The 144179-nt window shown below is 45.6% G+C and overlaps 1 protein-coding gene across 1 annotated transcript; it reads right to left on the bottom strand.

Annotated features, from left to right (window-relative positions):
* Window positions 1–24700: 24700 nt before the first annotated feature.
* On the bottom strand, window positions 24701–135557 carry LOC142767783 (uncharacterized). The gene is made up of 12 exons (XM_075870023.1): window positions 135349–135557; window positions 129903–129928; window positions 123148–123177; window positions 119910–119936; window positions 118360–118389; window positions 115761–115784; window positions 115617–115640; window positions 115465–115497; window positions 115321–115344; window positions 115177–115200; window positions 115024–115056; window positions 24701–24831 (listed from the first exon to the last, which is right to left on the bottom strand). Exons 1-12 carry the CDS (start codon window positions 135435–135437, stop codon window positions 24701–24703), a joined length of 495 nt encoding a protein of 164 aa, XP_075726138.1. The 5' UTR covers window positions 135438–135557.
* Window positions 135558–144179: the final 8622 nt, after the last annotated feature.

Here is a 144179-nt window from a genome sequence, read left to right as displayed (position 1 = left end):
CTTTTAATTCACATTCGATTTAGTTGCGGGCTCTGAACACTTTTATCACTTTACTTACAGTTAACTGACCTCAAATTAGGTTGAATTCACATGTTCGTCTTCATTCTTTCGCCTTTGATTACCTTCCATTCTCTTCATTTTATTGCGATGCTCCCGTTGCACTAATTATCCCTTATAACCTCTTTAAATACCGTTATTATTACACAGCTTTCTTCGCATTAACCTTTCTTAACATTTACAAGTGTTGCGCAACCTCCTCGATCAGCCCACAGGCTTTTGGTACCAGTCGCGTCCGACCCATGGTACACTGGTTTTTTCCAACTCACTCAAGGTTCTTGTTTTATGGGCAAAGCTTCCAAAGGCATGCGTCTTTCCATCTCTTGTATGTATATACTCGACTGCCTATAGTTCCACCTTTGCCAACTGCCCATTATTTCGTCCTTCCAAATATACCTCTATGCCATATCGCCGATCCACCACTTCACCAACCATTAAGCAAATACTGTTGAAGAATAGTGAATATCAAATGCAAGGTGGTCGTGTACTTGTGTGCAGGTTCACGTTAGATAACCATAGATTGTCTCACTGTGTCCATCTCTTGCTTGTACATGACCGCCTCTAGTTTTATTTTTGCAAACTGCCCACTAATTTGTCCTTGCAAACATCTCACTACGCCCCATCATCGATCCACCACTTCAGCGACCATAAGCCGTTATAATAATGGGAAAATGGAAGCGAGGTATAGCTAGCTGGCACTTCCGAATAATAAAATTCCTTGTATAATAATATACAGCGTTTTTCTGGTCTTTGATGATGTAGTGGGTGATATTTGCGGATGGTTCACGGTTTAGCAATGAAACCCTCCGGTGCTTTGCCCCACTCATCATCATTCAGATGTGCTGTGATTTGTTAGGCAAGATGTTGATCTGCATAGGTAGAATTTATTTTGTTATGGTTTCCAAATAAGTACTGATGGCGACGATGCTGATAACCTACCTTCGCATACGACGAAGTTGTTTCTGTCGTCACACTTCTTGCCTATTTTCTTGCACTTCTGCTCCATCGAGACGTCGCATTTTTTAACAGACCGATCTGTGTCAATAACGTAAGAGGAAAAGTTGTTAAAGGTATGAATCAAGTTGCAGGATATAATATTTGATTAAGCCCAAACCTAACTTCTCGAGAGACGATCGCTAAAGCACAGGTGACCACACCCTGTAGGTTCAAGTTCAGGGTGCAAGTCTGCGTCCCAATTTCGGTGAAAGGAGAGTGAAGCATAGACCTTGAAACTGTGCTTTGACGCCATCCCGCGGGCGACAGTGAAAAATTATCTGTCACGCTAAAACACCTCAGAGCTTTGCGTGACGTTAGCAGCAAAGGGTGGATATATGTTGGTCGTCGTTAGTACGATGGAAGATGTAGGCTGCGTGGAGGAGTTGTTTAGCACGTCGCACTGCGCATCCAGGGGTTGCAGCTTCAAATCCGCGGGAGCGCATTTTCGAAAAAAAATCATTTCTTGTTGACTATTTTTTCTTGTGGGTTTCATATATGTGTACATCTCAATACATGCAAAAAGCGGCGCAAACCTGCAAAGAGTGTCACTACAATTGCTATCGCAATAAATTTCATTCTTCTTACCTACGCAAACCGAGGTACCGTTGATAACTTCGCATTGCATGCCCTCTTCAGCACACAGCTTTTGCATTTCATCATTGCATTTTCCGATTTGCCTGGCTGTTGGAGAAAACGCAGAACGTTAGGAGTGTCAAGAGAGAAAAGAAATATTCTGAAATTTTCTGAAATATTCTGAAATATTCTGAAATTTTCTGAAAAATCAGCACACAGACCTCATTTCAGAGAGATACTGAGTATTTTGCTTTGTCGTAAACAGAGGAAAATTAGGCAAACTGCGGGTAAAAGCTGAGGACGTCACTGCGGCGCATTCCGAGTACTATAGCCGTTTAGTAACCGCTCAGCTGGTTGGAAAATCGGCGCAGCAGTCTCCTTGAAAAGCTGGCTGACATGTGTAGACAGGGCTTGCAGCTTCTGAGAACATCAGTCGGGGTATGCTTGTATTCCATCTAAGCACCTATAGCGCCTTAGCGCTATGGGTGCAGAGCCATCAAGTGGGCGCCCCGAGTACTAGAGCGGCTATGACGACGAACAAGGTACAAGACCCGACCGTAAGCTGCTTCCCATCTCATAGTAGACGCCGTGTCTGTGTCACGCGAAAACAAAGTTGCTGGTAGCACCATATTTATGTGCCTTCCTGTGGTAAAGCTATGCGCTCACGAATTATTTGAGCAATGGCCAGAAGAGATTTTGTGTGAACCTATTTCAAGGACAAGCTGTTTATGCGGAAGCGCAGTCATCGGCACTGTTAGAAAAAGAATGTCTCATGAGTGAATGTCTCATATATACGTGCATACGTGCACAATTTCGCTTATCTCGATTACCTGACAATAGAGCACCAAATATGTGATTCAGATAGAGTGGCAATTTCAAGGTTGTAGGTTATGGCAGAGTTTTTTTTTTCATCGATGATTCGTCACAGTGGATACCGCGGCGGCTGATTTCGTTATGTTCCTTCCATGAAAAAGATGTGTGAAAGTCAACCTGAAGGAATGTGGCAAAGAAACAAATATTGGCGTAGGTAGTTCCTTACTGTTGCAGCCTACCAAGCCGTCCTCGTCCTCGCACTGCTGGCCTAATTTCTTGCACTTATTTTCGATCTTCTCGTTGCACTTCTTGGCTGTAGGATCTGTCATGAAGAGAAAGCGGAAACGACATAAAGGTCATGTCCGCCATTTCTGGTTTCCACGACAGCTACAGGTTAGAGATAGTGAATCTATATTGAAGGGGAAAAAAAGAAAGGAGGGTATCGGAGCTTTTATGATTGGGTCGCTACGTCCAGGCCGGACTCGACCGAGGAGCACGAGCTGAGCTTCTGGGTCCGAGCTGGCGAGTTGCACGCTTGTCTGCAGAGGGCAGTTGACTTTCGTGCCGCTAAGTGTTGGAGCTGCGTTCACACGCGACAAATTCTCGAAGAAGTGTTCACTCGGGATCTTATTTGACATTAGTATGAGAATGCTTCAGACGGACTCTAGCAGCGGCGTAGCCAGTAGGTACCACACCACTGTCACCTCCCTTCCCTCGATTGTATTTTTTTTCTTTTTGCCATGGCATGTAGAGCACACAATGACACTACACCACATCTGCCCGGCTTCCATCTCGGATAAAGGTGCTGCTATTTCTCTACAGGAAAAAGTTTGGCCAGCGGCCCTGGACACTAGAGATATTCTGGGATGAAATGCAAAGTAATCGTGCCCGTAGCGTAACTCGTTAGCATCATTTCCATGCCGATTCAACCGCCTTTTATGAAACTGAAGCGCGATATCTATTTCAAGATAATAAATACTCTGAATATTGTATATAAGACGATGCACTGCGCTTTGAAAGGACTCTGATAGTCATTTAGGAGGCAACACGTGTGCTTGGTAAAGCTCGAACTGGCTTTTTGGGAAAAAAAATATCTTATCTAATAAAGAAGTCATAGGGATGAGCAACAATATTTAGATTAAGTTTAAGGGCTCTGTTTTAAAGACGCAAAAATTTTCGTCTGTTCTTCTATCTGTACATTTGTGTGTTCGTATACCCTTAACGATACCTTAAAGGCACTAAATCATACCCAAAACGGCCAACCCCATCCGCAGAGTCCACCAATTTCGCTCTAGTTTCAGCTTTCATACTTGTGCGAGTGTCAAATAAAAGCAATCATTGCGCATACTTAATGCAGCATAAGAACACGTCAATATTCTGTTTGTGTGTCTTTTTACTACAAAAGGCATACATAAGTAATTTTAAAGACCGTAGCGCTTATCACGCTGCGCTGCCGATGCAACGCTTGCACAAAAAGGCAGGTGTTTCCAACGCTTTGCTAATATGGCACGGCGGTGGCACCTACCCGTCACCTTGTGTTCTACACCTTATCGCCTCCAAGATGGGCGCGCACGCCACGCGCTTCGTTTTCCAAGTTCCAGATAGCGCCCATCTCTCACGTGTGACGCGCCTTGATGCGCTCGTTTGCTGCCGCTGCACGATCGAGGCACTCTAACGCAGTGCCTCCCGAATACCATTCACCGATTTTCTTGTGCAGTACATCAAATAAACGTTTTGTTCACTCTCTCCGGACTAATACTATCGTGTTTCCACGACATGTGCTGTGTAGTATGCATGTATGGGGCCATTTTTTTTGTTAGACATAATATTGATCTGAACTAACTTAGGCGGCATCACCTTCCTCTTTTGATGAAAGGTTAATACAAGAAAATAGCTTACCGATGCATTTGGGGCTATGATGGATCTCTACACAGTTGAGATGAACATCAGCGCACCTTTTTTTCGCTTCCTCAGGACACGGTGGAGGCCTCGGGTCTGTTTGAACATGTTAAGATCACACAACATCAGTATCGTTTCGAGTGTAAGCGGGCGAACTGTCGTGATAGCATTAAAGTGCTGATTTCCATGTAGCCTGAGTGAAACGTTTATCAATATTGTGAAATAAGATCTGTGCTAGACCATAATGTTTTATAAGTTAGATCAAGGAAAATATAAGTCATCGTTAATATTGTTTTGTGCGTTGTTCATATTGCTATTTGGGCGCGATGCCACTTGCACTCAAAGCGATATGTTTGCAGAGTTGAGTTACAAAGTAATTTGCAAAAGTATTTCTCGAAGAGAAAGTTTTCCAGGGGCCGAAAATGCGGACCTGTGTGGTGCTTTTAAACTGACGTGATTTATCTGTCAAAATTATGTACGGGTTCTTGCGTAGCTTTGCCTTACGAATAAGTGTATTACATTCTTAATCATTTCGCTTAACCTTGTTCATCCAATTTGCGAACAGCCGCTAAATTCATTTGCAGTTCTGTCTATAGCGTTAGAAATGGCAAATGCCTTTTTTTGCTCCAACCACCTCTGTATCGCTACAAGTTCATCAAGCAACAATATTTATGTCTCTACGAGCTACAGATCAAAATTTTACGCAGCCCTTTGCTGACTTTAACAACGTCACAGGAGAAAGCTTTCACCATAAGAAGGCATCGATTGAGTTACTTTGACGATGCCAGCCGAGAGTATTGCGACTTTTTGTAGTTTCTTAATTGGGTCAGCTAGCATTTCTTCGGCACTCTTGTAACTCGCAGTGGTGATTCGACGTTAGTATTTCATTTACTTTTAATTCACATTCGATTTAGTTGCGGGCTCTGAACACTTTTATCACTTTACTTACAGTTAACTGACCTCAAATTAGGTTGAATTCACATGTTCGTCTTCATTCTTTCGCCTTTGATTACCTTCCATTCTCTTCATTTTATTGCGAAGCTCCCGTTGCACTAATTATCCCTTATAACCTCTTTAAATACCGTTATTATTACACAGCTTTCTTCGCATTAACCTTTCTTAACATTTACGAGTGTTGCGCAACCTCCTCGATCAGCCCACAGGCTTTTGGTACCAGTCGCGTCCGACCCATGGTACACTGGTTTTTCCAACTCACTCAAGGTTCTTGTTTTATGGGCAAAGCTTCCAAAGGCATGCGTCTTTCCATCTCTTGTATGTATATACTCGACTGCCTATAGTTCCACCTTTGCCAACTGCCCATTATTTCGTCCTTCCAAATATACCTCTATGCCTTATCGCCGATCCACCACTTCACCAACCATTAAGCAAATACTGTTGAAAAATAGTGAATATCAAATGCAAGGTGGTCGTGTACTTGTGTGCAGGTTCACGTTAGATAACCGTAGATTGTCTCACTGTGTCCATCTCTTGCTTGTACATAACCGCCTCTAGTTTTATTTTTGCAAACTGCCCACTACTTTGTCCTTGCAAACATCTCACTACGCCCCATCATCGATGCACCACTTCAGCGACCATAAGCCGTTATAATAATGGGAAAATGGAAGCGAGGTATAGCTAGCTGGCACTTCCGAATAATAAAATTCCTTGTATAATAATATACAGCGTTTTTCTGGTCTTTGATGATGTAGTGGGTGATATTTGCGGATGGTTCACGGTTTAGCAATGAAACCCTCCGGCGCTTTGCCCCACTCATCATCATTCAGATGTGCTGTGATTTGTTAGGCAAGATGTTGATCTGCATAGGTAGAATTTATTTTGTTATGGTTTCCAAATAAGTACTGATGGCGACGATGCTGATAACCTACCTTCGCATACGACGAAGTTGTTTCTGTCGTCACACTTCTTGCCTATTTTCTTGCACTTCTGCTCCATCGAGACGTCGCATTTTTTAACAGACCGATCTGTGTCAATAACGTAAGAGGAAAAGTTGTTAAAGGTATGAATCAAGTTGCAGGATATAATATTTGATTAAGCCCAAACCTAACTTCTCGAGAGACGATCGCTAAAGCACAGGTGACCACACCCTGTAGGTTCAAGTTCAGGGTGCAAGTCTGCGTCCCAATTTCGGTGAAAGGAGAGTGAAGCATAGACCTTGAAACTGTGCTTTGACGCCATCCCGCGGGCGACAGTGAAAAATTATCTGTCACGCTAAAACACCTCCGAGCTTTGCGTGACGTTAGCAGCAAAGGGTGGATATATGTTGGTCGTCGTTAGTACGATGGAAGATGTAGGCTGCGTGGAGGAGTTGTTTAGCACGTCGCACTGCGCATCCAGGGGTTGCAGCTTCAAATCCGCGGGAGCGCATTTTCGAAAAAAAATCATTTCTTGTTGACTATTTTTTCTTGTGGGTTTCATATATGTGTACATCTCAATACATGCAAAAAGTGGCGCAAACCTGCAAAGAGTGTCACTACAATTGCTATCGCAATAAATTTCATTCTTCTTACCTACGCAAACCGAGGTACCGTTGATAACTTCGCATTGCATGCCCTCTTCAGCACACAGCTTTTGCATTTCATCATTGCATTTTCCGATTTGCCTGGCTGTTGGAGAAAACGCAGAACGTTAGGAGTGTCAAGAGAGAAAAGAAATATTCTGAAATTTTCTGAAATATTCTGAAATATTCTGAAATTTTCTGAAAAATCAGCGCACAGACCTCATTTCAGAGAGATACTGAGTATTTTGCTTTGTCGTAAACAGAGGAAAATTAGGCAAACTGCGGGTAAAAGCTGAGGACGTCACTGCGGCGCATTCCGAGTACTATAGCCGTTTAGTAACCGCTCAGCTGGTTGGAAAATCGGCGCAGCAGTCTCCTTGAAAAGCTGGCTGACATGTGTAGACAGCGCTTGCAGCTTCTGAGAACATCAGTCGGGGTATGCTTGTATTCCATCTAAGCACCTATAGCGCCTTAGCGCTATGGGTGCAGAGCCATCAAGTGGGCGCCCCGAGCACTAGAGCGGCTATGACGACGAACAAGGTACAAGACCCGACCGTAAGCTGCTTCCCATCTCATAGTAGACGCCGTGTCTGTGTCACGCGAAAACAAAGTTGCTGGTAGCACCATATTTATGTGCCTTCCTGTGGTAAAGCTATGCGCTCACGAATTATTTGAGCAATGGCCAGAAGAGATTTTGTGTGAACCTATTTCAAGGACAAGCTGTTTATGCGGAAGCGCAGTCATCGGCACTGTTAGAAAAAGAATGTCTCATGAGTGAATGTCTCATATATACGTGCATACGTGCACAATTTCGCTTATCTCGATTACCTGACAATAGAGCACCAAATATGTGATTCAGATAGAGTGGCAATTTCAAGGTTGTAGGTTATGGCAGAGTTTTTTTTTCATCGATGATTCATCACAGTGGATACCGCGGCGGCTGATTTCGTTATGTTCCTTCCATGAAAAAGATGTGTGAAAGTCAACCTGAAGGAATGTGGCAAAGAAACAAATATTGGCGTAGGTAGTTCCTTACTGTTGCAGCCTACCAAGCCGTCCTCGTCCTCGCACTGCTGGCCTAATTTCTTGCACTTATTTTCGATCTTCTCGTTGCACTTCTTGGCTGTAGGATCTGTCATGAAGAGAAAGCGGAAACGACATAAAGGTCATGTCCGCCATTTCTGGTTTCCACGACAGCTACAGGTTAGAGAGAGTGAATCTATATTGAAGGGGAAAAAAAGAAAGGAGGGTATCGGAGCTTCTATGATTGGGTCGCTACGTCCAGGCCGGACTCGACCGAGGAGCACGAGCTGAGCTTCTGGGTCCGAGCTGGCGAGTTGCACGCTAATCTGCAGAGGGCAGTTGACTTTCGTGCCGCTAAGTGTTGGAGCTGCGTTCACACGCGACAAATTCTCGAAGAAGTGTTCACTCGGGATCTTATTTGACATTAGTATGAGAATGCTTCAGACGGACTCTAGCAGCGGCGTAGCCAGTAGGTACCACACCACTGCCACATCCCTTCCCTCGATTGTATTTTTTTTTTCTTTTTGCCATGGCATGTAGAGCACACAATGACACTTGACCACATCTGCCCGGCTTCCATCTCGGATAAAGGTGCTGCTATTTCTCTACAGGAAAAAGTTTGGCCAGCGGCCCTGGACACTAGAGATATTCTTGGATGAAATGCAAAGTAATCGTGCCCGTAGCGTAACTCGTTAGCATCATTTCCATGCCGATTCAACCGCCTTTTATGAAACTGAAGCGCGATATCTATTTCAAGATAATAAATACTCTGAATATTGTATATAAGACGATGCACTGTGCTTTGAAAGGACTCTGATAGTCATTTAGGAGGCAACACGTGTGCTTGGTAAAGCTCGAACTGGCTTTTTGGGAAAAAAAATATCTTGTTATCTAATAAAGAAGTCGCAGGGATGAGCAACAATATTTAGATTAAGTTTAAGGGCTCTGTTTTAAAGACGCAAAAATTTTCGTCTGTTCTTCTATCTGTACATTTGTGTGTTCGTATACCCTTAACGATACCTTAAAGGCACTAAATCATACCCAAAACTGCCAACCCCATCCGCAGAGTCCACCAATTTCGCTCTAGTTTCAGCTTTCATACTTGTGCGAGTGTCAAATAAAAGCAATTATTGCGCATACTTAATGCAGCATAAGAACACGTCAATATTCTGTTTGTGTGTCTTTTTACTACAAAAGGCATACATAAGTAATTTTAAAGACCGTAGCGCTTATCACGCTGCGCTGCCGATGCAACGCTTGCACAAAAAGGCAGGTGTTTCCAACGCTTTGCTAATATGGCACGGCGGTGGCACCTACCCGTCACCTTGTGATCTACACCTTATCGCCTCCAAGATGGGCGCGCACGCCACGCGCCTCGTTTTCCAAGTTCCAGATAGCGCCCATCTCTCACGTGTGACGCGCCTTGATGCGCTCGTTCGCCGCCGCTGCACGATCGAGGCACTCTAACGCAGTGCCTCCCGAATACCATTCACCGATTTTCTTGTGCAGTACATCAAATAAACGTTTTGTTCACTCTCTCCGGACTAATACTATCGTGTTTCCACGACATGTGCTGTGTAATATGCATGTATGGGGCCATTTTTTTTGTTAGACATAATATTGATCTGAACTAACTTAGGCGGCATCACCTTCCTCTTTTGATGAAAGGTTAATACAAGAAAATAGCTTACCGATGCATTTGGGGCTATGATGGATCTCTACACAGTTGAGATGAACATCAGCGCACCTTTTTTTCGCTTCCTCAGGACACGGTGGAGGCCTCAGGTCTGTTTGAACATGTTAAGATCACACAACATCAGTATCGTTTCGAGTGTAAGCGGGCGAACTGTCGTGATAGCATTAAAGTGCTGATTTCCATGTAGCCTGAGTGAAACGTTTATCAATATTGTGAAATGAGTTCTGTGCTAGACCATAATGTTTTATAAGTTAGATCAAGGAAAATATAAGTCATCGTTAATATTGTTTTGTGCGTTGTTCATATTGCTATTTGGGCGCGATGCCACTTGCACTCAAAGCGATATGTTTGCAGAGTTGGGTTACAAAGTAATTTGCAAAAGTATTTCTCGAAGAGAAAGTTTTCCAGGGGCCGAAAATGCGGACCTGTGTGGTGCTTTTAAACTGACGTGATTTATCTGTCAAAATTATGTACGGGTTCTTGCGTAGCTTTGCCTTACGAATAAGTGTATTACATTCTTAATCATTTCGCTTAACCTTGTTCATCCAATTTGCGAACAGCCGCTAAATTCATTTGCAGTTCTGTCTATAGCGTTAGAAATGGCAAATGCCTTTTTTTGCTCCACCACCTCTGTATCGCTACAAGTTCATCAAGCAACAATATTTATGTCTCTACGAGCTACAGATCAAAATTTTACGCAGCCCTTTGCTGACTTTAACAACGTCACAGGAGAAAGCTTTCACCATAAGAAGGCATCGATTGAGTTACTTTGACGATGCCAGCCGAGAGTATTGCGACTTTTTGTATTTTCTTAATTGGGTCAGCTAGCATTTCTTCGGCACTCTTGTAACTCGCAGTGGTGATTCGACGTTAGTATTTCATTTACTTTTAATTCACATTCGATTTAGTTGCGGGCTCTGAACACTTTTATCACTTTACTTACAGTTAACTGACCTCAAATTAGGTTGAATTCACATGTTCGTCTTCATTCTTTCGCCTTTGATTACCTTCCATTCTCTTCATTTTGTTGCGATGCTCCCGTTGCACTAATTATCCCTTATAACCTCTTTAAATACCGTTATTATTACACAGCTTTCTTCGCATTAACCTTTCTTAACATTTACAAGTGTTGCGCAACCTCCTCGATCAGCCCACAGGCTTTTGGTACCAGTCGCGTCCGACCCATGGTACACTGGTTTTTTCCAACTCACTCAAGGTTCTTGTTTTATGGGCAAAGCTTCCAAAGGCATGCGTCTTTCCATCTCTTGTATGTATATACTCGACTGCCTATAGTTCCACCTTTGCCAACTGCCCATTATTTCGTCCTTCCAAATATACCTCTATGCCTTATCGCCGATCCACCACTTCACCAACCATTAAGCAAATACTGTTGAAAAATAGTGAATATCAAATGCAAGGTGGTCGTGTACTTGTGTGCAGGTTCACGTTAGATAACCGTAGATTGTCTCACTGTGTCCATCTCTTGCTTGTACATGACCGCCTCTAGTTTTATTTTTGCAAACTGCCCACTACTTTGTCCTTGCAAACATCTCACTACGCCCCATCATCGATCCACCACTTCAGCGACCATAAGCCGTTATAATAATGGGAAAATGGAAGCGAGGTATAGCTAGCTGGCACTTCCGAATAATAAAATTCCTTGTATAATAATATACAGCGTTTTTCTGGTCTTTGATGATGTAGTGGGTGATATTTGCGGATGGTTCACGGTTTAGCAATGAAACCCTCCGGCGCTTTGCCCCACTCATCATCATTCAGATGTGCTGTGATTTGTTAGGCAAGATGTTGATCTGCATAGGTAGAATTTATTTTGTTATGGTTTCCAAATAAGTACTGATGGCGACGATGCTGATAACCTACCTTCGCATACGACGAAGTTGTTTCTGTCGTCACACTTCTTGCCTATTTTCTTGCACTTCTGCTCCATCGAGACGTCGCATTTTTTAACAGACCGATCTGTGTCAATAACGTAAGAGAAAAAGTTGTTAAAGGTATGAATCAAGTTGCAGGATATAATATTTGATTAAGCCCAAACCTAACTTTTCGAGAGACGATCGCTAAAGCACAGGTGACCACACCCTGTAGGTTCAAGTTCAGGGTGCAAGTCTGCGTCCCAATTTCGGTGAAAGGAGAGTGAAGCATAGACCTTGAATCTGTGCTTTGACGCCATCCCGCGGGCGACAGTGAAAAATTATCTGTCACGCTAAAACACCTCAGAGCTTTGCGTGACGTTAGCAGCAAAGGGTGGATATATGTTGGTCGTCGTTAGTACGATGGAAGATGTAGGCTGCGTGGAGGAGTTGTTTAGCACGTCGCACTGCGCATCCAGGGGTTGCAGCTTCAAATCCGCGGGAGCGCATTTTCGAAAAAAAATCATTTCTTGTTGACTATTTTTTCTTGTGGGTTTCATATATGTGTACATCTCAATACATGCAAAAAGCGGCGCAAACCTGCAAAGAGTGTCACTACAATTGCTATCGCAATAAATTTCATTCTTCTTACCTACGCAAACCGAGGTACCGTTGATAACTTCGCATTGCATGCCCTCTTCAGCACACAGCTTTTGCATTTCATCATTGCATTTTCCGATTTGCCTGGCTGTTGGAGAAAACGCAGAACGTTAGGAGTGTCAAGAGAGAAAAGAAATATTCTGAAATTTTCTGAAATATTCTGAAATATTCTGAAATTTTCTGAAAAATCAGCGCACAGACCTCATTTCAGAGAGATACTGAGTATTTTGCTTTGTCGTAAACAGTGGAAAATTAGGCAAACTGCGTGTAAAAGCTGAGGACGTCACTGCGGCGCATTCCGAGTACTATAGCCGTTTAGTAACCGCTCAGCTGGTTGGAAAATCGGCGCAGCAGTCTCCTTGAAAAGCTGGCTGACATGTGTAGACAGGGCTTGCAGCTTCTGAGAACATCAGTCGGGGTATGCTTGTATTTCATCTAAGCACCTATAGCACCTTAGCGCTATGGGTGCAGAGCCATCAAGTGGGCGCCCCGAGTACTAGAGCGGCTATGACGACGAACAAGGTACAAGACCCGACCGTAAGCTGCTTCCCATCTCATAGTAGACGCCGTGTCTGTGGCACGCGAAAACAAAGTTGCTGGTAGCACCATATTTATGTGCCTTCCTGTGGTAAAGCTATGCGCTCACGAATTATTTGAGCAATGGCCAGAAGAGATTTTGTGTGAACCTATTTCAAGGACAAGCTGTTTATGCGGAAGCGCAGTCATCGGCACTGTTAGAAAAAGAATGTCTCATGAGTGAATGTCTCATATATACGTGCATACGTGCACAATTTCGCTTATCTCGATTACCTGACAATAGAGCACCAAATATGTGATTCAGATAGAGTGGCAATTTCAAGGTTGTAGGTTATGGCAGAGTTTTTTTTTTTCATCGATGATTCGTCACAGTGGATACCGCGGCGGCTGATTTCGTTATGTTCCTTCCATGAAAAAGATGTGTGAAAGTCAACCTGAAGGAATGTGGCTAAGAAGCAAATATTGGCGTAGGTAGTTCCTTACTGTTGCAGCCTACGAAGCCGTCCTCGTCCTCGCACTGCTCGCCTAATTTCTTGCACTTCTCTTCGATCTTCTCGTTGCACTTCTTGGCTGTAGGATCTGTCATGAAGAGAAAGCGGAAACGACATAAAGGTCATGTCCGCCATTTCTGGTTTCCACGACAGCTACAGGTTAGAGAGAGTGAATCTATATTGAAGGGGAAAAAAAGAAAGGAGGGTATCGGAGCTTCTATGATTGCGTCGCTACGTCCAGGCCGGACTCGACCGAGGAGCACGAGCTGAGCTTCTGGGTCCGAGCTGGCGAGTTGCACGCTTGTCTGCAGAGGGCAGTTGACTTTCGTGCCGCTAAGTGTTGGAGCTGCGTTCACACGCGACAAATTCTCGAAGAAGTGTTCACTCGGGATCTTATTTGACATTAGTATGAGAATGCTTCAGACGGACTCTAGCAGCGGCGTAGCCAGTAGGTACCACACCACTGCCACCTCCCTTCCCTCGATTGTATTTTTTTTTTCTTTTTGCCATGGCATGTAGAGCACACAATGACACTTGACCACATCTGCCCGGCTTCCATCTCGGATAAAGGTGCTGCTATTTCTCTACAGGAAAAAGTTTGGCCAGCGGCCCTGGACACTAGAGATATTCTGGGATGAAATGCAAAGTAATCGTGCCTGTAGCGTAACTCGTTAGCATCATTTCCATGCCGATTCAACCGCCTTTTATGAAACTGAAGCGCGATATCTATTTCAAGATAATAAATACTCTGAATATTGTATATAAGACGATGCACTGTGCTTTGAAAGGACTCTGATAGTCATTTAGGAGGCAACACGTGTGCTTGGTAAAGCTCGAACTGGCTTTTTGGGAAAAAAAAATACCTTGTTATCTAATAAAGAAGTCGCAGGGATGAGCAACAATATTTAGATTAAGTTTAAGGGCTCTGTTTTAAAGACGCAAAAATTTTCGTCTGTTCTTCTATCTGTACATTTGTGTGTTCGTATACCCTTAACGATACCTTAAAGGCACTAAATGATACCCAAAACTGCCAACCCCATCCGCAGAGTCCACCAATTTCGCTCTAGTTTCAGCTTTCATACTTGTGCGAGTGTCAATTAAAAGCAATTATTGCGCATACTTAATGCAGCATAAGAACACGTCAATATTCTGTTTGTGTGTCTTTTTACTACAAAAGGCATACATAAGTAATTTTAAAGACCGTAGCGCTTATCACGCTGCGCTGCCGATGCAACGCTTGCACAAAAAGGCAGGTGTTTCCAACGCTTTGCTAATTGTTACATTGCAGTGGGTGTTATAGCAACGTGCAGGTTCTTAGTTAATGGGTGTCCGAGCCGTCGCCCCAGACTCCCACGAAAAGACGAGGCCGTTTGTACGCCACACTTTATACACACGAAAAACGAACACACATAACATGGACAGGCTATTTAAAGAATCCTTCACTGTCTCTGTGAACTATCAAAGTCCTAAACTAACCGTCCCTCCTTTTTAGCATGGACGCAAGACATGAGGTCGGTCTCACCGAGGTTCGTTGCTACGTCTTGAGCTGGCTCGCGTTGTCCGCACGGTCAACCAGGCGACTAGTTGATGGGTAGGCTCCGCCCCCGCAGCCACGTCGCGGCTGGACACATCTGCTGGAGCTCGTGCCCGTAGCCCTACAGCTCCGCGTTGCTCGCACGGTAGACCAGGTGGCAACTTAAAGGGTATACGCACCACCACCGACCACGTACAGGCCGGACACCTCCGCTGGAACTCGTGCCCGTAGCCCGACAGCTCCGCGTTGCTCGCACGGTAGACCAGGTGGACCAGTTGGCGCGGTAGACAGGCACTACCACCGGCCGCGTCCCGGCCGGACACCTCTGCTGGAACTCGTGCCCGTAGCCCGACAGCTCCGCGTGTCCTCAAGCACAGGATGCCTTGAAGCCGCAGCACGTCAGCGACGCACGGCCGTGGCAGGTAGAACGTGGCAGGTAGGCCGGGCTCGACTGTTACTAGGCTCGGGTCCGGAACCCAACGGCCGAGTCGAGAGCCCCGTCTTCCTCGTTCCTTCTCGTACCTTCGCCGCCACGCTACTCAGCGCTCGTGCTACCTTCGTCGTTGTCTGCTTCCAGCGCGCACTTTGAATGGCGCGCACTTTGAAGCTTCGCGCACGACACATATCACAAAAGCCCCCCCTTAAATGAGTTTTTTCTTTCTTTTTTTAAAAAAAAAAAAAACTGCTGACACGTGCGCGGTCTGTAAACCCCTTCACTGTATATGTCCTCTGTATAGTTCACATGTCGAGGTCCAATATTTACTAAATACACAAGAACACCGTTAAATACACTGACATACTTTGAGTGTCCAACACCCAATATCACAGTGCATGAAGTCCGAACTCTTGGCTCACAATCTACTCATGAAGTCCGCACCGGTATTCTCCGACCCTTTTATATGCTGAATGCTAAATGAGTATTCTTGCAATGCCAGGCTCCACCTCAGGACCCTACTGTTCAAGTGTTTGGCTCGGGCTAAGTACTGTAGAGGTTGGTGATCTGTTTGTACAACAAACTGGTTCCCATACAAAAAAATGTGAAACCTCTGTACCGCCCATACCAATGCCAAACACTCCCTCTCTATGGTAGAGTAATTCTTTTCCCGGGGCAGCAACTGGCGGCTTGCATAAGATACAGGGTGTAACAATCCGTCATGTTCCTGCATTAATATCGCTCCGATGCAGGTGTCAGATGCGTCCGACCGAAGTACAAACCTTCGCTCCGGATCAGGAGCCTTTACAATTGGTCCAGAAGCAAGGGCTTGCTTAAGTGTTTCGAATGCCGCCTCTCTTTCAGGATTCCAACAAATCTTATTTCTCTCCTTTTTCCTAGTTAGTTAGGTGAGAGGCTGAGCTTTCTCCGCATAATGGGGAATCATATCGCGGTAATATCCCGCCAATCCAAGAAACGATCGAAGCTGCTTCTTTGTTTGAGGTTTTTGTGCATTGGCAATCTTCTCGACAGTACTATCCACTGCTCGGATGGTCCCTCCTCCTAAACGATGGCCTAAAAATACGACGGAAGTCATAGCGATTTCGCATTTCTGGGGTTTGATAGTCAATCCTGCTTCTCTCACTCTGTGCAGGAATTGCTGCAATGTGTCTAAATGCTCTTTCCATGTCATAGTAGCGATGAGAACATCGTCTATATAATGCGCTACGTTCGGGAGGCCTTGGAGAAGTGTTCTCATCAAACGCGTGAACACTGCAGACGCAGTTTTGATTCCAAATGGCATGTAGATAAAGTGGTAATGTCCGGTCTGAGTTGAAAATGCGGTTACCGATCTCGACTCCAGTTCCAGTGGAACTTGCCAGTATCCTTTGGTAAGATCGAATTTCGAGAAAAACCTCTTGGTCCCAACCTCTGCGAACATCATATCCGTCCGTGGTATGGGTTCCGCATCTGATATCAACACCTCGTTGATGCGACGAAAGTCTATGCATGTCCGATAAGTTTGATCTGGCTTCTTAATTAGCACCAAGGGGGAATTGTATGGCGAATTGGATCGCTCAATCACCCCGAGCTTGAGCATATCTCGAACTTCCTTTTCAACCACTTCTTTCATCGCCAGTGGTAGTGGGTACTGCGGAGTGCAAATCGGATCCGGTGTTGTCAGTCGAAGCGGGCATTCCAGCAAATTGGTCTTTCCTGGCATTTCGGAAAACACATCTTGGTATTTGGTCAGAATCCGCTGGAGCTCAGCAGCTTCCTCTTCAGCCAGCCCTTCACCTATATTAATTGTCTCCACCCCAGTCCCTTGGTCAATAGTGTAAACTGGTATAGGTGAATCTGCCTCCTCTTCTTCCATCACTACGAATGACGCTGTTTGTGTGAACCTCTCCGGTTCGCGATCCTCGTAACGCTTTAACATGTTGATGTGGAACAACTTGGTGTCACGTCCCAAGTCCAACCAGTAGTCATGACTGCCCTTTTTCCCTGTGACCTTAAAAGGTCCTTTCCATTGCATGAGTAATTTATTTTCCGTAGTAGGGAGTAGAATAAGGGCCCGGTCGCCTACTTCAAGCTGACGTTTCGTGCTTCGCTGATCATAGTATTGCTTCTGTGATTTTCTTGCTCGTGTCAAGTTCTCATGAGCCAACTGCAGTGTTTTTTCAAGACGATCTCGCAGATCCAATACATATCCGTAAGTTGTCTTCGCCTCGTCGCCGATGTGTTCTCCAATCCATAATTCTTTTAACAAACTAAGTGGTCCTCTGACGTCACGCCCGTAAATAAGTTCGAAGGGAGAAAATCCCGTGCTGGTCTGAGGCACTTCACGATAGGCAAAAAGGAGTGGGGCAAGCAACCGATCCCAGGATCTTGGTTCCTCCTGGCAGAGCTTCCGCAACATCTGTTTTAACGTACCGTTAAATCGTTCCACCAACCCGTTACACATAGGATGGTAAGGTGTAGAACTGAGGTGCTTAATGGCCAGTAACTCGTTGACTTCTTTCATCAGTTCGGAAGTAAAACAAGATGCTTGATCACATAGAATTTCACGCGGGAATCCTACGCGTGAGAACATCTCCACCAGGCCCTCTGTTACTGTCGCCGAATCGATTGCTGGCAGGGCCACCGCGTCCGGGTAGCGCGTGGCGAAGTCCACCATGGTCAATATGTAGCGGTTTCCGTTTCTCGACACAGGTTTTAAAGGACCGATAATATCGATTGCCACTCGCTCGAAAGGGGTGTCGATCAACGGCATTACGCCCAGAGGCGCCTTGCCCACTTTACCTTTTGGATATGCTCTTTGGCAAATGTCACAGGATCGCACGTATCTCTTTACTTCTTCCTGAACTCCTGGCCAATAGAATGATCCTAGTACTCGGTCAATTGTCCTCTTGATGCCTTGATGGCCCGCCATCAGACTTTCATGAGCTAGCTGCAGTACTTGGCTCCGCAGTTTGCGAGGAACAACTACCTGCTGTACTATCTTGCCGGAGGATAACCGATAATGGCGATATAAAACTCCCTTTTGCATAACAAACGAATATTCTGTCGATCCTCTCCCAAAAAACACCTGCCCAACTTTGTTCCTACAGAGATCTAGGCTCTTGTCCTCCGCCTGCTCAATCTTGAAGATTCGTTGGTTGATATTCAAAGCGGTTGCTTTCACCGAATCCAACGAAGTACTTGATTTCTTGACTACGCTGATCATTGGTCTCTCGTAGCGATCTGCTTTCATCACCCCTAATCTCTCCTTGACGCTTTTAGACTTCGTCTTCCTTTCCGACAGTCCCTCGCTCCACCTGCTATCTGGATCATTGGGATCACGGGATCCTGGCACGTTTCCCACGATGACGTCATACAATGGGGAAGTCATGCATTTAACGATCACCGTGCCAGAAAAATAGGGCGAAAATATCTCCACTTTTGCTTCGGGAACTTTTATTCTGCTCCCATCGGCTAAAAATACTGTCGTCATAGCTCCTGTCAGCACTTCGTCGGGCACGAGGGAACGTCGCACAACCGTCGTGTTACTTCCTGTATCCCGAAGAACAGAGACAGGCTTATCAAATAGGAGACCCTGGAGAACTGGCATCTGATATTTCGTTGCCATTTGTTGCGTGTTTACTGCCCCCGACACATTATTCTCGGACCCGCCGCCGGATGCGTTATCATTGTCTTTAGAGTTCTCTTCGGACAATATACATGAAGCCTTTTTATACGTGGCGGGTTTCTTGGTGCAAACTTGGGTATCGTGTCCTGCCCTACGACAATGCCCACAGTAAGGTTGCTTCGTCCGAGCGCGACAATCTGAGGCTTTATGGCCGATTTTGTTGCAAACAAAACATTGCACTGAAGTTTTTGAGGTCGTGCTCCCACTTTTCACAGCCATGCCGTTTTCAGCCTTTTCTCGGAAAACAAGCAGGTTAGACTGTCGCTGTGCCTCTAAAAACTGATCTGCCGCTTCAGCCATTTCTTCAAGTTTACGGCAATTCTTTTCACGCAAAAAGAGCGCCACTCGATCATGACACTTACTGATGAACTGTTCAGCTACAATCAGGTCACGAACTGACGCGTATTCTTTGTCTACTTTCGACATTTCCACCCATCGGTCGAAAAAACTCATTAATCGTGCAGCGTACTGCCGGCCGGTTTCTCCCTCTTGAGGCTTACTGTGCCGGAACTTCTCACGGTACCCTTCCGCTGTGAAGCGAAATCGCTGAAATAGAGCCAGTTTCACTTTCTCGTAATCAAGTGCATCTTCAGGGGATAGGCGACCAAACACTTTTAGCGCTTCTCCGCTTAGGCACAAACTCAGAGCCGTGGCCCACTTGTCTCTAGGCCACTCTTGCCCTGTCGCCACATTCTCGAACCTTTTTAAGTACGCATCTAGGTCATCCCGGTTTTCATCAAATCCTGGTATAAAATTATGAGGATTGACGTTGGAAGACACCCTTGATGATCGACCTATGTCTGCCCCGACAGGCTCTCTGGCGGTTTCAGTCTGAGTCAGTTGAAGGCGCAATTGGATCGTCCTTTGGGCCTGCTCCTCGACTTGTAATTGCAACTGCATTTGTTCCTTCTTCGCCTCTCTTTCTGCCGCCCTTTCCTCACGAGCTCGAGCTTCTCGCTCATCAATCCAAGTTTTCAATTCCGCACCTTCCAAACCCATGCGCATGGCTAACGCCATTAAATCTGTCGAGCTCATCTTTTCCTCACTAATCGTCAGCCTGACTCAAGCGATACAAATGGCCTCGTCCTGTCGCAGCGGACGCCAGTGTTACATTGCAGTGGGTGTTATAGCAACGTGCAGGTTCTTAGTTAATGGGTGTCCGAGCCGTCGCCCCAGACTCCCACGAAAAGACGAGGCCGTTTGTACGCCACACTTTATACACACGAAAAACGAACACACATAACATGGACAGGCTATTTAAAGAATCCTTCACTGTCTCTGTGAACTATCAAAGTCCTAAACTAACCGTCCCTCCTTTTTAGCATGGACGCAAGACATGAGGTCGGTCTCACCGAGGTTCGTTGCTACGTCTTGAGCTGGCTCGCGTTGTCCGCACGGTCAACCAGGCGACTAGTTGATGGGTAGGCTCCGCCCCCGCAGCCACGTCGCGGCTGGACACATCTGCTGGAGCTCGTGCCCGTAGCCCTACAGCTCCGCGTTGCTCGCACGGTAGACCAGGTGGCAACTTAAAGGGTATACGCACCACCACCGACCACGTACAGGCCGGACACCTCCGCTGGAACTCGTGCCCGTAGCCCGACAGCTCCGCGTTGCTCGCACGGTAGACCAGGTGGACCAGTTGGCGCGGTAGACAGGCACTACCACCGGCCGCGTCCCGGCCGGACACCTCTGCTGGAACTCGTGCCCGTAGCCCGACAGCTCCGCGTGTCCTCAAGCACAGGATGCCTTGAAGCCGCAGCACGTCAGCGACGCACGGCCGTGGCAGGTAGAACGTGGCAGGTAGGCCGGGCTCGACTGTTACTAGGCTCGGGTCCGGAACCCAACGGCCGAGTCGAGAGCCCCGTCTTCCTCGTTCCTTCTCGTACCTTCGCCGCCACGCTACTCAGCGCTCGTGCTACCTTCGTCGTTGTCTGCTTCCAGCGCGCACTTTGAATGGCGCGCACTTTGAAGCTTCGCGCACGACACATATCACACTAATATGGCACGGCGGTGGCACCTACCCGTCACCTTGTGTTCTACACCTTATGGCCTCCAAGATGGGCGCGCACGCCACGCGCTTCGTTTTCTAAGTTCCAGATAGCGCCCATGTCTCACGTGTGACGCGCCTTGATGCGCTCGTTCGCCGCCGCTGCACGATCGAGGCACTCTAACGCAGTGCCTCCCGAATACCAATCACCGATTTTCTTGTGCAGTACATCAAATACACGTTTTGTTCACTCTCTCCGGACTAATACTATCGTGTTTCCACGACATGTGCTGTGTAATATGCATGTATGGGGCCATTTTTTTTGTTAGACATAATATTGATCTGAACTAACTTAGGCGGCATCACCCTCCTCTTTTGATGAAAGGTCAATACAAGAAAATAGCTTACCGATGCATTTGGGGCTATGATGGATCTCTACACAGTTGAGATGAACATCAGCGCACCTTTTTTTCGCTTCCTCAGGACACGGTGGAGGCCTCGGGTCTGTTTGAACATGTTAAGATCACACAACAGCAGTATCGTTTCGAGTGTAAGCGGGCGAACTGTCGTGATAGCATTAAAGTGCTGATTTCCATGTAGCCTGAGTGAAACGTTTATCAATATTGTGAAATAAGTTCTGTGCTAGACCATAATGTTTTATAAGTTAGATCAAGGAAAATATAAGTCATCGTTAATATTGTTTTGTGCGTTGTTCATATTGCTATTTGGGCGCGATGCCACTTGCACTCAAAGCGATATGTTTGCAGAGTTGAGTTACAAAGTAATTTGCAAAAGTATTTCTCGAAGAGAAAGTTTTCCAGGGGCCGAAAACGCGGACCTGTGTGGTGCTTTTAAACTGACTTGATTTATCTGTCAAAATTATGTACGGGTTCTTGCGTAGCTTTGCCTTACAAATAAGTGTATTACATTCTTAATCATTTCGCTTAACCTTGTTCATCCAATTTGCGAACAGCCGCTAAATTCATTTGCAGTTCTGTCTATAGCGTTAGAAATGGCAAATGCCTTTTTTTGCTCCACCACCTCTGTATCGCTACAAGTTCATCAAGCAACAATATCTATGTCTCTACGAGCTACAGATCAAAATTTTACGCAGCCCTTTGCTGACTTTTACAACGTCACAGGAGAAAGCTTTCACCATAAGAAGGCATCGATTGAGTTACTTTGACGATGCCAGCCGAGAGTATTGCGACTTTTTGTAGTTTCTTAATTGGGTCAGCTAGCATTTCTTCGGCACTCTTGTAACTCGCAGTGGTGATTCGACGTCAGTATTTCATTTACTTTTAATTCACATTCGATTTAGTTGCGGGCTCTGAACACTTTTATCACTTTACTTACAGTTAACTGACCTCAAATTAGGTTGAATTCACATGTTCGTCTTCATTCTTTCGCCTTTGATTACCTTCCATTCTCTTCATTTTATTGCGATGCTCCCGTTGCACTAATTATCCCTTATAACCTCTTTAAATACCGTTATTATTACACAGCTTTCTTCGCATTAACCTTTCTTAACATTTACGAGTGTTGGGCAACCTCCTCGATCAGCCCACAGGCTTTTGGTACCAGTCGCGTCCGACCCATGGTACACTGGTTTTTTCCAACTCACTCAAGGTTCTTGTTTTATGGGCAAAGCTTCCAAAGGCATGCGTCTTTCCATCTCTTGTATGTATATACTCGACTGCCTATAGTTCCACCTTTGCCAACTGCCCATTATTTCGTCCTTCCAAATATACCTCTATGCCTTATCGCCGATCCACCACTTCACCAACCATTAAGCAAATACTGTTGAAAAATAGTGAATATCAAATGCAAGGTGGTCGTGTACTTGTGTGCAGGTTCACGTTAGATAACCATAGATTGTCTCACTGTGTCCATCTCTTGCTGGTACATAACCGCCTCTAGTTTTATTTTTGCAAACTGCCCACTACTTTGTCCTTGCAAACATCTCACTACGCCCCATCATCGATCCACCACTTCAGCGACCATAAGCCGTTATAATAATGGGAAAATGGAAGCGAGGTATAGCTGGCACTTCCGAGTAATAAAATTCCTTGTATAATAATACACAGCGTTTTTCTGGTCTTTGATGATGTAGTGGGTGATATTTGCGGATGGTTCACGGTTTAGCAATGAAACCCTCCGGCGCTTTGCCCCACTCATCATCATTCAGATGTGCTGTGATTTGTTAGGCAAGATGTTGATCTGCATAGGTAGAATTTATTTTGTTATGGTTTCCAAATAAGTACTGATGGCGACGATGCTGATAACCTACCTTCGCATACGACGAAGTTGTTTCTGTCGTCACACTTCTTGCCTATTTTCTTGCACTTCTGCTCCATCGAGACGTCGCATTTTTTAACAGACCGATCTGTGTCAATAACGTAAGAGAAAAAGTTGTTACAGGTATGAATCAAGTTGCAGGATATAATATTTGATTAAGCCCAAACCTAACTTCTCGAGAGACGATCGCTAAAGCACAGGTGACCACACCCTGTAGGTTCCAGTTCAGGGTGCAAGTCTGCGTCCCAATTTCGGTGAAAGGAGAGTGAAGCATAGACCTTGAAACTGTGCTTTGACGCCATCCCGCGGGCGACAGTGAAAAATTATCTGTCACGCTAAAACACCTCAGAGCTTTGCGTGACGTTAGCAGCAAAGGGTGGATATATGTTGGTCGTCGTTAGTACGATGGAAGATGTAGGCTGCGTGGAGGAGTTGTTTAGCACGTCGCACTGCACAGCCAGGGGTTGCAGCTTCAAATCCGCGGGAGCGCATTTTCGAAAAAAAATCATTTCTTGTTGACTATTTTTTCTTGTGGGTTTCATATATGTGTACATCTCACTACATGCAAAAAGCGGCGCAAACCTGCAAAGAGTGTCACTACAATTGCTATCGCAATAAATTTCATTCTTCTTACCTACGCAAACCGAGGTACCGTTGATAACTTCGCATTGCATGCCCTCTTCAGCACACAGCTTTTGCATTTCATCATTGCATTTTCCGATTTGCCTGGCTGTTGGAGAAAACGCAGAACGTTAGGAGTGTCAAGAGAGAAAAGAAATATTCTGAAATTTTCTGAAATATTCTGAAATATTCTGAAATTTTCTGAAAAATCAGCGCACAGACCTCATTTCAGAGAGATACTGAGTATTTTGCTTTGTCGTAAACAGTGGAAAATTAGGCAAACTGCGGGTAAAAGCTGAGGACGTCACTGCGGCGCATTCCGAGTACTATAGCCGTTTAGTAACCGCTCAGCTGGTTGGAAAATCGGCGCAGCAGTCTCCTTGAAAAGCTGGCTGACATGTGTAGACAGGGCTTGCAGCTTCTGAGAACATCAGTCGGGGTATGCTCGTATTTCATCTAAGCACCTATAGCGCCTTAGCGCTATGGGTGCAGAGCCATCAAGTGGGCGCCCCGAGTACTAGAGCGGCTATGACGACGAACAAGGTACAAGACCCGACCGTAAGCTGCTTCCCATCTCATAGTAGACGCCGTGTCTGTGTCACGCGAAAACAAAGTTGCTGGTAGCACCATATTTATGTGCCTTCCTGTGGTAAAGCTATGCGCTCACGAATTATTTGAGCAATGGCCAGAAGAGATTTTGTGTGAACCTATTTCAAGGACAAGCTGTTTATGCGGAAGCGCAGTCATCGGCACTGTTAGAAAAAGAATGTCTCATGAGTGAATGTCTCATATACACGTGCATACGTGCACAATTTCGCTTATCTCGATTACCTGACAATAGAGCAGCAAATATGTGATTCATATCAAGTGGCAATTTCAAGGTTGTAGGTTATGGCAGAGTTTTTTTTTTCATCGATGATTCGTCACAGTGGATACCGCGGCGGCTGATTTCGTTATGTTCCTTCCATGAAAAAGATGTGTGAAAGTCAACCTGAAGGAATGTGGCTAAGAAACGGATATTGGCGTAGGTGGTTCCTTACTGTTGCAGCCTACGAAGCCGTCCTCTTCCTCGCACTGCTGGCCTAATTTCTTGCACTTATCTTCGATCTTCTCGTTGCACTTCTTGGCTGTAGGATCTGTCATGAAGAGAAAGCGGAAACGACATAAAGGTCATGTCCGCCATTTCTGGTTTCCACGACAGCTACAGGTTAGAGAGAGTGAATCTATATTGAAGGGGAAAAAAAGAAAGGAGGGTATCGGAGCTTCTATGATTGCGTCGCTACGTCCAGGCCGGACTCGACCGAGGAGCACGAGCTGAGCTTCTGGGTCCGAGCTGGCGAGTTGCACGCTTGTCTGCAGAGGGCAGTTGACTTTCGTGCCGCTAAGTGTTGGAGCTGCGTTCACACGCGACAAATTCTCGAAGAAGTGTTCACTCGGGATCTTATTTGACATTAGTATGAGAATGCTTCAGACGGACTCTAGCAGCGGCGTAGCCAGTAGGTACCACACCACTGCCACCTCCCTTCCCTCGATTGTATTTTTTTTTCTTTTTGCCATGGCATGTAGAGCACACAATGACACTTGACCACATCTGCCCGGCTTCCATCTCGGATAAAGGTGCTGCTATTTCTCTACAGGAAAAAGTTTGGCCAGCGGCCCTGGACACTAGAGATATTCTGGGATGAAATGCAAAGTAATCGTGCCTGTAGCGTAACTCGTTAGCATCATTTCCATGCCGATTCAACCGCCTTTTATGAAACTGAAGCGCGATATCTATTTCAAGATAATAAATACTCTGAATATTGTATATAAGACGATGCGCTGTGCTTTGGAAGGACTCTGATAGTCATTTAGGAGGCAACACGTGTGCTTGGTAAAGCTCGAACTGGCTTTTTGGGAAAAAAAAAATACCTTGTTATCTAATAAAGAAGTCGCAGGGATGAGTAACAATATTTAGATTAAGTTTAAGGGCTCTGTTTTAAAGACGCAAAAATTTTCGTCTGTTCTTCTATCTGTACATTTGTGTGTTCGTATACCCTTAACGATACCTTAAAGGCACTAAATGATACCCAAAACTGCCAACCCCATCCGCAGAGTCCACCAATTTCGCTCTAGTTTCAGCTTTCATACTTGTGCGAGTGTCAATTAAAAGCAATTATTGCGCATACTTAATGCAGCATAAGAACACGTCAATATTCTGTTTGTGTGTCTTTTTACTACAAAAGGCATACATAAGTAATTTTAAAGACCGTAGCGCTTATCACGCTGCGCTGCCGATGCAACGCTTGCACAAAAAGGCAGGTGTTTCCAACGCTTTGCTAATATGGCACGGCGGTGGCACCTACCCGTCACCTTGTGTTCTACACCTTATGGCCTCCAAGATGGGCGCGCACGCCACGCGCTTCGTTTTCCAAGTTCCAGATAGCGCCCATGTCTCACGTGTGACGCGCCTTGATGCGCTCGTTCGCCGCCGCTGCACGATCGAGGCACTCTAACGCAGTGCCTCCCGAATACCAATCACCGTTTTCTTGTGCAGTACATCAAATACACGTTTTGTTCACTCTCTCCGGACTAATACTATCGTGTTTCCACGACATGTGCTGTGTAATATGCATGTATGGGGCCATTTTTTTTGTTAGACATAATATTGATCTGAACTAACTTAGGCGGCATCACCCTCCTCTTTTGATGAAAGGTCAATACAAGAAAATAGCTTACCGATGCATTTGGGGCTATGATGGATCTCTACACAGTTGAGATGAACATCAGCGCACCTTTTTTTCGCTTCCTCAGGACACGGTGGAGGCCTCGGGTCTGTTTGAACATGTTAAGATCACACTAAATCAGTAGCGTTCTGAGTGTAAGCGGGCGCACTGTCGTGATAGCATTAAAGTGCTGATTTCCATGTAGCCTGAGTGAAATGTTTATCAATATTGTGAAATAAGTTCTGTGCTAGACCATAATGTTTTATAAGTTAGATCAAGGAAAATATAAGTCATCGTTAATATTGTTTTGTGCATTGTTCATATTGCTATTTGGGCGCGATGCCACTTGCACTCAAAGCGATATGTTTGCAGAGTTGAGTTACAAAGTAATTTGCAAAAGTATTTCTCGAAGAGAAAGTTTTCCAGGGGCCGGAAATGAGGACCTGTGTGGTACTTTGAAACTGACGTGATTTATATGTCAAAATTATGTACGGGTTCTTGCGTAGCTTTGCCTTACAAATAAGTGTATTCAATTCTTAATCATTTCGCTTAACCTTGTTCATCCAATTTGCGAACAGCCGCTAAATTCATTTGCAGTTCTGTCTATAGCGTTAGAAATGGCAAATGCCTTTTTTTGCTCCACCACCTCTGTATCGCTACATGTTCATCAAGCAACAATTTTTATGTCTCTACGAGCTACAGATCAAAATTTTACGCAGCCCTTTGCTGACTTTTACAACGTCACAGGAGAAAGCTTTCACCATAAGAAGGCATCGATTGAGTTACTTTGACGATGCCAGCCGAGAGTATTGCGACTTTTTGTAGATTCTTAATTGGGTCAGCTAGCATTTCTTCGGCACTCTTGTAACTCGCAGTGGTGATTCGACGTTAGTATTTCATTTACTGTTAATTCACATTCGATTTAGTTGCGGGCTCTGAACACTTTTATCACTTTACTTACAGTTAACTGACCTCAAATTAGGTTGAATTCACATGTTCGTCTTCATTCTTTCGCCTTTGATTACCTTCCATTCTCTTCATTTTATTGCGATGCTCCCGTTGCACTAATTATCCCTTATAACCTCTTTAAATACCGTTATTATTACACAGCTTTCTTCGCATTAACCTTTCTTAACATTTACAAGTGTTGCGCAACCTCCTCGATCAGCCCACAGGCTTTTGGTACCAGTCGCGTCCGACCCATGGTATACTGGATTTTTCCAACTCACTCAAGGTTCTTGTTTTATGGGCAAAGCTTCCAAAGGCATGCGTCTTTCCATCTCTTGTATGTATATACTCGACTGCCTATAGTTCCACCTTTGCCAACTGCCCATTATTTCGTCCTTCCAAATATACCTCTATGCCTTATCGCCGATCCACCACTTCACCAACCATTAAGCAAATACTGTTGAAAAATAGTGAATATCAAATGCAAGGTGGTCGTGTACTAGTGTGCAGGTTCACGTTAGATAACCATAGATTGTCTCACTGTGTCCATCTCTTGCTTGTACATGAACGCCTCTAGTTTTATTTTTGCAAACTGCCCACTACTTTGTCCTTGCAAACATCTCACTACGCCCCATCATCGATCCACCACTTCAGCGACCATAAGCCGTTATAATAATGGGAAAATGCAAGCGAGGTATAGCTAGCTGGCACTTCCGAATAATAAAATTCCTTGTATAATAATATACAGCGTTTTTCTGGTCTTTGATGATGTAGTGGGTGATATTTGCGGATGGTTCACGGTTTAGCAATGAAACCCTCCGGCGCTTTGCCCCACTCATCATCATTCAGATGTGCTGTGATTTGTTAGGCAAGATGTTGATCTGCATAGGTAGGATTTATTTTGGTATGGTTTCCAAATAAGTACTGATGGCGACGATGCTGATAACCTACCTTCGCATACGACGAAGTTGTTTCTGTCGTCACACTTCTTGCCTATTTTCTTGCACTTCTGCTCCATCGAGACGTCGCATTTTTTAACAGACCGATCTGTGTCAATAACGTAAGAGAAAAAGTTGTTAAAGGTATGAATCAAGTTGCAGGATATAATATTTGATTAAGCCCAAACCTAACTTCTCGAGAGACGATCGCTAAAGCACAGGTGACCACACCCTGTAGGTTCAAGTTCAGGGTGCAAGTCTGCGTCCCAATTTCGGTGAAAGGAGAGTGAAGCATAGACCTTGAGACTGTGCTTTGACGCCATCCCGCGGGCGACAGTGAAAAATTATCTGTCACGCTAAAACACCTCAGAGCTTTGCGTGACGTTAGCAGCAAAGGGTGGATATATGTTGGTCGTCGTTAGTACGATGGAAGATGTAGGCTGCGTGGAGGAGTTGTTTAGCACGTCGCACTGCACAGCCAGGGGTTGCAGCTTCAAATCTGCGGGAGCGCATTTTCGAAAAAAAAAATCATTTCTTGTTGACTATTTTTTCTTGTGGGTTTCATATATGTGTACATCTCAATACATGCAAAAAGCGGCGCAAACCTGCAAAGAGTGTCACTACAATTGCTATCGCAATAAAGTTTATTCTTCTTACCTATGCAAACCGAGGTACCGTTGATAACTTCGCATTGCATGCCCTCTTCAGCACACAGCTTTTGCATTTCATCGTTGCATTTTCCAATTGGCCTGGCTGTTGGAGAAAACGCAGAACGTTAGGAGTGTGAACAGAAAAAAGAAATAATACAGAAGAAAATGTATCGGCAGGTTAACCAGTTCAGGATATTCACTTTGCTACCTTACACGTGCTAACGGGATGGGAGAGATTGAAACACGGAGAAGGAGAAAGAAAGCACATCAGAAAACACGCACACAAACACGCAGTAAGTGACAGCCCATCAGTCTGAATGGCGTGTTGGTGTGAATCGTCTATGGTCAAGAGAAAAGGAAAAGCGTGGTGTCAGGTGAAAACTGCGAAAGCAAGCAGAGCCCTGTGTGCATTTGCACCTTTTGCTTACCCTAATTGGGAAATTCTTAAAGTGTGTTTTTGGAAAAGTCATATGTTTACTCCGTGAATAAAGAAGAGGCCAAAGGCGGGGAGCTCATAACCAGAAGTCTGAGAGCTTAAGCAGGAACATAACCAGAAATCTAATGCACACTCTAGAAAAAAAAAAATCATTCGACTCCTTTTAGAGAGTCGTCACTTGCCACTTATATTACTCTCTTTAAAGGTTACGTAAACACTTTTTGGGGTGTTCTTATACTCTCTTCTGAGATTCGTATGGCCCACAAGAGATTCATGTACATAGTGAGTCAGGAGTTCGCAAAAGAAGTCACGCGTACTGTCTTGTTTCATTTTTTTCAGAGCGCAGGTATGAATTACAGTATAAAATGGAGGCTGAGAGATGATATGGCAGTGAGAAAGAGTAAGGAAAAGGGAGCACACGCAGGCAGTCGCAGCCAGCCAATATTGCAAGTGACAGGCACAGTGCAGGAACGTTTGTATACCACTATAGAAACAGGACCAATACAGGCTATACAGCCGCTTCTATACAGGTGTGTTGTCCTTACGAACGGCAAAGGCACATTCGTCGCTTAGGTACGATTACATAGAGGTAGACCCTGGAAAGCAGATTCTTCTGGTATGTGCCCACTATTGAATGGTTAGCTGGTGGTTTTTCGAGCTATTGTGTCTATAGGCGAGTGGATGAGGGGGGATGTGGCGGCCGCCTCTCTAGTCGCCTATGAAGCGGGCGCAAAGTCAGCCCTCTCTATATTGACATAATATGGGGGACGCGCTGCGACAAACTTTCGCCCCCACCACCACCCCTGAAGAGTAACCATGAGCACACCTATGATTGCGTCCGTACATTGCAACCATGGCCATCTCAAGGCTTATTGTATTTAATAGACGACCCCTAAATTCCAAAGGTCAAAATTTGAGGTGTCTTTGTTGTGCAAGATTTTACAACGAACACGTAGCCTGGTGAATTTCTGGAAATGGTGCCGTAATAGTGGAACTACGCATGCTGGATGATACTGAAGACGCTCTCGCTCATTTCGCTCTTTCCTTCCTTTGTCGGCTCGTCTTTCCTTCTGGCCTGGTATTACTTCTCGCATGTGGAGGGGCGGCGAACGAGCGAGCGTACCTGAGAGCGGGCAAACTCGTGGGGTGGATCACCAGCAGACTACGTGTTTCAATCCGAATTGTTTCAATCCGTGGGGTGGATCACCAGCAGACTACGTGGATATCAATCCGAATTGTTCACTTTTGTTAGTTTACGCATTATGTGTGAGGTGCACTTCTTTTTGATAGCTGTGAAGCTGCCCGATTCATGAGATGACCAGGTTCCTCTCAAGCTGCTCTATACTTATTTTGTTGCCTGGTCATCCTCGCAATCTTGTTGCAACTTAACTCGTCTATTCAATTCAATGTAGAATGCGAATATTCGGGAAAACAAAACAACAAGTCACGATAAAGCTTTACGTTTTACACTCTTTAAATGGCACATCGCAATTCAGTTATGTCACAGTACCGATGTCAAAGAAAATGTTGATGACGTATCTAGAACATGCGGAACGCTCACAAGTCACAATATTCAAGTAAACTGACATTACTCCCTGTCAGACATAACATTCGACACAGCGTATATCTCTTGCATACAGCGTCCACGTATGAACTAATGAACTATGATGAAACAATGAGCATTCCGCGCGGTATTAGCAAACATGCAGTGGAAGATCGCAATGGATAAAGTTGAATAATATTATTCAAAAAGTCAAAATCTGGTTGTAATGAATAAATTTTTCCGATGTTATTGCGGGTGCTTTGTTGTACACTGACACAGATTGTATTGATAGGTGAAATTGGACTGAACCTGGGTTTTTCGCTAAGCATCTCAAATACCAAAATGAAAAATAAAACAACAGCGAGAGCGCTCCTCACTTCAACGTTCTCAAAAGTCGCGCTCAACCATAATCTTCTCTGACCTGTTGGCTGGACTCATCATATTGAATAAAGAGATGATTCGCAGAATTAAAGTAAGGTCTCTTCATGAGCCACATTGTCAGACATGTGCTAGAGTTGTTCATTGATGCGTACTAACGTAGCTGAGTGCTGTCGTCTCTGGCAGCTGTAGCGAGGACATTGACAGAGGAAGTGTGCAGAGCTTTTCCTGCCTCCGTTGCGATCACAGGCTCATGTCTGCTATTCCGAAGCAAAGCTGTTATTGAATGACGCACCAAGCCACAGGTGGCAGAATACTGTGGTTTTAGATTGGGATAGTGCGGATCAAATGGCAAGTCGAAGTGACAGATGTAGACAATTAAGGCGGGTAAGTTCTGGACATCGGTCGTGTTCCGCAGGCGTGAGTGAACGATTGGTTGGCAGGAAACCATTTTACCAACGAGTACCGATGCAGCATTGGCGAAATTACACGAGAAAGGCGTAGGTTCGCATATGGCTTTCATTAGATGCCTCAATTTCAGACGCCAGTGCCGAGTTTACCATCAATTACGGCCCTTGCGGATGAGGCAGATTCAAGATGGCAATGGCGCACCTGGTGCGCCGTCGGTGCAAGTAGAAAGGTGTGTTGTCTTGTTTTTGCTGGGTTGTTACACTCGTGTTGATGCTCAATTTGATTGTTTGCTTTGATGCACAGACGCCTTTGGTTTTCCACGTTACCAAATTGAATGCTTGATATATGTGCGTGTATCTTCCAATAAAGTTAAGTTGCGAGTTCAGCGCGGTGTCATCTCTTCCTCTGTCCTTGTCTATATTTGTGCGCTGTTTTTACTTCCCAAGTTTTTCACTCGCTTTAGAGTGTCTCGTCCATATGAGTTTTCATACTTTGAACGGTAAAGGCGCACAGGAAAAAACATTCTGTATTCAGTCTTTCATAAGGCACTTTCTTTTTACTTTAGTTACGTAATCTATTGAAAACCTTGCCCTCAAGGAACGATATGAGAACACAACTTCGCGCAAGAACGGTGGCAAGGTGTGTCGTTCTCCCCTGTCTGAAGAACAGAGAAGTCAGGCATGTGGTGGGATAGCATTGTTTGAAACAAAGAACATGAAAAAGCGTCTCTCTGGTCTCCTAACAGCAGGAAACGTGATATTACTTGGTTAAAAAACAGGTGACACAAAGATAGCCCTCCTTGCTTAACACACCGAAACAATTTCGTTGTGGATGTTCGTTCCCATGCAGAGCTACATATGAACGTGGCGAATGTCTTGTGGATTTTATGAGCGCTTCTACGCGTATAAATAAGTAGTTGTAAAACAATTTTAGCACACAATTTTACACAATTTTAGCAGCCAGAAACACGTTACATACAGCTGACCGAGAAAAAAATGATAAGCCACGACCGCCCAGTCCTTCGGTTGTCGCGCGCAGCTCCTCAGCCTTTTCAAGCCAAAACGCTTCACTACCTTGATACCTGTCCAATGGTACCCCTAGGTAACGACTAGGTGTCGTGAGCCACTGAATATTTCCAAAAAACTGGGCGTGAGGTCCCAATGACCATGCCATAATTCGATGCTTTTTTCTTTGTTCATTGAGCTTCCGCTCGCGTCACAAAACTTTTCAGTGATTTTCAATAACGAAGTGACCCTCTCTCTATCAACAGCAAAAAAAGCAATATCGTCGGTGGTTGCCAAAACAGGCACTTCACATGACTGCAACTTGATACCATTAATTCCTGCGTGGTGAATCATCTTTTTTATTGTTAAAATGGCCTGTTATTTATATCTACCCCTTACCGCTGTTGGTGGGCATCAAGGGGGGGGGGACTATCGTGTTTTCAGCATTATCAGCAAGGTGGCGCAATGAGCGCACGGCGGCTCTCATCGCTCACGCATACTTTGGCCCGAGGAGAAGAGGGTAGTGAATGATCTTTCGCTCGCCCTTATCTCCCGGTGGGGAGAATAATACGTCTTGGCTGGCATCGGGCTCACACTAGAACGATTCTGTTGTAGTTACAGGGCGTACAAAGGTCACTACAGTCGTTGCACAGCCTCCGTTTGCGAAAAGGGCGGGCTTTTCAGACATAGCAAAGTAACAACTGAGACGCTTATTTGCGTGCATGTGTACCTGTGAGTACGTTTCGTGCGTAATTTGTGTGTGAGAAACGCGGGGCACGTTTCGATCTGCCTGCTAGTTTGCGCGTGAGCTTCTAATTGATTGCTATCGCATTCATTGCTTCGCCTTTGCGGCAAAGCTGTGACTTTTTTATCAAACGTATATTGAGTCATGGTGAACACTGGTGACATGGTTGAAGGAATTTTCTGTAGATGTGTGTACTCTGTCGTACTTTATGAAAGGGAACACGGAAGCAGTCACCGGAGCTCTGCGGCAGCCGCCTACAGTGCCATCAACCGACAGCTATATAAAACACGTTCGCTTTCAGCGTCATTTATCGCTGAAGAAAATAACCATTCAGAGCTGGTCTTGAAGCGCGTGCTTGGAAGACTGGTCGTGGCCAGCCGTGACTGGTTATTTGTGTCTGGTATGGTATACGCACCGTGGTCAGTTTGTTAGCAGCAGACGACGTGCTCCACGCATCACCTGTTGTGCTATCTTAGCGAGAGCGTAATTCAGGAGCGCTTGTCTACCGGCTTTTAATGATGTCATATAAGACGCACGCTGTCAGGTTAGGGCCACGAACTTCCCTAAAAAACAAATTCATTATGTATATACATAAATGTTTATTTACTCACATTGATTTTTTATCGCACGCTTCAGCACGCCTCTGAACCAATCGTAGGAACGATCACTTTGTTGTCATAGATCTCATAAAAATAGTGAAGTACGTAAATAATGGTTAATTATTATTTCCTCTTCTGTACAGTGTGTACAAAAAAGTCACCTTTGCTGAGACCTGAAAGTCTTTTCGTGAGAACTTTCTGAGACCTAACGAACTAATGAATAGGAAAAACTGCATAATAACGATTGGTCAAGGTTTAAAGGTCGCAAGAATAACAGTGTGATGGATTAGTTGGAGCCCAGAGAAGCTTTGAACTTGCATTGCGGCGAATCGGTAACTCTTGTGTTAGAACCTTAGGCTAACACAATATAGGTCAGAGGGAGGGGAAAAGTACTCGGCGTATTTTGAACAACAAAACACTAACGAAGCTTTTTTTTCACATATGTACGTGTTTGTACACAGGTTCAGCCTCAAAGTGATGTCAATCAATTTATTGTAATACGACTGCACGACGCCGTGGTCTGATCGGCTGTAACTGTTTGAGGCATGAGTAATAAAAGTAGCGCTCTGTCGTTCAATAAACTCTAAGCATTGAAGAGTGAGGGCAGGCCTGTTCATGAGAGTTGTTGCAGCGAGAGGTAAACCTTGGCCGTATTCTTGCCGTTTCGTTGTGACGGGTGGTCACAGCGGGAGCTGAGCTGTTGCTTAGCAACCGCCGCAGCTGGCGGCACCGCTCGCCGTGCCATCTTACATGACATCTAAAGAGCAGCTGATGAAACGGCCTTGCAACAACGAAGTGGGAACCAGCGTTGCATCGTATGTATAGGAAGGGCATCTCAGTGGGATTCATTGGCAGATAAAGAAAGTGAGTCTTAGGGACTGAAAGAAGCCAGACGTTGTCGTCTGAACTAAAATAAGAGGACCCAGCCTGCCGAAGAGACGGAAGAAGAACGAAACGCATGCCTCTAAAAGCGTGACCGTGCCTTGAACCAAACTTAAGAGTGAGATTTACCGTACCTCCCTCTATGCACACCCAGGTATAACTAAGTTTGGCCACAGCTAATATTTTTTTTTTACATTCTTGTGCACGCGAAAAGGCAGGGCTCCTTAGAACAAAGATTCTCGAACAAGTTTTGCGTAAAACCTGACACGTTCACTGCGGAAACTGCTTTTATGATCGAGACTGCTTACGAATAACATGCCCTGTTAGATAGTACAGTGTTTCGATAGTACAAAGTTTTTTGGAAGGCTGGGTATAAGTCGACGACGAGGTTCGTGCCAGACTTCTATCCACGGCCACCATAGCTGAGAATGTGACACGAGTGATGGAACTGTTCAGGTGAGACCGAGGATTATTTTATATAGAAGTCCGAATTTCATGTGGAAGTCCTCGAAAGACTGACTGACTGGCAGGTTAAAGTGGGCAACTTTTAATTTTGAAATAAAAAATTAAAACAACAAACAATGCCCTGCCTACTGCACCGAAGTATTGCAGGCTATATAATAAAAAAAAATAGGACAAGTGTCAAATGTTGATTCCGAAGAAGAAAAGAAAGGGAAAGAAACAAGAAAAGTTAAATAGAAAGTGCCACCACACTGCCAACCACCGCCATAGGAACGAGAGAACGCTCAGCGATATACTGTACAATCCTCGAAACACTAGAACGCAAAAGACATCGCAGAACATAGGATCTTGAACCACGATAATGCGCCGGCCACCAGTGCCTTCGCCGTCCTCGACTACTTGGTTTAATAAGCAGTGGTGCTAATAATTTCTTAGGTGTCATAGATTCCGGAAATGGCTCCCTCCGGCGTTTTCCTGTTTACACGCTTCAAAACACCCCTGAAAAACGCGCATTCAAGAGCAGTGGACGGGATCAAAGTAACTTGAGTCGCAGCATTGGAGGTAATTCCTGAGGACGACTATCGCCATGCATTTAAAAGCTGGAATTCTGGCCTAGGCCGAGGAAGCGATGCAAAGAGACTATTTTAGTTTGAAGATTATTAGGCACTTGTAACAATACATGCAATAAATTAATTTACCTTACCAAAATTGCTTTCAGGACAGACCCTGTGTGTCGATAACTCTACCCAGATCGAACAAATTTTCACAACTTACCTTCGGTCGTAACCACAGGTGTGGTAGCTGCAAGAATGCAATAATAAAATTGAAACACCGCATATTTAGGTGTATCAATGCACGTTATAGACGATTCAAGCTTACTGGGCATTAATTGACACCTAAAAAGCTATAGTAGGTTGTAACCTAAGAAAATATTCACACAATATCCACGGAGTTAGTGATAATGAGTGGGGCGAAGCGCCCGTCCGTGTGTCCATCTGTCCGTGCGTCCGTACGAGCGTCCGTGCAGACTGAAGCACGGATGAACGAATGCATGGATGGATAGACACATGAATGGACAGACGCTAGCACGGATGGACGGATGGACAGACAGACGGACGGAAGGGCGGAAGCACATATAGGCGAATGGACGGACGCATGGACAGAGGACACGGATGGATGGATGCTTCGGCCCACTTATCATCATATCTCCGTGGATATGCTGTGAAAACAAGAAACGCCATCTAGTTATATTCTCACCAAGAACACACAACGGCATCTTTTGAGCAAGTCATCAACTAGAGGTGGCTACATGCTGCCTATGAAGGAGGGACTGACCCACGGCATAGGGAGCTTCGCCCCTAAAGTTGCTCAAGTGAACATTTCAGCAATCGTGATGCGAGACATATCAGGAAAGCCGTCTCACCAATCAGAAAAGCACTTACGAAAGACCTCTTGTGAATTCGGCCCCTGCAATTCATCTGCTTACGACATTTGCGCTGGGTGTTTTATATGCAAAGCATTTCTTAGCGAACTTTGGCGACTCTAGCCGTATCTATCTATCTATCTATCTAGCCGCCTACGACTTTTAGCTCTCCTGGTTGTTTCAATAATGGTATTGATACAAAACTTGGTATGGCATAACATCACTGTATGAAGAACACATTTGGCTAGTCATGACATGAAAATCGTGACGTGTATGTCATGAATGTCATGGTTTACATTTCATGATCCTGTACCTCTTGCGGTGGTTTCGTTCACATGGCATGTGGCAAAACTGGCATGGTATAGCATGATTGCATGGTGAACACAAGTGAGAGACCCTAACATAAAAATCATGACATGCGCGATATGTAACAACATGACTACACGCTAAGCCCATGGTGCGCTCGTGGCCAATTCGCTAGCGTCACATATACCAAACTTGGCATTACTGTACGTGAATGGATGACGAAGGTAAGTGACTGGTGCAAACATGATAATAATGAAATGCGTGTGATGTAACAACATGACTACATGCTGCGCTCATAGTGTGCTCATGGCCGTTTTCCAGCTTCACATGTACCAAACTTAGCATTACGCGACGCGAACGAACGACATAGGTAAATGACACATCCAAACATGATAATCACGACATGCGTGTCATGTAACAACATGACTACAAGCCACACTGATGATGCGTCCGTGGCCATTACGCTAGCTTCACATACGCCAAATTTGGTGTTGAGCCACGTCAATAGATGACGAAGTTATGTGACTGGTGCAAACATGATAATCATGAGATGCGCGTCATGTGAGAACATGACTACATGCTACAGTAAAGGAGCCAATACATTTCGACGTGACGCGGCACGCGTGCTCGCCAGCGTTCATTTGGTCGCGTCACGCGGGCGTTGCCACGCCAGGTGCCGGTCCTGCTTTATATTCGCAGACGCGCGGCGCGCTGCGTTGCTTTGATGCATGCGCGTTTCAGCGCGTCCAGTGTCCCTCCGTCACGAAAAGAGGGAGCCGCAGTGTTGCCTGGGTAACGCATCGGCGCGAAATGCAGCTTGTCGCATTTCGCACCGGTGGCCGTCTGGCCGCGCCGACAGACGTTTGTCACGCCTAGAGTCAGACTATAGAGTGCTCGCGTTTTGGTAACGTAGCGTCGTTGTGCATAGCGTGCGGGCGCGGGAACGCTATATTGAACTATACTCGGTCCATCATGATGCGCTCGCGGCCGTTTCGCTAGCTCCACATATGCCAAATTTAATGTTACGTGACGTCAATGAATGACAGCATATATGACTGGTGCAAACATGATAATCCTGGCACGTGTCATGTAAGAACATGACATGGTGTAACTGTCAGTTCAAGCGCACGAATAAACAGAAAGGAAGAGAGGACAAGCACTTTCTCGCAACTAAACTATTTAATAGAAAGGGAAGAATATATAAACAGGCAGTCAAAAAAAAACAATCAATTATCTCGTGAGTTCACAGAAGCTTTTCGCATAAGAAAAAGAGGGGAACAATGCGTCATCCAGCCTTCTGTTTCGCTGCACGATAAAGAGCTTGCTTTTCTAGACTATGTTCCGAGATAATCTTTCTTCTTTTACCCCGTGTTCTCGATGTGCCACGGGTGTACTTTTTTGCCTGCACACGCATGCGTTGTTTTTTTTATTGCCTGTTTATATATTCTTCCTTTCTAATAAGTAGTTTAGTTGCGAGAAAGCGCTTGTTCTCTCTTCCTTTCTGTTTATTCGTGCGCTTGAACGGACAATCATACCATGCATATCCAACTTGCCAAACTTTCGATTCTGTTGAAGAACATGACAAAATACCACGCTTATTGCGTGCTCGCGACCGTTTCGCTAGCTCTACATATACTAAATTTGGTATCACGTGACGTGAATAGATGACGAGGGTAAAGGACACATACAAACAGGATAATCGTGACACGAAAGTCATGTACGGCATCATTTACCTGCACATCGTAACGTTGTGCTGATATTAAAGTGACATATCAAAATTTCTCATTCGTGCTTCGCATATCATCGGTTCCCACTGTACGTGGGTCCTGTCAATTTTTTCTGTTCTAACCAATACTACTTTTCCGCTGCTAGTCTAAATATTTTACACGCTAGCAATTAAAAGTTCGTCATGCCTTCTTGAAATATTACGTCTTACTGGGAAGGAATGTCGAAATCTTTCCTGACGTTTGCCTTGATATTCAATACTTCAACTAGAAATTAGTGACACTGACATGTGTCTTTATTGCAAGGTCACATGTAAGAAGTCGGATAGAAGTGGTTGACATTGAGCAAACGTTACTTCTTCGCCTGTTCAGTCTGTGGTCCTTCGACTTACACTACTGTTGTTCTTGTGCTCTTTAAGAGCACTAATTTTTGTCAATTAGGCCTCGTCAAGTGTGAGGCCCACTGGACGGCTCTCAGCTCCCCCATAGCAGAGTGTCTGGTGCTGTAAACTGTTACCTAGTTTTTTTACCAAACCGAAATGCTAAGTTGTTGTCATCAGTATACTAACTCTTCTGCTTCAAGGACAGCTTTCTGCTGTCCTATGGTAGAGTCTTAAGTACTCTGAATCGCTGAACACTTCTTCTAAACACACTTGTTATGTCTATGGGTGGTTTTACTTGTGAGGCGTCATCGTAAACTCGTTCATGGCGCAATTTTTGTCGCCGCAGCCTCATCAAGTTCAAGGCCCACGGCATGGCTTTATGCCCTCCCATAGTACGCGTACTCTAAATAGTTAAAGTTTTCTAAACACACCAAAATATTTTGTTCTCACAAGAACCCCTCTTGAAGTGTGAGGCCAAAACGACGGCTTTGTGCTCACCCGTAGTACAGTACCAATTACTTTAAATCGTTAACAACTTTTTCTAAACACAGCGAATTCTTTCTGGATGAGGTTGCGATGGCTGTGGGAGGCGCTTAAAATTTTTCTGAGTGCGTAATCGAACTTAGTCGTGAATTTGAATGATATGAATAGTTACTACATTCAAAGTGCGTTACCAAAATTCTGTAGAAAGGTCGCACAACCCCTACGTAGAAAAATACAATTACTTCGTATGAAAAGACAAGACTAGTGTGGACGTTTACATGTATGATACGTCATTGGTATGTGCTGATAGGCCGTTATTGGTTATGTGTCGTATGTGTGATGTGACTTTTGTTTTCATGGGGAACGATGGGACATATGTGAGAGCGCTTGTTTTGAACCCATAAACTCAACATCGCGAGTTCGTGTACTACCACTGTTCGGCGGCAAATGAGGTTTTTTTTTGTCCACTCTCAAATACCTTTATCTCAACAAGACAATTAAAAGCTATACAAATGACCCTTTCTGTGCTTTTACTGAAATTGTTATCCGGTATCTTCGTATGAATCAGTCAGTCACCTTGACCAATGCTGATCAATGCTGATAGAAGTCCCTGATCGAGGGAATTCGATCATTTACTAGAATATTAGGCAGAGCATTTTGACCAGAACGGAAATTTGGCCCGATTAGTTTTGGCGCTCACCCGGTCTGTATCTTACCCTTCTTCGTATTTTGTACGGCTTACTGCAAAACATCGTCAACTGATTAATAACTGAAGACGTACCCTATTTGTAACATTTCACCGAGTGCCAAGGTTACACGATCTTGACTTCCAAGTTTACCGAGTCTGTCTCTTTTGAAAAGCAAAGTGAACTCACATTCTATGATGTTATTTCCGAAATCTTGATTAGGACTTCACAGAGGGATTAAAATACGCGGGAAAATTTGGCGTTTTATTCATCTTACGGTGCTATTCTTGTAATGTCTCCTAGTGTTGAAAGCTAGTGGAGAAAATTTCTGTTTGGATGTCGCACTTCATTATGCCCTGGAAACGTGACGTCGATTTGAAGTAGCCCAGGGCCTAAGGGCAAAGAAGAAATGGTTGAGACGGCTGATTCAAAAAGACAGAGTGGTTGTCCATCTGCGTTGGCTGGCTTCGCTGTTTCTTCTCCGTTAAGCACTCTAGACCAGTTCAAGTACGATAAACCAACTAGCCCACTCTTCAAAACTTGCTCACACCAGTAGTTTATACGGTGTGAAATTAACAAAATTTCTGGTAGTCTGATGCTGCTGAACAATAAACTTGCACAGAAATGTTTTACCGGCATTAAAAACTGAAGTGACCACCAGCTTAAATCAGAAAGATACTATCAAATGCCTCTGCTTTGACAAGGATGCTCGCAATAAAGATCAGTCTCTGACCACTCCACGGTTCATTTATGGTCTGCTCTTCGACGGCTGTACAAATGGTCATACCAGAATGAATTATCACACACCGAAATGGCTTGCCTTCAAGGGCCTTGTGTGTACTCTTGGCCTTTTTGATACGGCGTATCTAAAATGCTTTAGCGCAGATTTTTTTCAAACAGGACAAGAACTAAGAAGATATGCACAGCCACTTTGAAATGTAGACATCACGTGGCAGAACCATTTCGTTTTGCCACGAGTTACTTCCATGCATTGGAATAATGCCTAAAAATATTGACGAAGGCCGATACTCACGGCTTGTCGTTGTCGTTTGTTTCGTTGCTGTTTCACCAACAAATAAATGAAAAAAAGTAGAGATAATTCACTATGACCCTTATCTCCCGCAAATTTTAAAGAAAAAATTGTTACATCTTTCTCATTGGTAGAATACACATTGCAGTGGCTTTTAGCGGCAACAGCAAAATTAACTCTTCGCTCTCGGGAACTGAGTATTAGCCCCGGTATCTTTGTTTCACATATCGCACACGTGCGGAATCCCAGGCTGTGTGGTTTCATCCGTGAGTCATGTATTTGCAATAAGCAATCTTCCAAGAAATGTGTCCAATATTCTTTATATATCAGCAAAAGGCGCCCTTTGCTCGCTGTCTTCACAATTGCCTTTTCTGAGGAAATGGGCATCTTAGGATGGCTGAAGACACCACTTAAACCAGCAATCAAAAAGTTAATATAATTAGCTTTTCAATTAGCGGAGTTAGGCAGCTAAGTCAAAAGGACAATTGAAGTCATTTATGCCCAGAACCCATTGTCGCTTTCAGATCTTGTAAAAGCGGTCCGTAGCAGTAAATGTAAATTATTAAAATTCTTCTAAGTTTTTTGGTGAATCCGAAACCTATAGCCTATCAGCGCAGCAAGCAGATGACTACAATGACGTCACTGTTCAAAACAGTGGTTACAGGGCTGCAGTTCTTCTCATTTCATTAACGTATGTGCGTCATGCGTGCTGTAATTCTAAGCGCCGCACTCACACCCACAATACGAAGTCGTTGATGATTGATATAACAACACTATCCCATTTCGGACTTCTTGGACGAATATGGCAGTTGCGCTTTTATGCGTTCGGCTTTCAGTTTCCACGCAGAATTGAGGAAAATTTCATTTTTTTCGCACGTATTACTACAGGCCACTTTTTTCAATTCTCCAAGTGGCAATGGGTTCATTGCATGAAGGAAGTCAAAGGTCCCATTTGGCCTAACTTCCTAACTCCACTAATTAAAATCTAATTATTTACCTTTTCTAATCATTGTTCGAATTTATGTCTTCAACCCTCTTAAGATGCCTGCCCCTCCATAAAAAGTAAGTGTAAAGACAACTAGCAAGTAGCACTTTTTACCGACATTTAAAGAATATTGGGCACAATTCTCAAAACACCCCAGCTAGTTCAACTCTACCAACGAAATCTTTCGCCAGATGAGCATATTTATTTTAGATGGGAAGCAGCGTATGGTGGGGGCTGTGTCAGTTCCTCCCTCGCCCTTGTCGCTCAGCACGCGTCCTTTCCCCCTCTCTTCTTCTACAAGGCCGTGCTCCTGCAAGGGCTGCAGAAAATAGTGCCTTCTTTCTTTTCCGATGGACCACGTATTCATCAGCGTTAGTGCCAACACAGGCTCCCAATAAAGTACAACATCTCCCACTGAAACATACCATCTTGCCGCTGCCTCACATTCACACATGGTTCTCTTAGAAGAAAGATGGTATTTTTTTAAACGGAGCTTTCTTTGATAACCTGGATGAGTTTTCTTGACCGCAGCCGCTTCTGGTGCTTCCTTACCTTATATATGGCTAACAGATCATTTAATGGAACCTCTTTCCTGTTTTAAAGTGCTCTCTGCAGAGAAGTTAGGATGAGGGTCATACCACTTCAGCTACTTCCTTTGTTTACGTTCTTCAGTTTACAGAAAGAAAAAGGAATGGCTGCTCTGAAACAAACACTAAGAAGCACAGAAACAAATATATCGCAAACTTGGGTAAACAAGAGAACATTGCTCGCTAGCAAGAGTTCAGTCTGCAATATGTCGTTCACGCGCACATTTTAATGTCCACTGCATGCGGAATAATGCATCACTTCATATTGCCCCGTGGTTGTGACGTTGACGAAGTTAGTAATCGGCGTGTTAAAGACGGAAGTCTTTATTTGTCGATCTTAATAAAGACTAATGTCGTTACTGACGCGCGTGGCAATATATAGCGACACATGAAAGCGATGCCTCTCCAGCTAATATTGGAATGTAGTATTGTAGTTCACACTCAAATTTTTTCATGCCAGTACTATTAGTGGAGTGACTTTCGGACGCGGGCGTTCTATAAAAAGCAAAAACACCTTACACATGCGAGACAAATATTGGTACTTACAGACGCAGGACGGCATTTTATTTTTCATGGCGCAGACCATCTGACGCTTGCGGCAAAACTCTTTGAAATGTTCATCGCATTCGTGTCCTACTGTTGCAGGTATCGGTGGACCTGGCAATGCGTAGCGAAAGCAGTGACGAATAGCGATTGCAATTGAAGTGTCACAAGATGCGATTCAGCGTCAGAAGTGCTTTGCCCTTCTTGCGAAACAAAACAATCGCCTACGACAACGGTGACCTTGCATTGAACTATGTGGCAAATGAAACTTAATTGGCCGCATATGCAACCCTTCGGTATTAAAAAATATTAGAGTTTTAGAGTTACGTGCGCAAAAACTACGGCATAATTAGAAAGCCTGCTAAAGTGGGGGAGAACAGTTGCTTACCAGCTGGGTTTGTGTAACGTAGACGTAAATATAGGTGCAGTTGTGGATTTTGCGTATGTTAGGTCTAGATTGAAATTTTTTAAGATGTCAATGGTAAAAAAAAGATCAGAAAACTCAATAAGGTTCTCCAAGTGGACGTGGCGTGATGAGGTAATTTAGGCAGAAACGCTAAAGTTGTTAACTAACAGCTTACGTTTACGCAAATCACAACACAGGCTAAAATATGACAAGTACCTTTCGTACCTCCTAGGGAAACAATAATGTAAATAATTATAAATAAATTTTAACATTATTACAAATAATAATAATAATAATAATAATAATAATAATAATAATAATAATAATAATAATAATAATAATAATAATAATAATAATAATAATAATAATAATAATAATAATAATAATAATAATAATAATTAACCACTATAAGGTTACGAGACACGTAGTTGTAGAGTGTTCCGGAAATTCTGACCATCTGGTGTTCTTGCACAGGATCTGACGTCACACAGTTCACGGGCCTCTAGAATATCGCCTCCATAAATATGCGACCCCCGTGGCCGGGAGTGGACCCGCGAAACAAGTAAAACATTCTAGCTGGGTATTTCAAGTGCATGTATTGAATTATGTTTACTGCGATAGCAATTATATGGAGACTCTTAATAAACTTTTCTGCTTGTCGTCGCCGTCATGCCATGTATATGCATGTATGCGTGCATAACGTTTGCGGAAGCCGGGAATATTTCCACAACTCACCTTCGTTCGTATGTTGGGCAGTGGTGGCTGAAATATTACATGAGTCGGCGTGTCATTGAAGCTGGCTGACCATTCACTATTTCAATGTATAACCAGCACGTAACATACTAGTCATTCATGCGAATAGTATAGATTTTAAGTCGTTATACAGCCTCAGTGAAGTAGCAGAATAATACTACTGAAGTCTCATATAACACACTTGTGAAACAAGTACAATAAACTCGTTTGAGCACACATAATCAGTATGTATCGATACAAATAGGACAAAAATGACGAGGGTATTGGTTACGTGGCTCACTAAACGTATATGACACTTTTCAATAGAGAATGGTGGGACACAGCACAAAAAAGATTCCCAAAACACCGCATTACCCTTCCGTATACGACAACTTGTGCGATGGCAAGTTGTATGTTGTTGCACTTTCCATTCTTTGTCTCTTCAGTACAATTTAAAATACCCAACAACCATTTCTTTTCTTTCAATGACTTTGTTATGCGGTGACATCGCAGGGGATGTAGGGCACCTCGATCAATGTTGATCGAAGTTGTTGACCAAGATTTTTTGAGTTTCCGGAACAGAGCTTGATGAAGCATTTCGAACAGAGAAAAGTTTGACCAGTTCGTTTAGCTCTCTTTAGAAATATACTGTATGTTATCGGTCCTCGTATTTCGCGCTACCATTTCAAAACATCTCCAACTTATTAGTCAGCACCTAAAAAGAAGCCCCCAAGGTTTCCTCTTCAGTTTACAGTGTACCGAGACTACTCTATTTAGATTTGTGGTGTCAGTGAGTCTGCCTTTCATCTGAGAATCGAACTGCACCTCACAATCTGTGAAGTTCTTTCTCCGAACTTGACCGAAACTAATAAAACTTGATGGTTATGACAGACGCCTTGAGCGACTGTTGAGTGGGTCTAAAATGTCGGATAAATTTCTAGGTCGTACGTTATTGTGGTGCTTTGTCTGAAAGGCGCGTTTGCATTTAAAAACTCCGCGATAAAACGTTTGTTTGATGTCGCATTTTTCTATGCCTGAGAACTTGACGGCAATAGTTCGATTCGTAAAATATTAACAACAAAAAACTTGGCCTATCATCCTGGTCATAGCTATGGGCTCACGCAGAAATATTTCTCTAGAAAAATAACCAGAACAGATTATCAACTTCACATTAGGTAGAATGACCTTTTTACTCTGACGGAATTTAGCTCTGTTTATAAAAAACAACGCATAAACATATTCATTAAGGCCAACACTCACGACTTATGGTTGTCGTTTCCGTTTCTGGAACTTCTGAAAGGAAATACAGAAAGTAGATATTCTTTATGGTAAGCTTCACTTCAACATCCTTCATAATATATATATATATATATATATATATATATATATATATATATATATATATATATATATATATATATATATATATATATATATATTTATGTGGAGAGTAATAGTTCAATGGGCCAGTTAGTCTTCTTGAAGATATGGGATATGGCACAACGGGAGCGTTGTCAACACCAACAGTTTAGGAAGGGGCCCTCCCTTCATCAGGGGATGAGTTATACTAACATGAACTTCCAAACTTCGTTGCTGCCACGTCCCTCTCGCCTTGGAAGATGTTTGCGAGGGTGAGAAAGAACTAAAAAAGAAAGAAAGAAAGAAAGAAAAGAAAAAAAAGAGAAGAAAAAAGACGAAAAGAATAAAAGGAAAAAAAGAAAAAAAAGAAGAAAGGAAAAAAAAACAAAGTAAAAAAGAGGAAGAACCTTTGTCAACACTGAGAACAAAACCAAATGTCCGTGTACGTCCACAGGTGGTTCTTATCTCGTGCTGGTCAGTTCTCGGCGTGTGTCGGGCCACCGAAGATTGTCGCTGTGGTGGCGGGAGGGGTCCGTGACAGCGTGCGTAAGAAAAGGGTTTCCCCTTAATGGTTCGGTCGGCTCTCTAGGTCGGTCGACGATGATAAAAGAGAGCCGAGTATATATATATATATATATATATATATATATATATATATATATATATATATATATATATATATATATATATATATATATATATATATATATATATATATATATATATATATATATATATATATATTGTTAAGGCGTTTATTAGCCGGCAACGAGCGAGAATATACAATGGCGACAGTCACAGCCAAGCACGGGCTCTTAGCGCGAGCGGCGTCCTTGTTGGGTAGCCCCACTAGAAGGTACTCAAGAGTTCGACCCATTTCATAGTTCGGAGGCTTCGCTACAATTACCCCGGGGTCGAAGAGGGAGCCGCCTGGCGACCTAACAGCTTGTTATTATGAGCGGGTCATAATAAGGCTTCAGGCGCTCCACGTTGACGATGTCTCGCCCACGGCGGCGCATGTCCGAAGATTGTTCAACGGGTTCGATGAGATAGTTGACGGGTGAGGTGCGCTCGATGACATGGTAGGGGCCTTCGTATTTGGGACGTAGTTTGGAAGAGAGGCCAGCGGCAGAGGTCGGGATCGAGAGCCATACAAGCGCACCAGGAAGGAACGTGGGCTCAGAAGTGGTGGAGCCATCACGAATACTCTTCTGCCACTCTTGCTCTCGCGTCGTAAAAGTCTTGGCAAGCTCGCGACACTCTTCAGCAAGCCTGGCTGTCTCGGAAATAGGTGTACACTCAGATGGATCCGGCGTGTACGGGAGTATCGTGTCCATGGTGTGCGACGGGTGCCTTCCGTACAGCAAGTAGAAAGGTGAAAAACCAGTCGTGCTCTGAGGGGCGGTGTTGTAGGCGTAGGTGACGAAGGGCAGTATATTATCCCAATTAGTGTGGTTGGCAGCGACGTACATAGAAAGCATGTCGCCGAGGGTGCGGTTAAAGCGTTCGGTGAGGCCATTCGTCTGTGGGTGGTAAGCAGTAGTTTTGCGGTGGACAGAATGGCACTCCGTCAAAATGGCTTCGACGACTTCCGACAAGAAGACACGGCCTCGATTGCTGAGAAGCTCTTGGGGTGGTCCGTGGCGCAGTATAAATCGATGCAGCAGGAAGGACGCAACATCGCGCGCAGCAGCCGCAGGGAGAGCGGCGGTTTCGGCGTATCGCGTTAAATAGTCAATGGCAACGATGGCCCAGTGGTTACCAGCTGACGTCAGAGGAAGTGGTTCATACAAATCGATACCTACGCGCCCAAAGGGACGGTCAGGGCAAGGTAACGGTTGTAGACTGGCGTGCGACATGTGGGCTGACGGTTTACGGTGTTGGCAAATGAGGCAAGAGCGAACGAACTGCTGCACATAGCGGTACATCCCGCGCCAGAAGTAGCGTTGTCGAATGCGATGGTAGGTTTTGAATACTCCAGAGTGCGCGCATTGCGGATCAGAATGGAAGGATTCACATATCTCTGACCGCAGACTGCGGGGTATCACGAGTAACCACTGCCGGCCGTCGGCGTCGTAATTGCGTCGGTGTAGGAGGCCGTCACGAATAGCGAAATGGCGAGCTTGACGACGCAATGCACGCGTGAATGGCGTTGCGGATGGATCAGAGAGCATGTCGATGAGCGGGCCGATCCAATTATCTTTTCGCTGTTCGGTAGCGATGATGTCAACATCAATGGCAGAAACAGCAGCCGAGGATACTGAGCAGAGCACATCACCTTCAGGCAGAGGGGAGCGCGAGAGGGCGTCGGCGTCAGCATGCTGGCGTCCGTTGCGGTACAGCACGCGGATATCGTACTCTTGTAAGCGAAGAGCCCAACTGGCGAGAAGGCCTGAGGGATCCTTCAATGATGAAAGCCAGCATAGTGCATGATGGTCGGTGACGACATCGAATGGGCGACCATACAAATAAGGTCGAAACTTTGTAAGAGCCCAGACGATCGCCAGGCACTCTTTCTCCGTGACGGTGTAGTTTTTCTCGGCTCTCGTGAGCGTACGGCTTGCACATGCTACGACATATTCAGGGAATCCGGGTTTTCGCTGTGCCAGGACAGCGCCGAGGCCTACTCCGCTGGCGTCCGTGTGCACCTCCGTTGGGGCTGTAGGGTCGTAGTGGCGTAGAATGGGAGGCGACGTCAACAAATGGCGGAGCTTCGCGAACGCGTCGTCGCACTCGGATGACCACGAATTGAAGGGCCTCTTGCTTCCAAGGAGCTTCGTCAGCGGTGATATGATCGTGGCGAAATTTCGTATGAAGCGTCGGATGTATGAGCACAGGCCCACGAAACTACGCAGTTCTTTGACAGATGCAGGTTTGGGGAATTCAGCCACGGCCTGAAGCTTGGCAGGATCAGGAAGAATGCCGTCTTTGGACACGACGTACCCCAGTATGGTGAGTTGCCGTGCTGCAAAGCGGCACTTTTTCAGATTTAGTTGTAAGCTGGCATTGCTCACACGAGCGAAAACGTCTTTCAGACGTTGGAGATGCGTGGAGAAATCCGGAGCAAAGACAATGACATCATCGAGGTAACACAAGCACGTGTACCATTTCAAGTTGCGCAGAACGGTGTCCATCATGCGCTCAAAGGTCGCAGGTGCATTACATAGACCAAACGGCATGACGTTAAACTCGTACAAGCCGTCTGGCTTGACAAAGGCGGTCTTTGGTCGAGCGTCGTCAGCCATGGGTACTTGCCAGTACCACGAGCGCAGATCGAGAGAAGAAAAAAAATCGGCTCCATGAAGGCTGTCAATCGCGTCATCGATGCGTGGCAGTGGATAAACATCCTTGCGAGTGATCTTATTGAGCCGCCTGTAGTCCACACAGAACCGCACAGAACCGTCTTTCTTCGCAACAAGAACAACAGGAGACGCCCATGGACTGTCGGAGGGCCGAATAACGTCGCGTCGGAGCATATCGTCAACCTGACCATTAATTACTTGACGTTCAGCAGGCGACACGCGATATGGACGTTGCCTTAAAGGTGGATGGGCACCAGTGTCGATGCGATGCGTAACAACGAACGTGCGACCGAGAGAACTTCTCCCGACATCGAAAGGAGAACGATATTCTTGTAACAGGTCCAGAAGTTGGGAACGCTGTACGGCCGTAAGGTTGTCAGCGATGGAGGGGCCAAATATATCAGCAGACGACGAATCAGAAGTGGAAACAGCATTGATGGTACACGACCTGGGAGCGCGCGTGTCATCGGGTACGTCCAGGACTTGTGCGTCGTCGACTGGTTCCACTCTGCCGAGACATTCCTCTCGAAGCAAGGTAACAGCGTACGGGAACGGGTTGGTTACAAAAATAGCAGTGTTGCCCTGGTTGACCTGCACGGTCGCGAAAGGTACTAGCAACCCTTTCCTGCTGCAAGCGCGGTCAGATGGCGAAACAAGTCCAATGGTGTCGGAGAGACCAGCGCAGTAGACAGACACAGCCGTCGTCGAGTTTGGAGGCACTGTTGTATCGTCTTTCGTTAGAATCTTGCTCAGTGTCGGGGGACTGTCTTCTGGCGTCAAATGCGAGAAGGGTGAGAGCTCAATTTCGGCGGCGGTGCAATGGATGACGGCGTCATGGCGGGAGAGAAAGTCCCATCCCAGGATGACGTCATGAGAGCATGCCTGAATGACGATGAACTGGGCGACATACAGAACGTCCTGGATGACAACGCGAGCTGTGCACCCTGCTGTAGGATGAATCCGGTGCAAACTTGCAGTACGGAAGGATAACCCAGAAAGTGGCGTCGTCACTTTTCGAAGTAAGCGGCAGAGTTTTTCGTCCATAACTGATACGGCAGCTCCAGTGTCAATGAGAGCCGATGCACAAACACCGTCCACAAGCACGTCAATGACATTCGAGGGGCTGCTCTGAGGGCTTTCACATTGCGATAGCGTCGCAGTCCTTGCCTCAGGGACTGCGACGACTAGTTTTCCCGCTCATGAGCTGCCGCACTTGGCCGCATGGGAGACAGGGAACGGCGTCGTGGAGACGGTGATCTTCGAGATGGACCTGGGCGAGATCGAGGTGGCATAGACGATGGTTCTTCGCGATAAGGACGGCTGAGTTGGCCAGCAACAGGTGAAGAAATTGGAGCCGACTGTACGAGATGGCAATAACGGGCCACGTGACCGGCGTAACCGCAGGCAAAGCAGATGGGCCGGTTGTCGGGTGTGCGCCATCTGTTCACCGGGGTAGGTCTCACCCATGTCGCAAGGGCTGATGGACGGAACGGTGGCTGCATGGTGGACTGAAGCTGAGGCTGAGGGGTTACGTCAACATACGTAGCGGGCATACCCGCTGCAACGGACGGAGGTCGTGCAGCAGCTTCAGCGTAGGTCAGAGGGGCGGGTGCTTGAACGACTTGGGGTGGCCTGGCGACCACTTGCGCGTAACTAAGGGACGCAGGAGCCGGAGGCTGTTGGGGGTGGTAAGCAGGCATTACCTCCTCTATTTCCTGTTCAATCGATCGGCGGATGGGAGGGAGAAGGGTAGTAGCCGATTGTTGAACAGCAGGTTGGTGGGAAAAGGGCAGGAGGGAGAACTGACGCGCGATTTCCTCACGGATAAAGGACTTCAGTTCTGCCATCAACGCCACTTGGTCACAACTGGCCTCCAAGCCAGCAAGCGTTGCAGCTCGTGGTGGGGAGCGTCGGGTCATCGAACGCTGCCGGCGGAGCTCCTCGTAGCTCTGGCACAGTGTGATGACCTCAGTCACCGTGCCGGGGTTTTTGGCGAGCAGCATTGTGAAGGCATCATCGTCGATGCCTTTCATGATGTTTCCGATCTTGTCAGACTCGGACATGGTGTGATTAGATTTGTTACATAGGTCGAGGACATCTTCAATATAGCTGGTGAATGACTCACCAGCCTCCTGAGCACGTTCACGCAAGCGCTGCTCGGCTTGCAGCTTGCGAACAGCAGGGCGGCCGAAGACGTTGACGATTGCGGTCTTGAAATCGGACCAGGTGGCAAAATCGGACGCGTGGTTGTTGTACCACAAACTGGCGACACCGGCAAGGTAAAACACCAAGCTGGTCAGCTTGCAGTCCTCGTCCCATTTGTTGGGGCGCTCACGCGGTCGTAAATGGCGAGCCAGTCCTCCACGTCAGTGCCATCAGCGCCAGTGAAGATGGGTGGATCGCGGATTCTGGGGACACCGGGACAAAAGGGTGGCATTGGAGGAGGCGTTTGCTGAGAAGCGTCTTGGTACATAGTAGATGGCAGGGTACGTGATCGTAGCTCCAAAGGCATAGACAGGGATTGCAGCACTCTCCACCAAATTGTTAACGCGTTTATTAGCCGGCAACGAGCGAGAATATACAATGGCGACAGTCACAGCCAAGCACGGGCTCTCAGCGCGAGCGGCGTCCTTGTTGGGTAGCCCCACTAGAAGGTACTCTAGATTTCGACCCATTTCATAGTTCGGAGGCTTCGCTACAATATATATATATATATATATATATATATATATATATATATATATATATATATATATATATATATACATATATATAAATATATATATATATATACATATATATATATATTGTAACAGGAATCAATTACAGAGCCCACAAGCGGATGCAGTTAAAAATGCCACGTCAATAAAATCTGAGCCGAAGCCTAGCGTATGTCTTGAAGAGGCCTGCGTGGGCGCACTGTGGGTTAGCGCGTGGAAAGACTCACACATAACATCTCGAAGATCGCGGCTTATCACAGGGAGCCACTTGTGATCGCCGGGAAGGTAGTTGGGTAGATAAAGAAGATAGGCCTTAGGTAAAAGCTGCTAGCCTGGTGGCGGAGAGCGCGAGACGAATCAGAAAGAATGCTTATGAGGCCACTGATCCAGGGATCCTTTCGTTGTTCCACCGTCATGTTGCGCAAGGCGGATGACGCAAGTGCAGGCTCGAGGGAAACGACGCAAACACCTTCATCCGATATGAGTGAGCGAGAAAAGACATCGGCATCTGTGTGCTTACGACTGCATCTGCAAATAACGTGGATGTCGTGCTCCCGAACTTTGAGCACACAGCGAGCAAGTCATCCGGAAGAGTCTTCAAGTGTGGATAGCCATCAAAGGGCGTGGTGGTCAGTGACTACGTCGAATGTGTGCACATATTGGTTGAAGCGAAATTTTCCAAGGGCCCAAATAATAGCTAAACACTCTTTCTCGGTCACGGAGTAGTTAGCCTCGGTTTTCGTCAGAGTTAAGCTTGCATAAGCGACGACATATTCATCAAACCCTGCCGTTTGTTGCGCGAGCACAGTGTCAAGTCCAACACTGCTGGCATCAGTTTGAGCCACCGTTGCAGCGGCAAGATTGTAGTGGTCAAGGATGGGTGGTGAATTCACAGGAGGCGTAATTTGGTGAACGCAATTTCGCAAGCTGGTGATTAGGTGGAAATGTTCTTGTTGCCGCTAAGAAGGTCCACAAAATATTGAATAAAGCGTCGGAAGTATGATGACAAGCGGACAGAACTTCTAAGTTCCTTTAGGCTCTTTGGCTTCGGAAAATCGGCGACTGCTCAAAGCTTGTCGGGGTCGAGAAGTATGCCGTACCGCGATACGACGTGGCCAAAATGGTGAGCTGCCGGGCACCAAAACGACACTTCTTAAGGTTGAGTTGAAGGCCGGCGTCGGTGAGCCGTGTTAGGACGTGCTCGAGACAATTTAAATGGGTGTAGAAATCGACGGAAAAGACAACTACGTCATCGAGGTAGCCCTAACATGTGTTCCACTTGAGGCCTTGTAAAATAGTGTCCATCATTCTCACAAAAGTTGCTGGAGCATTATAAAGGCCGAAACACATAACGGTTGTAACACACTTCGGGTGAGGCCCCACCGTTCAAATATCGACGTGCGGCATACTCGCAAGCTTCCACTTTACGCTTCGGCCTGCGACGCCTGAAAGGCCTCGAAAAGGCACATTCCAAGTTTATTTGCAGGTCGGTCTACCCGTGCGGGGTTGCAGTGTGGTGATGTATGGGCAAAAGACGCATTCATAGAGCTAACCTGGACATTGGATTAAACGCAGGCAAATATATATTCAAAATAGGACAATGGCAAGGAGAATACAAAAAAATAACAGAGAGGAAACAACAAAAGTTCTCGCGATGGAGAAGAACAGCTATAAAAACGTATGCTCTAAAGGAACACTGCAACAGGTACAGAAAAAATACAAATACGCAGAATGTTAATAAAATTACAACATGATGGAAAGAAAGGGGGGATACAAGGAAATAACTACAGAAGGATCATGGTCGCCCTTTTGAATTTCTAAGTGCGACGCAGCGCACACAACTACAATGATTCAAAAGCTGCATTGTCATATTAAAATAACAGTTTTAAAAAGACACACTAAAAAGTTCCATACAGACCAGGCCAGCTCTTAGTACACGTAGGGGAGTTGAAGGGTGCCACTGCAGATCTCGCCAGCTTAGTAGACGAAGAGGGTGCCCGGTATTGCAGCCGTCTCAACACGTTGCGTGGGTCACTTCATACTCGCCGCCTACGCGAGCCTCGCGACACCGACGACCATGCTTTTTGCTGGTTGCACGTCAACTTCCGATTCAGATGCAGTCCAAACTCTTTCAGAATGTCCCATTCCCTCTTGAGGTCATTTTTTGTTCCTCTAACACATGTTTCTCCTTTCGGTACAGGTGTAGGGAAGACGCCACGTCACATTTCCTCTTGAGGTCATTTCTTTCTTCCTCTAACACATGTTTCTCCTTGCGGTACATGTGTAGGGAAGACGCGGCAGTACCGCCGCTGTGTCGCCAGTCGCCGGATGTTATCTTCCCAACACAAAAGCGCCCTTCTTTGGACGATGGGGCACGTGGGCGAAAAGAAAATTGCAGTTGTTTGTGACACAGCCCCCTGCTCAAGATTACTGCTGCATAATATTCTATGAAATCATAAACGTGCACTGATCGAGAGCTCTCGGTATTCTGGTCGTCCACCGATGCTCTTCCATTTCGCGCACCGTTTCACTGACATGGACGACATCGCAGCAAACACACAACGCACTCCACCGTCACACTATGACGAAAGTCTTTTCTCGCGCACTAGGCCATGGCCGCATATATGCGAGAATAAAATGACAAAAATACTGCAACCCCCAATGGTAAGGCACATAGGCATTCTTTCATACCACATATTGAAAAATACACGCTGTAAGCGATATACAAAACTTAAATAATGAGATGCCTTGAAACAGAAGAAATGAGAGCAAATCCTAAATCTAGATGCTCGCTTGGGCCCATACCTTGTACTAGTCACGCACTAATGCGCTTGATTAAAAAACAAAATGAGAAGCTTTGAAGAACATCTCGCCACGTTTAGCACGCAGGCGTGCCGTTATTGACCTCGAGCAGAGATAACTTGGTGAAACTCTTCAAAGAAGCTTACCGTAAATCAATTATAGTTTCTTAAACAAAGCTTCTTAAACTACAAGCACGACAGTAAGTTTAAAAACAATGGTTCATCTCGGACAAAAACAAATCCAAGCAAAACGCTCAAAAACGTTGTATATAAGGGAGACCGCTAAACTTATGACCAACTTAGAAAAAAAGCAAAACAAGTTAAGCGCTGCTTCTCAAAAACGTGTCATTTGGTGGCGCTCACTTGACGAGCGTAACACCTAAGTTTGACAACCGCTCGAGGTGGCAGATCTTTCGGAGCTGTTTCAGTAAAGCAGCGGAAACGAAACACAGGACGGTTGTTACCACTGCGACTGTTTCTCGACACTTTAACCCGTGGTTGCATGCCATTCTTGAAAACGTATTCTACGGGAAGCGGTCCCGCACCTCCCTCATGTCGTCCAGCCATAATGCGCTCCTACTCCGTGCATTCCTCTGTTCTAACACAACAATGGAGCGAACGCGATCCGTTCCTTTGAGCTCCAGGAACAACTAACTGCCTGCCTGATCCCTCCACCCGGCGGGCAGTTTAGAGCATGGAGACGTGCTCGACTCGATATTGTTACCAGACGCGAACAAAGATTTCATTGTCTTGTTTGATCTTTGGAAATTCTCTTTTTCTAGTGTTGCTTTGCGCCCAGTGTTTTTTTTCTTTTGGGGTGCCTTTTTCTTTTCGCAACTGGCACAGTGCTCTACTTAGAAAAGTCTCCTTGCCTTATTTGCAGAGCAGGAATAATCTTGTCGACGTCGATCACACTACTGTCCACAAAGCTGAGATTATCTGTATTCAAATCCTCAACGACTGAAGTGGTACACAGCGTAATCGATTTCTTAACTTCTCAGGGCCGCAACGCTCGCACCTGAGAGAGCTACTTGTGGCTGCATCGTCGAGCGCCCAGTGTGCGCCTGCGCACGTCTCTGACCCACGTCACTGCAGGGGTTCTTGCCTGTCAGGCCGGTAGCACTGCGAACTTCATATCTGTTAGCTGCCATGGCGACGAAAAAACACGGGGACTGTGTCAAGTCAATTACAGATGACCATCTTGTGCCATCAAGACCCTCCCGGCAAAGCCCCTCGTTGCCATCACTGCCTTCAGGGCCTTTGTTGCTACAGTGGAACTTTCGGCAGCGGACACACCAAGCTCTGTCCTGAACTGACTGTTCGAATCACACATACTATTCTTTTCTCCAACTGACAGGTCGGCGCTTTCGGCCTCTTTGCGAATTTCGGGCCTTGCGTCTCGGGCCTTAAGCACGCGCCATCTACTTTCGATTTTCAGACGCAATTGCTGCACAAGATCAAAGTATGACTGCACTATTTTGTTCGGGCAAGCGTTATTCACAGGACCGGGAATTCTAGAGGCTGAGCTGTGATCCGACTGTATCGTACACAGTCCCAAGCATTCTTTTTGCCTCTGAATTCTAAGCCTAGATTTCTCTCTTTCGCTTCATCAAAAATTCAAGATTGTGTCTATACCTAATGCATTGTGCATCGCGCTCATCCTTAAGTCTTTCTCGTTATCTTTCGACCAAACTCTAAAGCTCCTTGCCTACAAGCCTAAAAGTTTTGTCCTGTTCAGTAAGCTTATCAAACTCCGTGCCGTCCATTGTTACAGCAGTTGTCTACCAACCAAACAATAATAGGACGTCTTCATACTGAACGCTCAGAGTAACGTCAGTCTCCCGGACATCACCACGTGGTTGGTCAGTCCTGTCGCGGACGCCAGATAATGTCACACACTTTGGGTGAGGCCCCGCCAGTCTAACATCGACGTGTGACAGACCCGCAGGCTTCCACTTTACGCTTCGGCCTGCGACGCCTGAAAAGCCTCGAAGTGGCACATTTCACATTTATTTGCAGGTCAGTTGACCCGTGCGGGGTTGCACGCGTGGTGATGTATGGGCCCGACCAACGCACTCATAGAGCTGACACGGACATTGGATTAAACGCAGGCAACCATTTATTCAAAATAGGACAATGGCAAGGAGATTACGAAAAATAACAGAAAGGAAACAAGAAAAGTTCGCGCGATGGAGAAGAACAGCTATGAAAACGTACGCTTTAAAAGAACACTACTACAGGTACACACAAATAACAAATACGCGGAATGTTACTAGAATAACAACATGTGCAGTGATGAAGAGGGAGGAACACAGTATCTAGTTTGAGCATCTAGAAGACGACTAGTAGAAAGAGCTGATTTCGTGACAGTGGTAGACGCCCCTTAAACCAGGCAGTTGGTTTTACTCAATAAACCTCCTCATAATTTGGTGGAGGTGCTGGGGTAGTCTTAGAAGCTGGAACTACGAAGTCGCACCTTACCTCCAGTACCAGTAATGCCGGAAGAAGCCTCCACCTAAGGTACCTCCCAAGTTCCCGCATTTACATGTCCCAGCGTGTGGCCACTGCATCACTCACCGATCTTGAGCGGCACTGACGGCCAAGACGTTGAGGAGTGTCTGGCTACTTACCACATGGTGAGCACAGCAAACAAGTGGGACGATGTGGCTAAGCTGACCTATGTAAGCTTTTACTTGTCCGGCGTCGCTAGTTTCTGGTTGCGCAATCACTAAGTCGACATTGCCAGCTTGGATTGGTTCAAGACCTCCTTTTCGCAAGTCTTTGACCACCCTGCTGTGCGATAATTCTGCGCAGAACAACGACTTCGTCAGTGCGCTCAACAGCCAGGAGAGACCTTTACCAGCTACATTGAAGAAAGTGTCGACTTGTGCAAGCGGGTAAACCCAGTGATGTTCAAAGCCGACAAAATCAAAAAAATCTTCAAGGGCATAGCCGATGACGCATTTCAAATATTTTTAGCCAAAGACCAACAAATAATAGCCGACCTCGTCAGCTTGGGCCAGAGTTATGATTAATTGCGCAAGCAACGCACCCAAACACGGCACTCTCTGGAACAACGTGCATCGATGGCGGCCTTGACTCTCGGAGACCAGAATGACATGTTGGCTCGCATAAAGCAGTTAAATCGTGAGGAGGGCGCTCGGAAACTCTCAATTTTATTGAGCATGCCCGAAGAAGCACATACGCATCCTCTAACCCCAGATCATCTGGCCCCGGCCATAAGGCACGTCATACAAGATGAGGTAGCTGACGCCTTGCCTCACGCTTGTTCACCACCTCTGGAGGCCGCACCCTTGACGTATGTGCAAGTATTTACAGCCAGAGCACCTCGACAGCCCTCTTGTGCTACCTCGCCGGTCCCTGTTTGGTCATCACCAGCTCAGTTTAGCCGGCCAATCGCAGTGTTTCCGATTCCGTGGCGCACCGTAGACAACCGCCCGATATTGTATTTTTGCGGCTACGCAGGACTTGTCACTCGCTTGCGCTGCGACCTCCCTCTTGTTCACAGCGACACCATGCAAAGATCGTCGCATGACTCTCGGCACTTTAACGACACAGCACGTCAACAAGGATTCTCTTCACCCGACCAGCCCCCCTCAGTCAGTCACTGATCTCCATCTCCCCGACGTCACTCCCTGTCACTTATACGCCGTCGACCTTGCCCTTCAGACGCGGAAAACTAGATGCCGCAGTTACTGAGGCACGAACCGCATCGTCGTCGAAAGAATCAAGTCAGTCCTCGCATTATTCCGACAATCCTCATCGACGTTTTTGTGGATGGTTACCGTACCCTTGCTGGTGCTGCCATTTCAATAATTGGTTTAAAACTTTGCCGCGTGCTTTGGAAGGTTACCACAACGCAAAAGGGATTGTTCCTTCGTACTGCCAGCGCTCACCATATTCGACCATCATCTGCCTGTACCGCCCACGTTCTCATTCAAGATGTTCTGTATATGATTGAATTTTTTGTGCTGCAGACGTGTTCTCAAGATGTGATCCTTGGCTGGGCTGTTCTGTCTCTTAATCATGCTGTTATTGACTGTGCCCGTGCTGAAGTGGCCTTCTCTGCAGTGTGTCCCTCGTCTCCGGAACTTGCGTTGAACAAGCTGTTTATCGCTGACGACATTGACATACCACCGACTAGCACAGCCCTTGTTCCCGTGTCTTAGGCAGATGTCTCTAAGTTTGTAATGTTGTTTACGCCTTGCCAAACATTCCAAAATCGCAAGAGCCTCGTGTTGCCGTTTGCTATCCTAGATATTTTGGCGGGCGCTGCCAATTTTTTTGTCACGAATCCCTTGCCGTCCCCCACAAACTTGTGCCGTGGATAATTTATTGCCATCTTCGGCATTCACGGACAAAGTGATTTGCAGCTTAATGCACTGACGCCATCTGCCCGTTCACCTGTTCACCAAAACATGAGATTGTTTGGTCCCTCAATTAATGGCGAACTTGAAGAACCACACCGCGAGAAGCTTCTAGAACTTCTTCACCAGTTTTGCGGCTCGTTAGATTGCCAGCAGACGTACTTAGGCCGAACGCACACCGTTGACCATCGCATTAACACTGGCTCTCAAGTGCCTCTGCGACAGTCCCTACCGTGTATCTCCTGTTGAGCGTCCTGTTATCACCGATCAAAAGCCAACATACTTCAACGTGGCGTCATTCGGCCGACCAGCAGTCCCTGGTCTTCACCTGTGCTACTTGTGAAAAAAAAAGGCGGCTCAATTCGCTTCTGCGCTGATTACCACCATTTAAACAAAGTTACGCGCAAAGACACATACCCTTTGCCGCGCATCGATGATGCCCTGGACTGCTTGCAAGGCGCTGAATGTTTCTCATCACTAGACCTACGGTCCTTTTATTGGCAGGTCCCCATGCCACCTACAGATCGCCCCAAAGCTGCTTTTGTGATGCCTGATGGGCTATACGAATTTAATGTATTGCCCCTCGGCCTTTGTAATGCGCCAGAAACATTCGAAAGGATGATGGATAGCGTCTTGCGTGGGGTAAGATGGAAGACATGCCTACGTGACTTGGATCATGTCGTTGTTTTTTCCCCTGATTTCGACAGCCACCTCCATCGTCTAAGCGAAGTCTTGAGCTGCCTCACGAGCGCAGGGCTTCAACTAATCATCAAGAAGTGCCACTTTGGAGCTCAGAAGCTCACAATGCTTGGCTACGCTGTCTCAAAACATAGCACCCTCGCAGACCCAGAGAAGCTTTGTGCTGTATGAGCACAGTCCGAAGAAAGCGCTTCGCAGCTTCTTCGGACTGTGCTCATACTTTCGCCACTTTATGAAGAACTTTGCTTCGATAATCGCACCACTGACCTAACTGATCACAGGCGATGGACACCTCCCTGATTGGCCGCAAGCATGCGATGATGCTTTTGCAACATTACACCATCTCCTTACTTCACTACCTATTCAGGCCACTTCGACCCTACTTCTCCAACCGAGGTGCACACGGATGCCAGTGGCATAGGACTTGGCGCTCTCCTGGCTCAACGCAAGCCTAGCATTTCGGAGTATGGTATGCTAGTCGCACCCTGACCAAGGCAGAGCACAAATACTTGGTTTCCGAAAAGGAATGTTTGAACATTGTTTCAGTATACAAAAATTTCTTCCTTACTTATAGGGACGCCCATTTGATGTTGTTACAGTTCATCATTCACTCTGTTGGCTCGCTTCATTGAAGGATCCGTCGGGCCGGCTTGGACGTTCGCTGCTACGTTTACAGCAATTTGATACTCACGTCATTTACTGGTCAGGCCACAAGCATACCGACTCAGACGCTCTTTCTCGTTCACCCCTTCCTTTAGCTGTTGCACCTGTTTCCTTTGCCAAAGCTACCATCGACAGCATCGATATCGCTGACATGCCTTAGAAACAACGCAAGGACCCTTGGGTAGCCTCGCTCATCAACGTTCTCTCCTCGCCCTCGGTGGCACCATGCCAGCATCTACCTTGTGCACTACGTCGGCGAATTCCCCATTATGTGGTACGGGATGCCATGTTGTGCCGACGCAACTATCAGCCGCATGGTAAGAAATGACTTATTGTTATACCTCACCATTTGCACTCCAACATTTGTGCGTACTTCCGCGCAGACCCTCAAAAGGTCCACGCTGGCGTTTTGAAAACATATGACCGGCGTCGTCATGATGGAAAGCAATTTTTCTGGCGTGGAATGTACTCATACGTTCACAAGTACATACGTTCCTGCACTGAGTGTGAGTGACGGGAAGTGGCTTGTCATGCCTCTGGCGAATTATAACGATTGCTGGGTCCAGCTTGGCTGTTTAATGGAATCGGCATCGACCTCTACGGCCCACTACCTTGTACTCCTGTTAGAAATCGCTCGATTATTGTGGCCGTTGACCATCTAACCCGTTGCGCTGAACCCGCCGCTTTACCAGCCGCTGCTGCTCGTGATGTTGCCTTGTTCATCTTGCGTAGCTTTGTCCTTTGCCATGGTGCGCCACGTGACCTGCTTAGCGACCATGGACATGCGTTTCTATCGCATGTTGTCCAGTAGCTTCTCAGTGAGTGCAATATTATTCATTGCACCACTACAAGTCATCACCCAAAGACAAACGGTTTGACGGAGCGCTTTAACCGCACTCTCGGTGATATGCTCTCTATGTACATATCGTCCGACCATTCTAATTAGGACTTGGTGCTCCCTTTCGTGACGTATGCGTATGATAGGGCCACACAACCAACTACTAGGCTTTCACCTTTTTTTTTACTGTACGGACGTGAGCCCTCTTCTACGCTCGACACGATGCTTACTTACCGCCGAGATGCTTCAGAATACCGTCCAGCCTCCGAACTTGTTCAGTGTGCCGAAGAGTGCCGCCAATCAGCGCAATAATTTACGTCCATCGCACAAGGTCTCCAAAGAGAACGACTTGACCAAGACAAGCCTCCTCACAGCTAACCCGTAGGCTCATTTGTATAGCTTTTGGTTCCTTCCAGTCCCCCGACTTCTCCCGAAAGTTTGCGCCCTAGTACAATGGTCCGTACAGCATCGTTCAATGCACATCCCTGGTGAACTACGTCATCGAACCAGTGACACCTGTCAATGACAGACAATGCCGTGGTCGTGAGACAGTTCACATCAGCTGTCTAAAACCTTACTATGATTCCCTTGTGCTTGCTTCGCTGTGAGTTGCCAGGATGGATCCTCTTCACCACCGGGGCAAATGTATTGGGGAAGAGGGAGAGAGACAGTATCTAGTTGGAGCAGCTAGAAGACAACTACGACGACGAGCTGAGCTCGTGACAGTGACTGATGCCCCTTAAACCAGGCAGTTGGCTTTAGTCAATAAGCCCCCTTATACTTGATGGAAAGAACAGAGGGATACAAGGAAATAATTACAAAAGTGTCATGGTCGCGCTTCTGAATTGCTAAGTGCGACGCAGCGTACAGAACTACAGATATTTAAAAGCTGGTTATAATAAAATACGATTAAAAAAAACTCCCAAGCATTTTCCCGAGGGTCAACATGGTTAAGTGTGAATACACGGGGCGATGCTATGAGGGGTATTTATTAATTCGCACTATTATATTTTTTAATCACACTATAATGCCTTTATGGTGTAATGATTCCTGGGAATCGAAATTTGACCACACAGGGGAGTTTACGTTAACTCACTGGCGAATGCCAACGGATTTGAACTTTACTCCCCTTCACGACCCGCTCTCGACGGGAGATTGGGAGAGAAGGCGGGCGCGCGTGAGAGAGAGGGGTGCGCGCGCAGCTGCAGCGAGCGAGGAGAGCGGAGGAGCGAGCAAAGGGGGAGGGGGTATAAGGCGCGTTACTGACACCGATATCAGCGTCGCGTCCGTGGCTTATTCGGTAGAGCGTCGCGCTGCGGCCCGCCAAGTCCTCTTTCTTTTAAAGATAGAGAGAAGACTGTGGACGCCGCCGACGGCGGTGGATGGTTTGGGGTCGCTTATAAAGTGTATTCACACTTAAAAAGTCGTGATGAAAAGTTCTATTCGGAGCAGGCCAGCTCTTTGTACACGTAGGGGAGTTGACGGGTGCCGCTGAAGATCTCGCCAGCTTAGTAGACGACGAGGGTGCCCGGTATTGCAGCTGTCTCAATACGTTGCGCGGGTCACTCCATACTCACCGCCTACGCGAGCCTCGCGACACCGACGACTATGCTTCTTGCTGGCTGCACGTCAACTGCCAATTCCGATGCAGTCTAAATTCTTTCGGGACATCCCGTCCCTTCTCTAAGCCATTTGTTTTTCCTCGAACACATGTTTCTCCTATCGCTAAAGGTGTAGGAAAGACGCGGCGGCGCCAACGCTGCGTCGCCAGTCGCCGAATGTCATCTTCCCAACACAAAAGCGTCCTTCCTTGGACGACGGGGCGCGCGGCCGAAACGAAAATTGCAGTCGTTTGCGACAACGGTTAATTCGTATAATTTACCGGGTGTGACAAACGATGTTTTCAGTCGGTCAGGTGCTTCCATAGGAACTTGCCAGTATCCAGAACGTAAATCCAGCAAAGAGAATTATTCTGCTCCCTGCAAACAGTCAAGGGCGTCGTCTATACGCGGTAACGGGTAAACGTCCTTACTGGTAATCTTGCTTGAGGGTCGGTAGTCGACACAGAACCGAATGGAGCCATCCTTCTCCTTATCAATTTAAATCGCGTTGAAGCATGCCGGTTCCACAATCAATAAGGGCAGAGTGAGCGGACAAAAAGTCCATGCCGAGGGTAAGTTCATAGGAACATTTCTCGAGCACAGCAAATAGTACTGTCCTAGAGCAATCGGCAACACTTATGCGCGCGGAGCGCATTCCAAGCACAGCAAATGTGCAACCGTCAGCGACCTGGATGAGGGGCACTGTGGTTGGCGTTAAAGCTTTCCTCAGGTGGCAACGTTGTTCTGAATTCAATACTGATATGTGAGCCCTGCGTCCACAAGTGCAACAATGGGTGTTTCATCTACTTCAACGGCAATAAGATTGCGTCGAGTTGGCAGCATGGTCAGAGGATTTGGCATGCAAGTGGTTGATGCAGCATCACCTCCGGGAGCTGCATCATCGAATGTTCCCACGGCAGGTGGTCAGTCGGCGACGTTGGTCAGCTAAATTGGGGCGAGCGACACGACGGGTGGCGCGAGAGTGGTGAACGGGACTGATGAGCATGCGGAGATGGAGAAAGACGACGATATGGCGGGGAGGTGATTCCCGTCAGGTTGAAAGCGTCCATGATTCCTATCTGGGTGATAAGTGTACCCATAGGATGCCTGATGCCAATGCCACCAAGTGTTACAATGGCGGGCCACGTGTCCGATGCGGCGGCAGTTGAAACAAATCGAACGATCGTCAGTAGTCTTCCACTCGGCTGGATTATGAGGGCGCACCGGTAGGTTTTGGCTTTGGGCATACGAAACAGGAGGTCGATGACGGTATATCGGCTGAGAGGAAGCTGTAGTGCACTCAGAGGCCAGTCCAGCATGAGAAAGCTCTTGTAGCACAATGGCATGTACCAGTGGCGCCATCTGAGGGCTTGAGTCACAAGAATGGGAGAACGTGAACTCAGGAGCTTCAAGTTCACGTCTGATGATCTTGGTCACATGCTCTGCAGTTAATGACGTCTGTAGTGCAGGTCCGTCTTCGCATGAACAGGTTGCCGCGGTGTTTGGTAGTCGAGTGAAATGGTGGGCGATACGTCCACTTTTTGCGGCCTAAAACGCTGGCACTCCTTGGTGATGGCATCGACCGTGTTGAAGTTCTTGCATATGAAAAGTTTGAATGCATCATCTGCAATGTCTTTCAATATCTGTGCTACTTTCATCGTTTCTTCCATGCCATTGTCTACTTTTCGGCAAAGGGCGAGCACGTCCTGTATGTGTGCCACGTAGGACACTGCTGACTTTTGCGCACGAGATGCCAACTCCTTCTTGACCGCTGCCTTTTTACACACAGACTTGCCGAAAAAGGCGCGCAGCTTTTCCTTGCACGCATCCCAGCCTCCAATTTCATCTTCGTGGTTCTCGAACCACACTTTTTCTGTTCCTTTCAAGTAGAACAGGATGTTGGCCAACATAATACTTTGATCCCAATGGTAATACTTACTTGTACGTTCATACAACGGCAACCCTTCTTCAATGTCGACATCATCAGTGCCACAGAACGCGCCAGAATCTTTTAGCTGCGGAAGGACAATAGTTGTTGTAGTCGCCTTGGCGGGAGCGCGTTCCTGGTTTGCCATGGTGGAAAAATCCAAACGTCGGCCACTGCAGAGGTCCATAACATCATGTTGTACCCCGCACCACTACCAGATGTCACGGAGGTGAGAGAATAAATGAAGTAAATATATTTACAAAATATACAGGCAGAGTCAGACGCAGCTGCAGCCAAGATGGAGGTACAACAGCAACAACAACACGAGCTCGATCGCATTCATCGTCTTCGTTGTCTCTCTGGTGCTCACTCGTTGCCGATGTCGTGTAACAGTATAGGTTCTGGTGTGAAGGGCACCAAGGAAAGCTGTCGTGCGTCTTCTTTACGGAAAATTCTTTTATTTGTGCTATTAGCGACGCTTGGTCATGACCATTGGTTACACTAGACAGTGATGCCAAATCGTGTGCTGGAGGACGTCTTGTCAGAGCTCGCTCGTTCCGCAATTAATCGTACCTTTGGCACAAGCTAACTACGCCGTTAACTAAGGTCGGGCTTGTCGCCAAAAGCATATGAAAAGCGTCGTCGTCAATCCTTTTCAGGATGTGCTTACATTTTTCAGCTACTGTCATTTCGGCGTTACGCGTCTTCACAAATTGACGACGTCTTCTATGTAACTAGTGAAGGTTTCACCCCTTTCTTGTGCATGTGCGTAAGCGCTGCTCGGCACGAAGTGTTCCGACAGCAGGTCAATCGAAGACTGCTACAATCGACGTTTTGAATTTTGGCCACGTTCGGACGTCTCTCTCGTGGTTTCCAAGCCAGAGGCTGGCAACACCCGTGAGGTAGAACGACACGTGTGTCCACTTGTCCACGTCCGTCCATCTGTTCAAAGCGCTCACCCGTTCACAAGTAGAGAGCCAATCTTCAACGTCGTTGTCATCTGTTCCGCTGAAGATTAGAGGCTCCCGCTCAGGAACACTGCCTGGACAGCTGGCCGGAGGGGATGAAAGCGTCTGCTAATCGGCGTCCGGCATAGCAGCAGACGGCAGCCGTCGAGAACAAAGTTCCAAGATGGTAGCGGGAAGGTATAGAGTACGGTATACCCCGCACCTCAACCTAATATAAAGGAGATTTATTGAGCAGAAAGGTTGTTGCTAGTAAGGCAATGCACCAGCCGCAGTTCAGGAGCTCGAGCTCCTGCTGCATGCTCGATGCTGCTGACTCTGGGCCGGAGTACTTCCTGTGCTTTATTATGTATATATATATTAAAATAGAGGTGTTGTACGTCGAGAAAGGTTCAGACGCAGCTTGGCAAAATGAGCTTTATCAGGCAGGTCTGGCTAATGGCGAGCGGCATGCGCGAGCTACTACTGCAGCCACCGATCATCCTCGTCTTCTTCATTACCAGCAGAGCGTCCGTTATTGAGATTCATTACAATTACTCCCCGCGAAATAAGGAGCCATCCTGGCGACCTAGGGACAAGCAAACACGGGAGGGTCGTAGCAGGGCTTAAGCCTCGAGACGCGGACAATTTCTTGGCCACGAAGACGTTGGTCAGAAGATGGTTCCAGTGGCTCGATGAGGTAATTCACCGGTGACGTTTTTTGTAGCACACGATATGGGCCGTGATACTTGGGGACCAACTTGGTAGAAAGGCCAGGTGTAGCAGAAGGGACATGCAGCCAAACGAGTGAACCTGGATCGTAGGAAGTAGTGCTGTTTGATTTGTCATGGTGGTGCTTTTGGCGTCCTTGGTCTTGGGTTGTGAATGATCTTGCCAGTTGGCGGCATTCTTCAGCGTATGTAGCGGCTTGAGACAAAGTCGTGGACTCTGAGGAGTCAGGTTTGTACGAAAGAATGGTGTCCATAGTACAAGAAGGTTTGCGTCCGTAAAGGAGAAAAAAAGGAGAGAACCAAGTAGTGCTTTGAATGGCGGTATTATAAGCGAACGTGATAAACGGGAGCACTCGGTCCCAATCGGAGTGGTCTGACGAGATATACATAGACAGCATGTCACCAAGGGTGCGGTTGAAGCGGTCTGTCATTCCATTGGTTTGGGGATGATAGGCGCTTGTAGTGAGGTGAACGACGTGGCACTCACGCAGCAATGCTGTGATGACGTCTGACAAGAATACGCGACCACGATCACTCAGTACTCCCGAGGGGCTCCATGACGTAATACGATGTTGTGAAGAACGAAAGTCGCAACGTCTTTTGCTGTAGGCGAGGGAAGACATGAAGTTTCGGCATACCGCGTGAGATGGTCGACGGCAACTATGATCCAGCGGTTACCGTCAGCGGTGTTGGGAAGGGGACCATAGATATCGATGCCGACGCGGTCGAATGGTCGGGATGGGCATGGTAAGGGTAGCAAGGTACCGCTGTCGTGACAAGGGGGAGTTTTTCGTCTCTGGCACGTCGAGCAGGCCCGAACATATTGTCGTATAAAACGGTACATGCCACGCCAGTAATATCGGAGACGTATGCGAGAAGAAGTCTTTAGGAAACCTGCGTGGCCACGTTGGGGGTCGTCATGAAACGTGGAACAAATTTCGGATCGCAGATGACGTGGAATCACGAGTAGCCACTGACGTCCACCGGGTGCGTAGTTGCGTCGGTACAGAACGTCGTCGCGAGTGGCGAAGTGCTCGACTTGCCGACGCAACGTGCGAGAAGGGGGGGGAGGCCGTCCGCCCAGCCAGGATGTCTAGAATCGAAGCAACCCAAGGGTCCTTGCTTTGCTCAGATGGCATGTCGGCGATGGTGACGGCAGTGGCGTCACAGGTTAGACTTTCGCAGCAGTCCGGGTCAGGGGGTAGAGGCGAACGGGATAGGGTGTCTGCGTCCGAATGTTTCCAGCCGGAGCGATAGACTACGTGAATATTATATTCTTGGAGGCGTAATGCCCATCGGGCGAGGCGACCGCTTGGATCCTTCAGTGACGATAACCAGCAGAGGGCGTGGTGGTCAGTCACGACGTCAAAAAGGCGCCCGTACACGTAAGGTCAAAATTTCTCTATCGCCCAAATAATGGCGAGGCATTCCTTTTCAGTGACAGAATAGTTGGTTTCGGCTTTGCTAAGAGTTCGGCTTGCGTAGGCAACCACGTACTCTTGGAAGCCGTCTTACTTCTGTGCAAAAATAGCGCCTAGCCCGGCACCACTAGCGTCGGTGTGGATCTCTGTGGGTGCCGATAAGTCGTAGTGTCGCAGAATAGGCGGCGACGTAAGGAGGTGGTGCAATTCATTGAAAGAATCGTCACAGGTGGCAGACCAGGCTGAAAGGTCTCTAGAGCCAGCGAGGAGCTTGGTCAAAGGAGCGATGATCGTCGCGAAATTGCGGACGAAGCGCCGGAAGTAAGAGCAAAGGCCTATGAAGCTTCGGAGCTCTTTCATGGTGGTCGGTTTGGGAAACGCTGAAACGCCTGTAAATTTGGCAGGGTCAGGAAGAATGCCGTCTTTTGAAACCACGTGGCCAAGGATCGTAAGCTATCGAGCGGCGAAATGGCACTTCTTCAGATTCAGTTGCAGCCCCGCGGCAGAAATACACGCGAGCACTTTCTCGAGGCGGGTTAAATGGGTTGCGAAATCAGTTGAAAAGACGATAATGTCATCTAAATAACAAAGGCAAACGTTCCATTTGAGGCCTCGAAGGATAGAGTCCATCATCCGCTCGAAAGTAGCTGGTGCGTTGCAGAGGCCGAAGGGCATGAATGTGAATTCGTAAAGCCCGTCGGGCGTGATGAAAGCAGTTTTTTCACGATCGGCCTCTGCCATGGGTACCTGCCAGTATCCAGAGCGCAGATCTAAAGAAGAGAAAAATTCGGCTCCCTGTAGGCAGTCCAAGACATCGTCAATGCGTGGCAGCGGATAGACATCCTTGCGCGTGATTCGGTTGAGACGCCGGTAGTCCAGGCAGAACTGGATGGATCCGTCCTTCTTCTTCACCAACACAACTGGAGAGGCCCAGGGATTGCTTGACGGTTCGATTATGCCGCGTGTCAGCATGTCGTCAACCTGTTCATTGATGGCACGGTGTTCGGTAGTTGACACACGATATGAACGCTGCCGTATTGGCGTCTCTTGACCGGTATCTATACGGTGAACAGCAGATGACGCTCGACCTAAGGAAGGGTGATTGTGGTTAAACGAGGCTCGAAAAAGCTGTAGGAGCTTGATCAGCTGTTCCTGCTGCCCAGGCGTGAGGTTACAATCAATGGACTTGCGGAATACATCCATAGGTTCATTAGCGTCAGTTGCGGGTGTAATGGCACAAGTCGGTTAAATTGGCTTGTCTGGATAGATCGGGTCTTCGAAAATACAATTTAAGGTCTCGAGGCTTCCCAGACACTCGCCGCGTAGCAGGATGTACGGACAAGCAGAAACGTTGCACGCATAAAGTACCACTGAACCATTGGAAAAGTTGATGACGGCAAACGGGAGGACGATGGTTCGGTGTTGCACACTAGCTATAGTTGGCTGGAGCAGGAGCGTCGAGTTAGTGGCAGCAGGGGAAAACACAGGCACTAGGACGGCGGACAACGGCGCGATGTGGACGTCAGCTGCGGCAAACACTTTCGAGGGACTGTGGTGGTCGATATCAAGGCACGGATTCGTCAACGTGAGTTCAACGTTAGCAACGATGGCAGCGTAAGTCAGCGACGTAGGGACAGATGGCGATGGAGGCAGTGCCTGCGTGATCTGTGTCTCAATGACCTGGCGTAGACGTGGGTCTAACGAGGTCACTGGCGCGGATGCTTCGGCCACATGAGAAAGCTGACGCGCAACTTCTTCACGAATGAATTGTTTGATGTGGGGCAGTAAGACGGTGTGATCAGCAGTGACGTCGTGCACGAGGGCGGAAACTTCAGCCGTATCTTCAGCGGCCCTGCGCGTCGAGACACACTGCTTACGCAACTTGTCGTACTCCTGACAGAGCTGGACAACATCGGTGACGGCCTGTGGATTCCTAGCGACGAGCATCTGGAAAGTATCGTCGTCAACTCCTTTGATGATATGCTTGATTTTGTCGCGTTCGGTTAGAGATTCATCAACGCGCTTGCAAAGAGACAAGACATGTAACTTGTAAAGGTCTCGTTCCTGCGCTGGACTCGACTACGGAGACGCTGTTCCGCGCGAAGCCGGCGCACGGCGGGACGACCGAAGACCGCGGCAATGGTGGTCTTGAAGGCGGACCAGTTGGTGCATTCGCCTTCGTGGTTCTTGAACCAGAGGCTGGCCACATCAGCGAGGTAAAAACGCACGTTTGTGAGCTGGTCGCAGGCGTTCCACTTGTTGGAAGCGCTTACGATTTCGTACTCGACGAGCCAGTCCTCGACGTCTTGTTCGTCGTTGCCGCAAAAAATTTGTGGGTCGCGTTGCCGAGGCACGCCAGTACAGTGGACTGTCGTTGGTAAGGCAGCTTGAGAAGGGTCAGGAGCAGTCATGGTGAACGGTGAGGGTAGCGTCCGATTGCGAAGTTCTAGGTTGATGGGAACCCCAGCACCTCCACCACTTAAAATAGAGGTGTTGTACGTCGAGAAAGGTTCAGACGCAGCTTGGCAAAATGAGCTTTAGCAGGCAGGTCTGGCTAATGGCGAGCGGCGTGCGCGAGCAAATACTGCAGCCACAGATCATCCTCATCTTCTTCATTACCAGCAGAGCGTCCGTTATTCAGATTCATAACAATATATATATATATATATATATATATATTATATATATATATATATATTATTGTTATATATATATATATATATATATATATATATATATATATATATACATATATATATATATATATATACATATATATATATATATATATTGCAGAATTCATTGGACGTCATCTTCCGTCTTTCTCATCTGTCCATAACCATCATCAGTCTCGCCCCGTTCCTCTTCATCATCGGCGCCATCTTGCTGTTGCTTGAATAAAGCGTCAGCTGAACCGTTGTATTTCAAGTGGTGGAAGGTGCTTCCCGATCTCTTCGACCTCTCTCCATGCGAAGCCTGCTCCTGGAGCTCCGTTCGGGCCATCGCTTACGCCAGCAGAGCACCATGGCACAAGAGCAAGCCCAACCGAACCACCCGCCGGCGCAACCACCAGCCGCCAACCCTAGCCCTGTCAACAACCCCCCTCGGGAGCCTCCAATCTTCTCCGCTCTGCCTGGCGAAGATGTCGAAGACTGGCTCGACAACTATGACCGGGTAGGTGTCTACAACAACTGGAACGAGGCATTGAAATTAGCACGCGTCCAGTTTTACGTCTCTCAGCTTGCCAAGACGTGGCTCATGAATCATGAGAGCGACTTCCGCGATTGGTCCTCCTTCAAAGACCAGCTCCGACGCATTTTCGGCACACCGACCGTCCGTTCAGAGGTTGCTCGCAAGAAACTGGCAGAACGCGTTCAACATTGCGGTGAGTCCTACACTTCCTATATTGAGGATGTGCTTGCATTTTGCCGCCGTATCGACGACACCATGCCACAAGGTTATCGTGTCCGGCACCTTCTGAAGGGTATCAGACCTACCGCTTTCAACGCCCTCGTCGCGCACAACCCTTCGACGGTTTCCGGCGTCGTCTCTGTATGCCAGCGTCTTGATACCTTGCAGTCAATCCGCCTGTGACCCGAATTTTCTGAGACCCCCTGGCAAACAGTATGGAGCTCCGATCGATCATTCGAGCCATAATTCGTGAGCAATTGCAAGCCTACAGTTTACCTCCTTCTAACATCGTTCCCGCTCAACCCGCCTCTAGGGATCTGCGTGGCATTATTAGGGAAGAAATGTCAGCGTTTCAAAGCCCCCACCGTGCTCCACCATGCCCCCAACCCGCTTCGTATGCACAGATCGCTTCAGTGCAACCCTCGCCGTCTCAAGTACCACCACCTGTGCCTGATCATGAACATCTCGCACCTCTAGTCGCCCTTCCACCAAACCCCACCTACCATTCTTTCTGGTGGGCCCCACGGCCTATTTACTACTACTGTGGAATTCGAGGACACATTTCCAGGGTCTGTCGACGTCGGCAGCAAGGTGAACGTCGTGGTTATGTCGCTTTTGAACGAGACGATACATGTGCCCGAGGTTACTACTGTTATGCCGACAGTCGTTCTAACCACCGACTACCGTCTCCTGTGCGCATTTTCAACACGACCAACAATACACGTGCATCCCGGCCACGCTCCCCCTCGCCACTCTGACGCTCTGTTTTACCACTACGGCCTGTCTCTCAACTGGCTGCCCAGTGATCGGAAAACTAAACAGTGCAGTTTTTTGAGGGAAAACTGCATCGCAGCGAAATGACCCAAGTCCTCCTAAACGACCGTCAAACATGTTATTGGTAACTGTGCAAGGTGTGCGGGTGTTGGCTTTGGTGGACACGGGAGCAACTATTTCAGTTATTCGTGCCGACTTGTGTTCTCGATTGCGGAAAGTGAAGACACCCTACCTTGGATTATCTTTGATTGGGGCCAAAGGAGCAATAATTAGACCATCAGCCCAATTTACAGCGCGTGTCTTCATTGATGGTATTCTTCATCACATCACCTTCGCTGTCTTATTTTCATGTGCTCATGAACTAATTTTAGATTGGGACTTTCTCTCATCGGCATCTGCATTAATTTCTTGCCGTGAACGTGTAGTCAAAATGACCGAGACTGATTGCTGCAGCAAACGCGTCGACGAAAAAACATTGTGTTTCTTCACACCTTCCGAATACATACTGCTCCCGGGTCAGGAGCAACTCACCACCATTTTTTCTCCGAATATTGCCAATGGTGACGTCCTTATCACCCCTTCTAGCAGCTGTCTAGCTCGCGGCGTTGTAGTCCCCTCCAGCCTGGTGCGGTTCAAAGAGATTGCTGCGATAATCCTTGGCCTGAACACTACCCCAAAGCCTGTCCTCCTACCCCAAGGTTCTGCAGTGTCATGTTATGTGGATACCCAACCGGTATCTTTGGTCTCTCTTGACGCCTTGACAGCTCAGCCACAACAGGCCCAGTCTGTTACTTCCACCTCCTTTGCTCCCAGGATAAATCCTGACCTTTCTGCTTCTCAACGTGAGGCGTTGCTAAATTTGCTAAGGAAACACCAGGCCTCCTTCGACGCCAATGCTTCGGCACTAGGACAGACCACAGTTTCGCATCATCGCATCGACACTGATGGTCAGACTGTTGTGCGCCGTCATCCCTACCGAGTCTCCTTGGCCGAGCGCAAAATCATCGAGGAGAAGCTGACCGATATGCTAAAAAGAAACATCTTACGACCCTCTACCAGTTCTTGGTCATCACCCGTTGTGTTGGTACAAAAAAAGGATGGATCGGTACGATTTTGTGTTGATTACCGCGCGCTCAACAAGATTAGCCGAAAGGATGTATATCCGAAGCCACGTATAGATGATGCACTTGACTCATTGCAAGGCGCCCGATACTTCTCCACCCTTGACCTTCCGTCCGGGTATTGGCAAATACCAATGGACGAAGCAGACAAAGAAAAGACCGTCTTTTCTACGCCGGACGGTCTTTACGAGTTTAACGTAATGCCATTCGGCCTATGTAATGCTCCCGCCACATTTGAAAGGATGATCGACACTGTTCTTCGTGGCCTCAAGTGGAAAACTTGCCTATGCTACCTCGATGATATCGTCGTGTTTTCTTCCACTTTTTCTGATCATCTGCAACGCCTAGATCAAGTGCTCACATGTCTCTCTAATGCTAAACTTCAACTAAACACAAAGAAGTGCCATTTTGGCAACACAGATATAAAAGTTCTAGGACATCTTGTTAGTGAAGATGGCATCCAGCCCTGCTCTTGACAAAATTTCCGCAGTCCTCAACTTTCCGCCAACCTTTCCCTCCAAAGAACTATGCAGTTTCCTTGGACTCGCATCGTACTTTCGCCGCTTCATTCGCAACTTTGCCACTATTGCCGCTCCTCTCCACAAGCTCCTTGCCAGCACCGGTTCCTTCAACTGGAATGATCAATGCGAAGCCTCATTTCAAGAACTCAAGCAGGCACTGACATCCCCACCGGTGCTTAGTTATTTCGATGACAGGGCAACTACGATATTACACACTGACGCTAGTGGACAAGGAATCGGCGCCGTACTCCTCCAGCGCGACCATACCTTTCGCGAGAAAGTTTCGCGTATGCAAGCCGCACTCTGACCTCTGCAGAGAAGAGGTACTCGATAACCGAACAAGAGTGCTTGGCTGTTGTCTGGTCCATCCAAAAATTTCGTCCGTACCTACATGGTCGACATATTACTGTTGTGACAGACCACCATGCTCTTTGCTGGTTGTCCACAATCAAAAACTTGTCGGGACGACTTGGCCGCTGGATTCTCCGATTACAATCTTATGACTTTGACGTCATCTAGAAGACTGGAAGACAACATCAAGATGCCGACGCTTTGTCACGATGCCGTTTGCCGCAGTTTTCGGCGCACGTCGTATCCCCTTGTCGAATTGGCTGTACGGAGGACGCCTCGTTAATATCAGCCATTTCTTCCCTAGCTTCATCTACCCGCCCGTCAGTACTTACTACTCACCAGCGAGCCGATTCTTACTGCACTGACATCATCGGTCGGCTTACCGGCGCTTCGACTTCCGCTAATGCCAGGCTCCTGAAACAACTCCGACTATTCAAGTTTGAGGATGATGTGCTATATCGATACATTTTCCACCCGGAAGGCTACCGATGGGTTCCCGTCGTACCACGCGCACTACGCACTGAAGTTCTGCGTGCTTCCCACGACGACCCGACGTCAGGACACTTCGATTACTACAAAACATACGAGCGCATCCGCAGTCGATTCTTCTGGCCAGGTCTCTCCATGACGGTAGCTAAATATATTGCCTCGTGCGCACTTTGCCAACACCGCAAGCGGCCCACAACTGCTCCAGTCGGGACCCTACAACCACTTCCTTGTCCATCAGAGCCGATCTCTGTCGTCAGAATTGACCTTTTCGGGCCCCTTCCAACTACATCAGACGGCAAGAGATGGATCGTCACCGCCATTGATCACTTGACCCGGTACGCTGAGACGGCCTCGATCACTTCAGAAACTGCTTCGGAAGTAGGAGCTTTCTTCTTGAATGCTATTTACCTACGTCACGGAGCCCCTCGTGTTCTTTTGAGTGACCAGGGCAAGGCATTTCTTTCAAGCACGCTCAGTGAAGTTCTTCAAGCATCAAAAACAGTTCATAAAACAACATCTAGCTATCACCCGCAAACCGATGGCTTAACGGAAAGATTTCATGACACGATGTGTGACATGCTGTCCATGTATATCCGACCGGACCAATGCTATTGGGATGCCATACTTCCCTTTGTCACGTATGCATATAATACTGTCACGGGCTAAGTAGAGGCCTGAGGATGACGACGACGAAGTGCTGAACGTGAACGTGCTCGGACTGCAGCGGCGTTGTACCCATAATCTCGCCAGTATATTCGCCAGTACGCATTTGCTCGCCAGTGTATACTTTGTTCCTCGTAACATCATTGGTGGAAAGGGCGGGGTACCACTCGCTATACAGCCCAACGAGCTGGATCTTCGCAGCGGACGGCGCATTGCAGCTACCACGATGACTGACCAGGCTAATCAATGTCAACAAGATCCGTCAGCCCCGCAGCCGATCGTTGTGGTGCAACCTCGTGACCCAGGCCCATTCAACGGCACAAGTGGCATAGACGTCGATGACTGGCTGGTTCACTATTAGTGCGTCAGCAGCAGCAACCATTGGGATCCGACGCTTATGTTGGCGAACATCATCTTCTACTTGCATGGCACGGCAAAACTCTGGTACGAGACACATCAAGAAGAGTTGACTAGCTGGGACGTCTGTAAGCAGAAATGGCGCTATCTATTTGGGAAACCCATCGGACGTCAAGTGGCCGCAAAGAAAGAGCTTGCGACTAGTGTCCAGACATCCACAGAGCCGTACATATCGTACATCCAGGCCGTGTTGGCTTTGTGCCGCAAGGTCGACAAGGACATGCTCGACGAGGACAGAGTCGGACACATACTGAAAGGAATTGCGGATGACGCCTTCAATTTTCTCCTGTGCAAGGACTGCTCGTCAGTGCTGAATGGCGCACTCATGATGATCGGCCCATATGTTTCATGTGCCATCGGATAGTACACATCGCTCGCCATTGCCGCAGCCGTTGGACCTCATCACCTCGACCGAGCTTTTTGATTGGCGGCCTCACTCTGAACATGCACCTTATGCCCCGTCCTAGCGTGCTGGGGCAGGTGCAGAGCATAATCCAGAACGTCGGACCAGCCGCTCGCCATCGCCCGTGCGTCGTCAGTCCCGCTCGCCCCAACCCCGCCGTTCTCGGTCTCCCTAAGACTGTCGCTCGGAAAACTAGCCGGTGCAGCCCCCGGAGGTGACGCTGCATACACGACTCGGACTGCAAATCCTCTGATTACTCCCGACCAGCGGTGCAACCTTCTTACAATTCTCGTTGATGGTTTATCTATAACTGCTCTTATTGATACCGGTGCACAAATATCTGTGATGAGCTCAGACCTCCGCCGCCGCCTCCAAAAAGTTCTGACGCCTGCGATTGCACCTACCGTTCGTACAGCGGATGGGAGTACTCCTGCTGTGCTTGGAATGTCCACTGCGCGATTAACAATTTCTGAGCATCAAACTTCAGTTCTGTTCGCTGTACTGGAAAATTGCCCTCATGACCTCATCATTGGACTCGACTTTCTGACTTCACACGCTGCGCTCATTGAGTGTTCCGAAGGTCTTCTTCGGCTCGAACTAACATCCTTCTCAGAGACCATCTCTACCAGTCCACCTCGTCTACGCTCTGTCGATTTCCTCAGACTTCCACCGCAAGCCGCAATCTGAGTCCAACTCTCGAGATATCCTCCAGTACCCGATGGTGATTATGTTGCTGCCCCAATTTCTGACGTGGCCATGACACGCAATGTTGCACTCCCCAACACGGTGGTTACCGGTAAGGACAACCGAACTTCATTTTCCGTCCTCAATTTTGGCTTCTCAGCGCAAGATATTCCTCGCGGCATGTCACTTGCGCATCTGACACCACTGGACGACCACACAGTTTCCGCTCTAACCACCGATTCGCCACCCGATTTTTCATCAACGTCGTTCTCGTCACGTTCCTGTTCCGACCTTTTCAAGCCAATCCTATCTGACAAACTCACCTCTGAATAAGCCTTTGCTTTCTGCCGTGTGCTTGCATCTTATCAGGACATCTTTGACTTCGGCGACCGTAATTTGTGCCAGACATCCGTGGTAACCAATCGCATCGACACCGGTGACGCTCGACCCATTCGCCGACGACCCTACCATGTGTCAGCCCCGGAGCGTGCTATAATAGAGCGAGAAGTCAATAAAATGCTTGATAAGGGCATAATCGAACCCTCATCTAGTCCCTGGTCCTCACCCGTTGTACTTGTTAAAAAGAAGGACAATAGCTGGAGATTCTGTGTTGATTGCCGCCATCTCAACCATATTACCAAGGAAGATGTCTATCCCCTACCGCGCATAGATGATGCACTCGATTGCTTGCACGGTGCCAAATATTTCTCTTCAATAGACCTTCGCTCAGGCAACTGTCAGATTGCTGTGGACGACAAAGACAGAGAGAAGATGGCATTCGTGACACTTGATGGACTTAATCAGTTCAAGATGATGCCTTTTGGATTATGCAATGCCCCCGCGACATTTGAGCGCATGATGGACTCTCTCCTTCGAGGCATGAAGTGGACCATCTGCCTCTGGTATCTTGACGACGTTATTGTTTTTTCGACTACTTTTGACGACCATCTAACCCGTATGTACACAGTGCTTGATGTTTTTCGACGTGCCAACTTGCAACTTAACTCACCCAAATGCCGCTTTAGGCAACGCCGAATCTGCGTACTCGGCCATCCTGTTAACGCTGCGGGCGTTCAACCAGACCCTGCGAAAGTCCGAGCAGTTCGCGACTTCCCCACACCCCGCTCAGCCAAGGACGTCCGAAGTTTTTTGGGACTGTGCTCCTGTTTCCGTTGTTTTGTCGAGAAGTTTGCTGAAGTAGGCCGTCCTCCAACCTGCCTCCTCTAAACGGATGTCGCTTTCACCTGGGGCCAACAGCAAGCAAACGCCTTCTCGTCGCTCGTTGACATTCTCACCAATCCCCCAGTCCTAGCACACTTCGACCCATCTGCCGCCACGGAGCTTCGTACTGACGCCAGTGGCCACAGCATAGGCGCAGTGCTCGCGCGGCGGCAACAAGGCATTCACCGCGTCGTCGCGTATGCAAGCCGACTGTTGTCGCGCTCGGAACAAAATTATTCAATCACAGAACGCGAGTGCTTAGCTCTCGTCTGGGCCATTGCGAAATTCCGACCGTACCTGTATGGCTGACCATTCTCAGTTATTACGGACCACCATGCGCATTGCTGGCTCTCCTCACTCAAGAATTCTACGGGACGCCTTGGTCGCTGGGCGCTGCGCTTACAAGAGTACACTTTTTCCGTATGCTATAAATCCGGACAACTTCACAAGGATGTCGACTGCTTGTCCCATTACCCAGTTGATCCCCCTGACACGAGGGAAGATCAGCAAGAGGCCCTCGTTCTTTCAATTACCGACTTCACCGACATAGCTGCTGAACAACGCCACGACCCCTCTTTGCGTGCTATTATCAATGGTCTGCACTCTCCCCACCCTGACCACTCCTAACAACTGTTCGTTCTTCACAACGACATCTTGCACCACTACAACGCGCGCCCTGATGGTGCTGAGCTTTTGCTCGTTCTTCCTGGGCATCTTCGCTCAGACGTTTTGGCCCAGCTGCATGATGCCCCCTCCACTGGACACCTAGAGGTGTCACGAACGTATGACCGCATTCGCCGCCGATTCTTTCGGCCTGGCCTCTACCGTTCTGTGCGACAGTACGTTGCGGCATGCGACCTCTGCCAGCGCCGCAAGACACCTGCTCTGAGACCTGCTGGTAACCTCCAGCCCATTCAAGTACCAGATGAGCCATTTTTCCGAGTCGGCCTCGATCTTCTAGGACCCTTTCCCGTGTCGGCCTCCGGTAATAAGTGGATTGCTATTGCTACCGACTACGCAACGCGGTATGCCGTTACACGCGCCCTCCCCACCAGCTGCGCTACTGATGTAGCCGATTTCCTTCTTCTTGACATCGTTCTGCGTCATGGTGCTCCTCGTCAGTTGATCACCGACCGCTGCAGCTGTTTTCTATCTAAAGTAGTCGACGATTTCCTGCGATCCTGCTCTACCCACCACAAGTTCACTACAGCGTACCATCCGCAAACCGACGGCCTCACGGAACGCCTCAACCGTACCTTTACGAATATGTTAGCGATGTACGTCTCCAAGGATCACAAAGATTGGGACATCCACTTACTTTTCGTTACCTTCGCATACAACAGTTCACGTTATGATACAGCTGGATTTTCCCCTTTTTATCTACTGTTTGGTTATGACCCGCCTTTGCCCATGAACACCATGCTCCAATCTGACGCCCCCTCATCGACTGCTTATGCTCGTGATGCCCTAGCCCGAGCTGACATCGCCCGCCAAGTCGCCCGGGATCGTTTATGTGCCTCGCAGCTTAACCAAAAGAGTGCTTACGATCACCAGCGCCGCGACGTACAGTACTCTCCGGGGTCGCTCGTCTTGCTGTGGTTACCATCACGTCGTGTTGGTCTGTGCGAAAAACTAATGTCCCGTTACGTTGGCTCCTACCGCGTCATACGCAAGGTCACCAGCGTGACCTATGAGATAGCTCCACTCCATACCACGTCAGTACCAGCTTCAGTCGCGACCGATAAAGTGCACGTCTCACGGCTTAAACCATACTACCCACGCCTCGAAGAATGATCGCACCGGGACGGTGCTTCTGCTGCCGGCGGGTAATGTCACGGGCTAAGTAGGTGCCTGAGGATGACGACGACGAAGTTCTGAACGTGAACGTGCTCGGACTGCAGCAGCGTTGTACGCATTAGCTCGCCAGTATATTCGCCAGTACGCATTCGCTCGTCAGTGTATACTTTGTTCCCCGTAACAATACGTCAGTTCAACGAACCACAGGCTATTCTACATTTTTCCTAGTATACGGACGCCAACCGACATCACCACTCGACCTTTCATTCTTTTCTGGCCCCGTCAACTCTTCACCATTTGTTTGAGACCAGTTTCTGTCCCGTGTTGCTCGATGCCGTCGTCTTGCCCATGTAAACACCGAATCTAGCCAAGAGGTTCGAAAACATCGTTACGATGCCACTCTCCGCGTCGTTCTCTACCGCCCTGGCGACGATGTACTTCTGTGCACTCCTGCGTGAACGCCTGGCTTACGCGAGAAGCTTGAGTCACGCTATCTTGGCCCCTACAAATTTGTCGAACAGACCTCACCAGTGAACTACCTTGTCACACCTGTTCATGTACCCACTCACCAACGCTGCCGCGGGACAAAGATTGTGCGGAGTGGCTATTAAAAGAGAGAAAAGAAGAGAAAAGCGAGCCCCGTTATTGTCTGCTTCAATGAGCGACACCGCCACAGTAGCTCACGAGGGATGGGGGTGAGGAGAGATAAAAAGGATAGGAGTAAAGATGTGGGAAAGCCGAAGAAGGAGAAGAGAAGAAGAGACGTGTGGTGGTAAGCCACAGCGAGCGAGGACAAACCGAGGGGATAGAAGAGATAGGAAAGATTGAGCACGGTCACTGGAGTCCGAGGACGGGGCGCACCTGCGAGAGCTCCTTCCGGCGTCAGTGGATGGCGTAGGACAAGTCCAGTAAATCAGAGCTGCACTGTCGTCGGAGGTGGAAGGTCGTCGGCGGCAGGAGATGACGTAGGGCGAGTCCAGTCGGCCAGAGCCACGCTGACGCGGGAGATCGCAAGCGCGCGGAGCGCGCGAGCGCACGACCGGTCAGCTCGAAATCCAGCAAGCGAGACCAAAGATTGTGCACGTTTCGCGTCTCAAGTCCTATCGTATGCGTTCCCCAGCGTAATTCGCGGCCAGGCTGGCCGCTTCCGTAGACGGGGGAAATTAGTGTAAGAATTCATTGGACGTCATCTTCCTCATCTGTCAATAACCATCATCAGTCTTCCCCCGTTCCTCTTCATCATCGGTGCCATCTTGCTGTGGCTTGAATAAAGCGTCAGCTGGACCGTTGTATTTCAATATATATATATATATATATATATATATATATATATATATATATATATATATATATATATATATATATATATATATATATATATATATATATATATATATATATGAAAGTAGATGCGCTTTCACATAACTGTTAATTTTGCCGACGTTTCGACGGGAACCCTGTGTTTTTCAAGGCATAATAATATTTACACATGTTCGGTGTCTTCTTATAGCCTGCCGAGACAGGAGGGAAGGGGTCAAAAGAAAAGCAAAAAAAAACAGCGAAACGGGAGGAGAAATGTTAAATAAATATAGAAAATCTAGGAGAAGAAGCAAGACCAACACGCGTAATTAGAAAGAGGCAGCATCTCAACAGAGTTGGGCAGAGATAGATGAGCAATGCCATCATTGTCAACAATACCTCCCCCGCACCCACTCTTCCCTACGTGGGTAGTGTGCCGCCGTTCTTGTATTTCACCTTTCCGTGTAATCCGCTGGCGGCTCGTTCCTCTTTGAAGTTTCAGACAAGTTAATGGGGAGAGCTTAAGCGGTTCGAGTGCGTGCTGGTGGCGTCGGGAGGAATGAAAAAGTCGGTGATTGAGGCGCCGCCATCGATATTCATTACATGCAATGGCTCTTTGTCAGTGAAGGAACAGAATGTGCGTTAAAAATTAAAGATGAAAAAAAAATAAGAGAAAAGGGGGGGGGACCTGTACGACATCCGGGAGTCACCACACCGTTGCGGCTCACTGGGAAGACATGCGCACATGTATGAAAGAGTAAACAAAACCACCTAGCTGTCAGATCCTTGTCAGTGAAGGAACAGATGTGCATTAAAAATTAAAGGAGAAAAAAAGAAAACAAAAGGGGGGTGTCGTATACGACATCCGGGACCACTTATCTGTGTGTTCCAGCTGTGCTTGATGAGGCAAACCATTTCTACGTTGTCAGATGCATAGGCTAAAAGCTTTGTTAGCGGGTAATAGTATTGTCAAAATGAGAACGGACTGATTAGAGAAAAGCGTTTGCCTCTTTTAGCGGTGGTAACGCTGACAGAGTGCCTGGGTGTTCATTTATTCCGCATTTTATTGTGTTAAATTCGTAGATATATTAAGATTCCCGCTGTTCCCATTCTCTGATTGTTCGAAAGTTGTTTTCGAATAGTGTAATCCTGATGTCATCAAAGCTGTGTTTTGAAAGTGGAAGGCCTGGCAGGGATCGTACATGTGTCCGATAGTTGTTCAATCTAATTCTAAACGAAGTGTCTGTCTGGCCCACGTATTGCTTGTTACATACCCCACATTCCAGGACGTATCTGACGCTGTCTGAGTCACAGTCTAATGCACCTCTTATCCTGTGCTTAAAATCCGAGTGGGTGCTTTTCGCCACTGTCGTTGTCTGCATGTGCTTGTATACCATGCATCTGCCTTTTCCGCAAGGGTGACACCTAATTTGAGATTTCATGCCTATCTTTGAATTTAATAAATGATTCTTTATATTTTTCGACCGCCTGTATACCACGCAAGGAGGAGAAGTGAAAATTTTGGATAGTAGCACGCTCTGTTCCAATATGTTGAAGTGTTTTCTTAGGACCTTGTTTATGTTCGGTGGGTCGCTCGTGAAAGTTAATAGCAAGTTTCTGTTGCGGTGTTGGTTGATGTTTTTCTAGTGGTTGAGAAGAACCTGGCGGTCCAGATTTTCAGCTTTTTTTGATGGCGTCATCGATGATAGCTGGCGGGTATTCTTGATTAAGGAGTACTTCGCACATATGTGTGCTGTTTTTGTGGAAGCCCTCGGTGCGGGAGCAGATTCGTCGGAATCTGTGTGCTTGGGACTAGGGAATGCTGGTCGCGCAATGTCGCGGGTGGCAGCTTTTGAAGTGCAGGTATTGTTGCCTGTCCGTAGGTTTTCTGTATACGCTAGTTACCAACGCACCATCGTCAACTCGAATGAGTACATCAAGAAAGTTTATATCAGTGTTAGAGTAGGAGTGTGTAAAATAAATGCTGGGGTGTACATGGTTGAATGCCTGTATGAACTTGAGAAGCTCGTGTTTCGAATGTGTCCAAAATATGAATATATCATCTAGGTACCGTTTATGGAATAATGGTTTGATATCACAAGATGAAAGAAAATTGGGGGAAGAGTGGGTGCGGGGGAGGTATTGTTGACAATGATGGCATTGCTCATCTATCTCTGCCCAACTCTGTTGAGATGCTGCTTCTTTCTAATTACGCGTGTTGGTCTTGCTTCTTCTCCTAGATTTTCTATATTTATTAAACGTTTCTCCTCCCGTTTCGCTGTTTTTTTAGTTTTGTTTTGACCCCTTCCCTCCTGCCTCGACAAGCTATAAGAAGACACCGAACGTTTGTAAATATTATTATGCCTTGAAAAAGACGGGGTTCCCGTCGAAATGTCGGCAAAATAAACAGTTGTTATGTGAAAGCGCATCTACTTTCATATTTATAACCTTGCGGCAACCGAAGTTATTCTTCTTCATATAAGCCAGATATATATATATATATATATATATATATATATATATATATATATATATATATATATATATATATATATATATATATATATATATATATATATATATATATATATATATATATATATATATATATATATATATATATATATATAACAAAAAAGGGCATGCATGGAGGTTTCTAGATTTTGTGCAGAAGTATGGGCCACGGCTTACTTGCCGACAGGAGTTAATTGCTGACCTGAAATTTGAAATAGAGAACACGCGTAGTGAGCGCGTATTATTACAACACTCTCTAAACTACATGTACCCTAACCATATTCTGGGGCTTAACTGTTTACGTGCCTACGTGTACATTCATAGGTGGGAATTAGGTGTGCAGAGCAGATGAGCAGATATTATAGGGGCGAAGCTCCTTAAAACATCACCCGATCGTCCTCTGTAGTAACTACCTCTCGAGTATGTGCTGCAGGGGAGTTTAGTTCTTGGAACGTCCGCTAGATAGTGGTGTTTGTATATAAGCAATATATGATGAAAAGATGCTTCGTATAATGTCGGATTGATGGCGGTACTTGTATATTATAATAGAGTTTGCGAAGAAGCTCTTTAAAAGGGCACTAAAACAAAATAACATTTTACCTCAGAGTGAAAGTATAATGTATGACAACATTATCAAGAACAGTGCCCTACTTACCGAGAAATTAGAGTAGATGCACAAGAACACAAGCGCCGCAATAGGACATTTTCAAAATGATGCCGATGACATCAGACGGAACGCCTACAACTAATCACTTGTAAGTGATCTAACTGCACTAAATAACGAACTTTCCGTACATGAAAAGACGCAAGAAAATGGCTGCTCGTTCGTTTCTGTTTGATTCGTGGAAAAAAGAACCACTGAACGTTACTATGGGATACGGCGCGAATGGTTCGAAAATTTAATTTTCGCGTGGTTACACGGGACAGGCATGCCATCTAGCGGGGCGCAGTTGAAACAAAAAAACACCTGCAATCTCAAAGCCAATGGCGGGAAATTGATCGATGGCCATTGTGGCTGCTGAGGCTCCAGCTGCTTTCGCTTTGCTGCTACTAGCGCAGTAAAGCCAGGACACGTTGTCCGCTTCTTGGGGCGGGTAATTTGAAGTGTGCTATTCCGACGCGTACCACTAAAACGTGATTTTATTTTTTAATAGGTCCTTCCTTGGCACAAACGTAACACTACAAGGTTTCTGGACCGCTATTTCAACAACAAACGTTGCCCTAATAGTTGCCTTCAGTGTCCCTTTGAGGCGTCACACGATCGTTCTTTGTAGTAACCACCTCTCTCGGGTATGTGTCACAGGGGAGTTTAGTTCCTGCAATGTCCGCTAGATGGCGGTACTTGTATATAATCAATATATGATAAATATATGCGATATGGTGATACTTGGAGTGCTAACTAGACGCATGCACATTCAGACAGACGGACAGATTGACCGAGTTGGACGGACGGACGCTTCGCCCCACTTTTAATTATTCAGTCCTCAGATATGCTGTGTTTTTTTTACAGACGCTAATTAGTGCATGTAAAGGGACAGGGCCATAGTATACCAGATGCGATTCGCATAAATTAGCAGGTTATCCTTCCGTTATCAGTTGACGGAGTAACATTCCCGAAATTTCATAATTCAAGCGTCATAAAAAAACAGATTCTAGCGTCATTTTCAACAAAGAAAAGACAAAATCGTCGTCACAGCAACACTCAGCCGTTTTAACATGGAAGCGGGAGTATGAAGTCGGGTTGTCGAGTGCGTGAACCATGTTTAAGGCAATCGCTATTACGGCATCTTAGATCAAAAGTATTGAGCGAGTGTTGATGATGGCTCGATCAACTTTCCTACCTCCACTCCTAAACGCCAGTTTATTTACGGCTACGGGTGCACATCTAACATACGATCCAAGTCGTGCGTGCGTTTGAACACGTGACTTCAACATTAAGCGCAAAAGAAGTAGGCACCACATGAAGCCGCGGTCTTTTCTTGTTCACCATTGCGCGCCTTTTTTTTTTTGAACACAAGACAGTTACAACAGAATAGCCCAAAATACTGGACACTGAAACACAGTTGACACATCGGTGTTGATTAACCATATTGTTCGAAAACCTACTAGCCCGTTTACGAAACCTTGTACAGAGCACGAAACATGAATCATTTCGGCAATGCTGTTAGAAGATATAAATAGATACTGTATCTTCGCAAATTTTAGGCTTCAGTTCTGTGTCGCTAGTATGATCACTTACTTGGAGGCCTTGTTCGGTGAGCTGAAATTTGAAATGTAAGATGAGTTTTGAGGAAAAAAATCTTAATAAACCACTATATATAAAACACTTGAATCAAAAAGCTTTTTCTACTATTGGAGAGTCAGTGCTATGTCGATCATTCAGTATTTTATTTTAAATGCGAAGCATTTCTTAGGCCACCGGGGCAACTTCGAGCGTATCTATCTATCTATCTATCTATCTATCTATCTATCTATCTATCTATCTATCTATCTATCTATCTATCTATCTATCTATCTATCTATCTATCTATCTATCTATCTATCTATCTATCTATCTATCTATCTATCTATCTATCTGTCTGTCTGTCTGTCTGTCTGTATGTCTGTCTGTCTGTCTGTCTGTCTGTTTGTCTGTCTGTCTGTCTGTCTGTCTGTGTAGGCGCTTACGACTTTTAGCTCTCCTGGCCATCTCGATAATGGTATCAATAACAAATCTCGTATGCCATAAAATGACTTTATGACTAGCATATTTGATTAGTCATAACTTGAAAATCATGATATGTATGTCATGAATATCATGATTTACATTTCATAGTCTTGCTGCTCTTGCGGTGGTTTTGTTCACATGACATGTTGCAAAACTCCTATGGTATGACATGACTGCATGGCCAACACAAGCACTAGACCCTAACAAGAAAATCATGACATGCATATGTTGTAACAACATGACAACATCCCACACTTATGACGCGCTCGCGGCTGTTTGCTATCTTCACATAAACGTGATTTGGTAATACGGGACGTGAATAGATGACGAAGGTATGTGACTACTGCAAACATGATAATCATGAGATGCGTGTCATGTAACAACATGACTACGTGACACTCTCATGATGCGTTCGCGGCCGTTTCGCTAGCTTCATTTATACCAAATTTGCTATTACGGGACGCCAATGGATGACGAATGTAGTTAAGAAGTGCAAACATAATTGTCATCAGGTGTGTGTCTTGTAACAACATGACTACATGCCACGCCCATGATGCGCTCACGGCCGTTTCGCTAGCTCCGCACACACCAAGTTTGATATTACGGGACGTGAATGAATGACAAATGTATGTGACTGGAGCAAACAAGGTAACCATGAGATGCCTTTCATGTAACAACATGACTACTTGCTACGCTCATAGCGTGCTCGCGCCCGTTTCACTAGTTTCACATATACCAAATTTGGTATTACGTGACTTGAAAAACGACGAATGTAAATGGCAGCTTCGAACACAGTAACCAATATATGCGCGTCATGTAAAACATGACTACAAGCTACGTCCATAGCCCGCTCACGGCCGTTTGGCGAGATATACATATACCGAATTTGGTATCAGGTAACGTGAATAGGTGACGAAGGTGAACGGCACGTCTTAATATGATAAACATGACATGGAAGTCATGTACAGCATAAATTACCTACACGTCGTAACGTTGCGCTGACCTGAAAGTGGCATAGCAACCTTCCTCATTCGTGCTTCGTATATCACTGATTCCCACGGTTCATGGGATCGGCAATTTTGTTTTAAATTAACCACTTCGCTCAGGCATGATTTGCTTACAGAGTGGCATTTTTACTAAGGGGCTCTAAAACACTGTTTACATAGACTATTAACGTGTTCGTTAATAGTTTAGGAGACATGTTCCACTGCACCTAAATGATCCACTAAGTGAATAATTTTGTATGGCTCTTGCGAAAATATGCAGAATAGTATGCGAAGTCCTATTTGAAAAATATTTCTGATAATTACAACTGGCTTACAATAAATGCTTCAGCAGGCAATTTGTGGATGATGCTTCCACGAAAGAGTAATATATTGACATCCTAATTATAATCACTCTCCTGGAGTCCTGCTTCGGCGAGCTGAAAAGCGAAATGTGTGACACATTTATCATTGAACCTCTCTAGAAACTATGTGAGCATGAAGGTTAAACGAATCATTTCAAATTCTTGAAGCGAGATATTTTTCTTGACACGCATTCATACAACCAGAATGAGAATGCGGAGGGGAGGTCAACTGTTCATGTGGTAGACGTTCCGCTGATGTCCATCCGAAAAATTGAAGCAGGCGTAATCGAGGTGCTATTCAAAAAGCAGGCTGGTCTGCCTTTAACTTGAAGAATGGAAACATATTATACTCATGAATCAACTGACTGCACAAACGTGTTACAAACATCAAATACCTAGCGCTCAATGCTGTTTGAGCGTTAATCTTGCATTCTGATTTGTAGTTTCACCCTAAAAGGGAATAGTGATGGTGATCGTACAAAATGGCCGCGTGCTTCGCTGAAAATGTCGTCGAAATCTTCTGCCGGCAAAGCGGCCATTTCTATTTGGCTTGGCTCAGACAGTGCCTCTTCTATGTTGAATCAACCGCGTCTGGCTGGCATTGATAAAATAGAGGAAGCACTGCGTGAGACGCCGACGCCATCTGGCTGCGCCATCACGAAATATGAGCTTGTGCAGAACAGAGGACCACTACCAGGGGGCCAAAAAGTGTCGTCGGTAGAGCACTTTTTCATGCATAGTGTCGCATTTTAAGAGCAGTGTTAGAAGCGCTCACTTTTTGTGCAAATCGTCACATTTTCAACGCAGCGTAAAAGAGACTAGGCATTTTTAAAACTACGTGTCTATGCATTTTATAGTAAAGTAACGCATTACGTAATCCTTACGTATTTATGTTGCGCCTCACATATGCGTTGTATTTGATTTTCGACCGACAGTGTTCACAAGTATGAACGCAACTACTAGGTCACGATGGCATGGCGTTGAGCTGATGCTTACGCTTTAGCTTAATTATGTGACAGGCAGGCAGATGAACAGACCAAACTATCTGCGTTCAGAGATAACCTCTTTGTTTTTATCACGGACGGCTAACTGCTCTCTCATAGTTGAGTATGAAGTACTTGAAATTGTTAGACACTATTTTCTAAACGCACAGTATCCCAAGGAAGACTATGGTCTTTAAAAAAACTCGCAAGGTTTCTGTGCTCAGCTAAGGCGATAAAACCTGCTTTTTTTCTTTCCAGTGGATGTGTGCATCCTGCCTCGCCACCCTCTGAAAGTTTTTGAGTTTACACTGTCTCCGTGATTGGAGGCGCCCCAGCTACTTATGCACTGCCCTCGTGGTCCCTACGACGTCAAAAGGAGCTCCAAGTATGTATTAAGATGCAGTCCTTAACATTTTCGGATTTGTTGTGATGATTCGACGACAGGTGGTGTGCGTGCCACAAGGCGGTCCTAGGCACACTTCAGCTAAGTTACCTCATGTCCGTGAGCGGCTAATGCGTCGTGGATGTTCCGCCAAATTTTCAATGTCCGATGAATGTTTTTACAACCTGGGGTGCTCGTTCGGTCATCCGAAATGTGGCTTGTGCGGCGTTTACTGATATATATGAACTCGTTACACTGAATATAAACTATCTTTACAGAATAATTGCACTGCTTCTAGCCCAGATAACTATTCGTAACATTTACCGATGCATAAATCAGGGGAAGGGGGGGGGAATGCTGACCCCGCTAATCATGGGCGCCCGCTGTATTCACCGCAATACATTCACTGCAGCAATACTTTACTTTGGCTGGCTTTTCATTGTTTTTGCACTGCACAGCCGACCTGATGTGACCTTCAACATGCCGTGCTTTGCCATCAGGCTAGCGACATCAATCTTCAGCTTGATTCTTGTGGGGCTGGTTGTTGACACAGCTCGGCATGTTTCATTCGTTTTTCGATTCTCTTAATCAGTGACACAGAAAGCCGTCGTCGTGTTTGTCATTCCTGCTATAGTGTAGCCCACGACCTTAACCTTACTGCCGCAAGCCACGTTGTTGTGATTTTCGCGAGGCTGTGAAAGTGAGCCAGATCGGTGCGGTGACAGGTTCAACATTTCGTTTGCTCGGATGTTTTCTCACAGCACATCTACATAAGTAAGACATCTACATAGGTAGACCTACATAATATCTACACACATCTGCACACATCTACTTAACATCTACATAAGTAGGAGGTCTACACACATCTACATAAGTAGGAAAACAAACTGCTCCGAACAGGGGTTCGCCGTAGCCTCTCGGGCAACTTGAAGTGTGTTACTTCTGAGTGTCGTGCTTTACTGCTTCAAGATCAGCGCTGGCAGCAACCACAAGGATTTCATCAAATCGAACAAGTGTTACTTTGTAATGCCAGTTAATTATTCATGTCGAAAAACTGCTCCAAAGAAATGCGTTCGGAAGGTTCAATATTTTGAGTTCTTCAGTCTCATATATATGACAGCAGCAACAGCTATGGGGCGTACCCATCATTCTTACTGCTACGTTTACTATCCGGATATGTCAACACGATGACTAACCGTGGTGTTCAGAGGGGAACTCTGCTTCAGCTGGAAAAAACGACGGAATCTGTTAGCGGGCACTTGTAAGTAAATAAAGGTGTTCCTTATAAAACAGAAAGCACTGTGAATTGCGATCGAGTACACTAAAAGCTTGTGAAGTCATGAACCAGGGAGAGATCACTTAAATCGGTTCATTCTGAAATTTATGGCACGAATGGCATATTTATCGATAGAGGTAAAAGATATAATGTACATCAGGCATGCAGTGCAGCGAGGCGGGATAATCCAGGGCACTACACAGTGATTTATTCAGAAATCGGTGTATTTCTGTATGAGCGTAGTTTCACAATTCGTCTCGACTCCTACACAGTCTATATTACGCGTGGTCATTCTATCAGGTTTTTATACAAGTAGCCGTCCATAAAATAAGTCATATTGCGTCAAACAGCCACCCGCTATGATCCGACCTGTTTGACGAACTTTCAGAGTTCACACGAATAAGTGCTAAACTTAGCGAGTGTCATGGTTTGTTTAGATATGAAAAGTTACATGACAGCACCACAAGCAGATTATGCTTATTATACAGCACCACAATTACACGACAGCAGCCCAAGTAAACCCGGGGAAGCAGAAACGCTCTTCCCAGGTCAGCATGGGCAGCGGCCACGGTGTAAGAATATACAGGTGCTGATACTCTCCCCGCAACGCGTTGAAGAGCGCAATCCCAGCGCGTCCAGATAATTTTCGGGTCATTATCAGTTATGTGGTAGATGACGCTATGATCAGCAAGGTCAGCCGTCTGGGTCTCAGCAACATGTTTGGCAGAAACGTGCATGCTGCTGATTCTGTTTTTTGTTGTTGTTGTTCTTGTTGTTGTTGGCATGCGTGACTGCATTTTTTTTCACGCCACGTTTTTGTTTCTTCGCGTATGTTGAGAGAGAAGACAGAGAGAATAAAATGAGGGGAAGGCAAAGAGGTTAAAAATTGGAGCAGCCGGTTTGCTACCCTGCACTAAGGGAAGGGTAAATGAGGAAAAAAGGTGAGAAAGAAAGCGAAGAACGAAATAGACGTGCGAAAATGAGAAAAAATTGAGCTGGGGTGCTAAAGCCTATACAATAGGCCACTACCACGCAAAAAAATTCAATAAGGCCTTCAGTGATTTTCTGTCTGAAGACAGGTCATGTCATCTTTCAAGCACTGATTGTTCTGACAAAGGTCTTTCGCTGAGGTGAACTACAGCAGCAGCTAGCTAGTTCCGCAAGGTGGCGTCTTGAGTCCAACCCTTCTCAACCTCGTCGTCATTGGTCTTGTGGGACGACTACCGAGTGTGGTCAAGCTATCATCTACGCTGACTACATATGCGTCTTGGAATCTGGCATGACAAGACCTCTAGTACGCGCAAGGCTTCAGACAGCTGCGACGTTGGCATCAGTGTACCTCGATGAACAGGATCTCAAAAGCTCGATAGAAAAGTGCGCATTGATTGCTTTAGTTGAATGCCAATGAGACCATACGCTATACCTGCTGACGGCCAAGTCATAATATATGTCACGACGCAGAGACTTATAGTCGTATTCATTGAGAGAGATCTCTGCTGGGGCCATGTGGCCCACTTGAAGGAGTGGCTGACAGGCATCGCTAACTTATTCAAATAGCTTGGAGGGAAAAACATGGGGGACTTCAGTACATACAATGATATAATTCTACAAGACGCTTTTTCTCGGCTATTTGCGACACAGCTTGCCTGTGTTGGCCAATACCTGCAGAACCAGCATTCGCACACTCAAAATCATCCAGGCTATGGTTCTGCAAGTTTGTCTGGGCCTACCAAGATGTTCATCAACAGCTGAGACAATCGTGATCGCAAATGACTACCTGCTAAAGACGCATAGCCTAATCGAAAGCTCAGAGCACACGTGAGGCATCTTACTCGCGTCCCTGCCCATCATCTAGCCTCACTGCAACAAGACCGACCTCGTGCCTCATTTTCCTAGACAGTCTTGTCATATCGCACACACATACCCACGGGATATACAACTCCGTCCAGAATTAAAACTCCCCCGTGGTGTAGGACTCATGCACATAATGAACTCATGGTTCCATGCATACGCTCAAAAACCCGACTCTCGTCTCCAGCGCTAAAGCAGCTTTCTCTTCTCTTGTTGTATGAGAAGTACAGTGAGCATACCCATCTATATACTGATGCTTCCACTAAGGTGCATGGGTCTGCAGGGTCAGTGATCTTTCGTGCCGTAGTGAAAACGACGAAGATTCGGTTATCCCACCAGACATCAACGACCGCTGCGGAACTTGCTGTTCTACGTAGCGCAGTTAAAGTCATTAAACACGAAGAAGCCAAGAAACGGAGAGTGTTCACGGACTCCAAGGCAGCACTACAGTGTTTGGTATTCGCCTTACGCCGGGAACCTCCTGAACAACTAGTGCTGGAAATTAGAGAGCTGCTTCACGATCTTTTCGACGAAGGACACAAAATCACGTTTCAGTGGCTTCCAAGTCACTGTGGCATATTGGGCAACGAACATGCCGATGCAGCTGTTCGATCAGCACACGAAGACAGTGAAGAAGGATCTATATCCTTTTCAAGGACTGATGCTGCAATGAAAACCCGTAAAATCACTAATGACGAAGCAAAATTCTTGTGAAGCGCTGAGTTCTTACGGCACGTGACTGCCTAGCCTGGACACGTCTTGTTGACTTCGGCCTCTGTTCGGACTCTCTCATCTTGAGAAAACGGTGCTTTGCCGACTGTGACTTGGTGTCACTCTCACCGAAAAGTTTGGCTTCCGAATCGGCAGGGATGACAGTGCTGCTTCCGGTCATTGTGGCAGCCCTTGTTATAGCGTGCATATGTTTAATTTTATTCTGTCCGTGACATCCAATTGCTTAAACGTTCTCGAAATGGTTAGAACGTGTTTTGTACCGAATTGTCGTTCTGCCTTCGGACTTGTGTGGAGCGGGTGCATCTCTTCAGAGTGCCGTCTGACAGTGATCGTCTCACGGTGACTATTGACATAAATATATCTGCGAATTTCCATCGCAACATCTAGCCATGAACAACCGCATTGTTTTAGTGTGCTGTATATGAAATACTTGGCTGGTTCAAATATTTATGTATTTCGTCCAACAACTGAATTGCTCTTGTGCGCTTGTTATGGAATACTTGCGCGTTTCAAATATTTGTTTATATCGCGTTCACATTGAACAAGCGCAAATGCTTCATTGATTTTCTGTGTTAATAAAAAGCAGTGGTAGGCATGAAATAGCTTTTTGGTGCAGTAACAATTCTCTTTCAGTGGAGAGTAATAAATATTAATGAGGGTTTACGCGTCAGAACCATGATTTGATTACGAGAGACTCCTTAGTGGAGGGCTCCTGTCTGATGTTGACCATCCGGGCTGTTTAACATGCACCTACATCTAAGCACCCGGAAGTTCCCTGCTTTTTTTCCCTACAGCAAAGTGTTTTGATGGAGGAATAGCACGCTGGCTAACATTTTTCATTTATTTTTCTTTGCTTCGAGCAATACTGTGAACAGACGAAAATACTTGTGCGCGTGAGCGGAACTAACTGCGTTGACAGCGTTCACATCCTGCACAAGACATTTTCTTGTTAATGAATACTTAAACCTGGTGAAATTCTACCTTTTATTCTGCAAAAAAGAAATTCCTTCCTGCTTTAAGTGTTCCTCACACCGCTTGGAAAGAAAACATTGGGAAGGCAGAAGAATTTGAATGCGCCAGCACCACCGTCTGGGTACGTTGGCCCCGGCGCCATCTAACGGCTCGCAGCACAGCACGCCTGCGATACCGAACATTGTCTGGACGCTCAGGTGCACTCAGTGTCAACACCTAATTATTCTTACACCATGGTAGCGGGTCTCCAACCTGTACTGGGGCGCCATTGCGGAGCAATTTCATTCTTTTTTTTATCCTTTTCGCTGCTATTAGCCGTCTGGGATTGCTTGAAGCGCACCTCGTGCGCGTATCGGCCAACTAGAGACTGGTAATGGCGGCTAAAAGCATAAAAGAACGTAATGAAATCATTCCGCCATCGCACCCTTCCACAAAAAAATTACACCACCTCCCGCTAAAAAAGACCCTGAGAAGCGGCGCGACGGGTGCACACTTACGAAGGCTCGTACGGGCTAGCGCGCCATAGCACGTTTTGATTAAGATACAGCACGTTGGTTCACCACACGTCTGCAGAATCTCGTTCCCTGACGCCATAGCATGTTTGCTGAGACTATAAGGGGAAGAGGCCATGGCGTCTTACCCAGCCCCTTACACAGGCTAGAACGCGCTAGCGCATGTGCACGCTCTGGCCGTGTTTGGCCAGCTGTTGTGCACGCGCAGTAAGGTTGGGCGGGCACATTGAATTGAACTCCATCATAAGTTGCTTCGCATCTAGACCAATAAGCTCTGCCCACAGCTGATTCACGTAAACAGTACTGACATGGATTCTCTATCCGATCAGTTTTGTACATAATCATAAATTCAATCACTTTTGCGTGTTGTAAATGGTTGATTCTTACGCACATATAAGTCCTTGTGTCACTTATACTTAGTATACCAGCAAGTGCGACCGCTGCGGCTGCTGTCAACTGAAGGCGTTCGCTGAAAGCGCGTGTCACATTGACGCTCATCGCTTCTTGCGCAGCCACGGTACATAAGAAAGGAATCTCTATTGCGTTAGCTCATGCCACAGGTGTGCTCTAAAATCATTCTTACTCATCGGAATAGTGAATACTGAAACCCAGAAGCACCGAACAGATGCAGACAGGCTTGTTGTACGCAAGGCCTAACGTTCGCTGAAAGTCATGTTAGATGAAACGTATCTCGGCACTGGTGATTTCCAAAGGTTGCAGTTAGTGCATTTTAGCTTCGCAAGCTTCCTGACTGTTAACCTAAAGTGCAGACATGGTGAGTGAGTATGCGAAAGTTGCCAGAGTTGTGCTTCTGGCATGGCGCTAATAGGCGGCGGATGTTTTCTTGTCTACTCCGTTCGAAGAGAAGACAGAAGTCATTTACTTCTTGACAACCGTGCGGCGATGTAACAAACTGGGTGTTACTGTTTTCTCCGACACCTCTAGACCATTAGATATACCAAAACAGAATCACATCGTGGATGCCAAACTAAGATAAATCCATGCACAAAATGCAAACCACTTCCATCATGCCACCATCATTGCTTCAAGCCATACCCCAAAATATGTTTGTCATCGTCACCATCTGCCGTGTTCTCCATTTTCATCATCATTGGTCATGTTGAACCCCAAAGGCAGCTCACCACCACTGTCACCATCTGCCACCATTTCTGTGCGCATTCCCTATCATCAGCCATTTTGACGACCTTAGTTTCCAGATTATTAATTATTCTCTACACGTTATCCATTTCCATCCCATCCACTATTATTTCTATTTTGACCGCCAGTAAATCCAACATCCACAAACAGGATTTTCAATAGAGAGGCAGGTTATCTGCTGACCTGTGGGTAAGGCTTACATTTTGTTGTCTTAAGTTGTGGCGGAGATTTGTCTTTAAGGTACCTCCATGAAACTTTGTGCACTTATAGCACTCAAGCCTGTAACGATTCTCTACAATTTTCTGGGTGCTACATGGTTTAATGCATGCGTGAATCCAGAGTAATAATTGTATGTTCTGTCCCTCCTGCCGCGTAGATCGGAGCTGAGCGGCGTGTTCTGCCAGTGCTCCCAGAACCTTTAGAAAAGTGACAGCGTCACACGCTGCTGAGGTCCTGGCTATCCACGCTATCCAGCAGACATGGCTATCTGGCCGGCGAGAGAGGCTACTGGCTATTATTGCCATTCAGAAGACATGGCTTTCACGCAGGCGAGAGAGGCTAATGGCTAGCTATGCTATCCAGCAGACATGGCTGTTCAGCAGTCCAGATAGGCTACTGGCTATCTATGATATTCACCAGGCGTAGCTATCCAGCAGGTGAGAGAGGCTACTGACAATCCATACTATTCAGCAGGTATACTATCCAGAATGCGAGAGAGGCTACTGGCTATTTATGCTATTCAGCAGACATGAATATTCTGCAGGCGAGAGAAACTACTAGCTATCCATGCTATTCAGCAGGCATGGCTATTAAGGAGGCCAGAGAGGCTACTGGCTATTCATGCTATTCAGCAGGCATGGCTATCCAGCAGGTGAGAGAGGCTATTAGCTATTCATGCTATCCAGCATACGTATCTACTCAGCAGGCCAGAGGGGCTGCTGGCTTATTCAGTAGTCTCTCTAGCCTGCTAGATGGCCATGCCTGCTAGATAGCACGGCTAGCCAGAAGTTGAGCAGCGTGTGCCGTCGTTGCTCCCTGAGAGGTTCTAGGAGTGATTGCGGAGCAGAGAGGTCTGGCTTGGACAATGAACTAGCCGCATCTCGAAATAAGGTTGTCTCATTTATTCCCTCCCGCTTCCTACCACTCACTTGAATTCGTGCATGCAGCGTAAGGTGACATGCTTATGAAAGCTTTCTCAGGTGTTGCCGCGTTGTTGGAATACTTGTACAGACGCTAATTAATCCATTGTTAATATCAACCGTTCTTATTGTTGCTATAATCGTTACCATGCATCATTACTCAAAGGCAGACGGAACACCCCTCGATAATGTTCCCGACTTACTTGGTTTCCCCGCAGGAGCTGTAATAGAAAAATGGATTAGTTCACTTTCGTGTCGTTAATACCATAGCACAAATAGTGAGTGGCATGAGTTACTACCCATAACATTCCTGCCTTATAGGTAGAACGTGGTTGGAAGTGACATTAATGCTGGTCTAATAAACTAGCTCGTAATATAGAGAAATACTGACCATTAACTAATAAGGCGTAAGCACATGCAAATGCCATCAACTTTTGTTTGGTGAACGTCAGCTTATAACTTATAGTCGATAAGACTTAGGAAGTCAGTGGAAGCCTCTCTAAGACGACCTCAGCGCGGCGTCCGATCGCCTCAGCGACTAAAAAAATATTTCCGTTTTTGCTCTCGCAACGTTTTTTACAGGTGAGGTCAATGGCCATCCGGCTCATGACGTCAGTCTGGAGTGCACGGTCATTGCGGCAGGCTTGTGTGCATCTCCTCTGGGGAGGAAATGAAGCCAAACCTTAATGTTGTAACAAACTATAGCAAAAAAGTTGCTTTATCGAATAGAGGTATTGCAGGTTTTACTGCCGGTTATCTTTGTCTTGTGTTACATGTTTTGCTACTAAACGAACAAAACCGTTTAAAGTACTTATGTGGTTTGATCGGTGGTGCTGGAATGAAAGAATGCATGATCAGGAATCGAAAAAAAGAAACGCTATTCAAAATTAAAGTGATGATGATGAAGATTATGTGCGGTGTTTTATGGCGCAAGGGCCAATTGATTGCCAAAGAGTGCCACTCCAGTAGACAACAAATGTAAACAATGTAATTGTATGAGGCTGTACAGGGGCCTAAAAATCTTTACCCTAAAAGCGACTAAAACATACAAGTATTCAAAATTATGAGTGTGTCATGAAATGTGCGTAGCAAAATGAGCGGCTAACGGTTGGGATATTAAACTCGTGAGACGTGGTATGAGCACAGATGCCTCGTGAACCGCCCTTGTGTCCAAGGGCCGTGAGACAAGTACGTTTTGTGATGTCGCTACCATGGCAGAGACCTCCAGTGAGAGACCTTGCTGCGGATTTCCAGGATAAACCACGTAAAAGCAGTGAACATCTTTTAAAAAGGCGAAGAGTGACTCATGCTTAAAAAGCGTACCCCTACCGACGAACATCACAGGATGAAGAGGCATCAGCTCCGTGTAGGTTAATAGAAAGTGTTTTTATTTGATAGAATTTAATGCACAAGGACTGATTGAGGATATGGAGAATAGTAAGAATTTCACTACACTTATCGCACATTGTTGTATCACCACCGGACAATAGGTAAGGGTGTGTAGTGTATATGCGTCCTATTCTGCTAAGTGTTACTTGTGTGCGGCGGGACCTCGATACTGCTGGACATTTTCCAAGATTTGGTTTTTGACATGTAGCTCATTTTGTGTTTGTGTATCCCATGTGCTCTGTCAATAAGTCATCAGCCCTTGTTTTAGTAATGGTTTAAATCTAGCGCCGAGGCAGCTATGAATGTTTCAGCAGCGTTTACGCAGACGGTTGCAGCTAGCTGATCTGCTAACACGTTTCCTTCAATCTCGTGATGTTCCGGCCTCAAGAACGTTATGCAATGTGCTGTTCAGATGTATGAAGTGTGCATAGAAGTGAGTAAAGTGAGACCATTGCAAGGTTTTTGCGCAGTTTAAGAGTTTTCAAAGCTTGGACAATGCTTAATGAGGCTGTATAAATAGCAGCGTGGAGTAAGTTTACTTCATTATTGCGTTGAACCGCCGCCAGGATTGCGTACGCTTCCGCTGTAAATATGCTTGAGTTCCGGTGGAGGGCACCAGTATTCGAAAAGGATGGACCGACTGCTGCATAGACATACGACGGCGGGAGACTTCGACGCCTTTGTGTAGGATTCCGGGTAGTATATTTGTGTTGCAAGTTCTAGGTGGTACATACGGATGTGTGCGATGGGCGTGTGTTTTGAAACTTTCTCGAATAACATATCAGAGTCTATGAGCTGCCATCGCCACGGCGGCGGCTGTACAGCGGGTGACATCACGCGTCGTCGAAACAGTGTGACTTCCATTTCTTTGGCAAGGCGTCGCACACGTATTGAGTATGGTGCTCTCCATCCGGGACGATAATGACATAACAGAGAACTAGACAATTCATTTACAATACTGCATTTGGGATGTTCATAATTTGCGTTAACCTTGACAAAATATACTTAGGAAGCGTAGCATCTCTGCAAATGAAGGGACCACTCATTTAATTCGGCGTAAGGGCTTTCAACAGGGCTTGTCTGAAAAGCACCCGTCGAAAGACGAATGCCTAGCTAGGTGGTGGACACGGTCAAGCATCCTCAATGTGGTCGGTGTCGCAGGCAGATAAATGATTGCCCCGTAGTCTAGACGTGTGCGTATGAGACTTTTTAGAGATTCATTAGACATCTGGCATCACTTCCCAATGATGTACATGGCAAAACCTTAAAATAATTATTGTTTTCAGGCACTTGTTTTTTAGAGATTTTATATGTTGTACAAAGGACAATTTCGCGTCTAGAATTGAACATAAAACTTATGTTTTGTTTTACGTGCACCAGTTGGTCCTGTAAATAAATTTCTGAATCAAGGTGCAGGCCTCTTTTTCTAGAGCAAAGCACACAGCTACTCTTTTCTGAGGACCCCGCCTTGGTGGTCTAGTGACTAAGGTACTCGGCTGCTGACCCACAGGTCGCGGGATCGAATCCAGGCTGCGGCGATTGCGTTTCCGATGGAGGCGGAAATGTTGTAGGCCCGTGTGCTCAGATTTGGGTGCATGTTAAAGAACCCCAGGTCGTCGAAATTTTTGGAGCCCTCTACTACGGCGTCTCTAATAATCATATGGTGGTTTTCGGACGTTAAACCCCACATATCGATCAATCAATCGAAGTCAGCTGGAGAGCTTATGTCGCCAACATTTGCTCACTCTTTGAATATGAAGTACAGTTCTCATTTTCCAGCATGAATTTGTATTAGTGAACCGTGACCAAGACAACCAGTGTGCTGCTGTGGAGATAATGTAGCAGCTATAAAAATCCCCATTTTCTAAAGAGCAACTGCTAGCAGGGAGAATAAATATTTTAGGTTAGTTCTGCACCATTTCTTGACCCCAACTGCACGTCTATGTTCGCGAGAGAGATATGCAGAGGCATTTATTTGGAGGGAGACCGACCTGTCCGTCGCTAATTTGTGTACGTCACACTTGACCTTGGCGCGCGTTTCGCCATTCCCTTGAACAGTGATGTCATGCTGAAGAAAGGTAAGAGTAGCCACTCCCCATAAATAAGATCAGTTAAGAGACTGAAAATGGGTAAAAAGCACTCAATATATCGAAACAATGCGCATAAATTATAGTTGCAGAAATGAGTAATCGTAGAAGCGCTATAAAGACGCTGATACCCCAGCGTGCAGCTCGAGGTAGTTCGCGCGTACGAAATGCAAATGTCAGAGTAGGCACGCTAAAATACACATGCAACGTTTACGTGCGAAAGCGCATGGTCTTCAAACAGCTGAGAATAGACTGCTGTCACTGACACGCGTGCACCTCCCGACATAAATAAGCCAAATTTCCCACAGCACACGCGCGTGCGAGAAACATACGCAGGTTTCGACAGCCTAACACAGCTTCGTCCGCGAATTTCTGTGAGCGTAACACCCGCACTTCACGGGGAAGCACTAAAACGACGCACAAACACACGTTAATCGTTCTTGCGGAACGGCGCACCATGAACCGAAGTCAGAGCCGAAAGCGCTCACCGTGGTTGTCTCGAATTCATGAAGCCCTACAAACTATTCGCTGATCAAATGCATTCACGTGGCACAAAAGCAGTCCAAGGTTCCGAAGACGGTTTGCGAAAACCCACTTGGTAGATATATACATCCGCAAAAAAGACCCGCCGTTATGCGGTGGCGTTGTGGTGCAATAGGTAAAACATTTGCTTCACGTGCATCCGGTCCCGAGTTCGATTGCAGGACAGTGCTTTGCATGTTAATCTCGAAAATATAGGTGATTGAGGTACTGATGGTTTTTTTTTATTACCAGTAGTCATAATATCCAACGCATTATCGGCGAGAAACCACTCTGAATAGTGTAAAATAATAGTTTTTTCCGCCATCGCATCAGGGCCAGGCCGCCTACAGAACGTCACGCCTAACCACAGGCCGTATCTTGCGAGGAAAAATTTGACCTAAACTCACGGCTAATCTTTGTACCGGCTATTTGGAAGGCCGCTTCGAATCGGGCCGGTTTCTGTGGAACACGACTACGGAGCTTGATTTCCTGCCTGCGTGCGTGATTCTTGCCAGGATTTGAGTAAGAGTGTACCGATGAACATCACAGGATGAAGAGGTATTTGCATCCTGTATGTTAATAGAAAGTGCTTTTATTTGATAGGATTTAATGCACTAGGACTGAATGAGGATATGGAGAATATTAAGAGTTTCACCATACTTATTGCACACTGATGGATCACCACCGGACAATAGGTAAGAGTGTGTAGTGTATATGTGTCCTATTCTTAGACTGCAAAGTGTTACTTTTGTGCGGCGGGACCTCGATACTGGTGGCCATTTCCATGATTAGGCTTTTTTGACATGTAACTTAATTTGTGTTTGTGTGTCCCATAATATCTGCCAATAAGTCCTTAGCCCTTGTTTCAGGAATGGCTTAAGTCTAGCGCTGAGGCAGCTATGAATGTTTCAGAAGCGTTTTCGCAGACGGTTGCAGCTAGCTGATCTGCTAAAAGTTTCCTTCAATCTCGCGATGTTCCGGCTCCAACAACGTTATACTATGTGCTGTTCAGATGTATGAAGTGTGCATAGAAGTGAGTAAAGTGAGACCATTGCAAGGTTTTTGCGTTGTTTAACAGTTTTCAAAGCTTGCACAATGCCTAATGAGGCTGTATAAATAGCAGCGTGGAGTAAGTTTACTTCATTATTGCGTTGAACCGCCGCCAGGATTGCGTACGCTTCCGCTGTAAATATGCTTGAGTTCCGCTGGAGGGCAGCAGTATTCGAAAAGGATGGGCCGACTGCTGCATAGACATGGGCCGGCGGGAGACTTCGACGCATTTGTGTAGGATTCCGGACAGTTATATTTGTGTTGCAAGTTCCAGGCAGTACATACGGATGTGTGCGATGGGCGCGTGTTTTGAAACTTTCTCGAATAACGTATCAGAGTCTATGAGCTGCCATCGCCACGGCGGCGGCTGTACAGCGGGTGACATCACGCGTCGTCGAAACAGTGTGACTTCCATTTCTTTGGCAAGGCGTCGCACACGTATTGAGTATGGTGCTGTCCATCCGGGACGATTATGAAATAACTGAGAAGTAGACAATTCATTTACAATTCTGTATGTGGGATATTCATTGTTTGCGTTAACCTTGAGAAAGTATACGAAGGAAATGTAGCATCTCTGCAAATGAGAAACCACTAATTTAGGTCGGCATAAGGGCTTTCAACATGGCTTGTCTGAAAAGCACCCGTCGAAAGACGAAAGCCTAGGTGTGGACAGGGTCCAGCATCCTCAATGCGGTTGGTGCCGCAGGCTGATAAATAATTTCCCCGTAGTCTAGACGTGTATGAGGCTTTTGAAGAGATTCATTAGACAATTGGCATCCCTTCCTAAGGATGTACGCGGCAAATCCTTAAAATAAATATTGGTATCAGGCACTTGTTTTATAGGTATTTTATATGTTGTGCAAAGGACAACTTTGCGTCCAGAATTACAGATAAAAACTTATGTTTTGTTTTTACGGGCAGCAGTTAGTCCTGTAAATAAATTTCTCAATCGAGGTGCAGGCTTCTCCTTCTAGAGAAAAGTACACAGGTACTCTTTTCTGGGCACCCCGCCTTGGTGGTCTAGTGACTAAGGTACTCGGCTGCTGACCCACAGGTCGCGGGAACGAATCCAGGCTGCGGCGGCTACGTTTTCGATGAAAGCGGAAATGTTGTAGGCCCATGTGCTCAGATTTGGGTGCATGTTGAAGAACCCCAGGTCGTCGAAATTTCCGGAGCCCTCCACTACGGCGTCTCGAATAGTCATATGGTGGTTTTCGGACGTTGAACCCCACATATCAATCAATAATTATCAACTCTTTCCTGAGTTGAGGCTAAACCCATTTTCATCCGCTCATTTCGACACCTTATTTAGGACAAGCTGAAGTTGCCGCTCGCATCTTGCTCAACTGCAAGATTTAAATCCAATCTGCACATCATCGACATAGGCTTAGTGGAACACGTTGCGTACAAAGACTTAGGGAGTATACTTTTATAATAAGCAGTGTAAGCAGTTTTATAATAAGCAGTACCCCACGCTGTGGTACTCTAGTCTCCTGGACAAATGGTAATGAGAAAACATAACCGATGCGAACACGGAATGTTTGGTTGGGCAGGTATCTCTCTATTATGCTTAACATTTTCCACGTATACCTAGTTAGGACAGGTCCCTTTTTATTCCTAACCGTCATGTAGCATCATATGCTTTTGCCATGTCAAGTAAGACAGAAAGGAAAAATTGTTTTTGTATAAAAGAGTCACGAATATTTGTCCCAATGCGTCTGATGTGGCCAGTTATTGAACGACCCTCTCGAAAACCGCACTAGTGGGGTCAATTACTATTTTTGATTCCAGGAAATGTAGCAGCCAACAGGTGATCATCATTTCGAAAATTTACACAGACAACTAGGTAAGGATATGGGCCTATAACTTGCAACCGAAGATGGATCCTTTCCCTGCTTCAGTATAGGGATAACAATGGCTTCTTTTCAAGAACTGGGGATTTCACCTGAAAACCGTATCGAGTTGTAGAATGTAAGGAGCAATTTTTGTGTGTGTGTATTTCAGGAGGTAGTTGCCTCAACATTTCTTATACCACAGGACCAGATCCCGCAGCAAACTACTGCAGCAGTTCAGCCATGTCTGTAGTTGAGCGAAGATAAAGGTTTGATTATATGCCTCACGTTTTGTACACTTGTGTTCTTAGTATTTTTTTCTTTTCGTATTCTCGTTTTATACAGTTGAAAAGCCGCGGAGTAGTACGATGAGCTGGAAACGTGTTCAAAGTACTCCACCAGCAAGTTCATCTGGTCTTTCAGGGTGTCCTTTTCGGTATTCAATAAAGGGAGTGAATACACTTCTCGCCCAGTTACATTATTTAACCTGCTCCAGACTTTGCAATCGTCTGTACACGAGTTTATACCAGATACAAACTTTTGCCCGCTCTCTTTTTGAGCCTGTTGGTGTGTCCTCCTGCCCTGGAATTTTCCGTGTTTGAAATTGACCGAGTTCTCCACTGTTGGAGAGCCACGGAACACACGCCACGCCTTGTTTTGAATTTTGCGCGCATTCCTGCATTCATCATTTCACCATGAAGCACGACGTTTGCAACCTGTGCCGCTTGTTTCGAGAACACAGTCCGAGGCAGCATGAACTATATGTGCTGTAAAAAACTTGAAAGCGTCATCCGGGCTAGAGCCAGACATCTCAGTCCATGTCACATGAGTAAGAGCTTGATAATGTTCCCAATTAGCTGAATCGAGTTTCCACCGAGGAACTTGTGGATGAATATCATTTTGTTTCGGCGTAATTAGCAGTATGGGAGAGTGGTCACTGCCGTACGGCTTTTTAAAACACTCCATTTAAATTAGGGTAAAAGCGCCGGTGATGATGCACTAAGATCTATGCAGAGTATGATTTGTTTGCGAGGTCAAAATATATGGGCTCCTTCGTGTTCTGGAGCCATACGCCAGAAGAAAAAAATGTGCAATGACGCGAGCTCGCGCATCGCAGCGAGAGTCACCCCCAAAGCCTCTATGTGCGTTGAAGTATCCAAGGAGAAGACACTTTTCAGGAAGTTCATCACTGAGGGACTGTAATTCGTGTTTAATCAGTCGATGGTGTCGAGGTGTGTAAATACGGCACATTGTGGCCACTTTGTTGAAGATAAGAGCTCGGGCAGCTACTGCCTCAAGGGTTGTCGGAAGTGGCAAATGTGTACATGCTGTTTCTTTATCAACTATAATGGCAACACCGCCGATTGAAGCGAAAGCGACATTCTAGTCCTTTATAAAAATAGTGTTACTGCATAGGAAGTTGGTGTGTTTGGATTTTAGGTGTGTTTCTTGTACGCACAGCACTTTTGGTGTATGTTTGTGTAAAAGTTCCTGGATATTGTCGAGGTTTCTGAGCAGTCCTTTGACATTGCACTGTAGTATTTCTCTCAATTTAAAGTTATGTGGTGCTGTGTACAAAAGTGCTGCCTTAAGTTGCAGGGCCTTTTGGGGCCCTGTAATTTGGAGTTTTTTTTTCTGGCGAGCTCCAAAAAGTTGCGCCTATTCTTCGTCGTTTGAGGCGCCGGAGGAGCAGGACTAGTATCCATCACATTTTGTGGGGTGGTGGATGGTGCCTGCTCCGCAGGCACGTTCACAGACGTTTCGAACCTAACTGCGCTTGGAGTAGTCAGGAGTCCAGCACACTCTGAACTCTGCTGGTCCTGCTTGACAGGGGGTGGAGTTCACGGACATTGAGAGACGTGGCGCAGCGCCCCAGCGTGTCACATCACCGAAGGATGAAGAGGACAGGTTATGTGAGGCGAAACGCTAGCGTACTTTTGGAAAGACAGGTTGAATTTTACTTTCAGCTCTATATTTCTTTTTCTTGCTTCCATGAAGGACAGGATCGTGAGTACATGGGACGGTCCCCTTTCGCAGTTTGCACAATGGGCAGCAGAGTTTCACTTGTCGGACAGATGTTCATTGGATATGCATTTGGAGCATGTGACACGCCCTCTGCAGCTCTCTGACCCACGTTTAAATAACTGACATTCAAAGCAACGACGGTAGTTTGGTGTATATCTTCTCACATAAATTTGGAAATAGCTGGTGTCGGATTGATTCAGGGAGTTTACTAGTTCCAAGTATTACTATTATGTGCTTAGTTGAGATTTGCTTGTCATCTCGTTTTATGGTGATTCGTTGTACTTTGACAACATTCTCTTCCTGTCATCCTTCAAAGAGTTCACTTACAGTGATTTTAAGAAGGTCATCGGAGAGATGACGCCGCGCACAATATTCATGGATCTACGTGGGCCCACTGACGCGGGAATTTCCCCGAAAGCTACAAGTTTTGACAGTCTCTCACACAGGAACTTGTCACAAACTTCCAGAATAAGATCGCCGCTTCCCATTTTTGTTACTTTATAGCCAGGACCGCTTGCCTCCATGAGGTATTTGGACACGAGAAATGATGAAATTGTTCGGACTGCTTTTATTGGATGTTGACTGTGTATCACATGGTATTTTGGAAACGAATACTTGGTTAGGGCCAAAGTAAACTGGTTTTTGGTGCTGCACCACCTTTTCAGACGGTGATCAAGCTGGGTAGAAAAAGAATTTGCCATGAAAAAGATTATTAGTTCGGTGGTGATGGTGGCCACCCACCTCCGAGCCCAACAAGGGGACGCTGCAAGGTATACTATTCGAAGACGCCAACCATACATCGCCGCTATAACCGAATAAAACTACCGAAGGTTGGGCAACTACACAGGCTTCATCTTCGCCGCCAAGAAATTTGGAAGTAAACGAAAAAGAGAAGGTGACATCACAGATACAATGTGAGAGATAAAGATGAAGATGTAGGGAGAGAGAAGAAGGAAAAGGAGACAGCCAATTTCCCCTGGGCGGGGACGTCTACGTGAAGCCGGGGCCAAATAGTTGTGTTGCCTCAGCGGGGGGCCTTAAAAGTCCAATCATCCGGCGTTGGCTCAACCCCCAGAATCCCGTTTTCCCAGGACACGGCAAAGCCACGTATAGCAAGGGTTTGACACCCCCCCCCCCCCCCGCAGTTAGCTCGGCTACGTGGTGTCACTACACACCAAACGACTGCTTGGACAGACGCCCTTGTGGCGCAATATGAAAAGTAAGAAAAGCAAGATGTTTTGGCTTCTGTGTTATTAAGCGGCAAGAGCGCAATGTTCAATGATACATTAAGTTTGACGTCTGCAAGAACACTTAAAAAAATCCACAACAAGTGTTCTGGAAAAAGATTCCGGCAGCTACGTGCAAAAACCGTGCGAGAAGCTGAACTGGTGGCATATATCCCCTCTTTTTCCTTTCTCACCTAGCAAGAACATTCTCCTCCTTCGCTATTGATGATTTTCTTTTTCTGATGTTTTATAAGGTTTCTAATGGCGCTGATCTTTGTCCCTCAATCAGTTGCTATATAATATGACATGCAATTATTGTTAATTGTTTATTGTTGTGTGCCCTTTCTTTTTGAAAAGTAGTTGGTACAAGGAGGGCAAAATAAGTAAATTAATAAATTAAGATAATTCTTTTCGCACCCTTTTCTGCCCTGTATGCTCTGCATTCGATGCCATGCTATCGAATATATACGTAACTAAGCTATGCATTCTTCGTCCCCTCATCATTCTCTTTCCCGCTTTCTTGCTATACTGTATTGTACATGGTTATGTATAGATGGATGAAAAACCTAATTGTGGTCTTCAAAGGCTCAACCACCATTTCATATATACGGGGGAATCGCGGGCCAGTACCACGTGGGGACGAAGAGGCCTAGCCTCACCGGTACGTCATAGGCCTTTTGGACAGCCTCGAGTTCTTGTGGCAAAACCAGACTCTTGAGCATCAAATGAGAGTCATTTTCGGAAAATTATCGATGTCTTCCTTGTAAGGAGGGTCACAATTCGCCTTTATTTACGTTGAAGCCTATTGCAAAAAAAACCCTTTTTTTGGAGGTATTACATACGTTTTGACTATAGCAACGGTTATATACCATTCACAAGGCTGACAAACACAAAGCTAGGTTCTAAAGAACCTCACTCACAAAACGCGTGAGACGGAAAATATTGTTGGCGCTTGTTGTGCGATCACAGTTCAGAAACATTGGCTGAGCGATCAGTAATCATAACCTTGATCTCAGACAAAACGCCTCAGACATCTGTATTCGTCGCTGTAAAATATCCTAGCTTAGTAAACTATAGCTATTGAACTTTATGTCTTTGGCTGCGAGAAACGGTTGTGTAGGGGCCAAGGATTCTGGTGTCACTTCAAATGCGCATTTCGTATGTTAGACCTCGCGCGAAATAAAATGATGTCAACAGTATGTCTCAGCTTACTCGGTAAAGGCGTTCTCCCTTCCGTTGCAAAAGAAGAACACGCAATTGTTAAAAGGTTGTATAATTTACTTGTTCCTAATTATTGGTTTGTCGTTCTGTGTGTATGGCGAACAACTCTGAAGCAGAGGTCGGCAACCTGCGGCCCGCGTCACAGCATAATTCGTCCTTGAGGGGACGACGTCTTGAACACCCCCTACCCTTGTCGCTCCCTATGTGAGCCGACACTTGAGTTTTGACCTCAGCTGGGCTTTAAAGCGAGAATGGTCTTTTTGCGATATTTGAACGCAGAAATTTGGTTGGTCAGTCTGTCTCAAAGCCCATCTGTTACTTGGTTTAGCCACCCAGCTAAAGTTGACCGCTGGCCATTGTGAACTGTTGGCGCCGTTTACACCAAGGAGGATTAAAGAATTTACACTTGTGAGCATTGTCAGTGAGTGAGCAAATATGGCGCGTATCTGAGGCCCAACATCAGTAATTAAGTATTAGGTGGGGTGTTCTTTTACAAGAAAGTACGTAAATACTTAATTCTACAGATCCTGATGTTTCTTGGGCTGCGCTAAAACGCGACGCCATGCACGATCAGAATGCCGCGCAATGCACAAAAAACCGTCTCCCGACAATATCGTACCGCCACCTGCCAGAGATCGTGCGTTCTGAGCAGGCTCACGGGTTTCCCGATGCCACTTCCACATGGCGCCTATAATTAATGCAGTGCCCTATCTCACTCGGATGAGACCATGGCTGATGTAGTACGGTCGCCACAAGACTATCGTCTGTCTTTGACATTTGAAGTGAAGCACGATGATCATCACCATCATCATCATCTTCATCATCAGTCTGACTACGCCACTGCAGGACAAAGGCCTCTCCCATGTTCCGCCAGTTAACCCGGTCCTGTGCTTGCTGCTGCCAATGTATACCCGCAAACTTCTTAATCTCATCTGCCCACCTAACCTTCTGTCTCCCCCTAACCCGCTTTCCTTCTCTTGGAATCCAGTTAGTTAACCTTAACGACCAGCGGTTATCCTGTCTACGCTCTACATGCCCGGCTCATGTCCATTTCTTCTTCTTGATTTCAGATATGATATCCTTAACCCCCGTTTGTTCTCTAATCTACTCTGCTCTCTTCTTGTTTCTTAAGGTTACACATACCATTTTCCTTTCCATTGCTCGCTGCTTCGTCCTCAATTTAAGCTGAACCCTCTTTTTAAGTCTCCAGGTTTCTGCTCCGTACCTAAGTACCGGCAAGATTCAGCTGTTATATACCTTTCTCTTGAGGGATAGTGGCAATCTACCTGTCATAATTTGAGAATGCTTGCCAAATGTGCTCCACCCCATTCTTATTCTCCTAGTTACTTTAATCTTGATGTCCGGCTCCGCAGTTATTACCTGCCCTAAGTAGACATAGTATTTCACAACTTGAAGTGCACTATTACCTATCTCGAAGCGCTGCTCTTTTCCGAGGTTGTTGCACATTACTTTCGTTTTCTGCAGATTCATTTTAAGACCTACCTTTCTGCTCTCCTTGTCTAACTGCATAATCATGAGTTGCAATTCGTCCCTTCAGTTACTCAGCCATGCAATGTCATCGGCTAGGCGCAGGTTACTAAGGTACTGTCCATTAACTCTTATCCCTAACTGTTTCCATTCTAGGCTTCTGAATACCTCCTGTAAACACGCGGTAAATAGCATTGGGGAGGTTGTGTCCACCTGCCTTACACCCTTCTTGATTGGTATTCTGTTGCTTTCTTTATGAAGCACTATGTTAGCAGTTGATCCCCTGTAGATTTCTTCCAGAATGTTTATATATATTTCATCTATGCCCTGATTCCGCAGTGTCTGCATGACGGCTGATATTTCTACTGAATCAAACGCCTTCTCGTAATGTATGAAGGCTATGTATAGTGGTTGGTTATACTCTGAGCATTTCTCTATTACCTGATTGATAGTATGAATGTGGTCGATTGCTGAGTAGCCTGTTGGAAATCCTACTAGTTCCTTAGGTTGATTGAATTCTAATGTTTTCTTTACTCTGTTAGCAATTACTTTTGTAAATAGCTTGTATACTACAGGAAGCAAGCTGATCGGCTTTTAATTCTTCAAGTCCTTGTCATCTCCTTTCTTATGTATTAGGATGATGTTAGCGTTCTTCTAGGACTCTGGTACTCTCCCCGTCAGGAGACACCTCGTGAACAGGGTTGCTAGTTTTTCTAACACAGTCTGTCCTCCATCTTTCAGCAGATTTGATGTTACCTGATCCTCACCAGCAGCTTTGCCTGTTTGCATGCTCTCCAACGCTTTTCTGGCTTCTTCTATCAGTACTTGTGGGGTGTTATCTGGGTTACTGCTAGTTCTTGTAGTATTAAAGTCGTGGTTGTCCTGCCTACTGTACAGATCTCAGTAAAACTCCTCCGCTATTTTAACTATCCTATCCATATTGGTAATTATTTAGCCTTCTTAGTCTCTCAGTGCATTCATCCAATTTTTGCCTATCCCAAGTTTCCTCTTCACTGCTTTGACGCTTCCTCCATTTTTCAGAGCGTGTTCAATTCTCTCCATGTTAACCTTCTTACGTTGGATACCTTACGCCTATTAATCAACTTCGAAAGCTCTGCCAGTTCTATTTTGTCTGTCGTACTTGAGACTTTCATGATTTGACGCTTCTTAATGAGATTCTTCGTTTCCTGGGAAAGCTTGCCAGTGTCCTGTCTAACTACCCTGCCTCTAACTTCCCCTGCAAACTCCGTAATGATACTCGTCAGATTATAACTCATTGTATCTATGCTAAGGTTGCTTTAATCACTAAGAGCCGAGTACCTGTTCTGAAGCGAGACTCTGAGTTCTTGTACTTTCCCTCTCAGTGCTAGCTCATTGATTGGCTTCTTGCGTATCAGTTTCTGTCGTTCCTTTCTGAAGTCTAGGCGAATTTGAGACCGTACCATTCTATGGTCACTGCATCGTACCTTGCCAGCCACTTCCACATCCTGCAGGATTCCTGGGTGTGCACTCGTTATAAAGTCTATTTCCTTCTCATTTTCGCCATTAGGGCTCCTCAATGTCTACTTGCGGTTTCCTCGTTTTTGTTAGAAGGTATTCAAAATCCGTAAATTATTGCGTTCTGTGAATTCTAGTAGTAGCTCTCCTCTGGCGTTTCTAGTACCAATGCCATAAGCTCCTACTGCTTGGTCTCCAGCCTGCTTCTTCCCTACCTTTGCATTAAAGTCTCCCATCAGTATTGTATATTGTGTTTTTACCTTACTCCTTGCCAATTCCACGTCTTCATAGAAGTTTTCAACTGAAGAGTCATCATGGCTGGATGTAGGCGCGTAAGCCTGTACCACATTCATCTTGTATCTCTTATTAAGTTTAATTACGATACCTACCACCCTTTCATTAATGCTATAGTATTCCTCTATGATGCCAGCTATGTTTCTGTGAATTAGGAACACCACTCCCAGTTCTCTTCTGTCAGTCAAGCCCCGGTAACAAAGGACGTGCCCATTCTGTAGCAACGTATAGGCCTCATCTGTCCTCCTAACCTCACTGAGCCCTATTATATCCCATTTAACACCCTCTAGCTCCCCGAATAGTACAGCTAGACTTCGCTCACTAGATAAGGTTCTAGCGTTAAACGTTGCTAAGTTTTGGTTCAAATGGCGGCCTGCCGGGATCCAGAGATTCTTAGCACCCTCTGCTGCGTTGCAGATCTGACCACCGCCGTGGTCAGTTGCTTCGCCGCTGCTGGGGACTGAGGGCTGTGAGTTATTTGACGTATGCATGTGTGAGGTAGTGGCCAGATATTGCACCAGGGTGGCCAATCCTTCTCTGGTGAGGTAGTGCGTTCGCGGCGGTGGTTGTCGGTGAGGCCGCACCCCAGGCCTCGTAATGCAGTTCCATGAACACGCGGATTTTTTTATCCGGTTGAAAACTGCGCGGCACCGGGATTTGAACCACGAGCCTTTTGCATGTGAGGCGGATGCTCTAACTAACCACTACGCCATCGCTGCTCTAGCACGATGATACTAGGCAGCAATTTTTTTTACTTCGAACCTGTCTTTCGGAATTGCAACCTTGTCACGTGCGTGCAGAAAATAGACATAATTTCAACTCCAGTATTTCACCTCATTCTCAGATATGATTCGCTGAAAGTATTCGCATTGCCTGCAATGACCCGCCTCCTCACCCCCCGATTTTCCGTTCAGCCCTCTACCATGTCGCCTTCTCTAAAACAATGGAAAAAAAGTGAGCTTCGGCTTACTTGAGGAAGATTTTGTTTCTGGTGCTGCAAAGGAACGTATGCAAGTACCTAGGCTGTATCTTTTACCTCAGCATACATATTTACGCGTTCTCTCTGAAAATTACATCGAGCGCTATTTCAAATTACACAGAGTGCGCTTCAGCTTGCTTGGCTGACCATTTGTCACTGCGGCTTCCATGAAATGTTGGATGGTTATTGTACTTTACATTTTAAAGAAGCTCATATAGTTATCTCCTTTCGATTTCCATAATAGTACTAAGATTTTACGCCTTATTTGGCACATCGTTTGTCTCTTGAACTGCAAATAAGTGGGTACTAAGTATGGTGCACATTCTAATTGTTTTTGTAGATCTAACCACATTCACTGCCGTAAGTTACATCAAATTATGTAAAAAACCAGAGTGGCCTCCAGCTTACTTGGCACAGCTTCTGTCTTTGGAGCTGTAATGAAAGATGCACTTGTTAGCTCGGTGCACACTTTAATTGTTCTTACAGGCCATGTCACTTTCACTGTCTTACAAAACATCAAATATTTTCAAACACCAAATAGGTTCCAGCTTACTTGGCACAGCTTCTGTCGTGGGTGCTGCAATGAAATGGGTACTTGTTAGCTCAGTGCCTATTTTAATTATTCTTACAAGCCTAATCACATTCACTATCTTATATAACATGAAATATTTTAAATACCAAATGGGTTCCAGCTTACTTTGCACAGCTTCCGTCACTGGAGCTGCAATAAAACGGGTACTTGTTAGCTTGGTGCACATTTCAATTGTTCCTGCAGGCCTAACCACATTCACTGTCTTACATAACATCAAATAATTTCAAACACCATGTGGGTTCCAGCTTACTTGTCACAGCTTCTCTCTTTGGAGCTGTTCTCACTGCAATGAAATCAATATTTGTTACCTAAGTGCACATTCTAATTGTTTTTACAGGCCAAAACCTATTCACTGTGTTACATATATCAAATAATTTGAAAAACCACATGGGTTACAGCTTACTTGGCACAGATTCTGTATCTGTAGCTGCAATGAAATCAATACTTGTTAGCTCAGTACACATTTTAATTATTCTTACAAGCCTAATCACATTCACTATCTTATATAACATGAAATATTTTAAATACCAAATGGGTTCCAGCTTACTTTGCACAGCTTCCGTCACTGGAGCTGCAATAAAACGGGTACTTGTTAGCTTGGTGCACATTTCAATTGTTCCTGCAGGCCTAACCACATTCACTGTCTTACATAACATCAAATAATTTCAAACACCAAGTGGGTTCCAGCTTACTTGTCACAGCTTCTCTCTTTGGAGCTGTTCTCACTGCAATGAAATCAATATTTGTTACCTCAGTGCACATTCTAGTTGTTTTTACAGGCCAAAACCTATTCACTGTGTTACATATATCAAATAATTTGAAAAACCACATGGGTTACAGCTTACTTGGCACAGATTCTGTATCTGTAGCTGCAATGAAATCAATACTTGTTAGCTCAGTACACATTTTAATTATTCTTACAAGCCTAATCACATTCACTATCTTATATAACATGAAATATTTTAAATACCAAATAGGTTCCAGCTTACTTTGCAAAGCTTCTGTCGCTGCAGCTGCAATAAAATGGGTACTTGTTAGTTTGGTGCACATTTCAATTGTTCCTGCAGGCCTAACCACATTCACTGTCTTACATAACATCAAATAATTTCAAACACCAAGTGGGTTCCAGCTTACTTGTCACAGCTTCTCTCTTTGGAGCTGTTCTCACTGCAATGAAATCAATATTTGTTACCTCAGTGCACATTCTAATTGTTTTTACAGGCCAAAACCTATTCACTGTGATACATATATCAAATATCTTGAAAAACCACATGGGTTACAGCTTACTTGGCACAGATTCTGTATCTGTAGCTGCAATGAAATCAATACTTGTTAGCTCAGTACACATTTTAATTATTCTTACAAGCCTAATCACATTCACTATCTTATATAACATGAAATATTTTAAATACCAAATGGGTTCCAGCTTACTTTGCACAGCTTCTGTCGCTGGAGCTGCAATAAAACGGGTACTTGTTAGATTGGTGCACATTTCAATTGTTCCTGCAGACCTAACCACATTCACTGTCTTACATAGCATCAAATAATTTCAAACACCAAGTGGGTTCCAGCTTACTTGTCACAGCTTCTCTCTTTGGAGCTGTTCTCACTGCAATGAAATCAATATTTGTTACTTCAGTGCACATTCTAATTGTTCTTACAGGCCAAAACCTATTCACTGTGTTACATATATCAAATAATTTGAAAAACCACATGGGTTACAGCTTACTTGGCACAGATTCTGTATCTGTAGCTGCAATGAAATCAATACTTGATAGCTCAGTACACATTTTAATTATTCTTACAAGCCTAATCACATTCACTATCTTATATAACATGAAATATTTTAAATACCAAATGGGTTCCAGCTTACTTTGCAAAACTTCTGTCGATGCAGCTGCAATAAAACGGGTACTTGTTAGTTTGGTGCACATTTCAATTGTTCCTGCAGGCCTAACCACATTCACTGTCTTACATAACATCAAATAATTTCAAACACCAAGTGGGTTCCAGCTTACTTGTCACAGCTTCTCTCTTTGGAGCTGTTCTCACTGCAATGAAATCAATATTTGTTACCTCAGTGCACATTCTAATTGTTTTTACAGGCAAAAACCTATTCACTGTGATACATATATCAAATATCTTGAAAAACCACATGGGTTACAGCTTACTCGGCACAGATTCTGTATCTGTAGCTGCAATGAAATCAATACTTGTTAGCTCAGTACACATTTTAATTATTCTTACAAGCCTAATCACATTGACTATCTTATATAACATGAAATATTTTAAATACCAAATGGGTTCCAGCTTACTTTGCACAGCTTCTGTCGCTGGAGCTGCAATAAACGGGTACTTGTTAGTTTGGTGCACATTTCAATTGTTCCTGCAGGCCTAACCACATTCACTGTCTTACATAACATCAAATAATTTCAAACACCAAGTGGGTTCCAGCTTACTTGTCACAGCTTCTCTCTTTGGAGCTGTTCTCACTGTAAGGAAATCAATATTTGTTACCTCAGTGCACATTCTAATTGTTTTACAGGCCAAAACCTATTCACTGTGTTACATATATCAAACAATTTGAAAAACCACATGGGTTACAGCTTACTTGGCACAGATTCTGTATCTGTAGCTGAAATGAAATCACTACTTGTTAGCTAAGTACACATTCTAATTATTTTTACAAGCCTAATGACATTCACTATCTTATACACCATGAAATATTTTAAATACCAAATGGGTTTCAGCTTACTTTGCACAGCTTCTGTCGCTGGAGCTGCAATAAAACGCGTACTTGTTAGCTCAGTGCACATTCTAATGGTTCTTACAGGCGAAATCACAGTCACTGGTTTACATAACTTCAAACTATTTTAAACGCCACATGGGTTTCAGCTTACTTTGCACAGCTTCTGTCGCTGGAGCTGCAATAAAACGGGTACTTAAAAGAACGCCTGGCACCAACATTGAACTTTTAAAGAACGCCTGGCACCAACATTGAAACCTCAATATGTCTGTGTTGCTTGATTGTCCTCTATAAATGGTCACTGTGGACCTATTATTAGTGGTGAACCTCACTTTTTATACAAAATAATTTGATTTTTAATGCAAACGCAATAGCTCATCTTGGCAGTGCTCCGAGACATAGTAACTAGTATAAGGTGGACAGGGGAGCCACTTTGGCGTTGAAGGACGGCATTGATTGATTTGTGGGGTTTAACGTCCCAAAACCACGATATCATTGTGAGAGACGCTGAGTGGAGGGCTCCGGAAATTTCGACCACCTGGGGTTCTTTAACGTGTACCGAAATCTGAGCACACGGGCCTACAACATTTCCGCCTCCATCGGAAATGCAGCCGCCGCCGCCGGGATTCGAACCCGCGCCCTGCGGGTCAGCAGCCGAGTACCTTAGCCACTAGACCACCGCGGCGGGGCGTTGAAGGACGGCAGTGGGTATTGTCAACGTCATGGAAGAGGGGCAGGACAGCATAAGTACACCGTGCTATCGTGTAGTGTTTCTCACCCTTCTCGCTCTATTGTCGGATTGCTCTCCAGGAGGCTCTGGCTTCTTACCCCTGCTATCCTTTCCTTCTTCCCTAAAAGAACATGCTCTAACAGTCAATTGAGCGCTCAACAGACTTAAATCGTATCGACGTTTCACAAAGATTGAGTGTTTCTACCCCTTTCAAAGCTCATCCCCAACAGCGGTCGGGAGTCGTGCTTTTCTTTAAATAAAGGCCATATGCAATATTTCATTCATTTCTTAACACGGGAAACTCCGTTTCGAGAACTTCTATCAACGTCATCAAAGCATCACAGCATGAAAGCACACAATTTCGCAGCCTCCCCCATCCTAGGCAATAGGTTCTTTACATTTAAGATGTGTTTTGAACTGACAAAAAAAGTCACATTCAAGGGTACTGGTCTTGCCTCAGCTAGGTCTAACTCATTTTGTTTTCTTACTGGGACGGCTTCCTGCTCTTCCATAGTGAAGCACCACGTAGTCTAAGTCATTATACATTTATTTTAATCACACATATATGCATACTTACATTTTATTTGAGTTTCCCAGTTATCATGTCCTTTGCATATGTGCACATATCTTTTTGTAATAAACTTTTGCGGGTCTGTGCATGTACTGTTCTACCCAGATCTTCTGTTGGAATATTAATATTCTGCATTGTGTTTAAGAATGACTTTCTCTTAGCACAATACGTCAAAGCATTTCAGCTTCGCTTTCGGCATAATCGGGCACAGTGCTAACATTTACAAAAAAGGCCGAAGAAAAGTTTCGTTGTGTGCTCAACATGCTCGCAACGTCTATTAAAAATCGCACAAATACTTCACGCACTAGCCTCAGAAAGAGCTCCACACTTAGATTGTGCTCTTCTTTTAATCCCTCACATTTTAAAGAGACAATGGTAATGTCGGAGGTTTAACGTCACAAAATCACGATATGAATATCAGAGACGGTGGAGTGCTCCGGAAGTTTCGACTAACTGGGGTTCTTTGACGTGCACCCAATTGCAAGCACACGGGACTCTAACATTTCCGCCTCCATTGAAAATGCAGCCACAGCAGCCGGGATTCGATCTTGCGACCTGCGGGTCAGTAGCCGAGTACCTTATTCACCAGGCCACCGCGTCTGGGCTATTTTGAAGAAACAAAATGCGAAGCAAAGCTACCTGGCCCGCTCACCAGTTTAGGACAGCTAGGGAGAGTGAATGCTTTTGTCACTTAAATCTGTTTCCGGCCGGTCAGGTGCTGAAAATATTATTCGCAATAAATGACGTACCACTCTTTCCGTAGGCATTGCCTTGTTCTTGCCTACCGCAAGAAGGTGAAAGCTTATAAAATGCAAGGTTAACGCTGTACCGTTTCTTTCCGATAAGATTTTGATGGTTGTGTGTGTGTGTGTGTGTGCGTGTGTGCGTGTGTGTGTGTGTGTGTGCGTGCGTGTGCGCGCGCGTGTGTGTGTGTGTGTGTGTGTGTGTGTGTGTCTGTCGTTTTGTGCAGCGTTCATGTGCACCTTGGCGCACGATGTTCCCTAGGCACGATGCAGGCACCCTTCTTATTGAAAGTCACGTATACTTCATGTTAACTAATCGCGACAAGTGTGAGGTTTAGCAGCTTCCAAATGCGACTATTATTTCTTTACTAAGCAGATTGGGCTTCACAAGAACAGAGGATGCAATTTCGTCTGAAAATATTGAAAAAAAACAGCAAGATCGTAAAAATTTATTTTTGATTCAGAGATTATCTTGCATATCTACTGAGAGCCTTAGTTGTTTCTTCCTTAAAATTTACAATTACAGTCAAATCAGCGGCGTGATTATATGAAAAGTCAACTCACCCGTAGATAATGTGGCATTCCCAGTTTCACCTGCATAAGAGAGATATACGTTAGAATGAGAACCATGAGGTGTACGAGCCGCGAGCAGTTGGTATTCACACTTGTGCAATAGCACCGTGAAATGAACCCTATCGTGGCGACTAAATATTCGCGGCATGATTGTATGACAGTCAATATACGACAAGTGACATGGTGCGGGATCGCGATGATAAGGGCATTAATATCAAACATGATGTAAACTTCAATAGTAAATGATTTTACAATAATTATTTATTGCAGGCTATAACTTGTGAAATAGGTCTAATTAGGGAAGAAAAATTACCGCGAATGCTTGTGTGTTGAAAATCCACAGCTCAATCTGCAGCTCCTGAATATCATTGCGATGACATTCATGTTGACGTGGTTTGCTCGTCGTTTCAGTCATGTTGACTCACTAAACGTTTTCCCCAGCTTGCAAGAACTAAACGCTTCACTCCCAAAGAACACGATTCAATTTATTTTTACGTATATTTGCAGGCCATTGAAGTTGCTGTCAAAATCTGTGACGTCAGTTTTGAGTAAATGTCGAACTCAAGACGACGTCGCGTCCTGTGTTTTCCTCTTCATTGCAGCTCTGTTCTGCAGGTCAAAAACGAGGGTGACACGCAGACCAGAGCTGTTACTGGATGACAGCGTACGCGTACCTCACGAAGACGCCGTGTAAGGTAGAAAAGATGAAGAGGTCAAAAATCTCTAAACAGGGGTCGAGCTGTAGCAGATGTTTGCACAAATGGACTTTACTTTCTCAGAGATCATGGCCTTGAAGAAGACAAGTCAACTTGTCCAAACGCCGGCTACAGTCCACACCCGATGTATACGAATTTTTCTTGAAGAAACCGTGTGATATATACAATGGCACTCCCATCCAGCTTATCGGCCAGAATAGAACGTCGACGGTAGCGTTCACATCTTATATTGTCACAATGACTTGCATGTAGGGCGTTGATGTCTGATATTGTCACATTGACTTCCATGTAGGACTTGCTTATAGGGCTCGCAATACACATGTGGATTGCGAGCCCTACAAGTTGTTTCTAGTCTTTTTTTGTGAGTGTCTGTGTAGACGAGTATAATGCATTTTTTTCCTGCTCAACAGTAGTGTGTCCACTTTTTTGGTAAAATATTACTTACTTTTTCTTCTCTTTTTTTGCTATATGACTGTGTAATATTGATCAGAGGTGTAGTATTTGATTTGCATGTACCCTTTCATATTTGTGAATGTCTTTTTCTGCTGCTACTGCTGTAGGGGTGGCGCGGCCCAGTCAGGCAATGTTCGCCTTTTGCCATGCCTCTTTGGGCAATATTGTAATTGTTCTTTATAAACTAATAAAGAAACGATGTGTTGCCAGGTGTAGACGATTTTACGTCATGACTGCTTACGAGGCCACATCTATAGAAGCTGCCTAAAATGAGTAAAATTGGCAGCACTGATCCAGCGAGACGTCTGGGCTTTCATGGTAGAACCTGATTTAATAGTGATATTAATAGCAGTGAAGATTACCGTTACTTACCCTCTCGTTCATCATCTGACTTTGTAACTGAAATCGAATTGAAAAAACACGAGATGTTTGCTTCGCAATTTGTGCAATAGTACTTGATAGGATTATAATATATCCAAATGCACTCCTTGAGCATGATGACACTGCATGATCATCATGGTCAAGAAGTGAATTTGGATATCATGACGCTGCATGATGTACTGAACGTCATTGTTGATCCTAAATCAGCTATCAACTATTTGACTTCCCCTAATAGACAGAAACCTAACCGTACAGTGACTTGGCAGGGTCCTGGTAGCACGGACTTCAAACCACTTTCATATGTCCAGACATGGGGCACTTGTGGGGCACCTACAAACTTTACGGTATCACCAAGGTCACGTTAGTCCACGTTATAGTTTCGCATTTGTTAGCTATAACGTTAGTTTCACATTCCACACCACACACTGTATCTCGTAGGGACTTCAAAAAAATTCTTCATCACAGTGATTACGCCCACTGCAGGGCGAAGGCCTCTCCCATAATCCACCAATGAACCCGGTCTTGTGCTTTCTGCGGCCACTTTACACCTGCGAGCTTTTTCATCTCATCGGCCCATCTAACTTTCTCTCTCCCTTTCGCGCGTTTGCCTTATTTGGCAATGCAGTCAGTTACGCTTAATGAGCTGTGGCTATCCTACCTACGTGCTACGTGCCCGGCTCATGTCCATTTCTTCTTATTGAATTCAACTATGATATCGTTAACGCAGGTTTTTTCCCTGACGGCTGTCTTCCTATCCCTTACGGTGAGACCTATAATTTTCTTTCCATCGCTCGTTGCGTGTCGTCCTCAATTTAAGTTTCAGATGCGGAGCATCTTATACTCGCGCCTTTTAGTGCGCCGTCCGCACCGCTTCTCGAACATTCGACAGCTGACGCGCGCATGCGCCGTCGCGCCGTCGCCCACTCTTCCACCATCTGTGCATCCCTTCCTCCTCTACACACCGCGCGCGCTTCACTCCTCCACCATCTGTGCACCCTTCCTCCTCTACACACCGCGTTCGACATCTACAATTCTCCTGATTCTCCAGTGGACGCGCATGTGGCGTCGCGCTTCGAGAACATTCAACAGCTGACAGTGCATGCGCCGTCGTGCTGTATATATACTCAAGGTCGGCGCTCGCTCGCTCAGTTGCCGCTCGTCGGTTGGTTTGTACGGCGCGTCGACGTCCAAGGTCGCGGTGAAATGAATTCCAACGAATCCACAAACACAATGATCGACGTCCCTTCGACCAGCGCCGCCCTTTCGCATACGTGTGTACGTGTTCACTCATTGAACACCCCCTCCTACAACCACGTTAACCAATTTAGCCATCGACCCAAGTAAGTCGCAATTTAACACCCCATTTCACAACCACGTTAACCAATTTAGCCATCGACCCAAGTAAGTCGCACTTTAACACCCCGTTAACCAATTATATGGTCCGCATCCTCCTCAGTGTTCTCCCGAGGGAAGCTGCGGGCAATTTTTTGTGCAGGCTACCTCACAATATATCATATTCAAACTTTGAATCAGGCTACAGAGAAGTGTGCAGAATACAACCAACTTCTATACACAGCCTTCATAGACTATGAAAAGTCGTTTGACTCACTCGAGACATCAGTAGTAATGCAGGCACTACGAAATCAGTGCATCGACAAACCCTACATAAACATACTGTAAGAATTTTACAGTAGCTCTACAGCCACCATACTTCTCCTTAAAAAGCGACAGAAAAGAAGGATGTAAGGGAAACACGATCTCTGCAATGCTATTCACCCCATGTTTACAGGAGGTTTTCAAGGCACTCGTTTGGGAAGAGTTAGGAGTATGGGTTTTGGAAGAATATCTTGGTAACCTGTGATTAGCTGATGTCATTGCCTTGGCGAGTAACTCAGAGGACGAATTACAGCTCATGATTACTGAGCTGGACACGAGAAGCAGAAGAGTAAGTCTGAAACATAATATGCACAAAGCTAAAGTAATGTGCAACAGTTTCGGCAAAAAACAGCACTTTGCGAATGGTGGATAGACGCTAAATGTTCGAAAAAAATATGCTTACTTAGAACCGGTAGTAAACCACAGAGTTGAACCATGAGAGTGAATTAACTAGATGAATAAGAATGGAGTGGATCACACACGGTAAGCATTCTGAAATAATGAATGGTAATCTGCACCTAGCTCTCAAGAGGAAGGTATACAGGGTGCCCCACATAGCTTGAGCGAAGAATTCGAAAATAAAAGACACTTCAGTGTCGAATTGAACCAAACGCGTACTACTCGCACTGATCTGGAGATACTCTGGCTATTTTCTATTTCTCCCCATACTAATTAATCAAACATTTTAATTACCTTGTTTTTAATTATGGGCTGGAAACTTAAAATAGGAACACTGAGAAGTAGAGCACCTTCAGAAACCACCGACTTAATTGTTTCCTGCACGATACGCCTAGCGCAGTTATTTTTTCAGCGTTTTAAAGAACGCCTATAGCAGCACTGTATCAGTGCGCTCGCATTCCGTCACAGGGCTTCTTTTCACATTTTGTGGGCTTTCTTTACAAACTGGAAAAAATAACAGCGCGAGACGTATCATACAGGAAACAACTTAGTCGGTGGTTTTTGAAAGTGCTCTACATATCAGTGTCCATATTTTAGGTTTCCGGTTCATAATTAAAGAATCGGTAATTATAATTAACTATAATGAGTATGGGGAGAAATAAAAATAGCCTTAGTAACTACAGGCTAGTGCGAGTAATATGCGTTCAATTCAATTCACCTCCTGTCTTTCACTCTCAAATTGTTGGCTCAAGTTATGTGGGATACCCTGTATAACAGCTGAATCTTGCCGGTGATTACCTACGGAGCAGAAATCTTAAGGCTTACAAAGAGGGTTAGAAAAATCTAAATGTGTAACTCTGTGGTTAAAATAAACTTCACACATCGAAGTGTTGAAAAACCGGCACAGTATGCGCTGACTGGACTAGTGGTTTTCATGCGTTTTTATAGGCATTCATATTGTTCAACTTACTCAGAAATTTGTTAAAGTAAGTATAGGTTAGGTCATTTCATTGGCCATTACGCATTGGGTATTGCTACTAACTATTAAGCATGATGAAATAATAAATTTCGTGACATGAGCCACGTGCCTAACTAGGTAATAATGCAATGTTATAACAATACAGCTCTAATAGAACGTAGTAATACTATAGGTGTTCCATCAAGTTGTACTCACCTGGTATATCGTAGTCTACATCAAAAAATGCTGCAACAAAATTGAAAAAAATGCCACTCAGTACTTTCTGTTATGCCATCAACAGTTTTAAACTGGCAGTGTAGCCTGGTGACCATGCAAGGTAAGACGCCGTGTAATGTAAGAAAGTTGAAAAGGAGGTAAAAAAATTCTTAATAGGGGTTGAGCTGTAGTCGATGTTGTCACAGACTTGACTTTCTCAAAGCTTCAGGCCTTGAAGAAGGAGCCAGCGAGATCATGGGCATTATCTCCTTCAACCTTTTCTTTTTTTGTACGCTAGAGCCAATGTAGAATGGATTCATGGGAGCATGTTGTACTAGACTGTGCGTAATATCAATTGCAATAATTCATAGGTGGCACCCAGATTCGGCTACTGTTTTGCACTGTCAAAGCTTGTATTTCTTGTGCCAAGCCAACTTGAGAAGCGACGTCACTAGAACATTGAAATACGAGAAAGCGCCTACTCACGCCTCTACCGCTTACAAGAAGTCGTCTGAGCACCAGTAATAATTGCTGGGCTTAACTTCCCAATACCAGTGTCCGAGCACCACTGTGTACATTGTTCCTGTATGCGAAAGCAATAAGTGCAAAAGGAAGATACTACTCAGCACTGTCTGTGAAGATCGCAACATGATGCTGGAATCGTGCCGGTGCAGTGTTTTCAGATTGCGCAGATTCTCATCTGTAACGAAAACTCCAAGCTCCGCCGCCAGATGATCATTGAAATCAACTGGAAAAAGTACGAGCCCCAGTAAAACTGTACGCGTAAGTACACTTACTGCGTTTATTGATGCGCGACGCCAGCTAACTCACTTTACAGCAGGGATTTGCGTGTAATGTGCCTGTAGTATGCGGCACCTAATGATTGTCGTACTCGTTCGCAAGCCGCACGTCAATAATGGGATATATTACGACTCACAAGTGCATGCACGCACTGCGTACGTTTAGCTCAATTGTAACGGCGTACTATCGCGATGCGAAGAAACGACTGAACGGCGGGAAGCGTGGCTTTCGGCTCAGTCGAACCATGTCGAACTTCGACGTACCATGACTGTTGTCAGGCGAATCGGTGCCTTTCAGCTGGCGTCACCGAAGCGTTATAAAAAAAGTGCCGCCATATCCACGAAGTGAATGATGATGAGTGGGCGAAGCTCCGGAGGTAAACCTGGTAAACCATGAATCCTCTGTACATTTTGCCCACTCGATTTTATTACATCGCTCCCCCTAGCGTACGTCGCCGCACTAAATCGAACGATTGCCTTCAACAAATGACACGCGCCATATGTGACATCATTCCTATTTTATAAGATCTCGCGTCTTTCATCAACTACAAGTACCGCTTTCTAGTTTATAACATCATGCATCTTTTCATCATCACCTACAAGTACCACCATCTAGTAAGCACTACAAGAACTAAACGAGAGGTGGCTACATACAGGAGACGGTACCGCCACCTAGTGAACACTGCAAGAACTAAACTAGAGGTGGCTACATACAGGGGACGGTACCGCCATCTAGTGAACACTGCAAGAACTAAACTAGAGGTGGCTACATACAGGGGACGGTACCGCCATCTAGTGAACACTGCAAGAACTAAACTAGAGGTGGCTACATACAGGGGACGCACAGCCCACGCCCTAAGGAGCTTCGCCCCTAAAATGTTTCTCTGGCTGGAAGTTTCGCACCACGTGTGTTACAAGTACCATGTATGACTGGCAAATAATGAACACATGCGGTGCGTGAGTGCAAGCTGGAGCGGCATTCCAGCACTACGTTCACACCGGCTGAGAGCGCAAGTTTTGCCTAATGACAGTCAAGGCGTGTCGCAGTGTGACTGAGTCGAAAGGCGCGCCTCGCGTTCTTCTCGTCTTGTTCCTTTGAATAGTGCGTACTTGAAGTTGCTTCTACAGTGCACGTGCTGTAAACTTTCCGGCATGATGAGGAAGCCTTTCTCGAAGTTTCACGCAAACACAACACAAAATATTGTGAGGAAAAGCACGAAACATGCTTACAGCCGGACTCGGCTTGTGGAGTTTAGCATTTGATTCGAGGAGCGTCTGCTCACATGGCAGTGCATAGGTATCGCTTCTTCGCGCTTGAAACAGATGGCGCTACGTGCTTTCTACATATGGCAGCATGCACTGAGCTCGCTGTGTCGGGGTGTATTCACGTGATCCCTTTTGGAAGGTACAAGCAGGAAAAGAGAGATGGCATATCTACAGCACTCTCATCAAACGCGTTTCGACTGCCTTTCATGGTGAAGGAGCCGCCGTGTACACCATATATATTGCCCTTTTGCATTTCGGCGTCATTGCGGCAAGCTCGCCCGGAGGCCCTTCTCGCCCCGGCATGCAGCGCCTCCGCCTGCTCTCTCAGTCTCATTCATCGTTTTGAATGCGTTGCGTTGGTTGTCTGGCTCTCGTGCCCTGTAGTTTTGAGTTCAAGCGAACATGCGAATCTTCAGGGGCGGTCACGCATGGCTCCGTGCTCGAAGTGACGCTTGGAGTGAGCAATATTCATGGAGATGCGGACTCTAACAGCGTGTGGTTACTAGCGGTGAGTGTGCTGCTTTCGAATGTGCCAATCGCACAGTTTTAGCTGGGCGTCTACTGTAGCTCTGCGGAAGTAGGTTCCCAGCCATTTTCAGCAGCAGCCTATGCCCACGGTGATGTTGGATATGCCCGAATAAAACTGTCACTTGAAGAGTTGAGGCCGCTGTACACGTCAATGTCTTAGTGATTGCATCACTCCTAAAATGAATTCGCCAGTCGCCTATTAAGGGCGAATATTTCCTGATTGCGCATTGAGTCTGCAGGGCTGAAGGGGCTTGTAATTGTATTAATGTGCATTTTAGCCTCATCATAATATTTTCATCGATATTCGAGTGGGCTGCGTGATTTTACTCGTGAAAATGTCAGAAATGTTTGTGCAGGACGCTTAGACGCGCTGTACATGATGGTTTTTGTTAGCTTAAGGATGGTAGTTTGACGTGGAGATATAGTACCATGCTTTCAGCACGTAATACGCGGTGGTCACTTAAATATTTAGGACACGCCTCTCCAGTAACTCTTAGTCCGCGAACACGAATACGTTTAATGCTTCATTGGAAGTGTACTGTTTTCTAGTTGTTTTTTCTGCATCATTAGTAGGACGCATACGTGTGCATCAGTTCAGTTGATGAACTTTGTGCGGTCTCAGCGAGGCGAACGAGCGTCGCCACGCCACGATCTTGGAGTGAACGGACACAGTTGACGCGGTCGGTACAAAGCACACAACATACATACACTTATTAACTAATTTAGACGACGATATTGTCCACCGAATGATACACAAATCTCAATTAACATGCTACCATACAAACAACATAACGCAGTGACACACTAAACACACAATAACCCACCCAACACACTAACACAATACCCAAGGCGGCGTCGCCAACGCCTGACTTTCCACGTGGGACCCCGGCGCGAAGCCCCCGGTGCAGAGCACCGGGACCGGGTGCCCACGCTACAGACAACCGTTCGCGGCAGCCGCCACGCGCAGAAGAGACTCGCTCAACGCTCGCCCACCGCCAAGGCCTGCCTTCCGCCAGGGGCCACCGCCGGCGCTACCTCTCTACCAACAGTGGTACTCAAAGCGAACACAACGCCATCTATAGCCCGGCGGTGGTCACCACCGAAATAAAGCCTTGGGGCGACACACGTGCGCCACGCGGCGCCGACAACTTTACAGGGGGGGTGTCAGCAACCCCACAACTTTCAACTTTAACTTTACTAAGAATAAACAAAGTGCAGTAAAGAAAGTATGTTAGCAACATTTGGATCCTTAGTAGAATGCTAGTATGGATCCTTGCAATTATAACATACATAAAAACAGGCAAGAGATAGATTTACACAATGAACATTTTAGATTAAGATGCAGATTGTTTTGAAAAACTTATCACTTATACACAGATACAGAACACTGATCGATATGGGGGCTTTAACGTCCCAAAACCAACATATGAATATGAGAGACGCCGTAGTGGAGGGCTCCGGAAATGTCGAACACCTGGAGTTCTTTAACGTGCACCCGAATCTGAGCACACGGGCCTACAGCAATTTCGCCTCCATGGAAAATGCAGCCGCCGCAGCTGGCGTTCGATCCCGCAACCTGCGGGTCAGCAGCCGAGTACCGCAGGCACTAGACCTCTGTGGCGGGGCTGCTTCAGTTTAGTTCTCGTTGGACAAACATGGGCGCGTGGCCTAGAGCTGAAGCCACTCGCTGTCCGGCTGGGGAGGCCCGGGTTCAACCCTCAGCCAATTAACCAAAATTTATTCAAGTTATGGCTTTTCTTCTTACGGTCTGTACATTAGGAGGGTGTTAAGGGTAAGGGGCGTTTTCTAGAACACCACCGTCACCAGGTTTCAAGGTCAGTGAGTATACAAGATTTGCTTGAAAGGCAAAATCATAAATGATGACAATTAACTGTCTAGCTCGAGCAGCTGACGCCTGAACGGTGGCCATCAGGGTATAAGAGAGGGGGGCCTGCTGCAATCGTGCACTGCACAGTTTACGTAATTTAACACGCTTCCATTACTTCTCAACGCCACAAAATTTTAAAACATATAGTAAGTTAATCAGAAAAGCTTGTCGCCAGGCAATCATACCTCTAGCAATTCCGTCGCCAGAAGGACTACTTTTAAGTAGATGTTGCGAAACGGCCGAGCAACTGGTCAAGTCCTGGAATTGGAGAAGAGGCTGCTCCGCAGCTGAGTTTCAGCCTTCAGTCGTGGCTGTGCTTCAGTTCTACCTCAGTTATATGGCAATCTTAATGGCTTCTTCCGAGCCAGACAATTCTGCCCTAATTTTGGCCTGATGTTCTTGCTTAGAGACGGCTTACTGCTCTCCCATAGTTGAGTACCATGTACTCAAAAGCGTAAAATGTTTTTTCTAAACATGACTATTTACTATTTATAGTGATCTCTGTTGGCGCCCTTGTCATTGCTTCCCGTCGGGCCGAAACACAGGTGTCACATGTAGTGTACAAAGGACGTTCATAGCGCGCATATAGGTTGAAAATAGGCCATATACACCGCCCATGCATCTGTCTGTTCATCCACGCGTCCATCTTTTATACTAGTCAGCCACTTTCAAGTAGACGTTAAGGACCTTAGGACCTAATTTCTCTCCATAAGCGGCGTTCATTTCGCGGATCTGCAGTAATTTTTAGTTCACCGTGTTTTCGTCCACTACGACGCTTATATTATGTCAGGCTTATCGTGTTCTTTATCAATTACGCCGCGCTTCTTTCAATTTGTCGGCCGAAGTGGGTTAAGTTACTGCGTGATCTCACTATCGTGGTAGTGATTACAGCGCAAACCCATAGAAGAGCAATATCTGTGGCAATACAAAAACAATTGCAAAGTCTTGCATAAAAATGCGCTGTTATATTAGTGTTTCAACTAGCCTTTGACAAATATGCATTGCTTCAGTTGAACTGCATGTCTCTCCTTTCTGTAACACTTTTTGGCACTAAAAGTATTTGAAACATCAAATAAATAAATGAAATTGTGTTTCATTTTTTTAGTGATCACACTGAAGCAACTTTCTTTCTCGAAATACATACGGCGACTGTTGAAATGAACAAGTTCGCTGTTTGCGTGACTGCCCCGCCACGGTGTTCTAGTGGCTAAGATACTCGGCTGCTGAACAGCAGGTCGTGGGTTCGGATACCGGCTGCGGTGGCTGCATTTTCATTGGAGGCGGAAATGTTGTAGGCCCGTGTGCTCAGATTTCGGTGTACATTAAAGAACCCCAGGTAGTCGAAATTTACGGAGCCCTCCACTACGGCGTCTCTCATAATCGTATTGGGGTTTCGGGACGTTAAACTTCACTTATCAATCAATCAACCTTTTTGCGTAACTGCGCGATGTCGTGGGGTTGAATCACCGGACAATTGGGCGGCTAAAGTGCAGTAATGTGATGCAGCTAAGCACGCCGTTTCCAGTCGATCAACCGGACGTTCTTCAAACCGTCAAAACTGTGATAACCTATAGGTTTACGTAGAGTATCTGCGATCATTCGACATTGCCATTCCCACTGTAGTTTACACAGACAAAGATAAGCAACTTCTTTTTTTTTTGCCATGGCTCGAGCACTGAGTTACACTCTTGTTAATCCTGAAAACAATTTTAGTCCAGCAATTTATAATATTCAGAACACATCTTATCAAAACTAAACCGCCCCCCCCCAAAATATTGATGGTTCTGGTTCAAGTCAAGAATTATATTGAATACGTCTGATATGACAGTACAAGATTACTCATGATAAGGGCCACGTTAATTTCAGAACAATTGATAACAATTAGTGTGCACATTTGGCGGAGTAGATATACGCATCCAAGGCGCACTTGGTCGGTGACAAAGTACACTGTTAACTTCATAAATACGCCAGGGGGCACGTGTCAGCACTACTACCAACCACCTAAGTCAAGGATTAAGGTCGTCTCCAATTTCTTGCATGTGTCTGTGCGCGCTTATGCACGTGCATGTCTGTCTGTCTGTCTGTCTGTCTGTCTGTCTGTCTGTCTGTCTGTCTGCCTGCGTATGCACGTGTGTTTTTGCCTCTGTGCATGTGTGTGCACGTGAGTGTGTCTGTGTGTGCGCTGGAATGTGTACGTGCGTACGTGCGTGTGTGTGGTTTCTCTTTTTAACTGTCAAGACACACAATAATACGATGAAATTCGCCACACTTACGTTTGCCGGCTTCCGCTAGGGCTCTCCTGCAAAAAGAAGACAAATCTTTTTGTTTAGATATGCAGTGATTGATTATATTTTCTTGAATCGTCATCGTTTCTCTTTTCTAACAAGGAGGATTGCGTTACAAGTCACCCCATCACCGGTCTTTCTCGCCGCTTACATCTCTTCGCTTCGGCTGAAAGCAGTGTATATATTGCGATACAAATAAGTGAAGACTCTCAAATATATATATATATATATATATATATATATATATATATATATATATATATATATATATATATATATATATATATATATATATATATATATATATATATATCAGAGAGTCTTCGCATGTTAAGTCTTAACTTAAGGCGTAAGGTATGCGATGTAAGAAGGTATACCATGAAGAGAATTGAACACGCTCTGAAAAACGAAGGAAGCGTGAAAGCAGGGAAGAGGAAACTATGGAATAGGGAAACATCGCATGTACGCACTAAGGGACAAAGAAGACAAAATAACTACCAATATAGATAGGATAGTCAAATTAGCGGAGGAGTTTTACAGAGTTCTCAACAGTAGCCAGGACAACTACGACTTTATTACTACAAAAACTAGCAGTAACCCAGATGACAGCCCACCAGTAATGGTAGAAGAAGTCAGAAAAGCTTTGGAGAGCATGCAAAAAGGCAAAGCTGCTGGTGAGGATCAGGTAACATCCGATCTGCTGAAAGATGGAAGACAGATTGTGTTAAAATAACTAGCCGTCCTGTTTACGAGGTCTCTCCTGACGGGAAGAGTACCAGAGTCTTGGAAGTATGCTAACATCATTTTAATACATAAGAAAGAAAATGACAAGGACTTGAAGAAATAAAGACCGATCAGCTTGCTCTCTGTAGTATACAAGCTATTTACTAAGGTAATTGCTAACAGAGAAAAGTAAATATTAGAATTCAATCAACCAAGGAAACAAGCAGGATTTTGAACAGGCTTCTCAACAATCGACCACATTCATACTATCAATCAGGTAATAGAGAAATGCTCAGAATATAACCAACCACTATACATATTCTTCATAGATTACGAGAAGGCGTTTGATTCAGTAGAAATATCAGCCGTCATGCAGACACTGCAGAATCAGGGCGTCGATAATGTATATATAAACATCCTGGAAGAAATCGAAGAAATCTACACGGGATCAACTGCTACCATAGTACTTCATCAAGAAAGCAACAGAATGCCAATCAAGAAGGGTGTAGGGCAAGAACACACAATCTTCCCAAGGCTATTTACCGCGTGCTTACAGGAGGTTTTCAGTAGCCTAGAATGAGAACAGTTAGGAATAAGAGTTAATGGAGACCACCTTAGTAACCTGCGCTTCGCCGATGACATTGCATTGCTGAGTAACTCAGGGGACGAATTGCAACTCATGATTACGGAGTTGGACAAGGAGAGCAGAAAGGTGGGTCCTAAAATAATATACAAGAAAAAAAGGAATGCACAACAACCTCGGAAAAGAGCAGCGCTTCCAGATAGGTAATAGTGCACTTCAAGTTGTAAAAGACTATGTCTACTTAGGGCACGTAATAACCACGGAGCCGAACCACGAGATTGAAGTAACTAGAAGAATAAGAATGGGGTGGAGCACATTTGGCAAGCACTCTCAAATTATGACAGGTAGATTGTCACTATCCCTCAAGAGGAAGGTAGATAACAGCTGTATCTTGCCGATACTTAGTTACGGAGCAGAAACCTTGAGACTTACAAAAAGGGTTTAGCTGAAATTGAGGACGAAGCAGCGAACAATGGAAAGGAAAATGGCAGGTGTAATCTTAAGAAACAAAAAGAGAGCAGAGTGGATTAGGGAACAAACGGCGGTTAAGGATATCATAGCTGAAATCAAGAAGAACAAATGAACATGGGCCAGGCATGTAGCGCGTAGACAGGATAACTGCTCGTCGTTAAGGGTAACTAACTAGATTCCCAGAGAAGGCAAGCGGGTTAGGGGGGGACGGAAGGTTAGGTGGGCAGATGAGATTAAGAAGTTTGCGGGTATAAATTGGCAGCAGCAAGCACAGGACCGGGTTAACTGGAGGAACATGGGAGAGGCCTTTGTCCTGCAGTGGACGTAGTCAGGATGGTGATGATGATGATGATGATGATATCCTGTTCCGCGATCTGAAAGAGCTTCCATGGTTTTCCAGAAGAAAAAGTTGTTTTTAAGCATGAAATGTAGGCGTCGCTGTTCTCACTTTTATGAGCATTCACTACAGTGGTGCGACGGGCAGGAGTGTCGGTAACAGAATGGGTAGCCAAGCCACAGCTTCTTTAGGGGGAACCAGAGCCCTGAGGCAACAGTGTAGCCAAAGACGGACCAAAAGGGGCACAAATATTCAAGCCACACGAAGGCTGTGGGAGAAGAAATCTACGTAAGCACAAGGGCCGAGCTAAGTCAGACGTAGGCTATATTGACATGCAGGGTGGCAGGGATAGGTTAAAGAGGGAAGATATAGAAGAACAGCTAAAGGAGGAGAGGCCGATGGCATACGGTTTTGTAGAAACACATCTCAGGGACATGGAACAACCTCCTAACAATCCGTGCTACGCCTGAGAATATTGTAATAGAAGAGAAGGCAGCAGAAAGGGGGGTGGTATGGAGCATTCATTCATAAAAGTACAGACTGGCAAAGGGTCAAGCAGGAGTGCAAGAAACATTTATGGCTAAAAGGGAAAGTGGCAGGGCAAACGACACTCCTTGGTTTTGTGTACTTGTGGACGGGAGCAAAGGCCAGAGAGGAAAACCACGCAATGGTAAAGTGTATATTAAAGGACATTGAGGAATTAGGAGGAGAGTGCGAGATAATTATACTAAAAGATATGAATGCGCACATAGAAAATATAGATGGGTATACTTACTCAACAGGCAAAATGATCATGGATGTGTGTGAAAGGCATGATTTGATCAGTTACAACAGTACCGAGAAGTGTGAAGGGCAATTAACATGGGAGGTAGGAAGGCTGCAGTCAACAATAGATTAGGGGAATGCACATAGATGAAGGTGGCTCTAGAATTCTGGGTAGTGATCACAAACGTAGCAAGCTAAGTTTTGGAAGAACAGTGAAAGTGGGAAGGAGACAACATGAGCAACTACAGGAAAATTTCATTCAGAAAGGCAAATAGAAATTGCTACTAAACAAATTGAGAAAGTAATCACTGTGGATAATAAAACTGTGTGGACATACACAAATCTACTTAGACTGTTTTGGCTAGAGCTTGCTAAAACACGCGAGAATTCACCCCGGAAAGGAAGACACAAACCCAAAAGCTGGTTGGATGAGTAAGTTAAGAGAGCCATAGCAAACTGTCAGGAAGCTTCAAGAAAACTTCCTGACATTTTAAATTAAATTTAATTAATAAATTGAATTAAATTAAATAATAAATTATTTAAATTTAATTATATTCATTTAATTTATTTATACATACGTGAAGTCGCACACGCAAGTTGGTCAATATAGCGAAACTAAACGAATTCGATGCTACGTGAACCAAACGGATTGTGTTAGTATTACTAGACTTTATTTTCATTTCTGAGTACTTTTTTAGTATTATTTATTTTTTTATATATGTTCATCTTTTACAAGAATACCCATTTATTTATTTTCAGTATGACTGGTTGTACATTTTTCTGCAAGAGAGGGCAGGTGGAGGGAGGGGGAGAGGGCACATTAGCTTTCCAACGTGGCCATTATATTCCGAAAGCTGGAGCGGGTCGTATGCTTCTTGTGTGTGTGTGTGTGTGTGGCCCGATGCCACGGGCCAGCCGCCGAACCACGTGAACTTAAACTCGATCCATGTGTGGGATGCGAGTAAGCGGCAACATGTTCCACATTTTTCCGTTTTTCTTGGTCGCCTCCGCTGGCGGCGCGTCTTACCTATACCCAGTAACAATGCCAGAATTACCCGCTCGTTTCCGGCGGCTCTCCGTCGCTCCTTTCTAGTTCCTCTCCTTCTTCTGCTTCTTGTTGTCTGTTGCTACCTCGTTCGCCCGCTTGTCTTTTTCTCTCTCTTTTTTTTTTGGAGGGTCTTTAAACTGTGAGGGTGACCCTCTGCTACAAGAACTTGTGTCATTTCACTTACATCCTCCAAAGAAGGCTGGTCCACCAGCCGAAACTGTTAGGATTAAATAAATATTTTATTGTTTTGTTTCCTATACTGCACTATTCTCGAAGTTTATAACTTTTATTACGGTAGCCGGAAAAAACTCTGATCATCTATATATATATATATATATATATATATATATATATATATATATATATATATATATATATATATATATATATATATATATATATATATATATATTGGGAAAGAAGTGTATACTTAAGGGCTCGTATTTCCGCCTTTTTGACACCATAATAATGAGATGTAACAAACAATAATTCCAAAGAATGTATAGGGGAAGTTGTTGGAAACAAGGTAATGTAAATAAAAAAAAAGAAAAGTGGGTGAAAAAACTACTTGCCGTGAGCAGAAATAACTTTTTTTCACCCACTTTTCTTTCCTATTATTTACATTACGTTGGTTCTGATAACTTCCCCTATACATTCATTGGCATTATTGTCTGTTATATGTCATCATTATTGTGTCAAATTACGGAAAGAAAGACGAGCCCTTAGGTATACACTTCTTTCCCATATATATATATATATATATATATATATATCTTAAAGAAAACAAGCCCCACAAGGGCCTCAAAAATGAAACCGAAGCGATGACGCTTTCTCACAAATGCATACCACTGCATGCCAAGGATCAGTCCAGGAGGAATCGACAAGTAAACATTTATTTGAATGCAACGTTATACCTCTTCGGTGGCCGCTGTCGTCGGAAAAACTTGTGTTCCATAACCATAAGCATTCAAACATTTCCTCTAAGGTGCGACATGAGCGAAGGTACAGGACGGAATTGGCACCCCCGTTAAATTATTTGGTGGGCAGCCGGCCTCCTCCGTGTTAACCTGGTGCACATGCATATGCAGCTTCGTTGCTTATTACCGAGGCAGAGCTCACCGGGCCTGGTCAAAGCTTACGCACCCGTGGAAGAGCCAGCGCAAGAACTAGGGCTCCAGGAGATGTATACGACACACCAGACAGCGCCTTCTCAGAACCTCGTAGGACTGATTTGTGGCTTCCTCTGGTGTCGTCATTTTCTGCGCTGTTCATTTCAAAGATGCTTAATGATTTCCAACATGCTTAAACATCAATTCTTTTAATCAAGGGTCACCAAAAGTCTGCCCGTATGTCCAGTTCTGCGAGGAGCGCCTCCCACGTCACTTACTCGCACTCGCGTTGACCGCATCTTGCACTTTTTTTCTTATAACAACACAGCGACAACCACGCGTTGTGCAACTCCAAAACCATCTCTTAAAAACAGGTAAAAACAAATCCATATACTCACGTCTTCTCGTGGGCCAGGATTCCCAGAAATATGTGAACCGCGACAGCGACGGCGAGTCGCGTGAATGGCATCAACTTCATCGTTGCCATCTGAGTGCGTCTACACACGACGCGGATTTTTTTCTCGCAATAACATTGAGGGACGTGTTTACGGTAACGAAGAGTTCATTTGAAATCGCGAGGCCCGGAAACACTAGCTGGCATAGCACCACAATATGTCCACTCTCCTTGAGTCTACTCAGTTCGAGCTGTGAAGCAAGGTTACTATTCGATTGCCGCGACTGTTGCTAGGCCAAAACAACTTCATTAGCTTTCCAAGGACACGAAAGGAGAGCTATAACTGGCTTTGTGATTAACACGTGTTGCTTTGTTCTCTATGCTTGCCTTTTTTGTTATTCAGATACATGTTGAAACACACGCTCCGTGCCCTCCATTATGTTTAACGCAAGCTCTGTAAGCCGAAGCAGTTATTTGTCGTTATTTTCTTTTGTCAGCGAAATTATTGCTTTAATTGCGGTACTGATAACAGCTGTTCACTTAGAAGGGCCAGGACACGTATTCTTTCTTGTTTTAATAGCTATCGTTTCCTTTGTTGCTTCTTGTCTGAATGTTATTTTAACACTCCAGTTTGACCTAACGTAGCGTAATGCGTTGTCTGATGTCGGGTGCTTGGTTCAGCTTTTATTAAAAACTACGTCATCGTTTCTGCGAGTCCTTCCCATCTAACTTTTTTTGCCACTACAGGCATATCACGGCACAAAAGAATAAATTGAGCACGCCTCGGTGGTCAAGTGGCAATCATGCTGGACTGCTCACCCCGTGACCGCGGGATTGAATGTCCAGTCGGGGTGGTAGCATTTTCGATGGAGACGAACTTTGCTTGAGGTTGATGTACACTACGCTGTAGAAAACACGGACGACAGGGCCCGTGTTTTTAAACTTACGTTGCACGTTGAACAACTTCTGGTTGTCAAAATTTCCGGAGCCCTCCACCAGGGCCTCTCTCATAATCGTATCCTGGTTTCAGACGTTAAAATCTAACAAGTATTCTAAGAAAATATGGACATGAAACTTTGGCAGTTCTCATGATGCTGTAAGTCTAATGACGTTTTCCGTTACGCCAAGTGTCTGTCAACTGTCAACGTGCATCGGATGTTTTCTATGTAGGCAGTAATGTTCTTTCTCGCTTACTTGATTTCTAACTTTCTAACAACTTCCTGACGCGTTGGTACAATCGGACGATCGGCCACTCTCTGTGCAGATGCTGCTGGAGCACTAGCATCGTCTTTCTGTGGCTCACAAGGCAGGCAAAACCCTCTTGCACTTTCTGAGGACTATGGGCCTTAGTAAATGCCTTTGAACTCTCTTTGGTACCACTGCTGCATACGCGTCAGACCATGTCAACATCATCATCATCAGCCTGACTGCGTCCACTGCAGTACAAAGGCCTCTCCCATGTTCCGCCAGTCAAGCCGGTCCTGTGCTTGCTGCTGCCAATTTATACACGCAAACTTCTTAATCTCGTGTGCCCACCTGACCTCCTGTCTCCCCCTAACCGGCTTGCCTTCTCTAGAAATCCACTTAGTTACCCTTAAAGACCAGTGGTTATCCTGTCTACGCGCTACTTGCCTGGCCCTTGTCCATTTCTTCTTCTTGATTTTAGCTATGATATCCTTAACCCCCGTTTGTTCGCTAATCCACTCTGCTCTCTTCTTGTCTCTTAAGCTTACACCTATTATTTCTGTTTCCATTGCTCGTTGCGTCGTCCTCAATTTAAGCTGAACCCTTTTTGTAAGTCTCCAGGTTTTTGCTCCGTAGCTAAGTATCGACAAGATACAGTTGTTATATACCTTCTTCTTGAGGGATAGTGGCGATAAACCTGTCACAATTTGAGAGTGCTTGCCAAATGTGCTCCGCCTCATTCTTATTCTTCTAGTTACATCAATCTCGTGGTTCGGCTCCGCGGTTATTACCTGTCCAAAGTAGACATAGTCTTTTACAACCTGAAGTGCACTATTACGTATCTCGAAACACTGCTCTCTTCCGCGGTTGTTGTACATTACTTTTGTTTCCTGCAGATTAATTTTAGGACACACCTTTCTGCTGTTCTTGTCTAACTACGTAATCATGAGCTGCAATTCATTCCCTGAGTTACACAGTAATGCAATGTCATCGGCGAAGCGCAGGTTACCAAGGTACTTTCCATTAACTCTTATCCCTAACTGTTCCTATTCTAGGCTTCTGAAAACCTCCTGTAAACACGCGGTAAATAGCATTAGGGAGATTGTGTCCCCCTGCCTTTCACCCTTCTTGATTGGTATTCTGTTGATTTTTTATGAAACACTATGGTAGCAATTGATCCCCTGTGGATTTCTTCCAGGATGTTTTTAAATACTTCATCGGTGCCCTGATTCCGCAGTGTCTGCATGACGGCTGATATTTTTACTGACTCAAACGCCTTCTCGTAATCTATGAAGACTATGTATAATGGTTGGTTATATTCTGAGCATTTCTCTATTACCTGATTGATAGTATGAATGTGGTCGATTGGAAGCCTGTTCGAAATCCTGCTTGTTCCTTTGGTTGATTGAATTATAATGTTTTTTTTACTCTGTTAGCAATTACCTTAGTAAATAGCTTGTATACTACAGGGAGCAAGCTGATCGGCTTTTAATTCATCAAGTCCTTGTCATTTTCTTTCTTATGTATTAAGATGATGTTAGCATCCTTCCAAGACTCTGGTACTCTTCCCGTCAGGAGACACCTCGTAAACAGGGTGGCTAGTTTTTCTAACACAATCTGTCCCCCATTTGTCAGCAGATCTGATGTTACCTGATCCTCACCAGCAGCTTTGCCTCTTTGCGCGCTCTCCAAAGCTTTTCTGACTTCTTCTATCATTAGTGGTGGGGTGTCATCTGGGTTACTGCTAGTTCTTATAGTATTAGGGTCATTGTTGTCCCGGCTACTGCACAGATCTCTGTAAACCTCCTCCGCTATTATAACTATCTTATCTATATTGGTAGTTATTTCGTCTTCTTTGTCCCTTAGTGGGTACATCCGATTTTTCCCTATCCCAAGTTTCCTCTTCACTGCTTTGACGCTTCCTCCGTTTTCCAGAGTGTGTTCAATTCTCTCCATGTTATGCCTTCTTACATCGCATTCCTTACGCCTATTAATCAACTTCGATAGCTCCGCCACCTCTATTTTGTCTGTTGTACTTGAGACTTTCATCATTTGACGCTTCCTAATGAGATTCTTCGTTTCCTGGGAAAGCTTGCCAGGTCCCGGTCTAACTACCTTGCCTCCAACTTGCACTGTACACTGCGTAATGATACTAATCAGATTATCATTCACTGTATCTACGCGAAGGTTGGTTTCCCCACTAAGAGCAGAGTACCTTTTCTGAACCGAGACTCTGAATTTCTGTACTTTCCTTCTAAGTGCTAGCGCATTGATTGGCTTCTTGCGTATCAGTTTCTGTCGTTCCTTTCTCAAGTCTAGGCGAATTCGAGACTATGGTCACTGCATCGTACCTTGCCAACCACTTCCACATGCTGCAGGATTCCTGAGTGTGCACTCATTATAAAGTCTATTTCGTTCTTATTTTCGCCATTAGGGCTCCTTCATGTCCACTTGTGGTTTCCTCGTTTTCGGTAGAAGGTATTCAAAATCTGTAAATTATTGGGTTCTGCAAATTCTAGTAGTAGCTCTCCTCTGATGTTTCTAGTTCAGATACAATAACTTCTTAATGTCTGGTCTCCAGCCTGCTTTTTTCCTACTTTTGCATTAAAGTGTCCCACCAGCATAGTATACTGTGTTTTTACCTTACTCATTGCCGATTCGACGTCTTCACAGAAGCTTTCAACTGAAGCGTCATCATAGCTGTATGTAGGCGCGTAAGCCTGTATCACCTTCATATTGTATCTCTTATTGAGGTGAATTACGATACCTGCCCCCCTTTCATTATTGCTATAGTACTCCTCTATGTTGCCAGCTAAGTGTATGTGAATTAGGAACCCCACTCCCAGTTCTCTTTTGTCAGTCAAGCCTCGATAGCAAAGCATGTGCCCATTCTTTAGCACAGAATTTGCCTCATCTGTCCTACTAACCTCACTGAGCCCTACTATATTCCATTAAACACCCTCTATCCCCTCGAATAGTACAGCTAGACTTCCCTCCCTAGATAAAGTTTTAGCATTAAACATTGCCAAGTTCAGGTTTCAATGGCGGCCTGTCCGGATCCAGAGATTCTTAGCACCCTCTGCTGCGTTTCAGATCTGACTACCACTGTGGTCAGTTGCTTCGCAGCTGCTGGGGACTGGGGGCCGTGAGTTAATTGACGTATACATGTGAGAGGTAGTGTCCAGATACTGCAGCAGGGTGGCCAATCCTTCTCTGGTGAGGGTAGTGCGTTACCGACGGTGGTTGCGGGTGAGGCCGCACCCCAGGCCTCTTAATGCAGTTCCATCACCACGCGGATTTTTTTTATCCGGTTGGGAACTGCGCTGCACTGGGATTTGAACCATGGACCCTTTGCATGCGAGGCGGATGCTCTTACCACTACGCCATCGCCGCTTCTGTCAGCCCATCTACTGTCAGTTTTATTCTGTCTTTTTCTTCTCTTTTCTCTCTTTCTCACCTTTACACTACCATTTCACACTCCCCTAGCGTGGGGTACCTAACCGGGCATGTGCCTGGCTAACCTTCCTACCTTATTTCTTGTTTTCTCTGGCTCTACTTAGAAACCGAAATTTAAGCTAAATGTGACACGTGAAAACCGGAAGGTGAATAAAAGACCTAAAGTAGGTACCGAAGACGAACTACCAGGAAGTGAATGCGAGACTGCAGGTGTGGTGTTTCGGTTTCTGTTTCATGCAAAGCTATTTGGGTGCAAGTTAAAAAAACCCAGGTGGTCGAAATTTCCGGAGCCCTCCACTACGGCGTCTCTCATAATCATATGGTGGTTTTGGGACGTTAAACCCCACAAATCAATCAATTCATGCAAAGCTAGTTTCGGTTTCATGTAAAGTGTTTTCGCCTTTAGGGGAGCGCTACCCTGTGCGTATATGCGCGGTATTCTATGTAATAAAGGAGTTCCTGCTTGGCTACTGGCGGCTGCATACTTCTTGTCGGCCGGTGCTTCAGCGCTTTGCCCTGTGTTCTCCGTGCGGCGCGTCCGCCGCACAATACTATACAGTAGTTTAAGGTTGTACAGTAGCTTGAGGTTGTACAAGTTCTCTGTGTCATACAACTCTGCTGAAAATATTATAAGGTTATACTAGTTACTTATGCGCTAATAATAACTATATTTATAATAAATATAATGATAATAGTCTGCAATAATCAATATATAAGGATCTTAGAGCCACATGTCTTTTTCTTTTTAGAAGAGGATTATGTGGTGTTTTGGTTTTGGTTTCATGCAAAGCTAGTTTCGGTTTCATGTAAAGTATTTTCGCCCTTAGGGGATCACTACCCTGTGCGTATATGCGCACAGGATAGTGATCATTAGGTGGATCATATGGTGGTGGTGGAGGAAGAAATCATATATTGGATTTGGGACGTTTACTTTTGCGCCAATAATAACTATAATTATAATAAAAATAATGATAATAGTCTGCAATAATGAATATATAAGGATCTTAGAGCCACATGTCCTTTTTCTTTTTAGAAGGGGATTATGTGGTGTTTTGGTTTTGGTTTCATGCAAAGCTAGTTTTGGTTTCATGTAAAGTATTTTCGCCCTTAGGGGATCACTACCCTGTGCGTATATGCGCGGTATTGTATAAAATAAAGGAGCTCCTCCTTGGCTACCGGCTGCTGCGTACTTCTTGTCGGCCGGCGCTTCAGCGCCGTTCCCTATGTTCTCCATGTGGTGAGTCTGCCGCACAATGCTACAGGAGGGAGTCCCTTACTTGGGTATAACTTTCTGTGGCAATGAATGGAAAGCTACGGGGGTGCAACTAACTGTGTTACTGCGCCAAAGGAGTCCGCGGTGAACGTGTTTCGGTTTCAGTTTCACCATGACTGATGCGTTATTTCCTGCGGTTTAATTCTTCGCATACGCTATTTTTTTCGTTGTGTTGCGTTGAACCACGGAGCGTACCGGCATATAGGCGTTTCGTTCCCTACGCATAAGTGCGCTGTGTCAATCATTGTGTTGCCCATAAACGACGTGAATATCTTCAGCGCTGTAGTTTCTAGTGCATGCACTGATACGTAAACTCCTATGCAGCTGAAAAACGACGCGTGTCGCCTGCTTACCTAGTGCGGGGAGCGGTATACGGAAGAAAAGCTCGCACCTCCTCCGGCGCGAAGTGATGTTGAGTTTGGATAATGTCAAGTTATGCCGGCATCAAAAGGGCATTGGTGGCCCACTTCCCACACGCTCCGTGGCTCGGAAAACGCACAGTGGCGCTGTAGGACCCACGAATCATGTGCTCACTCACAACCACTGCCCCTTTCCGTCTCCTTCATTAAAACCGTACAGGCATTCAGTCACTTCTACCGATACCGCATGGCGCCGGTTATGTATGCACCTCAGGATAGCAATGGTGTGTTGCACTTAAAACAGGAAGGCGTGTAAACTCCTACACATCGACGAAATATCATGCTTTCCAAACATCAACCCAATTAGCGTTGTTCTAACGTTCAAAAATCAATGGTCACCCATTATTTTGCGAGCAATGATTGCTTCCCGAGATGTTAAAGCACATTTAATTAGCTAAATTTCAGCAACACCAACATTCTAAGCTGTACTCAGTCGCGTGATTGCACCATTCCTCTTTACTCCACATTACAATTCGGATTTTCGTGGCTGTGTCGTGTATTCGCACATATTCCTACACCAGCACGCAAATCCCTTGAACACACTGGCGCTATACTACGGCCTGTTGCAGACAATTTTGAATGTGGACAGGGCGAGTGTTTGTCAGAAGGAACAAATTGTGTTACTTAAAAAATTGCAGGGGCTAAAACAAGGTGTTTTGTTATGAATTGCCTGAATTTTTCTTTATTTCGAAGGCCTGCCCCCTAGACACAATAAGTTTGATTAAAAATTTCACATAAAAGTTTCTTTCCCCTGTAAAGCCCAGTAGAGAACGGTGGTGTGGTCCACGAAGCCAGCCGTCAAAGTCGGGTGGTCGGCCAGGCTTGAGACCTGTTGCACTAAGGTGACGGCAAATACTTAATTGTAGACCAGTGCTGGTCCACAGTAAGTGCAAGGCAGTTGCATCATGGATTGGGGCGTCACAATATGGGCATGTGCCATAGGGGCCTCGGTAATTTTCTGCCAAAAGGGTGGTCATGGTTGGGGTAAGCGTACCTTTAGCACGAAGCCTGCGCAACGCAACCTCCTCTTGGCGGGTTAAACCGCCAGGGAGGTCTGATCCACACGGAGGCGTAAGAGCTTGTGTGTTACGTCGAAGGCTTTCTTTTCCCCGAAGCATGTGAGGACGTTCAAGATTTCCTGCATAATCAGCTGGCTACAATCTAAAGGTCGCTCATGTAGTAACGCACACACACACGCGCGCGCACAAGTCAAAGGAATAAACATTCCCTACTGTGTCCCCTTATTTCAAGCTAACTTAATCTATCAAAGCCAGATATACAGTCTTGTATTTTCAACGAAACATTCATTACTCCATGAGCACTTCATTACGTGATTACAATGTACACTGAACAGCTCTTGAAGGCGAGCATCTTTCCGTGCGTATTTCTGCGTTCAAAAGCTCGTCGATGGACTCTGTTCTCGGCGCCATACAATGCTTTCAAGACTTAGTGAGATCATCAAAAGGCAGAAATCAAGGATCAGTTGCACTACTGGCCATGTAGTTAATTAAACGAATCACTCGCAAGTTTCTGGCAAGGAGTGCAGATTTAAACGCTCATTATTCTGTTATGCCATAAGTATCGCATACCATTTATTTGTAGTAATTGTAGGAGGAGGAGCAGGAGGAAGAGGAAAGGAAGGACAGGGGTGTTAGAAGAAAAATCTTAGGCACTAATCCCCCTTTTTTCTCCACAATTCCACTGTCACGCGATTCATGACCGATTCCTCGTGGTGGGTCGAGCCATTCCCCATGGGTTAAACCAACCAACCAGCTAACCGACCAACCAACCAATCAACCATTCTTGGGTTGGGGTAGAGTCAGGCGGAACACTAAACGACCATGATACTTCCGTCACATTAGTGGGAGGATACTCGCCTGCTCGACCGCAGAGTGTGCGGTTGCTCGCCAGCATTTATTGATACCCAGGAATAAAATAAATGTGAGAGGAAACTGATAGTAGCATATCAAATGACACAATATGCGAGAGGGAACTGACTTAAGCATAAAAATGCTAAGAAAAAAATATGGTCCTTATAGTGTGCCTCCCATAGCGTTATCATGAAAAGAGGCTGATCATCCGTTGTTGTAGGGTACTTATTATGTGTTTTAGTATATTTATTATGTATAGTAGTGTACTTATTGTGTGTCAGTATCTTTTTAGAGAAATAGAATTAGAACTCATAACTTTTAAGGCACAAGGGCGTGTTGGTAATCAATATTCATTGGATTTTCTGATGCCCAGTGTTTTCATCTGTACTAGCTGCATCACGTGCAACGCATGTGAGTCTTGGTTTTTCTTTCGAACTGTGTTGCTTCATAAAACTCTTCCTACTCCCAGCTTGCGATTCTGTTCCAGCGTCATGCTACAGTTGCGGTTCCAGAGGGGTGGCGTTTGGGGCCATGGCACCACACCTTCAGTGCCTGCCACCCGTGCCTGATGATCGATGACGACTAATAAGTGTGAACCTCTGAGTACGAATCAACAGTATTTATGCTTTGA

This window comes from Rhipicephalus microplus, chromosome 7, assembly GCF_043290135.1.
Source record: "Rhipicephalus microplus isolate Deutch F79 chromosome 7, USDA_Rmic, whole genome shotgun sequence".
In the NCBI taxonomy this organism is placed as follows: domain Eukaryota; kingdom Metazoa; phylum Arthropoda; class Arachnida; order Ixodida; family Ixodidae; genus Rhipicephalus; species Rhipicephalus microplus.
This window is presented reverse-complemented; position numbering and strand designations above follow the sequence as displayed.

What these genes read in the sequence shown, in the direction of transcription:
- LOC142767783 (XM_075870023.1), bottom strand. Translation starts at nt 135,437, where the DNA reads ATGGCAACGATGAAGTTGATGCCATTCACGCGACTCGCCGTCGCTGTC. An exon ending in GAATGCCACATTATCTACGG is followed by an intron (nt 115,785 to 118,359) that starts GTGAGTTGACTT and finishes GTTTTATTGCAG; the next exon opens with CTCCAGCGACAGAAGCTGTG. An exon ending in AAAGAGAGAAGCTGTGACAA is followed by an intron (nt 115,345 to 115,464) that starts GTAAGCTGGAAC and finishes CGTTTATTGCAG; the next exon opens with CTCCAGCGACAGAAGCTGTG.